This window comes from Scardinius erythrophthalmus, assembly GCF_964197995.2.
Source record: "Scardinius erythrophthalmus genome assembly, chromosome: 1".
Taxonomy (NCBI): domain Eukaryota; kingdom Metazoa; phylum Chordata; class Actinopteri; order Cypriniformes; family Leuciscidae; genus Scardinius; species Scardinius erythrophthalmus.
In genome coordinates, this window is record NC_138221.1 from 35,332,203 (window position 1) to 35,476,381 (window position 144,179).

General features: G+C 39.7%; 6 protein-coding genes across 14 annotated transcripts; all 6 read right to left on the reverse strand.

Annotated features, from left to right (window-relative positions):
• Window positions 1–4,253: 4,253 nt before the first annotated feature.
• raver1 (ribonucleoprotein, PTB-binding 1) lies at window positions 4,254–23,227 on the reverse strand. 3 transcript variants are annotated; one of them, XM_081370033.1, is made up of 15 exons: window positions 21,492–21,838; window positions 19,909–19,975; window positions 18,757–19,226; window positions 11,284–11,475; window positions 10,869–10,989; window positions 10,684–10,778; window positions 10,527–10,598; window positions 10,186–10,264; window positions 8,179–8,381; window positions 7,924–8,008; window positions 7,689–7,831; window positions 7,521–7,592; window positions 7,307–7,426; window positions 6,327–6,392; window positions 4,254–6,209 (listed from the first exon to the last, which is right to left on the reverse strand). In XM_081370033.1, the coding sequence occupies exons 1-15, from the start codon at window positions 21,816–21,818 to the stop codon at window positions 6,063–6,065; spliced, it is 2,259 nt and encodes a 752-aa protein (XP_081226159.1). In that variant the 5' UTR covers window positions 21,819–21,838; the 3' UTR covers window positions 4,254–6,062. The 3 variants fall into 3 exon arrangements, with proteins under 3 accessions (XP_081226159.1, XP_081226161.1, XP_081226160.1); XM_081370035.1 differs by lacking the exon at window positions 10,527–10,598 and adding an exon at window positions 22,778–23,227 and having other exon boundaries at window positions 4,255–6,209; window positions 21,492–21,730; XM_081370034.1 differs by lacking the exon at window positions 10,527–10,598 and having other exon boundaries at window positions 4,255–6,209; window positions 21,492–21,949.
• A 2,423-nt stretch (window positions 23,228–25,650) lies between these two features.
• tyk2 (tyrosine kinase 2) lies at window positions 25,651–59,242 on the reverse strand. 3 transcript variants are annotated; one of them, XM_081384276.1, is made up of 24 exons: window positions 59,070–59,242; window positions 44,892–45,073; window positions 44,672–44,795; window positions 42,938–43,076; window positions 42,494–42,657; window positions 39,858–40,236; window positions 39,629–39,784; window positions 39,385–39,542; window positions 39,180–39,294; window positions 38,113–38,296; window positions 37,623–37,741; window positions 35,515–35,682; window positions 35,353–35,440; window positions 35,071–35,198; window positions 34,141–34,276; window positions 33,564–33,715; window positions 33,338–33,488; window positions 31,206–31,300; window positions 30,930–31,122; window positions 30,574–30,692; window positions 30,300–30,472; window positions 28,204–28,321; window positions 25,962–26,072; window positions 25,651–25,866 (listed from the first exon to the last, which is right to left on the reverse strand). In XM_081384276.1, exons 2-24 carry the CDS (start codon window positions 45,064–45,066, stop codon window positions 25,723–25,725), a joined length of 3,489 nt encoding a protein of 1,162 aa, XP_081240402.1. In that variant the 5' UTR covers window positions 45,067–45,073; window positions 59,070–59,242; the 3' UTR covers window positions 25,651–25,722. The 3 variants fall into 3 exon arrangements, with proteins under 3 accessions (XP_081240402.1, XP_081240401.1, XP_081240403.1); XM_081384275.1 differs by having other exon boundaries at window positions 44,892–45,076; window positions 59,070–59,217; XM_081384277.1 differs by lacking the exons at window positions 44,672–44,795; window positions 44,892–45,073; window positions 59,070–59,242 and having other exon boundaries at window positions 42,494–42,614; window positions 42,938–43,071.
• Window positions 59,243–62,843: 3,601 nt separating this feature from the next.
• On the reverse strand, window positions 62,844–71,531 carry LOC308692201 (vascular cell adhesion protein 1). The gene is made up of 5 exons (XM_081367993.1): window positions 71,271–71,531; window positions 70,603–70,869; window positions 66,229–66,561; window positions 65,856–66,107; window positions 62,844–63,318 (listed from the first exon to the last, which is right to left on the reverse strand). The coding sequence occupies exons 1-5, from the start codon at window positions 71,317–71,319 to the stop codon at window positions 63,311–63,313; spliced, it is 909 nt and encodes a 302-aa protein (XP_081224119.1). The 5' UTR covers window positions 71,320–71,531; the 3' UTR covers window positions 62,844–63,310.
• A 699-nt stretch (window positions 71,532–72,230) lies between these two features.
• LOC308704052 (intercellular adhesion molecule 1-like) lies at window positions 72,231–76,674 on the reverse strand. Of its 3 annotated transcripts, none has more exons than XM_081388120.1 (5): window positions 76,220–76,674; window positions 75,495–75,761; window positions 75,065–75,394; window positions 74,617–74,850; window positions 72,231–74,212 (listed from the first exon to the last, which is right to left on the reverse strand). In XM_081388120.1, exons 1-5 carry the CDS (start codon window positions 76,281–76,283, stop codon window positions 74,142–74,144), a joined length of 966 nt encoding a protein of 321 aa, XP_081244246.1. In that variant the 5' UTR covers window positions 76,284–76,674; the 3' UTR covers window positions 72,231–74,141. The 3 variants fall into 3 exon arrangements, with proteins under 3 accessions (XP_081244246.1, XP_081244248.1, XP_081244247.1); XM_081388122.1 differs by having other exon boundaries at window positions 73,624–74,463; XM_081388121.1 differs by having other exon boundaries at window positions 73,624–74,322; window positions 76,220–76,390.
• An 8,571-nt stretch (window positions 76,675–85,245) lies between these two features.
• Window positions 85,246–88,242, reverse strand: LOC308684023 (intercellular adhesion molecule 1-like). Of its 3 annotated transcripts, none has more exons than XM_081355006.1 (5): window positions 87,851–88,242; window positions 87,126–87,392; window positions 86,696–87,025; window positions 86,248–86,481; window positions 85,246–85,843 (listed from the first exon to the last, which is right to left on the reverse strand). In XM_081355006.1, the coding sequence occupies exons 1-5, from the start codon at window positions 87,912–87,914 to the stop codon at window positions 85,773–85,775; spliced, it is 966 nt and encodes a 321-aa protein (XP_081211132.1). In that variant the 5' UTR covers window positions 87,915–88,242; the 3' UTR covers window positions 85,246–85,772. The 3 variants fall into 3 exon arrangements, with proteins under 3 accessions (XP_081211132.1, XP_081211133.1, XP_081211134.1); XM_081355007.1 differs by having other exon boundaries at window positions 85,255–85,953; window positions 87,851–88,021; XM_081355008.1 differs by having other exon boundaries at window positions 85,255–86,094; window positions 87,851–88,021.
• Window positions 88,243–99,129: 10,887 nt separating this feature from the next.
• LOC308685808 (intercellular adhesion molecule 1-like) lies at window positions 99,130–102,061 on the reverse strand. Its single transcript, XM_081357827.1, has 5 exons — window positions 101,884–102,061; window positions 101,159–101,425; window positions 100,725–101,054; window positions 100,281–100,514; window positions 99,130–99,877 (listed from the first exon to the last, which is right to left on the reverse strand). Exons 1-5 carry the CDS (start codon window positions 101,945–101,947, stop codon window positions 99,807–99,809), a joined length of 966 nt encoding a protein of 321 aa, XP_081213953.1. The 5' UTR covers window positions 101,948–102,061; the 3' UTR covers window positions 99,130–99,806.
• Window positions 102,062–144,179: the final 42,118 nt, after the last annotated feature.

Below are 144,179 nucleotides of genomic sequence, written 5' to 3' on the forward strand. Positions count from 1 at the left end.
AATTTTACCAACATTAGCTAACTTCTCTACCCTAAAAGGACTACTCAACCGTTTGGTAGAGCATTTTTTGAAAAAATTATTTGACCCTTATAAGACTTATTTTTGTTTAATTAAGTTACATAATTCTGTTTAACATCTCCTCTGAAACATAATATGTCAACAAAATAGTTTTACCTTTAAAAGTCCCGCCGATATGCGTCATCAAAGGATGAGTAAATTTTTGCTGTGTCACATGCTGTTTGAAGGAACAATAAAAAGGCATGCTGCTCACAGACACAGCGCCATCTAGTGGATTTTTTTTAGCATTGCACAACTACACCAAACAATAGAGATGACTCATTCAGGTTGAGTTAAGCTTGATGCATTTTTCAATTAAATATAGTGACTTAAAGTGGGGTCTACCAAACGGTTGAGTAGTACCTTAAAAGCTATGGATACAGCTGTGATGGATAGTCATGGCTACTTAGCCAGTTTCCAATGCTATGTCAGCATCTCCAGCCATTCAGTTCAGTGTATTTATGTAGCTAGGCATTTTGGCTGCATAAGCATATTGTAAAAATGGGATTCTGTTGCATTTGTACAGCTCAGCATTTGAAAAGATGTTGCTACAAATTCAGCATTTTCTCTGTCTGGCTCTTTGACTGGATCTTGACTCCAGCTACTTGACACAAGGAGGAGGAGAAACTGCGCACAGGCTTCATGGATTCTTCTGTACGTTGTGGTATCAACAGGTTTGAAATGAACAAGATTCATCTTGTAAATGTAAAACGAATGCAATAGGAAATGGATGACAGAAGGCAAATTCAAGTTTGAACTGTTCCTTCAGCAAATCTCTTGTTTGGTATTAGAGGACTTTGAAAATAGTCCATATGATATCTGTGCTTTTTTTTTTGCACTTAACAACTGAGGAAGAATATATATGGAAGAAATTTTGGAAGAAAAGGACTTTAAGAGTCTTGCACGATCTTCCAGTCCCGTTCCTTTGCTCTTTTCTTGACTATCCTCGTCAATAAAAAAAGCAGAAAAAAGGCCACAAATTACAATGCATCACTTCAGCTTGAGCCAAGATGTCATCAGAGAAAGTGTTTGCAGATGAAGTGTTACAGATTGTGGTCTTTAGGGCTTATTCAACTCAAAGCGGACCCACGAAGAGACATTGTTTTGGCATAGAACAATACGACATTACTCACAGCGGACTATCAGCAGCACCAAAGGCCTCCAGGAGAGATAAATAAAAGCGTTAGAAGATAGATGAAGTTTGACAGGTATCTTTAGCAGTGGTTCGCTCTTGATGCAGACTGTATAATAGTTGATAGTCATCCATCCTCAAAGTAGCGACAATACTCTATTGTCTCTTTCTGACAAAGCTTTTGCTTACTCTAGCACAGATGCACATCATAAAACTGATGTTTATGCAGCCTTCATTTCATTTCACAATGTCATAATTATCTGTGGGAAAGCCATGATATTCTTCAAGCCCTGATTTTCACTTAAGAATCAATGTGAGGTCACATTAAAAGTGGAATTTGCTAGCAAGAATGACTTTTAATACCATAAAACTTGGCAATGCAAGACTAAAAGAAAAATGCTGTTGCATTCCCCTTTGCCAAAATCTGTTGATCCACTTGTCAATGGGCAGGAATACAAAAAATGCCGAGGTTTGATCTGTAGTTTTAACCCTTACGCTGTGATGAAAACCCTGTAACGCCTTTAGTGGTAAAAAATGCTTCCAATTTAAATAAAAAAAAAATTGCTTGTAAATCTTGCTATATTATCACCAAATATTAGATTCATCTTTTTTATCAACTTCTTGTCTTTCAATTAGGACAGGTTTTGTATTTCTTTTTGGAGGCCTCATTTATCTGAGGATAAAGTTAATCTCTGTGAAAAAGAAAGCCTGTCCTAATTGAAAATTTACAAAAATATTTAATCCAATATTTAGTGATAACAGGCACGTGCACAGGTAGGGCTCAACCTGTGCAGAGCACATGCCCTTTTTGCCCTTACACTCCGAAGTGCCCTTTTTTGGGTGGTGTTTTTTTTTTTTTTTTTTGTATTAATGCTATTGGTCACCATTTACGTCTGTCTGTCTGTTTTACAAATATTTAGCCAATGAAAGTTCTTTAAATGAACTTGTGTAAATCGCATTCGATCCTCAAGCTGTCAGTAAGCTGATAACTCCGCCCCCCTCGATATTCACTGAATCAACTGAAGTTCCACAGCAGCCGCACAGTAGACAGCAGCTGAACGAAGTTTTGCGAAGGGTAAATAAAAATCTTGTTGTTTGAATAAATAGGCTACTACTAAACACGTCTATAAAGGCTAATATTTTATTTATTTGATGTCTGACTCACTGACACATGTGGGACGTCGCCTGAGACTGAGAGGTATGGCTAGCATTTGCCATCTAGTCATAGCCAATACATAGACACTTAAATAGCCTGTGCATATAGTAACGTTAGCCTTTCATCTTTTATAAAATGCGATTTTGGCCAAATGTATTTTACAGAAGGAAAAACTGATCGCCCATATAGCCAGGTACAACAAACTAGTTGGTTATAACCTGTTGATGAAAATGTAATGTGATGCCGCCGGCGCCGTTTTAATGACGGACAAAAAATGCACATTTTCACACATTTGCTGGTCAAAAACTAGATACTGATAAGTAATACAACAACATATAATTTGTTTTTACCATCGGAAAAATAACAGGTGCGCCCCCGCGCTGTTTCGTACTGGAACTTACACAAAGCGACGAGTGATCCTCGTAACCTAGGTACCATATATTTCTAAGAAGTAAGACATTTCTTCTTTGATTTATGATTGCTGATATACACCTAATTTATTAACATTTAGACTAATCATGTTATGGTTAATTCAAGGCTGTTAATATGCACGTATTATCTAGCTAATTTTTTAATCTATAGTATTCTATACTCTCCGCTCGTTCTTACATGGTTTTACTACAGTAATATTGTAGTAGTGACTTGCATTTTTTTTTTTTACAGAAGATGACTGAAATCTTTATATTTTATCATGCAGAATGTAATTCATGATTTAATTCATTCCAAGGCCTCATTTATTTGATCCAAAATACAGCAAAAACAGTAATATTGTGAAATATTTTTATAATTTTATAACTTTCTGCATCATTACTCCAGTTCAGTACTCTTCAGTGTTACGTGATCCTTCAGAAATGCTTTTCACTGCAACTGTACTTTTCACACTATTTATTTATTTATTTATTTTTTCATTGCTGGCTTATTTTAGGGTAAGTGTAGTGAATAAGAGACCTTCAAGAGACCAACATCCCTGGCTCACAGAAGGTTGCTGTTAGGTTTAAAGAAGCCCTTAAAACCATGTTTATCTATATTATCTATATTATTATTATTATGATTGTTATTAATCGTGAATAAATCTAAAGCTTTTGAGACTATTATTTTGTGTTATTGAAAATGGGAGGGGGGTGCCCTTTTTTTAGTTTCAGCACATGCCCCTCAAAAAGTCTGTGCACGGCCCTGAGTGATAATACAGCATAACAAGAGATTTATAAGCTACCGGTATTTTTTGTAGGCCGGACATTTTTGACTGGAAAAAACACAAATATCACTTTATAAATATTTAAATTGTGCCACTACCAGCACTAACTAAACAAAGCTGGTTAAAAATCATTGATGCTTGTTTGATTTGTTTTTAACGCCATACCAGCTGTGGCTATTTTCATGTCGAGGAAAATTTATGGTAAAACAATGTTTACAATAAATTTTTTACAAAAAACCTCTATTTTGGTTAACTTTGTTAAAAACTTATTCAAGAGTGCTAACTGAATAAAAAAAGGTTTCTGGTCATTTTGGTGGATCTTCTAGTATTAAAAACTTGTGTCATCCTGGAATTGATAGAAACTTATTCCAACATTGGGGCTGATTTCATGAAGTTTGTTCATAGCATAAAAATCCCATTGTGTTTAAAATAGAAATGAATTATTGGTTTTAGATCCATAGGAGGTACTGTGCAATTTTTTAGGTCTGCTGATAATGCCTCTTTTGCAGCAGAGACTGCTTCATTTCCTTTGATTCCACAGAGTCCAGGTACCCAGCAAACCCAGATATTAAATTGACACCCCTCTAGTTCAAGTAGTTTATAAATAATCATTAAAGTGCTGGGTGATCATTTTTAGAACCGAGTTTGGACAACCCTGATGTAGTCGGTTTAGTGTAGTTGATGTGCATAATTAATTGACCACACAAACTTCATGAAGGTGAACTTAAATAACATTTACTTGTTCAAATGTCACAAAAACAGAGCAGAAGAGCTGTACAAAAGGAAAGAGTAATTGGGGATGAAGAGGTCATTTAACATCAGAAAGGTTTAGTTCATTTCACTCAGCAGCAGCTCTTACCATGAATCGCACATGAAAAATCATTACAAGATACTGCACTGTGCAACTTCACTCAGATGGATACAAAATAGAGCAGCAATTTTGATACCATTACAGACTAGAAGAAATATAAGAACACGAGCTCAAGACTCCAGAGAAGAAATATAATCTAACTCAAGCATGTACACCGCAAATAAACAAAGTCAAATGTAGTTGAGGCTCACAGTCTAGAGAGATTACAGTAAACACTGCCGTTTTTAGGCACATGAGTAACTCCATGTTCCATCGTAAGCCGCAGTACAAGTCAGAGGTAATGCGTTATCACAAATCAAAATGTCAACCAGATTAATAAGTCACACACACACACAGACTCAATCATACGTCAATCACATTCCAGTCTGCAGAAGCTTCTTCCCTTCCGGGGCACAGCAGTTAAACCCACAGAGGGGGAAAAGATGGTCACAGATACAACGGTAAAAGTAAATGTTACGCTAGGGCACAGGTCCGGCCTGCTTCACACTGTTGGCTCGTTTTAAAAAATAAAAAAATAAAAAATAAATTGGAGCAGTGCCAACTGAAAAGCTAACTGGCTCCCTCTGCTGGTCTGCAGTGGAGAGGCACCTAACGGAGGACACGAGGAGAGTGCGTGCGCATGTGTGTGTGGAAATACAGAAGCAACAGCAGGCATACTGTGCTTCAGCAGTACTCCGAGCCTGAACAGGGGAGAACGGCAGCCCATGTTCCATCTCCAACCAGCTGGGGCTTCATAACGTGACGGCAGAGACGCTAACGCTTTGCAACAGCAAAACTGTGCAGGTTGAACGAGGTCAAATAGAGGTGTGAAAGCAGGCAGAAAAACAAGAATGAGCGTGAACGAGCATTACGGGTGAGGAAAAGGACAGATTCTGGAGGATGAATATACATGATCCATCTCCTCCAAGTGCAACGCTGAACAATCAGCTCAGAAAACCTTGACTCTGTAAAATGGGATGAAAGGATGGAAAGTAGTGCAACACAAATACGGTGCGTGGTGGGGGAAAACTATTTTGAGACTAACACTAACCCAGAGCTCCCCATAAAGACACAAACAGGTGACTCACTGAAGAGAACAGACAGCTACCATATCCGTTGCACAGATACATGATATTCAAAGCATGTAAGGCTTGGCACTTGTGTGTGAGGGGAAGTGTTTGTAGTGGAGAAGCCTTTTTAGACAACTGAACAACTATATACACAACTAACAAGAGGCATAGCAGAAAAAGGCTATCGTCCTGCTTAAAATTATTCAAAATAAATCAAAATAAAAAAAGCCTACAAAATAGGACTATTCAGATGAGCAAGACAGGAACCCTTTCCTTTCGTTGTGGTGCTTGTTGCATCTTTGGGTTAACAAAAATAAAATTAAAACAAAATTAAAAAAGGCAAATAAAAAAAAAAGAAAAAAACTATTTACATACACATTGAAATTATATACACACACAAACTTCGGCAATCATCCATGACCGATCATCGGAGCTTCAGGGTCCTCCAATGGTTCCTGTTTGTTTTCTTTCCCCAAGTGAACTCAATGACGGTCCACCGCTCTTTCACGCTCTCACACACACACACACACACACTTAAAGATGGTATTAAAGTAGCAATCCCTTTAAAAGCTGGTGGTTCAGAGGAAGCCATCAAGTGCTGGTCAAAAGATGCGTTTGCGTTTCAGGTAGGAGTCAGCATAGTGTCCCCCGAGACCCTGAGAGTGCTGACCTACATAGCCACCCTCTGGACTGGGCTCCGGAGACGGGATGAGACGGGAGAACAGACGCTTCTGCCCGCCGATGGGAGTCTACACACGGACAGAAAAATCAAGAAGAATACCTGTTGAAAGGTTCCTGGCACACTTATTCGATAATTGACAAGGAGCAAATATAGATGCTAGACATCAGGGCTGAAGATGGCCTACCTTCATACCAGCACCAGGTGCAGCAGGAAAAAGGCTGGAATGAGTCACTGGAGGCATTCCAACAGCCTGAAGAAACAAACACTTATTCAACTTTCTGGGCCGGCTTACATATGTTCCGGCCATCTACGCAAATACAAATTGTAATAAAGATGGTATTAGGGAATTATGTGATGAGAAGGATGTCATGCTTCATATAAGTTCTGAAAATGGATTGAAGAGCTTTTGAAAATGGATCCAGATAAGTGATTCTTGGGCTTGCCGCCAACTCTGATCAAACAAGTGTCGCTCTTTTTGATGAGCTGCATGGCCACTCTGACCGCCGAAACGAAAGGATTTTTAATAATACCACGGCTGAACTGACTAACAAAGTTATTTAAATGTATTGCACATTTCATTCCAAAGGCAGATCACAAGACTACGGTTTAAATATTTGGGGCTCTTTTAAAAAAAAAAAAAAAGTTAACACTTATTCATCAAGGACACATTAAACTAATTAAAAGTGACAGTAAAGAAAGTTGCAGAAGATTTCCATTTCACTTTTAAACTTTTCAAAGAATCCTGGGAAAGTAGTGGTTTTCACAAAATTAAGCAGACGTATTGAAAATAGTTGTGTTAATAAATGTTTCTTGAGCACCAAATCAGCATATTTGAATGATTTCTGAAGGATTATGAGATGAACTGGTTGGGGTAAGTGTAGATCCCTTATTAGTTACAGGCCGTTCATCCAGTACACAATCCTCTAATGCCTTGAAGAATTAAAAACAAATTCTCTTCAGCATGTTTTTTCTCAGACAAAAATAGTATAGAATTTTAAAATGTGCCATTTACCAATTATAAGCCATAACATGAAGTTAATTAAGTATAATTAACTTGTATAAAAAAAAAAAAACCCACCTGACTACAGGTTCCATGAGGTGCCATATTTGTCGTGGTAGGAAAAAACAATATTGTGGTTTGACAAAGCGGCCAGTTTTGAGTACCTTATTGAGCTGGGTGGAGGGGATGCCGGTATGGCCACCAAAGCTGAAATAAGACTGTGGGGGGCTGGGTGGATAGCTGAAAGGAGACCCTGCATCACCGAAGCCTGCATGCCTGGAGAGCTTGAGAGACACAGAGACAATTACGATTTCACACGAGTCCAATCTTGGAACAGAATCCTTCTGCTAGTGTCAATGCAAGGAGGAGGGGCTGTACCTGCAAACCGTAGCCGGGAATAGCTGCATTTTCCAGAACCTCCTGCTGTTCATACAAGTGCGACAAAGGGTCCTACGGATGGGGTACAAACAGTGACAACATCCAGTTAGAAAGGGATAGTGAGGCAGTCACACATTCAGTGAAGTTCCTCTTAACACATAAGCCAACCTGGTGCAGAAGAGGAAACTCTGGTGTGCAAGACTCTTGGAAGCGCAGGCTATAGTTTGAGTGGATGCTGTGGTTTGTGCGTTGGTTAGACGCGCTTCCAATCGCAGTTTTCTTCCTGTAGGGGTGAGCTCTGTTGCTGGCACCTAAATAAACGTAATTCTTCAAGAAATGCAACAAGGTAAAAATAAGAGAGAAAAAAAAAAAATGGTGCACGAAACACCACAGGTAGACTGACCTGAGGATGGGAATATGCTAGGAGCACTGAGAAAGGGGTTCTGGGACACACCAACTTCTTTGGGAGGCTCACCCAATATAGACACCTCCAAGAAAAGAAAAGATTTGAATATACAAACCTGTTGTAGATACTCTTTAGCATCACACTGAACACTAACAACTGCTTCAATTTGCTGTTGCTTCAGCATGAGCAATTTCAAAGCTCTCCTCTGGGAGATCATGTGATTAGTCATTAGCCATTAGTAACCCATCTCACCCCTGGTAGAGTCGGCCCATCTGCTCCTAACATCCCAGCCAGGAGGGACATGCTCAATCCCTGCAGTGCAGGAGAGGATGGTGGGGGAAAGCCAATCGGGGTGGCTGGGTTCTCGGTCTCTCTCCCAAGAGGTCGACTCAGGGATGGTTGTTTGATGGGGCCAAGAGGCTCATTCTGCAAGCCCAGTGTTGGAGCAATAGCGCCTGAATGAAAATAAATTTAAAGAAGCACATTAAACCCTACAGGGTATCCAGACTTCTTGGCCAATGATTTTCCATTAGTTTTCCCAGTTGATTAGGATTATTGAACAATGAATTTGAAAAATCAGACTGCTGTGGTAGACTTTCATCTGTATGTCAAATACAAATACCAGGTTTGGGAATTATTGACAAGACTACTTGGCACTCAAACGTCACAAATAAGACGAAACAGAGCACTCAAAGAGCAATATAAAATGTGTCACCTAAACAAATCAGCCCGGTTTCTACCTATTTTGTTCCAAACCCGCAAGACTTACAATCATCTTTGGATGTCAAACACTTAAGTCGCTTCATAAAATTGAGGTTAAACCACTGGATTCACATGGATTACTTTGTCTTTAATATCTTTCTGGGGCTTGAAAGTAGTAGTTGAGTAGGTTGTCAATGGAGGGAGAGTAAGCTCTCAGATTTCATTAAAAAGATCTTCATTTGTGCTCTGAAGATACAGGTTTGAAACGACATGAGGGCGAGTGATGAATGACAGAATCTTAATTTTTCAGTGAACTAACACTAGGCTAAGTGTTTTCTGTGATCGCATCACTAGCGGCCCATTTAAGACCCATTACCATGCGTTTCAAATGAGTTCTGTGACCACTTGAGTCGAGGACGATCAAACATTAGCTGAGCGGTCACATCACAGCAGTCCAGAATGCATCAGGAAGGATTAGTATTTCCACTACAAATATATTTTTTGACTACCTCCATATGTGGTTTCAATGTGTCAATCACAAAAAAAGGTGCATCTTTATGAGGTCAAAACAGGGTGAGTTCCACATATGCTGATTTTTTACTTCAGGAATTGGGCAAAAACAAATATGGAGACAAAAAAGTAAAAAAAACAAAAACAAAAAAAAAAACCCACAAGTACGTACGTACCGCTGAAAGATGCATGTCACCGCTCTAGAGTAGTAATTACCTATTGGTCACAGTTATTTTTTTCTATCTTTTTTCACACTGAAGCCAAGTAAAATGACTGCTACCAAGTTAAGCTCCCTCAAAAATAGAGACAAACTTGGATGATTCAAAAAGTGCAGCACTTTTGATATTTCCATGGTTTTCCAAGACTCTAAGGCCGGTGACACACTGGATGCGTGGCGTGAGCGTCTCAGCTGCGTGGCGTGTCCGTTTTTATTTCGGCTCCCATGTTAACAGGTTAGAGCTTGCACACTGCGTGCGTGACACGCGCGTCTCGAGCCGCGCGGAAAACGCGTGCCTACTAGAAATAGAACCGACGCCTATTTTTCACACGACACGCAAGCGTCTTGGAAGCGTTTCCAGGCAAAATTGAATAGGAAAAGATGTTTATATGACATTTTGACACGAATACATATTAATAAATGTCATTTTGATGTTTGAAAGTGTCTAGGGTTTGACATAAATGCAAATATAAATGCAATTTAAAAAAATATTATCGATTTTCAAATACTGCACCTGTCAATACAGAACGAAATATTCTATAGTCTATATTGCCGTCAACACTGCCGACGTTGTCTTAGCTGCTATATATTTATGTTTAACATGAAGTATAGGCCTTCCACAACTCTCTCCCCATGTCACCAATATGTCACCTAGCAGCAGCAGCGCCGCGTCAGACACGCTTCTGGTGTGCAAAGACATGGAAAACGCGATGCAGCCGCCACGCAACAGAAACGCCACGCTCACGCCACGCATCCAGTGTGTCACCGGCCTAAGGGAAACCTGCCCCAGTAAATAAGAGCACAAACAGACCATTACAAAAGTGTGATACCTTGAGACATCTCTCCCAGCATGTTAATGCCTTGTTGGAGAGGAAGAGCAGCTAGAGGATTTTCACTCAGCAATCCAGCCTGTGGAAAGACAAGAACTGTGTTAGTTTGACAGTTTTATACAGTAAAATTCTTCAGAAACAGACACTTGTCAGTTACAAAATTAGAGGATGTAAACAGCACACAAAGGCAAAAATGTTTGATAAATTCTGGCTGATAGATGTAGCTAATGGGGTTTTACCAACTATTCGCTTGGACTCAAACTATTAATATGCGGTAGAAGAATAGTTTGACTATTAAAAAGCACACAACCACCTCACACCCACACAGAGCAACCACTCACACAAGGAAGGAGACTGCACTCTTTATTGTGCAGAATATGTGCCCAAAGAAGAGGATTCCCTAAAAGAGCTTGCTGAGAGGGGAGAAGAAGAGAGTGAGAGGGCTATAACACATGCTGCTGGGACAGTGGCAGGTGATGAGGGAAGGATTGACATTACCTGTTGGACTTGGTTCTGGAGCAGCATCTGCATGAGGGCAGCAGAGAGGGCAGGGTTGGCCAGCAGAGGGACGGCGGGGGCAGCTCCCAGAAGGCCTGCATATTGAGAGAAGAGTGACAATCAAATCCATCGTCTGGATGAGAATACAAACGAGCATACACAAGGAAATCAATGAGAATAAGCACCTTGTTTATGTCCCGGGTTGAGAGACGCCATCATCATCTTCAGCGTGGCAGGGTTATTGAGGCCAGTAAGAATCTGTATGGCATTAGGTTCAGGGAGGAGACCTTTCCCTCGGTTCAAGGCCTGCAGACGTACAGGACGACATTTACATGAGCATGTAAAACCACAAGCACTTAATCCATACTGATACAAAGATTCAACATGACATTACAAAATGAAGGTTTTATATGAACCACAACCAAATTAAATTAAAAGAGGGAACTGAATGCAAAACATTCCACCTTTCACTAAATTAACGCTTCGTTTTTAACAAAACCGTAAAGTGAAACTATCATTCTATTGCACAATGCAGAACAGTTTCTTTTGTGAATGGTTTGATTTTCACCAAGAAGTGGTGTGTGTGTGTGGGGTTGGTACCATGGTCTGGGCAGCAATGAGGGCAGCTAACATGCTCCTTCCAGGTGGTCCAGGGGCGCAGAAAGACACACGTATACGAGTCCCACCCAGAGATCTTCCATCAGTCAGCCGCTGCACGTCCTCAGCCATCTCAGGTGTGGAGAACTCCAGCACTGCAAACCGTCGAAAACTACAATCCTGACCTTGAGCAAGCTATGGGGGAAAAGAAATCAATTTCATAATTTTTTTTTTTAGATATGAGGCCACCCCAGCCAGTATAACAACTGACTTGATTTTACATTTTGGGGTGAACTATCCCTTAATTTACACACTTTCTTCTGCAGAACATTACAAATATTTAGATGCGTTGTTTTTTATTGTCCATACATTGAAAGTTGATTGTAACCAAAACCTTTTGGTTACCAATAGGGCTGTGTATTGGCAAGAATCTGGCGATACGATACGTATCACGATACATGGGTCACGATTCAATATATTGCAATATATTTCGATACTGTGCATAAGGCGATATATTGGGATTTTTTTTAAAGTAAATATATTAAAAATATTTAAAAAAAAGACATGATGTGCATCAAAGTCAAAGAAGTTTACTTTAGGTAAACAATTCAGTACACAGAAAATCAAACTGCCAGTTTGGGCTTGTGGTTTACAGGTTCTTAGTGAGCAAATGTTTATATGCTCAAGTAGGCCATAATAAAAGAAAATAGGTACATAGCCCCTATCACAATACAAAACCAACGTGAACTGGACGAAAATGAATGAAAGTGGATTAAAGTGAACAAAATGAATTTGTCATATTGAAATCAAGTTTTATGTGATACAAGATTTTAAAAGAACTGGACGCGCGAATGAGGCGAACCGCGCCGCACTAAACGCCTCGTGCCGCAGGACCTCCAGACGCGCGCGTAAACGCGTCTTTGCATTGACTTAACATTGCAATCACTCGCGCCAGATGCTCTCTTCGCGTTTGATGTGAACGATGCACGCGATTACATTTAGAAATAGACAAGCTTTGTTTCCAAATGCACCAAGCAAAGATATCCTTTCAGTTGTATAAACTTTTATAAAACCAGCCAATATAATCACAATAAACACATCCAAAATGAAATATTTAACATATAGGCTATATAACAACTGCACAACGTCTAATTTGTAAACAAAATGATTTACGCACTAAATCCAGCATAAACTCTGGCACAATTTGCATATGTTTAAACTCTCAAGGTAGACATCACATCCCGAACCTCACAGCAATTGGCTGCCGACTGCGTTTTTAGCTTGATATTTGTATAAAGGAACTGCCCAACTTTTTGACGCTCTCGCTCTCAACGCTTTCTACGGTCCGCTGTCAATCCTAAAATGTCCAGTGGACACGCACCGTTATAGGCGAGCCTGGCGAGGACACTAGTGGTGCGTCTCAGCATAGCTATCTAGTGGTAGGGATTTAAACAACATAAACGTGAACCACTGTCTTACCATGAATATTTTTGGACGTTAAAAAAAAAAAAAAAAAAAAGATATTGCATTTTTGAAAATCGATACAGTATTGCAAAATAAAATATCGCGATACTCAAGTGTATCGATTTTTTCTTACACCCCTAGTTACCAACATTCTTCACAATATAGGCTATATATTTTCTGTTCTGCAGAAGTCAGTCATAAAGGTTTGGTTCGACATAAGGGTGAGTAGATAATTTCCAATTTTGAGTGAGCATTCCTTTAAACGTCAAAGAAAACGGTGTTAAGCTGCTGATATGGCTGTTGTTGGAGTTGTTGCTGATAAGTTGATGTTGGCATTAATCACAGATAGTTGGTTGCAACTTTGCAAGAAATATATAAAACATTTTCAATTCCAAAAACAAGAGAGCATTTGAAAGCAGGCGTCTATCAGCGGATCCCTAATATATCCACTGATAGACACCTGCTTTCAACCCCTCCCGTGTGTATCTGTGCAAGCGCTCGGTGAAAACATGTTTTTGAAGCATTGATCATTGTAGACAATCACAGACATATGTTGAGCCCGTGAACACAATGGCCAACCAGAGGTATTTAAGAATCTGTTCAACAGCGCTCAAAATACTAGAGGGAAATGCTGGTGTCGTCACTTTTTAAATTTCAGTACCGACTTGGTGCCGAAGTCTGTACTTTTGACAACACTAGTCCAAAGATTACAACATCAGGACATTTGATTCTACTCAGAAATAATCATTTGGAACGACATGCATGATGACTTCTAACATGTCCAACAGTAGATGGAAGTCTAACCTGTAAGAACAGTTGTACCTCCACAAGTCAACAGGATAAAACAGTGGAGAGAGGAAGGGGAGACAGAACACCAGGACAAGCACAGTACTTTGGTTTGGGCAGAGTGATTACAATGTATTTCAAAGCCCAGTACTATGCTAATCTATGGAAAACACATGCATACTTAGAGCAGAGAGACTTGGGAGCTACAATAATCTTAATGACTCCGTCAGGAATGGTTGCCTCTTGTATGAGTGGAACTGTGTTCAAGCAAAGACAATGAGGCGCTAAGGCCTTGATTATATATTACTGGAAAAATTCATTAGACATTATTTGGCCATTTTACGCATGAGGGGAGCCTCATCCACATGAGGGAGGCCAATCCAATACTTGACTAAAACCTGGGAAATTTAACTGGGAGCACAACTGGATTTAATGAGAATTAACTCCCAAAAGCCTCTGCTAATTCCAAAGCAATGGGGAACATGACAAACGATGCCAACAATGCCTTGCAGCCTGCGGCGTATGTGGTACACACATTTAAAATATGAAAAAGGCAGTAGCTCGCTCTCATTCCAGAATGACCTGCTGACTGACAGCACCTGGGCCGGTCATGTGACTGTCACCACAGAAACCAATGCACTCTGCCATGGAGCACTCAGCATGGCCTCATGGAAAACAGGTCAAAGGTGACAGAGCTGAACACAGTGGAAGAATAAAGGGGAAATTCAGGAAATCTGAAAATAGCCTATGCATAAAAACCAAAAGCAGAAAACAAAACTGAAAAATGTGTCAACCACAAACGTTTAGCAGAAAGCTCAGGCTGTTCCTTTCCATAAAGACAAAAGTGAAAAGGGACAGGGGTCAAGAACCATAAAGGACAAAAACTCCATTTAAGCATCATAAAGTCAGCTCATTTGACTACAGCTTTGTTTACACAAAGATGTTCAATAATTATAAACATACGTTTAATAATCATTCTAATTCTATGAGAACAGAGTCCACACCACAGCCATAAGGATGTCACAGGATTTTTCAATTAATCTTTTTATTTTATTTTTTTAAATGTGGTCGATTCAAAATCAATTCTCATAGGCCACACATCAATTTTTCCCTATTCAGGGCTCAAATTTCAGCGCGGGATTGCAGGTATTGTGAATCATTTTAATCATTTCCACGTCTCCCACTTACAATGCGGGAAATTCCCGCAAACATTGATTCACTTTAGCATGTAGATTAATCCACACAGCTTATAAAAACAAATCATTAATTTTAAAACTTTCTCCGAGACGCAATTTCACAAAGTGTTCAGCGCTGCTGCGTCTTCTCTCTGTACAAGCCAAGCGTCAAGCAGGCGGCGATACTACACACTCGCGTTTTGGAGTCGGGACATGACGGGATTGTCACTTGCACAATCGGGCCAGCATTGCATCGTAACTAATGTTTAGCATTTTCACATCTTTTAAGTCTTACCAGTTTAAACATTCAAGCGATTTTAACAGCTTTAACAGGAAAAAAACAACATGCAAAATTGTGTCAAAACTCAGGTCTTGGTGAGTAACCTCGTAGACAGTCGGTTATGTCTTAAGCATAAAACGCATGTGACAGACAGTATAACTAAACAGTAATGGATCATTGCACTAGTTCTTAAAGTAACAGTCATGTGTGTCTGTCATTAATTTTGTCAACAAAACAAAACAAAAAAAGATCTCTTTAATTGTAAGGAATCAGGATTAATAGCCTAGCCTATGTATTTAATTATTCAGGACTAAATTTATTCAGTGTTATTTTACATTTGATTACTTTATTCACTTTCTGTAGTATTTCTGAATACTAGTGTTAGACCTACCCAAAAACATTTTTATTTGTACCTTTATTCTATTATATTTGTGCTTTTTTGTGCTAAGGTTAACAAAGATTTTCGCCTAAAGGCACAACAACTTTAAGACTTATTACAATGTTTATGAGCCGGAATGGATAAATGTCAGTCATCCATAGGATAATGTCAGTAGAGAAGCTGGAATAAAAACACTTGAACATTTTGCAGTAAGACCAGAACAAGTGGAAATTTAGAAGTTTGACTGTAAAAGTAGGGGAAAACAATTTGTTACATCAAAAACAAGGGATTTCTAGCTAGTGGACAAGTGATGGCAAATCAAATCGTGCAGTTTCGCTTTAACCTGATTTGTAGAACATCTTAATTTTCTTATTTTTGCCAGTTTTGTCATCTGCCAGGCAAAAATGTGATCACTTAGTGCACCACTCCTCAACATTTGTTTTTTTAAACAGTGCTCTGCTCCATTTCTATTCACAAAAGGCTGAAGACAGTTCCTACCTTCAGTCCGATCAGCCACATTATCTTAATCTTTCTGCTAGTTTTTCATTAGCTGTATATCACAGGCACCCTAGATTTATTACCATAATACTGCACAAAGCATACAATGTTCCACCAGGTAAATAACAGCTACGGAGCATATGGAAACATGACGACCATGACTTCAAATTAAAACTCCAGCACTGGAGAAATAATTAAATGGCATGTTGATTACAATATCTTGCCATCTGCCGCTTTAGCGAGTACATATAAATGGCAAACAAAATTGACCCTACCTACTTATTATACATTTCTTATTGCACATTATACCATCTTTAATAATAATTAGGAGTGCACCAATGTACGGGCAAAAATCGGTACTGGCAGATAAAAGCAATTATTTTCACTATCGATCATCAGGTGATAGTTTAAAAACAGCAGATGGTCTTGGCCAATTATATCCTGTAAATCAAAAGGGTCCAAAAAAAAAAAAGTGTCAGAATGCATCTCATACTGTGTGTGAAGAAAATGAAGCCATTGAAGTTCATGTGACAACACATTAGCAGTTTTTTTGTTTGTTTTTTTAATCGGCTTTAAAGCAGGAGTTGCTAGACCTGTGGTTTTTCCCCTAAACCAAACATTATTTGTAACGCACATCCCATCCAATAATTCCAAAGAGCTTTGATACTTCTGATAAGAAAGAGTCTTTGTTTTTAAATTCTGTCCATTGTATCAAGAAATAAACAATAAATCTTAGTTGTGACGCAATATCCCAGTAGCGCGAGTCCGTTCTACCACTTTTTAGGAATAGTTCACTTTGAAATAAAATGTTGGTATGTTTTAGCTTACCTCAAGGGCATCCAAGATGTAGGCTAGGTGTCTTTGTTTCCGCAGTAGTTACAATTTTGATATTTTTAGGTCAAACCGTTCTTGTCTGTCAGTCATATAATGCAGGTCTATGGTCACCACCTCAAAGAGCATGCACAGAGAAGTCCAAATTAAGCAATTCCCCATCGTAAGTGCACATTGATAGCCTAAGACACGAAATGAGCGGTTTGTGTGAGAAAACAAACAGTATTTATATCGTTTTTACCTCTTGTACACTTTCCGGCGCTTGCGCAGACTAAGCCAGAACGCGCGCACACGTCACACACCAGGAAGCGCGTGCGCCCTCAGACCTGGACGTGGTTGTGTAGAGGTAGCCTGGTAATACCAAACTCTGCTACTTCGCTTTGTATCAGAGTCTGGCATGGCATAATTGAAAAGCGTTTTCTTTGTCGTGGGGGGGGGGGGGGGGGGCTTGTCTGAAGTTTAAAATCATTGGTTACCCGTAAGCCAATCACATAACGTTTGGTTATGGCGTGTGTGTTATGCGCATGCTCAGCCGCATCTAACTTCCACTGTAAACATGTATATTGCAAAAACAAAACCATCAAGCGAAATACCGGAGTGAACATGGTTGTGAACGACTTTTGCAGATTATGTGAAGTAAATCTACGCATCCACGGTACAATCAGTGTCTACGTCACGGCTCTCAGCCCGCCCTCTGTTCGTTGATTGGCCGGCTGCTTTCAGGCCGGAGGAAAACGGAAAGCTATGACGCGGTCTCAGACTGAGTACAGAAGCGAACTAAAATTGAGCGGAAGTACGAAGTCTGGCGTAGTCAGGCTAGTGTAGAGGTAAAAACGATATAAATACTGTTCGTTTTCTCACACAAACCGCTTGTTTCGTGTCTTAGGCCATCAATGTTTACTTACAATGGGGAATTGTTTAATTTGGACTTCTCTGTGCATGCTCTTTGAGACAGTGACCATAGACCTGCATTATATGACTGACAGACAAGAACGGTTTGACCTTAAAATATCAAAATTGAAACTACTGCGGAAACAAAAGACACCTACATCTTGGATGCCCTTGAGGTAAGCTAAAACATACCAACATTTAATTTCAAAGTGAACTATCCCTTTAATACAAGTTATTGCATGAAAAAACATGCATGAACATCAAATGGAGTTTAAATAAACAGTACAACTTTCCGAAACGCATCACGTCTCATTTAATCTGTTTCTGTGGCAGAAAGGCCTCAAAACAGCTTGTGAACTGTGTCACTTATCTTTGCATTAACATCAGGAAAGTTATCCAATGTTCATACAAATGTATACAAACATTTCAGTTTTTATTTGAGTAATTATCATATCTGAAAATAAAGTTGCGCTTCGGTTGTTAATTTTAACCTCAAATATTATAGTAATGTACCAAATGAGAGGGTTCCTTGTATAGTTTAAAGGTGCGTGAATGTGAATGTTAGCCTTAAGGTTATGAATAAGCTTGTGTGTTCCAAAACAATGACAAAATTCACACTTAGGAGATATAAGCATTCAAAAATTAGTCTCTCACTTCCGCTAAAATGGATCACAGATTTTTATGACATCACCGCGGACTTCAGCTTCTCATCACATCTTCTGTCCAATCAAATGCTCTCTAGAATCTAAAGCGTCCTGCCATTTTCCAACTGTACGTTGGTTAATGAAATATCTAGAATTTATTCACACCTCTACTATTGAATCCAACGTATCATCAGCGCTCGGATTCGCGTCCATGGTGCTGTCAAGTACGACTTCCAGTCTGTGAGGTAAACTAAACGCTATTGCCGATATTTGAAAAGGGGGAGGAGCCATTCAATATGTCCCACCTTAGCTTCCCAAGTATCAGTGCATCTCTAATAATAATAATAATAATAATAATTCAAAACTATCATAATATCCCTTGAAATAAATTTCTGTGGAGAAAAGCGCATCTAGAGCACGTTAGCATAGAAAACAGTGGAAAAGAGCGCAATGGAACCCAAAAACACACTGTGTGAACAAACTCTTACTTCCACACTTGAAGTAAGAGTCAAAAGTGCTCGTACCAACCTGGCAGAATATAGGAGCGTGCGTGTCAGTCAACACACTGCAGAGATCCTGAGCGGTGAGGATGTTTTGAGGTAGTCGGTCCACACAGAGGCAGCGAGAGTGCAGCATGGGATACGTGAGCGATCCAACCTCTGTCCAATGCACGTACAGCATACGTGACCCAAGCTGCTTCCCCAGCAGCTCTGACTTCGCCCTGGCTGCTGAGTCCTTCTTCATGTACTCCACAAAGCCATAGGCCTTCGAGTGGCCCGTGGCAGAACTGTGCACCAGGAAGCAGCGCTCTATGTTTCCAAAGGGGCGAACGAGCTCCTCAAACTGTTGCTGGGTGAAAGCCCTGGGAAGGTTGGCGATGCATAGCAGAGCGTCCGTCGGCTGCAGCTGCACAGAGATCTCACGGTCACGGAGAACATACTGGTGAAATTCCTTTATCGCAAACTGGGCCTGCTCACCATTCAGTAGCGTCACAAAGGCTTGAATAGGAAAAACAGGGAAAATGAGGAATGGCAATCATAAGAAAAAAATAATAATAATAATTTAGACATTCAAATTTTTTTGAAAAATTATATAAATATATAAATATGTAGCACAGGAATAAATTATTAATATTTAAGTCAAAAATAAATTCAGCATCATTACATAGCATTCAGTGTCACATGATCCTTCAGAAATTATTCTAATATGCTGATTTGATGCTCATGAATCATTTATTATTAATGTTTAAATCAGTTGTGCTGCTTGGTATTTTGTGGAAACTGCGATACATTTTCTTTTCAGGATTCTTCACTTAAAAAAAAAAAAAAAATTTTACAAATCGCTTTACTGTCATTTGTCATAAATTTAAAGCATCTTTGCTAAAAAATAATAATAATAATAATAATAATAATAAAAGCATTGACAAAACCCCCACATTTTTAAGAAACAAAGTTAAAAATAAATAGGATGCCTAAAACTAAAACAATCTGCAAAGGGTATGTTAAGTTGTTTCATATTTAGGGTTCACAAAATAGCAGTGCTACCTTTAAAACGGCTAAAATCCTGAACAGCTGATGCTAAATAAAGACTTAATCAGCTAAGAATGATGTAAAATGCTGCCAATATCTACATTAAAAAAAGACAAATGTCCATTCACATGATAATATGAGTCATACACACCTGTCCCTTTGTACTTGTCCACAAAGCAGTACTTCAAATCATAGTTGCTTAACAGCTCATGCACCTCCTAAAGAAAGACAACAGAAAAAAAAAAAAAAACCACAAAAAAACACTGTCACCACAATGGAAGAATTTAATTCATCGAACAATCACAGGATCCTTCATTTTGAATAAATTCAGAACTAATCGAATAGCTCAGCTCTCATCTCTATTCCCATGACTCATTTTGAAGGGTCATTCAGTGGTTATGATTGAGGGATTTATAAACAACTTTTCACAATGCTTTCTACTTTTACTTTCAGGCTTCCTACATGTTACCATACTATGAACCAGCACTTTCTTTTAGTTTCAGTGAAAGCAAAACGTTTTGTTTCAGCGCCTTCTGTCCTTTGTCGTCCTCGCTGCTCCCATTCCTATCTGGACAATACCAGAGGCGCACACACACACACACACACACACACACACACACACACACACACCTGTTTTCCCCATGAATCAAGCATTTTCCTAAGAGAACCACATGCACAAAGAACAAGAACCAACTGACCCGTATGAACTTTGGTGTCGGCAATTGAATCTGCTGTGTCAATGTGAAGGCGGATGATCAGAGTTTCAGAGGGATGCTTTAACCACATAGAACCTCGTGTCATCCAGTACTCCTGTAATTCATTACCAATCTAGGGATTAAGCTTTATTTTCCTGTAGTTTAGTGACTTCTGATGTAAAGCTAAATACTGTTAAGACGACAGAACAATTCTATATGAAACAATAATGGATTTAACATCAACATTTAGGGTAACCGTCTCCCTTAACACACTTTGGTCAGTTTAAGAATAATTTATGCAATTTTATATTTAAAAGAGCAGTTTCATGTCTATCCTTGTATTTTAGAGTGTAATTAGTACAGTAATCAGTTTGAGTAACTTACCCAAAACTGCTCCTGAATTGAGTAACATTAGTTGTATCTAAAAAATAAGCACTAGTGAAAATGAAGGTACTAAATCACCATTTCAGCTTATTAATAAAGACAAAAAACAATAGTAATTTGTTCCAAGCGTCAAAACTGCTTGGCAGACACTGGTAAACAACCGTTTGTAAAGTAACATTCGTGACATGAAACTTCATGGAAATGGCCACAATTAATATTTTCAGATTTAAGAGTCAGATTTTGAGAGATGTGATAGAATTATTGAAATGAAGCAGCGAACATATAAAATTAATTCACACAAGCTGTGCCTGTGAATAACCATCCGGGCATTCAGCTTGCATTAAATCAAATGAACAGTCAAGCAACATTTCAATACAGTTAATGTTAAACAACTCCCATTGGACTCCATCCCGTTACCGTGTCTCTTTAATGGCTGCGATGACACGAGGTTCGGTGTGGTCAAAGCATCTCTCTGAAACACTGACCATCCGCACTGTGCACATTGACACAGCAGACACCAAAACACTGTAAAAAAAATCTAGTCCATTAACTAACTTACTGAGTCAGCGATAACCGAAACGGTAAATGGATCAAGCTTGGGATGCCAGTCCTAAAGTCCACCAAGTTACATAAAACTATTGTTTGATGTACAAACCTGATTGCTGATGTCGGCTGGGAGGTTCTTTATTATTATTTTTCGCCGATTATAAAACTCTCTTCTAGTTCTTTCCAAACGGCTGGCAATCTCTTCTGGACTGAGGGCCATCAGTTCATCATCGAGCCGTCGCGAACAGTCGCTACCCGCCGCCGGTGAGCCCTCATCGACGGCGTCCGATTCAACTTGTTTGCCCGTTTCATACTCCCAGTTTTCAGGTTCGCCTGCTTGGTCGTAACCTGTATAGAGTGGATTCGGGGCAAAATTGGCACCAGTGAAGGATTTCTCGTCTCTGGCAGCTGCGCTAACGGACACTGCGGCCGCCATGTCTCCGTGTGGAAGTTTGTGTGCTCGCACTGCTCGTTTGCTTTGGCCAGTTTAAACAATACACACATGCGAGGAACTCGCCTGCTGATTGGTCGAGGGGAAATGCGTTTTTCTTTTTCGGCGTGAGGGGCGGGGCCAACGAGTCACGTCTCAAATTTGAACACACAGCAGGTGGGTTGCCAGATACCACCATTAATATACGGTACACAACAATAATCACTTTTTCTTTGTTTTATTATGTTCTCCGTTACCGTTTTTGCTTTTTCATCATTATTTTACTCTTTGTATTACCTAATACCTGATATCATGTTAAATGTACAGCCTGTACATTGTAATGTGTACAAATGTACCGTCTGTGAGATATTGTCCTAAACATACAATGCAGTTCAAACCAAACCACATAATAGACACTCTATTACAGACATCCTCTGGACTGTAGTAGAGCACTGTTGTTGTTTTTGTTAATACCCTGATGTTGATAGGTAATTATTTTTCAGTCGTGCATTTTTCAGTACAACGAGGATGAAAACATAAAAAGGGGGGATTGGTTGCCAGATCAGACTAGAAGCACTCAATGGGCCTCATGGTCAAGTCACCTTTATTTATATAGCGCTTTATACAAGATTGTTTCAATCACTTCTTCTCTGGAGTGGAAAGTGAATGAACATTACCATTGCTTTAACCTTCTTTAAGCACAAAGGAGCAACAAAGTGCTGTTAAAGAGATGTATAGATGCTGTTGTGAGATCTATTGTTGTGAGAATAGCCTATCTCAACTCCTGATTAGCCTTATAGTAACTAAAGTTATCTATAATAGCCTTGTGCTGTCAGGTCAGATTTACAGGGTTGCTTTCCTTTGGCTTGTCTAATACATATCAGCAAATCTAGGAATAGTATTACCCTAAAGTAAACAATACAAGACTCTTTGTTTCAAACCTATAGATCAAAGTTCATGCTTACCTTCCAGCAGAATTTCATCCAAGGTTGGCTTCGTTGAAGAAGAGCAATATTATGTTTTATTATTATTATGCTCTGCTGCTATCTGATATAGAACAATATTGTGAAGAGCTGAGAATATGATATAAAACAGTACTTGTCTTTACAAAATAAAATTTATTTATACAAAAGATTAAGATACTGGTTATACAATACAAAAATGGTTAGCAAATCAACAAAAGGTTACAGGTTGTAATAATTGCAGCTCTATCCGGTTTCAGGGCAGTCCTGAGTACAGATTCACAATGACTAAAATACCTTATATTCAGTAGCAGCAATATTGAATTACTTGTTCTCGTCCGAGGTCTACAAGTCAAAATATTCAGCGGAGCCAGATCAATCAAAGAATCTGAAATATAAGCTGAAAAGGTGTTAGATCCTTTTCAGGGCTAAAAGACAGCAAAATCAAAAAGCAAAGCCTCATACAGAAGCACTCATATATATAGGAACGTTTTGTTACATCAGTTCCTGTGCCTAGTGTTAGGTTGTTTCCCACAAGAAGTGAAAACATGTGACATCCATAATTCATGCAACAATGTGACTTTTAGTACTCCATTGTTTTAACTCTTAGAATTCTGTTACCACAAATGTGTATTCATCTCAGCATTCTTTCTACCTTTCCTTCTTTTCCATCGTGGGAATCGTTGTGTATGTGTTCTAGAGTATAGATTTGGAAATGGGGATGTATTTGTTAGCGCATCATACATTTCATTGCTTATAGCATCTTCTCTTGCAATGCATACATGGATATTAAAATCTCCAACAATTAAAACTTTGTCTGCAGCAAGCCAGTACTAATATAACTATTTTTTTCAGATAGAAAAAGTGAACACTTCTTTGATAAAGTGTTTATGGTTCCCTGGTGGCCTGTATACAGTGGCCAGTACAAATGTCAAGTGTAATTTATCACTTAAAGAGTCTTGGACAATGTTAAATAAAGCACCATCACTTCTAAAGATTTATATTTGAAACTAGACTTCTGAGTAATACTGGATATATTAATATAAAATACAGCAACACCTCTCCCTTTGCCTTTTAGACGAGGCTCGTGTTTCTAACAGTAATCTTGTGGGGTGGAATCATTTAAAGTAATGTAATCGTCTGGTTTTAGCCAGGTTTCTGTCAAACACACAGTTATGATCTGTGATCATATCCTTTTCAAAAAGTGCTTTTGTAGAAATGGACCTAATATTCAGCAAACCACACTTTATCATTTGTTCATCTGTATTATATCTGTTTTTTTATTTATTTATTAAACATCAAGATTTATCTGACTTCTGTGACGTAAGACAGCTAGCAGATGGTCGGTTTAGCCAGTCTTTTTGCTTCCTGACCTGGGCCCCAGTTAGTCAAGGTTCAACTCTAAAACTATGTGCCATATTACTAGAGAGAAGAGCGCCATGGGTCCCATCAATAGGGGTTCACAGTTGTTGTTAAAATGTGCTATAGTTTTGTATAACTGGTCATGGTATCAAGAGCTGGCCTAAAGCACCAGGTCTTGCATCTGCGCGCCATCAAAGTCACGCTGAAATGGAAGTAGCAACAGATCTTTTCCTACATATTGTGATATCGGATTATTGAAGAAGAAAAAAAAAAAAAGTTGCGGAGTCAGTTTTATGCAGCATTAGTTGACTGGATTTTTTAGATGTGAGCGTTGCATTTAAAATGAACATAAGCTTGCACACAGTTGTGGAGGGTCGAGGTTTAAGCGGACCAGGAGAAGTCGAGCATACAAAAAAGGATAAATTTGACTGACTCTTTCTGATCGAATGAAAATTCAAAAGGATCCAGTTATAAAAAGCAAGATGCATCCAAAAAATTGTATTTTGGTATACATTTTCAATACTTACATTTATTATAAGAGTTTTTATAGATACATTCAGTGGGACAATTAAGACAATAGCATTTCACTCAAGATGGTGTACAAAAGGCCATAAAACATACTGTAAGTAGAATTGCACATTTTTTAAAAAAAAAAGAAAAAATATAAATTAAAAAGAAACACATTCAAAGCGGCATTTATATCGTACTGTAAACATCTTAATTCATATTCTTAAGGCCTTCCAAATAACAGCCTGTCACAGACTTTGCTTACTATCAATAAAAGCAGAAAGCAAGCAAACACACCTCAGAGTATTTACACAAAGTTACATTGATTAGGAATGAATAATGTTCACAACTATGCATTCTTTGGTTATTACAGTTTAACAGCAGGACAAAGGTGCAGTAAGCGATTTCTGAGAAACACTGTTGATATTTAAAACTGACACCCAAACAAGCACATCCCTACCCAAAAGAAACATGCCCCTCCCATTGCTCTGCTCCATATATATATATATATATATAAAATAGTTGACAAAACACTGTTGCTATTTTTTCTCATGCAGTTACGCTAAGCACTTTATTTTCCCCGTCCATCTGAAATAAATAGCTGTATACAGTTTTATGTCACTGTTCACCTCTCTAAGCATTTCTGAGGGAGGTTTGCAGATCCGAGCGCTGACTCCAGCCCGAACACCGGCACAGTTTCGGTGGAAAAAGAGGTATAGTATGTGGGTTTCCTTAAACAGAACATTTGTATAAAAAATCCTCTTTTCTGAAAATATGGGCCAATGGCATGAATAGCCAAGTGTGGTCAGGCTCAAAGTGAAGTGCTGTGGTTACAGGCTGTGAGAACAGCACAGAGAGAGAGAGAGAGAGAGAGAGAGAGAGAGAGAGAGAGAGAGAGAGAGAGAGAGAGAGAGAGAGAGAGAGAGAGAGAGAGAGAGAGAGAGAGAGAGAGAGAGAGAGAGAGAGAGAGAGAGAGAGAGAGAGAGAGAGAGAGAGAGAGAGAGAGAGAGAGAGAGAGAGAGAGAGAGAGAGAGAGAGAGAGAGAGAGAGAGAGAGAGAGAGAGAGAGAGAAGGTCAGGTCAGCTTTGGTTGAGCTGAGCGAGCTGCACAGACGGTTGCAGGCTGTATGTTCCCCGTATTTCGTCAAGAGACTCAGCCAGGGATTTGAATGGCGGACGCTGCCCAGGGTTGAAGTCCCAGCATTGCTCCATCAGTAAGTAAACCTGCAATAAGGATTCAGGAAATGAAGCTGTTGTTCGAATAAACTTGTACGAATTTTTGTATTTATAAATATATGTGCCGCTTAGTTTCACACTACCTCACGGGGACAGTCTCGAGGGCACGGCAATCTCTCGTTTTTCTCCAGGAGGCTAATAAGTTTAACCACAGTCATCTGACCATGGACCAATCCCATCATCTCAAAGAATTTCTATGGAAAACAAAGTCATACATCTATCAGCTTAAGAGATATTGCAAACTTAAAGAAATAGTTCCAAAGGCTTTCTTTCTTCTGTGAAACACAAAATGAGACATTACGATGAATGCTCACACTGTTCTTTTCCATACAACATACTATATGTTGCAAATCCAATTGGTGGTCATATTCATGGAATGAGATTTGAGCGTTATGACTGAGGGCAAGATTTTCAGTGAATAACAACTTCAATTTTGGTCTGTTCTTTATGTAAAGCCAACATATAGCTTTATAAGACTTCCACAGAATTAAGTCAGACAGGTTTGTAATGACAATGAGGGTGAATAAATGTTTTTGGGTGTTTAATGAAATAAAGGAAGCAGTTGAATTCAATTACATTTAGTTTTGTTGGCTGTTTGTTTCAAATGTCGTGTGCTCTATACTGACCTCTATTGGCTTGGATGCATAAGGTTTGTTTAATACTTGTCACTCTGTCACACCAGATCTGTTTAGCATTTGTTAGGTTTTATTCCATTTCGTCTTTGTTTTTCTTAGGGATGCACGGTAACGATAACATTAAAAATTAATATATATCGGCCGATACCGATATGGTGGCCGATATTAATTTTTAATGTTATCGTTATCGGCCCGATAAGAAAATTTGGCCGATATATTAAAGCCAACAAATAATGGATTATTTCCTTCAGCTGAGACACTTCAGATGCGCGCTGTTCAACATGATGGTTTTGAATGGCTTGAAATATGATTGGAATAACTTCAAAAAAGGGAAATATAGTTAAAGGAGAACTCCGGTCAATTTTAACATTGAGCTCATTTTTTTGTACATTTGGAGTGCTGTCAATACAGAGAACAACGACAAAAATCGGTGTTGCCTACACCGTGTTATCCTCTTTTAAAAATTTGCACCCTGTTGACTTCAGTGGGGCAAGTTTTAAACCTGCTTTTAGCCTCTTAACATCCTTGATGTGTCATTACAAGTGCACAGGTCATGTGAGTGATTTCTTTGGAGTGAACGCGGGTCAATCTGACTGCAGTAGATGTGAAAGAAATGTATAAAAATGATGTTATTTCAGCCAGCGCACATACCTGTATTTACATCCTGTTTTCGGTCGAGGTCCATAGTAATCGAGTGTCGAGTTCACACGCGTGATCATAGGTAACTAAACCTATGCGCGCGAACTCGACAATATCTTATCCATATCTTTCACATCTACTGCAGTCAGATTCACCGTGTTCACTCCGAAGGAATCACTCACATGACCTGTGCACTTGTAATGACACATCAAGGATGTTAAGAGGCTAAAAGCAGGTTTAGTACTTGCCCCATTGAAGTCAACAGGGTGTAAATTTTAAAAAGAGGATAACTCGGTGTAGGCAACAGCGATTTTTGTCGTTGTTCTCTGTATTGACAGCACTCCAAATGTACAAAAAAATTAGCTCAATGTTAAAATTGACCGGAGTTCTCCTTTAAGGGCAACCTGTGCAGCGCAAGTCCAGTGTATATAGGCTACATAAAATTAAAATGAGAACATTATAATTGTGTGCTTGGGACATGGCTTTTAATGGTGAGACTTGATTTTGTAATCAGGCTCTCAACAATTATATAAAAATTTGGATTAAGGTTTATCGGACAATATATCGGTTATCGGCTTTCAAATATAAAGAATTATCGGTATCAGCAAAAATTTTCATATCGATGCATCCCTAGTTTTTCTCTGTCTCATACTATACACGTCATTAAAATTGACATTTTAATACCGTTGATAACAACAACAACAATAATTGTTTTTTGAGCAGCAAATCCTTACATTAGAATGATTTCTGAAGGATCATGTGACACTGAAGACTGGAGTAATGATACTGAAAACTCAGCTTTGATCACAGGAATAAATTACATTTCATTACTGTTTTTATTGTATTTTTGATCAAATAAATGCAGGCTTAGTGGGCAGAAGAAACTTTTTACAAAAACATTAAAAGAATTCTACTGACCCCAAACTTTTGAACAGTAGTGTATTTGGCAACTCATTCATATCTTTATGTGTAAAATCTGAACATTACTGATTGCACTTTTAGCATAAACACAACAAGCCAATACAAAAAATGACATAAAACCGAGACTTACCGAAGGAGGGCTTTGGCGATGATTGCAGTTGGTCAAAATCTCATAGAGGGTCACAGCAAAAGACCAAACATCAGAGGCAAAGGAAAACTTGCTCTCCTTCAGGCATTCTATGGCATACCTGAAAACCCAAGAAATAACATGTTTTGGAATAACTGCTCTGTTTGTTTTAAGCCCAGAGATAGTCCCCCTGTGGTGAAAATCAAGTTTTTAATGTTGTTTATCTGTCTATGTGGTGTTTTTAATACGCTTTAAAGGGCACCTATTATGCAAAATTCACTTTTACATGGTGTTTGAACATAAATGTGTGTTGGCAGTGTGTGAGCAAAACCACGCTAGAATGATAAAAATCCACCCAGTAGTTTTTTTACTATCTCAATAAATCATAAGCACTGTCTCAGAACACCCTGTTCTAGATTTCCCTCACTGTGACGTAGAAATGAGCTAAGCCCCACCGACGTGATTTGATTGACATCTGGTTTTGGCATAGACCCCGCCCTCGGTGATCTGCATCCTCAGCGACAGCCGGTAATGTCTCCTAAGAAGTGTAGGTGTTCTGTTGTGGGATGTAAGAATGGACATACTAGTCTTCACTAACATCAGAGCCACTGAAAACGCAGCGGATGGATTTTATTTATGAAGAAAAGGCACCACTTAAACTTCCTAAATACGAGATTCATTTTCTGACTGACTGTTTAGTGAACGAGGGTCAAAGTTAATCCTAGAGTGTGGATCGTTGCCTACAGTTCACGATCGCCAACGTCACCTCCAGAAGAAGTAAGTGTATTTTATGATTTTTGAGCAAATAGTCATTTCAATCGATGTCAGCAAGTTCAACAACAAATGCGTCTAAAGCTATTTATTGTCGTCGTCAACTCGTCATAGGATGTCTCAACAAACAACGTCAGACAGTTTTATGTCACGTAGGCATTTTTTGCAGCATTTACAAATGTAAATAAATTAAGGTCTTCTCTATCTCCATAGACAGTAGGCTATAAACGTCTATCTCCCTCCCCTTAAGAAATAAATAAAAAAATTCGTTTGTACTTCACAGTAGTGTGTGTGTGTGTGTGTGTAGTTTCAAAAAATTGCGCGAACGTTATCACAGTTCGTGTGTGTGTGTGTGTGTGTGTGTGTTGCACATCCATAATGGCAAAAGGGACGCGATTAAAACTTTGTAAGTACAGAAATGTATCAAATAACCATTCCGATACGTTTAGTCCATTCTCATTCGTGTTTATTCTGTGCCGGAGTCTCTTCATCATCTAGGTCCAGCAGGGCGGGGATTATGCAGCTCATTTACATTTAAAGTTGTAGACGCCAAAACAGCTCTTTTTAAAACAGGCCCCAAAAATGACATTTTCAAATGGTTATAATAAATTAACTGTGGCGTATTTTGTGCTGAAACTTCACAAATGCATTCTGTGGACACCCAAGACCAATATTACATCTTCTAAAAAAGGGCATAATAGGTGCCCTTTAAGACAAACCATGTGTAAATTCATAAGTCAACAGCATTGCTTTGAGTATTTTCTCCTTAAATCTGCAGCGAAGTCAGTCTCAAAAACGCGGTTTGAAATCGCTAGTGTTTCTGATGTCACAAACTACCTTGTAACCAATCTGAGCCAGTGTGAGTGAGTGGAGGCGGGGCTAATTTGCATATTCATAGAACAGTGAGCACTAAATGAAGCAAGGGTGTAGAGTTACATTCAAGCTATTTTAAGGCATTAAAGTTTTCAAGGAATTCAAGGTTTAAATATGTAATTTTGGTGATCAAAGATGAGTTTTGAGGGATACAATTATTGACTTCAGGAAGACTTTAACATTTCAAAGTCTGGAGATAAACCTAAGGGTGCAAAAAATTGTGTTTCTTATTCAATTATTTTATTTTCTGTGGAATCATTCGATTATTCTAACGTTCTCTGTGTCGATCGATATCAAACATACTTGTGCTTTCACTGAGTGACACCACATTATGTCTAATAACGTCCATAAATCCATTAACAGACCATGTTTTATTGATAAAAGCATTCTCCAAGATGTTATCACCATAAGAGAACATTTTCCATCTGCCCAAGCCTCTAGCTATTACAGCTTACCAGAACACAGGACTGTCTCCGTCCTCACGAACACGATAGTAGATCTCCCCTTCGGGAATGTACTTTGTCAAGCCAAAGTCACCGATCTTAACCACACCTTCATTCTCCACCAAAACATTCCGTGCGGCCAAATCCCGGTGGACGTACCGCTGGGAGTGCAGATAGTCCATCCCCTAAAGGTGCAGCAGTACAGATTGGACAACATGGGACATATTAGAAGAGGGAGGACTATCAGTTAGCTTCAGTATGACTTTAATGTGTCTGAATTCCTCACCAAACAGATCTGATGTGCAAACAGGAGACTTTGTGCGATTCCCAACCGATGTTTAGGCAGGTACTCTCTGAGGCTTCCCAGTGGAAGATACTCCATGATTAATTGTACCACCTGTCCACCTAAAACAAAATACCACATATGCTGCACTATGAGTGTGGCATCACATTTTGCACGAGTAGATGAAATATTTCCTACTGATTTGCTGCTTGCTATAGTCAGTGAAGGTGGAGTTGTTATTCAAGAGAGGGTTTTATTAGACCAAAAAAACTGGATAAGACTCGATATTTAGTAATGGACTTTAGTATTGAGTCAATTTTCCTAGAATTTGAAGCATGCATATTAGCCGTTTTGCTCACCCAGTTCAGTACAACACCCCTTGTATCTGACAATATTGTTGTGGTAAAGTGATTTGAGTATTTCGATCTCCTTCATCCAGGAATCGTGAAGGTTACTTCCACTCTCTTGTTTCAAGGCCTTCACTGCAACATATTCTCCTGTTCCATCATTGCTAGGGTCATAGACGTACAGCATCACCTTTCCAAAATGTCCCTGTAAGCAGGTCACACAGTATCATAACTGCCATATGACGGTAAGATCTGAACACAGTCTGAACACAGAAACCGTGAACTGACCTCTCCCAGATCCCTCATCTTCTTTAGGTAACGTTTGTAAAATATGCTGGGGTCTCTGTCTGGAAGTGACTCACATTCGGATGAAATGTCTGGATCTTTTGAGGAAGAGAATAGCATAACAATTTCTGAATTCACAAACAAAAAGTTTTTTTTTGTTTGTTTTACAGTGCAAATACTATAAAACATGAATATAGTATTAATTCAGTACCATCTAAATTTTGGCCGATACTGATAATGATATTTGTTATGCTTGATAAACAATATTATGGCTGACAACATAAATCAATATTCTTTACAACAACAAAAAAATCAGTTCCAGATAAACATTTTCATGCTTTAAGACATTAACATTTTAATGTATTGCTTAGTTCTTTTGTAACATGGGATAGAAAAAAGTGATATCAGCTGATACTAATACAGTGATGTACTGAAAAGAAAATTCATGTTTAAATTTTTAGCGCAATTTTCCACCGGACAAAATTGCGATTGTTAAATGGTTAGTTCACCCAAAAATGAAAATTATGTCATTAATGACTCACCCTCATGTCGTTCCAAGCCCGTAAGACCTCCGTTCATCTTCGGAACACAGTTTAAGATATTTTAGATTTTGTTCGAGAGCTTTCTGTTCCTCCATTGAAAGTCAATGGACGGCATACTGTCCATGTCCAGAAAGGCAATACAGACATCATCAAAGTAGTCCATGTGACATCAGTGGCTCAATCTTAAGTTTATCAAAGCGACGAGAATACTTTTTGTGCGCAAAAAGTAAACAAAAATAACGACTTTATGCCACTATTAATTTCCTTCTCTCTGTGCCTCAAGTGAGTTCGCGTAGTGTTTCAACGTAGCGCGTCTGTGTTGTACGTCACACGCATCACACATGACCAGCGTCGGCCAATAGTGAGCCTACGTGTGACGTACAACACAGACGCGCTACGCAAAAACACTACGCGAACTCACTTGAGGCACAGAGAGAAGGAAATGAATAGTGGCATAAAGTCGTTATTTTTGTTTACTTTTTGCGCACAAAAAGTATTCTCGTCGCTTGATAAACTTAAGATTGAGCCACTGATGTCACATGGACTACTTTGATGATGTCTGTATTGCCTTTCTGGACGTGAACAGTATGCCGTCCATTGACTTTCAATGGAGGAACAGAAAGCTCTCGAACAAAATCTAAAATATCTTAAACTGTGTTCCGAAGATGAACGGAGGTCTTACGGGCTTGGAACGACATGAGGGTGAGTCATTAATGACATCATTTTCATTTTTGGGTGAACTTACCCTTTAACTCATGATTTCTGTTCTGTCTGTGCGCACCAATCTTGCACTTCTATCTACTCCTCAACCAGACCACCTAGAGACTTCGGGTTTTCGGCATTATGTTAAGGAAGGTCTAATCTCGGGAACGCACAAAAAAAAATCCAGGAAAAGATTTACTATCTCTTAGTGTTGTGATCCCATGACGTCAGAAAATTGCGCTAAAACACTCACTGAGTTTTTATTACTTGTTTTTTTGGACACACTGGGTCGAAAACCAGAAATGCTCATTTTAATAGATCTTTTGTTTGGTTTTGTTTGGAATTATTATTTTAATATATTTCTTACTGATTAAACTTGTTTTTTGGGCAAACTATCCAACACCATCTTTAGCCGCTTTTTCTCCATCGGACTCGGGGCGAACGGTTCCAGTTACATTTCCACTTGAGCTTGGTTTGGCACAGCATGATTACAAACTGATCTTGGCACGTCTGGCTAATAAAATGCGTGTAGTGATGTCGCCACTCAGGATTAGTGACTTGTCCATTGCATGGCTACCAGTTTCTCTGTAGATTGCGAATAGCGCTATTTGAGTGACTTAAACACAAGTTAAAAATAGAAATATCCGATTATCATCCATAACGTGCTCACTATTTACACTGCACTGCATACCATCTGTAAACTCTTGCACTACCAAGACAACGACTGACGCATTTGTATTACATTAAAAAGAGCTCGAATCCATATCCGTACAGGCTGGACCGGTTTGGCACGGAATGGAACGGTTAACACAGTGGAAAACTGGCTTTAATGATAATACAATAAATAGAAAACCCCACAGCATGAATGATTTCACTGCGTTAAAAGCTCACTTTTAATCTGAATCTCAGTTAGCTCTCTCAGAATGGTCCGGAATGACGGCCGTGCGGCAGAGTCGTAGGTCAGACACATGCTGATAAAGCTGCCCAGCTCTTGAGATGACGGCACCGGCAGGCGACTCTGCGTCTCATAGAATCGCTCTTTCTGTAGACAGAGGAGAGCTTGTGAGCAAACGTTGAGAGTGTGGGTTGTCAGGTGCACAGCTAGAGGAAGCCGTACCTCAGGCAGTGTGCTGCCGCTGACAGGAAGATCTCCGTTGTTGCAGATTTCCAACAGAGTTGCTCCAAAGCTCCACTGGTCGGCAGCGCTTCCTATACGGGCCCCGTCGGCGATACACTCCGGGGCGATCCACGGGATTCTCTCCACACGCTCTGCACATAAAAACACAAACATATCAAACACAGACTTTTACATTTTCTGGAGAAAACGTGAGCGGTTCTTTCCTCTGCAAACCCCGCCATTATGATCTTATTATGAGCTGAGTAGTTTTAGTGTGTTACTAATTCACTTAACACTTAGGGTTTCTGTCACTGTTTATTCTGGACAGCTGCTTCGGTGCTGTTAATGTGATCATCCTTGACATTAAAACACGTGCTAGACTAAAGGAAGTGAGCATCACCATTAGGAAGTGGTTGGTTTGTAGCTTCCTGTTCTATCAACCATGAGAGAATCTGATGAAGTAAACAGTAGTGACAAGCGGGGTGAAGTAACTAGAAAAATGACACAGATAAAGAAGGACAGGATGTACTCATCTCGATGTACATTATGTGTGAATAACAACACAGTTCTTGGTTACCTCCACGAGACAGAGCCGAGAGAGAAATGCCTGGGTCACTGAGCTTCACAAAAGGGGATGAGCCCTCCTCCAAACCCTTCCTGACCACCAGAATATTCTTGCCACAGACATTTCCATGGACCAAGCGCTTTGTCTCCTGTGAAGAACAATGTGATGGGTCAATCTCACAAAAAAAAAAAATAATAATAGGGATAATCCAAGGCTAGCTGTGTATTAACGATTTTAATGTGCAACGTGGAGGCAAGGAACCACCTGATGCGAAGCGGAGTGAATTCATTTAGTTTAATGCACAGCTAGCCGTGGATTATCCCGCTTATACCATGTTCATTTGCCAACAATGACAACTTAAAGCTGTCATTGATGTTTTTGCAACACAATATTTTGCCAGAAGGGTAAAAGTGACAATTATTTTCGTCAGTTATGGCTCGTTAGCTTCAAATAAGTAGAGATAAATAGAGAGATAGAGATAGAGATGAGTGTGTGAATTACCTGCATCTGTTCAGCATCTCTCTCTACTAATAATGAAGCTGTGAGTTTAATTACAACAAAAACAGCGCTTTTTCCCTCTCATTGCTGAGAAATATAATGTAGTAATTTATTTGCGAAGCTATTTTATTAATAAAAGTCGCGGGGCAGCGTTGATAAGTATTTTGAATGTTTGTGTGTGTGTCTCCAATCTCTGTGTGTGAGTGACTTGTGTGTGTGTGCAATTTAAATAATCTCATTAATGTATTTTAATAATTATAATAAACTTAATTTACATTACAGTAATGTTAACTGGTCTGGTCAATTTTGGGGTGAAATAGGATAGTATTCGTGTTATTCATTCTAACACAGACTAATAATTTAGAATAATCAGAGTGATTTTTTTGTCAATTATGGATGCAAGCTGTCCTATTTTATAAGTCCCATATTGAATTCAACACTCACAAGATAGCAAAGAGCACTGGCAAGCTGTTTAGCAACAGTAAACTTCCACTGAGGAGTGACACGACCCTTCTCTCTGTGCAGGAACACATCTAATGGGCCGAACTCCACAAACTCCTCCACCATGATGTCTGTTCAAATAAAAACAGTCCAGTCAACAGATACATAATGTGTCTGACGGATGGTAAAAAGTACAGATTGTGCATAAAAAAGGAGCTCAACAAAAACACCTATGACGACACAAGCGCCCTTTAAAGAGGAAATTAAAAAGGGCACAACACTCACTCTCAGATCCCTTTACTGAAACACCATGCACAAAGACCAGATGACAGTGTGACACCTGACTCATGAGACTAGCTGTCTCAAAGAATGCCTAGAAAAAAATTAGACAACATCATGCTTTTGCCATTGTTTTTATCGTACAATTCCTAACCAGACAACTCTTACTAGCGCTATGTCCTTGTGGCTCTGGTCCAGAATTTTAAGGACGACCCGGATGCCTTTTACGTTGCGGTGATTGTTATTGAATTCGTTGACGTCATCCTCTAGTGAGCCGTGTATCTTCAGCCAGCCTGAGTAAATGTTAGTCCTGGTGCCTCGTCCCAGATGCTGCTCCTGTATCCATAAAAAAAAAGATCAACAGGTGTTTCGTCAATTACGGGTATTTATGAGCCAGGGCTTGACTTTTTCTTACATAAAGGTCACATTTTTCATAATTTATTTTTGAAAACTATTTGCATAAATTTGAGAACAAATGACGACTATCCCTCAATCATGATGTTATTTCTAACACAACAAAATATTCTGCCACTAATAAAATGACTGTACTTGAAAACAATGTCAGTGAAGAATAATTTTTAAAGTTAATTTAAGTTTTTTTATTTATTATGTATTATACAATATATTTTTTGTGCAAAGTTTATTTATTTATTCTTATTTATTTATTTTATTTCAAAAAACAAAAAAGATACAAATAATATAAAACACAATGAGTATGTTGCAACATACCGAAATAATTACAATATGTTCGAAAAGGAGCAGGATGAAGCAGAAGCTTATTATTTTTCCCACCCCTTATATAACTCTAAATAGCTCCAGTATATATATATATATATAATTTTATATTCATAGCAATATAACAAACATAGCACAAGTTTTAACACCAAACCAACTTTTACATTTTGCACCAAACAACCCTTCACCCTATATTAACATATCCCAATACAATAAGTTTTATAACCCACACTCACAATCACCTCTGTTCCTCATTATATCCTTTTAATAAAGGGGTTTTATATAACTTTTTAATGTTTGTACAATGTTAACACCTGCTCCAAACCATTCCTCAACCTCACCCCACAAATAGTGATGCACATACTTTTTAGAGTTGTTCTTATTTTAAGCTTTTTAAAATTGAATTCTTCTCTTTGAATTCTTTAACCATATCAGTGACCTTAAATATATGTGACTTTAAGAATAATACATTTGTCTGTTCCTGATACCCAACGTTATTAATGATTCTGATTGCTCTCTTTTGTAATGTGCATAACGACTGTAGGTTGGTTTTGTAGTTGTTTCCCCAGATTTCCACACAGTAACTCAAATATTTCCAATTAAATTGTACTTTTGTGTATTACTGTATGCAAAGAAATATGTTGTAAAGGCCGTTCATTAAGTTACATTAAAGGCCCACTGAAGCGCCTTGGAACGCGCAGCTTTGTATGATGCATTTACGTAATTTCCATTGTAACACGAAGTTACGGTGGGACATATTGAATGGCTCCTCCCCCTTTTCAAATAGCCAATAGCGTTTAGTTTACCTCACAAACTGCAAGTCGTACTTGACAGCACCATGGAAGCGAATCCGAGCGCTGATGATACGTTGGATTCAATAGTAGACGAAATTCTAGCCATTTCATTCTTAACCAACGTTCAGTTGGAAAACGGAATAAAACTTGAGCGTTTGAGCAACCGAACTCACATCTCCAACCCATATTGCTCTGTGACGTGTGAACGGTTGGCCAGGTTTAGATTTAGATTCTAGAGAGCATTTGATTGGAAGGAATGTGTGATGAGATGCTGATGAAGAGTCCGCGGTGATGTCATACAAATCCGTGATCCATTTTAGCGGAAGTGAGAGACTGTTTTGAAGTTTTGAATTCTTATATCTCCTAAATGTGAATTTTGTCATTGTTTTGGAACACACCAGCTAATTCATAACCTTGATCCTAACATATTCACACTAAAAGCTAAAAAACTAAAATTTTCATTTCAGTTGGCCTTTCAAATATCAGAATTTTCCTGAGATGCATGTTTATACACTGTTTAAAGGTTTATTTCGTAAAGATCCTCCAGGTCAAAGTGCATAGTTGACAATATGACAAACTACATGTGTGATTTATAAGGTAGTGTCTGCTTTCATTTTATCAGTGCAATCAGTACATCAGTACAATCTGCCCAAGTGGAATGCATGAAAATGTCCTTATCAATGGTTTGGTGTTGTAGAGCTCAGCTCGTGAGGATAAGTAGGCGACTGATTGTGTATAATCACATACCTTTGTAATCTCCTTGTCCTTGATTTGATGAAATCTCAGTTGGCTCAGGTTGAGGGAATCAGAGAGAGTTTTAATGCTACTGTTTGCACCCTTTCTCATTACGAGAAGGTTTGATAGCTCTGCAATACAACAATAAAAAACGTTAACAGGATGACTCACCAAGTGATAAGAATCATGTACCTCTGTGGAATTTTTCCTAATCAGAAATTCAATCCAGGATGACTCAGAGGTTTGACTGTAAAGTCTGCCAAGCTAAAAACGCACACGCGCGCACACACACACACACACACACACACACACACACACACACACACACACACACACACACACACACACACACACACACACACACACACACACACACACACACACACACACACACACACACACACACACACACACACACACACACACACACACACACACACACACACACACACACACACACACACACACACACACACACACACACACACCCACACACACTCACCTCCTGGTCTGGGCAGGCAGCACTTCTTCAAAGTGAAACTGTCTTCTCCAGACTTCAGCACGGAGGTCTTTAAACTAACGGTGAGCTCCTTTATGCTTAAGAACTCTTGATCCCAGCCTTCCAGTTTGAACAAGGAGCCCTTGTGTGTAATTCGGAACTGTTTGTATATCGGATTTTCTCCTTCCTGCCAGAATTAAAGTCAAGCAGAAATTCTTAAGAAAAATAGCGATGAAACGGAAGTGGCGACAGATGTTTTCTTCTGTATTGTGACGTGCATCCAAGAGAAACAGATTATTTATAATAATCTGTTTATTATTTAAAGTCCTGCATACGTCACCAGAGAGAAGTCTGCCCTACTTTTTCCTTTCAATAATCTGTTTCACTCTGTATAGTGACTTGGACCACCGGAGGGTCCAGTTATGACATTTTGATAGGTAAAAAAAAATTAACATTACAATAGTTAAAAATGAAACCTATGCATGGGTGACTTGTTTACAATAAGATCTATAACATGCATTTATAAAATAGAGAGGGTGAATTAGTATAATTTTTATTTACATGTTTAATTCTACGTTGTATATTTTATGTACAGTATATTGTATGTTATGTATATTATGGTCTCTATGGGGTTTTGTTTTGTTTTTTTGTGCATGTTTTATCATCTACCAGGAAAAAATTGGAAGCTTCAAAAGTAATAATACACTCTGTAGGAAAAAAGGTGTGGGATGAGTTAAGGGAATTTTGCTCAATAGACAGCAACCGTTTATCTTGTCACCACTTGTGTTTTTTGCCACCACTTTTCCAAACAGAAAATAAGTGGTATAAAACAGGTAATACTAAATTGTTCTTTCACCACATAAAATGTACGCTGCAGCTGCTAAAAACTTTTTATATTTAATGGTGTGCGCCACTAGCAATTATACACAACAACACAACAAAGTCTCAGGATTCTCGTGAACAAGCTTGACAAGCAACTATGTGTTAAAATGAATAAGAAACTCGCAGTTGCCACCTAGTTAAGTCAAGCCAAGACAAGTTCCCTTTACATGATACATCTAAAGAATTACCTTTGTCCGACTCAGAGATGCCAGGATTATTCGATGGTAATCCAAAACACTCCAGCGCACGATAAACGCTCCCTCCTCTGGTTCTTTCTTTAGTTTTTGAAGCACAAACTCATCCCTAGCATTAGGGAAAAGAGTGAACACGTCAATAAAATGGAAGAAGACCACATGGCCGCACTGACTGCATGTGGAAATGCGAGCGACGTACAGTATGGGACCGTGCAGGTCATTGGTCTCACTGAGAACCACTCTGGGCGGAGCCACTTCGTGACAAAGATAATGATGTGCATCGGTTGTAAGGCGGAAATACCCATCAAGCAGTGAAACCAGAGAGCGAGCCTGAAGACTGGAGCCCAAATGCATTTCCTGGAACACAAATATATGTAGGTGGGACACATATTATACAAAACACAAAAGATAGAAACTAAATATAGCTTTACCAGACTGTTTACCATTGACATGTTGTCTTGTCGACTGATGCTGACATTTACGCCCCGAATGGCTATCAGAGAGATCTCAGGGAAGTCACAGAAGGTGTTCCAGTTGTCCATTTCCTGTTCATCACATGACTGTGTCTCTCCGCTCTGATTATGAATGTAGTCATTAACCTGGAAAATGTGACTAATTTAAAAGTACAGCCATAGTAAAGAAGAAGGTAAAATATCAACTGTATCTACTTACCCTTTGTGCTGATAACTTCCTCCACCATATGCCAGTTGATCCAGACACCTTGATCTCATAAGTAGGTTCAGTGTTTACGTTTTCCCCAGAGGGTGTTTGTGTTCGGGAGGCAATGAGGCATGACCCACTGCCATCTCCATCAGGTTTCAGCTCAAGAAGAAACACAGGGAAGGTCTCGACGCCAAAATGAGGAGCCAGACGCTCCAGCGTAGACAGATACTTGTACATGACCTCTTGCGATCCAAGCTTTCCCATGCCCACTGTGTGCTGCTGGAAACTGCTCACAAACTTCTCAAACACACGCCGAATACGGAACCTTGTCAGGAAGTTGTTCCGGGCAATGTGTCGGGAAAAAGATTGAGGGATACATCGGAGAAAGCTGGAGGATGGAGCATAAACATGTCATTACGAATTATTAAATCATTTAGAAATGCACATTTGAAAGTGCTTCAATTAATGTCATTCAATTATATATTGGGGGGTTTTATTTAATTGAATAAAGAAATTCATATCATGAGGAATCAAGGACATTTTCCCCAATCTTTTAAGATAAGAGTTTTTTTCATAGATGTACTAAAACATTGTAATTTCCTCCCCAGTGAATAAAAGACTACTTATTGAAATTATACTGTAAAAATGTCTCATTCTGTATTTCTGCAACTTTCTGACATTAGATGAAGACATTTAGACACATGACCGTCCACTTTTACCCATCAGCAATGGCTATTCATAGTTCAACATCTTGCCCTGTTGCTGTGTGTAGAACATACAGCTATGAATTTCATTTAAAAATAAACAAAGATTTGTTTTTAACAAGGTGCCTGGTCATTTTTTCTACTACTTTCGTGGTTTGTAGCCAATTTAAAGGATGGGGCAGTTTAAAAACTGTATTTGATAGCAAACCTGTAGCTTGTGAGTGACTGCAGGAAAGCGCTGTATTTCAATGCATATGCAATGAGGGCATTAGGCTTGGGCGGTATTCGAATTTTGATACCGTCAAACCCCCTCCCAATTTTACCGGGGTATACGGTATTACCGTGACTAATTAAAAATGATGACATAATGGGCTCAGACGGCGTCACCAAACTGTTGGTTTGTGCCTACACAGTTCAGAAACTGAATGCCAGATCGGGCAAAAAAAAAAAAAAATCAAGCCGTGCACGTTGTGTCTGAGTCCGGTCGACGGCATTAACTGTTATTATGAGCCCGAGCCCACCATTATTCAACATAATACTGTGTGCGTGCAACAAGCAAGAAGTGCCTTTGTAATCCGGTGACGCGTGTCCATTTGATTTTTAATAAAACTTTTCTGTAAAGGTGGAAGTTGACGATCGCCATCTCTGTAGTGAGCGCGCATATAGAGAGAAATGCACATCATTGATTAATCAGACTATATTTCTTTTCGTTTTGAATTGTTTCGTTTAAAGAAATTGACGATCACCATCTCCATAGTGAACGATAGAGAGAAATGCACATCATGGATTACAGAGAGTAGGCTAGTCTATTTCTTTTCGGTTTGTATGGTTTCGTTTGCTGAAATTGATGATCACATCTCCGTATGAACGCGCCTAGAGAGAAATGCACATCATGGATTAAATAATCAGAGTGGCCTTTGTCTTTTCGTTTTGAGAAATTGACGATCGCCATCTCTGTGAACGCCATAGAGAGAAATGCACATCATGGATTAATCAGAGAGTAGGCTACCCTATATTTCTTTTCGTTTTGAATTGTTTTGTTTAAAGAAATTGACGATCGCCATCTCCAAGTTTCGGTTAAAGTGACCGCGGCATGCCATCGCCCATCATGTCATGATTATATTAAATATATACGCAATTGGTTGATGAAAAATTTATTAAAATTAAGATAGAATTTATACAAAACGAAATTCGTTTTAAAGAGGCCTTTTACAAAACGAAATTTATTGAAGTGGTCAAATCGTCTGACTCCCGATGCATCCCATCTTATTTGTGCTGTTCACTTTTCATAATCAAGAAAGATGGAAAAAATAACATTATAATATTTTAACCAATACGAAACAATGCGCTTATTTAATGAACTCGAGAACAAAATGCATCCTGGCAGCAGTGAGTCGGTGGTAGTTTCGGAGATGCGACATTAGGTTAGAGGTGTTTACATCTCTCGCGGTCACCTTTTTATGGAACAATTTACAAATTGCCTCATCAGTATTTACCGCCTCTCCCTTCTCATTCGGTTGGAACCAGAAATATTGCCAAACTGCAACCACACATAAGCATTTTTTAGGCAATAAATAAATTATATATATTATAGGCTATATAAGTGCCGGTAATGACGGTATTGAAACTGATACCGGTGCTATTTTAAGATCCCGCGGTATCCGATATTACCGTAATACCGCCCAACCCTAGAGGGCATTCACTTAGAAGTCCCCAAGGCACAGTAGGAAACATGAGAGGGTGGAAAAAAAAACCTTTACTAACATTATGCGTAGACAGAGTGAAAAAAAGTCGAATTATGTACGATAGGACCCCTTTAAAGACTATCTGCTGTTTTATATATGGTAACATTCTTCAATGTCTTGTGTCTTTTATTTAACTTCCTCTTTAAAACAGCTTTCAGATCTTCCTCTGAACAATGAAGAAAACTGAAGCCCACACCTGGTCTGCTTGGCCACATCCTGTAGAGAAGAGCCAGTCTGCAGAGCCGTGTATGAGAGGTGGAGAACAGCCATACCCAGACACTCATTCTTAAAGCGACTGATCTCTTCCTCTCCCTTCACTGCATCCAAACATGTCAAGTCATTCACAAAATCATATTTCGCCTGGTAAGGAAACCAAAACATACAACTTAAAAGACTTTGAAAGAATGGCATCCTGCTTTTTGGTAAATATGGACAATATATGAAGAATATTTGGACACTGATAAGACGAAAACCCCAACAAAACACGATTTCAAATACAAAAAAATATATCGTTTCAATTTTGCGTTATTTTTATGGGAAAATTACATTTTATTTTATTACATGTTTTTTGTTTCATCTCTTCTGTTCAAATCTCATTAAATCTCTTTCAATTATTTTGAGTGACTGTAAAAAAAATCACCTGAGCAAAGAGGTATTCCAAGGAGGTCATCTCCAGCAAAGGAGACGTCACCTGCTCTGCTCCAGATCCAATTCGTAACGCATGACGAGTCACTACCGGTTCCTTTTCAGCTAATCCATGCCAGTTACGGAAGTAAAATCTACAAAGCAACAACATTAATTGAAGATTTACACCAGTGGTTCTTAAACTGGGGAACACGTGACAGAGGTGACAGTGAGGTACGCGAACAAAATGCTGAGTTTTCCCTACCCCACTATAAAATATCATTAAAACCGAGCATGAATTTCTAAAAGGCAAAATGCAGCCTCTAGTGTAAAAACAGGAAAATTATAGTGCCGTGAAAGGTTAAATACAAGACATCCCCTCAAATTACCTCATATTTTGCTGTCAACTCTGACTGCATATTATATGTTGCGTGCAGAGTCTGCTGCCTTAGCAAATCGCGCTACATTACTGCCGTTCTCGGCAATGTACCTTTGTAAAAGTGGGGTTTCAGCACTTACTATCATGAAAAACAAATATAGACACAGACTGTTCATAGAGAACGATTTAAGACTCTCTTCGATACAAAAACATGCCCTGTGTGAGGTTTTTAATGTTGATAAATTAATACAAGCAAAAAAAATTCTCAAATATCCTCATGACTGCAAATGAGATATTGATTTTAAAAAAGTTAAACAAAAAAAGGTGATATTAAGTGATATACATTTTTAACAGTATTGTCAGAATGGATTCCTCTGTTTTGCAATGAAATAATTCCAACGAAAGCAACAGCAGAACTGTTGTATGTCTCCACGCAACAGACAGTGACGTTTCTTCAGTGAAAGAACCTGTGGCTTTGAACAAATCAGGAGAGTCAATGATTCAATGACTCATGCATGAATACAGCCACTTGATTCCTTAAAGACTGAATGGATGAATGCATGAAATACACGCATGCAAATTAATAAAGTGCATATATATTAAATCCGCAGCACATATATTTATTTAACTCGATTTCAGAATAGCACTTTGATATATTATGATTTTTAAATTGTTTTAATACATCATGCATCCTTTGAAAATGGTCTAATAATTCGGTTCATTGACTCTTGTCCGTGGAATGTGCCACTTCCAGTATTTTGCCGGTTACTTGACACAGGTAAATTGCAATCGAGGACTTTTTTAAATAGAGTACTCAAATTTAATCTTAATTCAATTATATTAATGGCATTTTAAGAGTTTGACATAAAGTATTACATATTTTATATGGTTAGAAAAACTGTGCCCTTATAAAGGAAAAAATTGCATGGAAAAGGCAAATCCCTTAATGAAAAAGGTGTGACTGGAGTCTAAAGCCAAATTTCCACCGAGATTACCCGGAACAATTTCTCTCAGGAACTTTGTTTCCCCCAGACCTGTTGCTGTCTGCGTTTCCATCGGCATGTTCAGCTAAGCCTACCTCGCGAGCAGGGACTTTCTGAGGGGGGAATTTTTACCCGTAACTTCATTTAGACCCTCGTCCCTGCAGCTGAAACCGAGTAACACACCCAAAGTCCCTAGTTTTTGGGGAAAGCTGCGGTGGAACCGTGGCTTAAGTGGAAGAGAGGGGGTACACAGAAGATGTTAAATGCCCCAGGGTGTACGCCACTCAAAAACTTTTGGGAACCACTGATTTACACCATTACATCATGCATATTTGTGCGCTTACCATTGCATTAATCTCTACACATGCACACACAGTCTCATAATCACCTCATTCGGAAATGCACCAACAGGCCAGACTGGTTTTCCGCATTAAAATTGTGATTTGGACTGTACCAACACGAGGATGCAGGGTCATAGAGAGCAAACAAGGCAAAACAGACAGGAGTGATCCCTGAGGGAGAAAGAAAATATTTTAGATCGCCAAGACCAAAAACAAGAAAAGGAAACTCAAGCACTTACTGGCACCCACACCCACAGCTACACCTACCCACAGCCTTTGCTGCATCGATGGTGAGATCTTCAGCCGTCACCTCACCCTCCTTGTAAGATAGGAAGCGCTCTCCCTCTTTGGTCCAGAAGAGAAACACATGGACCCCAGGACCCTCACACTGTCCTGTGGACGTCCCTGCTCTGGATCTTCTTGGACGTCCTCGTCTAGACATTATGCACCTGCTTCAAAGACATGCAAGAGTGCAGATGATAAAAACAAGGAAAAATCTTTTAGTTTGTGTGCCTAGTTTTTAGAAATTCTTTGTATCCATATGGTTTTGAAATGTTTATACCAGTTTCAACACGTTTATATTTAAAGGGGTCATCGGATGCAAAATTCACTTTTATATGGTGTTTGCATATAAATGTGTCTTTGCTGTGTGGACACAACCACCATACAATTAAAAAAATCCTCAAAAAGCCTTAACACTCTCAATAATCAAGCTGTTTGGATTTTCTTAGCTCATGCTCCGCCCATGACCACTGACAGACTGTCCCATATTAACATATTTCCACCCTCAGCCATTTGTATACTGTCCACCAAGGCATCACTTTACGTGTCTTGTGTCGACACGCCCCATGGAAGAGAGGAGTGGGGTGAGCAGTTGCTCATTATCATTTAAAGAGACATGCACCGAAACGGGTTGCTGTGAACAGAGCTGTTTTTGAGGAGGTAAAAGGGTGTTGTTTTACACAACCATTGAGGAATTTTAACCAAAGTATGTTACAAACTTTACATGAAGACCCTAAAGAATCATACCAACTTGTGGAAAATGGGCATCCGATGACCCCTTTAATTACTCTAAAAACAGCATATTTTGTAACCATCAACATAGGCATTAACCCTCTAAAAATTTATTTTAATTTAACAACATGTACATTATAAGCCTCGCTCAGACTGTCAGTCCAAATCTGATTCATGTGCATATCCCATTGGAATCAGATTATATTTTTCAAGTGTTAAATGCAAAAAAGCATGTGTGGTTTGAAATCCTATTCAGCACCCATTTTGTCTGGTCCGTTGGGTATCACTGTCATTTATTGTAGTTTCCGATACAATGGTGCATTTAAATACGGTTGTCAATCCATAAACTTTGCAGTGTACTTTAACTCTGCACTAAACTGGTATTCAGATTGTGAATGGGTAATAAACAGGAAGCAAGCTGTCAAGCACAAGCTCACTGAATTCTGCACTCTAGCGAAAACTGTTATGCTAATAAAAAAAACTGTCTTAATTATACAATGAATCTCTTATTTACATCGTGTTTACTCTTTTGGATATAATGAAAGGATTTGTGAGTGTATGACTCGTGTTCAACAAAAACCCTGGATTCTGACTAACTTACTGGCGAGCAAATCCGATATAATTGTGATTGGCTACAATGCTCAACCGCTTGTAAAAGCTCACTGTAAATTGAAACCTTTGACGGTCAGAGAGTGCTCAAACAAACTGACAAAACTTCTCGAATGAGAAAAAAAGTAGGGTGGGTCTTGATTTTGGGATTTGATTGTTGGATCATTGTCGTTTGCCAATTGCTGCAATCTCAAGTGAGTCACAGTTTGCTGGAGGGGAGAGATTATAAAGAAGAGGTGGCATTGCGAAAGGGAGAGAGGTTTGGCTCCAACCCGAATCAAACACACCTGACCTGAATCAAATGCTGCATCCGAAATCAAATACTTCCCTACTATACAGTTTGTGAAAAACAGTACACCAACAGAGTAGAATGTCCGAATGCATAGTGTTTGAAAAACAGTAGGCAAAAAGTATCCGGATGACCTACTTGGCGTTTGGTGTTTTAAGCCCCCAAAGACGCCTTCCAGGCAGCGAGGGGATGGGTAGGTTTAAGGTTGAGGGTAGGGTTAGCTGCCTCTCAGGAGCCATTGGGGGCTTAAAACACCATCGAGCTGACCTACTTCTTCCAGTGAGATTCTGAAGTAGAGCCCGAACGATATATCGGCGGGCCGATATTAGGCATTTTCCAAACTATCGGTATCGGCATTTATAATGGCCGATAAATGAATATTTAAAAAATAAAATAAAAGCGGACGAAACACCCTTCAACCATGTTATGAGTGTTGGCGCTGCATAGTTTTTCCACCAGAGGGCACTATACAAGGAAGATCGCTAACATCAATGAGCTTGGAAATCACAACGAACTTATTCTGCCTAAATAAAGTAATGATTACTGTATTTATAACTAGCATATCTGTAGTTCCAGTCTCTACATTGTAAAATGTAAGTTAGGCACGCGAGGAGTGAACATTTAGACATAGAGAAAAAGTATCAAACATAGCCTGTGCATAAAAGTTAGCTTTTCTTTTACACGTGTGTGAAATCCAAGTGTGCGTCGCTGACTCCGTTTAGCCGCAGCATTAACGAGTCACATAATGTATTTAGTGCATCACTAAGTAGTAGATTTTAGAAGGCAGGCAGCAAATGATGATTGAAAATGGTTTGTTGTACCTCGATGGAATAGATGGATAGAATTAAAAGAGTGCAAGTAAAGGGATAAGCAAGTTGACATTGTAATTATAAGGTAGCTTATAACATTCACAATTGGCAGACGCTTTTATCAAAAGCGACTTACATTGCATTTCAAGGTACACATTTACAATCTTATCAGTTCTTCCCACACACACACACACATTATTACATAATTGAATTATTACTGTCAATATTAATAATAATAGTTGGCTTTTTTCTTGTTCAAAGGACTTCAAGTTTCATATCTTAAGTTTGTATTTTTATACATTATATTTATCAGAACTTGAATATATTCTGTTCTGTTGTGACAATAAAACAAACAAGTTTATTTTTAAACTGCATTATCATATTATTTTAGTAAGGGTGAGGACTCTTAAATAACGACAAATAACTAATGTTATGGAAATCTGTTCATGTTTTGTTACGCGCTTCTGGATTTAAAAAAAATATATATATCGGCCGATATATCGGAATATCGGATTTTTAAATCACCAAATATTTGTATCGGTATCGGCCTTAAAAATCCTTTATCGGTCGGGCTCTATTCTGAAGTGTGCATACGATGGACACTTTACTATCCCATGAGGCCACAAGAGAGGATTTATGAATGGCAGTGAAGTGATGCAACTGACGCTGGTAAGAATGTGACAGTAACAATATGGCGGATGTAGTACAACTGAATTTCATTCATACTACCCACAATCTTACTATATAGAACAAACCTTTTTAACGGTTGCAAAGTAAGTTCAAATTCAAATGTGGTATCTACTCAAACAGTATGCGATTTCGGACGAAGTGACAATCTTCAGGATTACTAGAAAGGTTGGAGCTAAACTCCACAGGAAAGTGGACGATGAAGGCCAGAGTTAAGAACCCCTGGCCTACAAACATACTGTGCTTCTTGAAGTATTAGTGTGCATAAAGTGTGCTTCTGCTTTTTCCGTGTTCAAGTGTTATAATCTGGTCCCCGGTGCATCTACCAACCCAGATAAGGTGAAAAGTGACAACACAGTAACTTTGTTTTGGTGATCCTTTCTCTGCCTTTCTCCAATCAGATGTCGCTCCCCTTCTGACATAGAAAGGGGATCTTATTATAATATTACTGCCCCTTAATCTGCACGTTTCCACCCACTGCTCTGCCATTTGGGTTTTGCAAGCGACAACAGTGTAAATATGGCAAGCCGTTTTAACATTTAATCCTTAAAACCTACTAGTATCTATTTTCATACTACTAGTACTTATTTTTTTAGATAGTAGTATCTATTCCATTAAGTACTATTCATTAGCTACTACTGCTTATTCTTTAGGCACTAGTACCTTTTTAAAGATACTAGTACTTATTCATTAGATACTAGGTCTTATTTATTAGATGCTAGGCTAATACTTATTCCAATAGTGACTAGTATTTATACTTTTATAATTTAGTAATTATACCTAACTTGTTAAGAAAAAAATCGAACTAGTGCTTATTTTTTAGTTACTAGTAACATTTTAGATCAAAGATATCCTTACCTTAATAGATACTAGTACTATTTAAATAATCAGTATGCAAATAATATGTTGAATATTAATGAACCGACAATATATCAAAGAGAGATGACACAGGAAACGGACTGAATTGCAGAAGGCCATATAATAATAGCCTACCTTTTTAATGGTATTAGAGTAAAAAAATATATAATGAATAGGCATATGTAATATAGTGCAAGTGCATATATACTCTTATTTTGACATGACTCTCATTCTCAGATGCAGATTAATATTGCGAATTTTTGATAGTAAGGAATTATGAATGCTCTCCAAAAGTTCCAATCTCTGGGTATTGTGGTTGTTTGGTTGGTGGGTATGAACTGGTTATTGTATCTACTTAACTGTTGTTTGAATTTTATTATTGGCAGTTAAGTCTTTATCATATTAAACATATATCTTTCCTTGTGTTCATGCTAACCAATTAGCTAGATAAACCAACATAGCCAGTTACTTATGAAAAATCAATCTTCTATAGCCTTAGTTTAGCCTGCATTACCATATGAACTCTGATTGGATGGTTGAGTGTATACTCATATTTATATAATGATCTGTTAAAAGAAGATATCTCTTAAAGGTCCCATGACATGCTACTTTTTGTAGGCTTTAATATAGGCCTTAGTGGTCCCTAGTACTGTATCTGAAATCAATTTTAAAAAATTCAGCCTCGGTGCAGAATTATAGCCACTACAAGCCAGTCCCAGAATGAGCTTCCTTCCAACAGGCCGTTTCGGTGTCTGTAGCTTTAAATACTAATGAGGAGGAGAAAGGCGGCGCAAGGTGGAGGGTGGGTGTGGCCTTGACCATCTTGCGCAACGGTACCGGTCCGTGCATGTTTACGTTGGATATAGCAATGGCACGAGGACACGCAGTCATTCAAGCATTTCAGTTTGACCCAGAATCTGATCCGGATGGAAAAGCAACAACTCAGCGGTTCCAGCAGGACGTTTCCGAATGGTTAGTTTAAAATATTATGTCTGGATACGGTACTTTATTCGGATGGTTTACAGTTATTATCATGTAGCTAACGCTAACCTACTGTTGCCTTTTCATGAGAGATCTGTAACATCTGTAATTTATCTTATTACAATTACATCATCAAGCTCTGCGATCTTGAAATGTGGATATCGCGCGCGCCGTATAACCAACAGGAAAACGGTTATCCAAATAACAAAGAAGTGTACAACACTCGCGTTACAGTGTGTGTATTCACACGCATAAACTGCATAGCTAATGTGACAGCCACATTCTACGTGTAACAGTCTAGGCAACCATAAACAGTAAAGCAACACACTTATATATCATTAGTTGACTTACTTGTCCGAGGTGTGTAGCTGAGCCAAAGAGAGTGATCCAGACTTTAGTTTCAGACGTTCAGCAAGCCCAGCTCTGTATTAACCCTTCGGTGTTCATTTGTAACGTTACATCCAATTATTGAGCAATTGTTATGCTTCGCTCGCTCAAAAGCCATGATATCTCTCGTGGACAAACTAAAATCGCGCGCGTTCCTACTTCCTAGCTCATTTTCTCATGGGCGGAAAATATTCTCTGGGCGGGCAAAGCAGAGACAGGGGAGGTAACATTTCTCCTTATGACGTCACAAGGAGGAGATTCAAGATCAGCGCGATTGAGCTTCCATTTTCTCAAAGGCAGAGAAAGATAGCAAAAGCTCGATTTACACCGATTGAAATTTCTAGACACTTGGGGACCATATAGGGACGTCCCGCGTGACGTCACGCCATTTGGAGCAGCCATTTTGACGGTATAGAAAATGCTAAACCGCCGGTGATAATACGAGGTCGTCGGGAAAATATTCACCTATTCTTCTATCATGCCTGCGGTGATGATTGAAAAATCCTTCCCTGCTGGCGTCCAAATCAAAGAGTTGCTGACCCATCCGGACTCGTGATACCGATAGCCTGCTAAGCTTTTGTATGCTTTTAATGAAGCTCCGGTGTAGCATGATGAGAAGTGAATAAGGTAACGTTAGCTGTAAATGTCACCGAACTCCATGTCAGGAAGTTTTTCTACACATTTAATGCCTGTAAAAAGAACTTGTGGTGCTTCATAAGGATCTATGATTCCTAATTCCTTTATCTTACTCTTGTATGTCTTTTTGTGATGACATGACGTGAAGAGTTGCAGCCCAGCTGCGCTAGATAGTGGTCAGTGTTCGTCGAAACCAGTGACGGCGACGCTGCTGAAGTGTGTGAGAACAAATGAATAACATCAGTGCGAACCACGAACATTTATTTATTTGGATTAAATATTTAAATATTAAATTTTAATCGTTCTGTGTCATTTTTCAATGTCAATTATTTTCACTATTTACATGTTTATGGCCAAAATGCTATAATATTCTAAGTTGACTGTCGTTCTCCTCTACCCTGAGTAGCCTACATTAAATAGCCTACGTTAGCCTATTTAACATCGTTACAGGCACCTCGCGAGCATTCATTCATTCAACTATTTTAAAAGACTGGAATAAACACCAGCACACAAGCAATCTTTTTTTATAGTCAATTTAATTAAAAAATGTAAGCCCAACCGGTATAAAATGTCAGAAAGAGAAAAAAAAAACTGTTAATGGGAAGACGAGCATAGGACTGCTGCAGCTTAGTCGATAAATATATTTAGCCTATTTTTTATTCAGATTGCACAGTTGGAAAGAAAATATATTTATAGGAACATTTCAGCAGGCTCAAGATAATTAATAAAGTGACCACTATTCATTATTTTAATCAATTCGCAGCAATAAAACATGTGATAATCTGCATTCTCATGTATGTAGTGCGCTGAAGTATTCCGTCAAAATGGCTGACACGCGGCTAGGGGTCACGTGACTGGGAGATCCCTATACAGGCTAGGGGAACTCATATTAATGTTAAAAAACCTCAGAAAGTGAAAATTTCATGTCATGGGACCTTTAATATTTTCTTACTAGTTCCTTATGAGGTTGAAGATATCTGCAAATGAATAGATACTAGATACTATAGCTATTCTGTTTTGATATCATCTAATAATTTATGACTAATAATTATTCCAATATTGACTAGTATCTTTTTAAATATTACTAGTAAGTATTCATTAGATGCTAGTACTTATTTATTGTATACAATTAGGCTACTTTTCATTTGATACTAGTACTTAATAGATACTAGTAGTTATTCGTTAGACACTAGTATCTTTTTTTATTGTAACTAGTAACACTTATTATCTTACTAGTCACAACTGTTTTTACTCGTTTTATGTTCTGACTAGTCAGAATGACCACTGTAGAGTTCAATTAAAAATCTTACTAGTAAATTAAAAAATCTTACAAGTAACATTTGGAATAAATACTAGTATCTATAGGTACTGTACTATTATCTATTGAATAAGTAGCTTATTAATAAGTACTAGTATCTATTTAATATGAACTAGTATCTACTTAATAGGTACTAGTATCTAATGAATAAGTACTAGTATTTATTGAATAAGTACTAGTATTTATTGAATAAGTACTAGTATCTAGTAATATGTACTAGTATCTAAAAGAACTAGGGCTGGGCGATATGGCAAAAAAAAAAATCACGATAATTTTTTTTTATATCAGTCGATGTCGATAATTATCACGATAAAAGTCAAATCTTTATTTCTTTCAAGTTTAAAGGCAGATTTTTGCTCCTAAGTGAAAGTCGTAGAAACCAGAGCGTTAACTGTGGTTTTAAACTACTCTTTATTTTCAGAACATGACAAAACACTAGCCAAACAGGTGAACATTTCACAAATCTGAGGTAGAACATTCAAACATTAGTCATTTTTCCTTAACAAAATAAATATATTTATTGGGCAATTTCTTACTCTCTGCATGTGCTCTTTTTTTTTTTTTTTAGTTTTATTAAACTTAACCATTGGTCATCCAGTATCATGGATTTAGATCATGACAACCACAGATGAAACTAGGCATACCCTGTAGCACCTCATTATCATGGCAAAATGTAACTTTATGGTTTCTATGGTATTTGTATGAAAAACAGTAGCCTAAATACATTATTAAATAGGCTACTGTAATTATATTCCATTAGTCCTTTAATACATTGTCTACATGTATATCCCACATTTCATAGTGCAGTTAATATTACTAGACTAACGATACAGTAAATCCATGGTAAATGATGGTAATTTGTAGACGTTGCGCACAGTGTTTCTCCTGTTTGTCAGCGCTGTTTCATCTGCCTTTAAACTGGTTTAAATCACAGAGACATTTGTGTTCCTCGCTGAATTCAAGCGCTTCTCACTGGATTTCGTGACCGAGAGCGATCAGAGTAAACGCATCGGCTCTAGTGAGCTCGAGCTGCCGTTTGGACTTTGAGCAGAGCGGATAAATGGTCCGTGTGGCGCGCGGTTCAAATGAGTTTCGTTAGGCTTTTGGCGCATTAAATATTATCGAAAATTTATCGACCTCTTGATATCGTTTTATCGAGAAATATTATATCGCGATAATTATCGTTATTGTTTTATCGCCCAGCCCTAACTAGAACCTAATGAATAACTACTAGTATCTTTTAAAAAGGTACTAGTACCTAAAGAATAAGCACTAGTACGTAATGGTACAAATAAAGCATGAAAATAGATACTAGCAAGCTTTAAGGATTTAATGTTAAAACGTTTTGCCATAGTGTAACCAGTTTTAACACAATGGCAAAAGTTCCAGCAAAGTATGCAAACTGTTCTGTTGTTTGCTGCACAGACGAGCACAGAACACTACCTGACCAAAAATTGTCACAGCTGTTTTATGAAGACCTCAGGGAACTGTGTCAACAACAGTTAAAGTCCCCGTGAACCGGAAGTTGCGAACGACTTTTCTCCAGTGTTATGACGTATTTCCAAGTGAAACGGAATATTGAACAGAGGAAAGGGTTTTACTTAGCGCTCCTCCTCTCCATGGCTCTGTTCCAGTCCAAAATTGTCATGCCCTTCACTCGCTAACTTCCCTCCGTCTTGTTCACTCTGATGTACGTCATTGCTTACGATGCACGAGTGCCCACTACTGACGGAAACTGCAATGGGCTGAATTGGAACGTCCTAAGCCATAGATCACTTGGAATCAGCTATGTAGTTGATTTATTATTTACATTTTTTTTTTCCTTTAAGAATTTGTTTAATGAAGCATCCAAATGTTAATAGGTGTGTTTGGGTTGTTTTAAATAAAAAAATATATAAAAAATATATAGAGTTGTTTGTTGTGTTGGTAACCTGTAACCCGTGTTTTTCCAACTCGTAACTGGGAGTACATCGATCTAGTACGAGTTCACGGGTGGGAAGTCACGGGTTTAACTGCCGTTTCAGTGCACTTTCACGGGTATAAGGTTGAAAAAACACGGGTTACAGGTTGCCTGGAACGATGTACTCCCAGTTACGAGTTGGAAAAACATGGGTTACAGGTTGCCTGGAACGCGGCATTAGACGAGATTTGTGGTGACGTCACAATCGTACTGCACTGTGGGACATATAGGTGCCTGAAGTGTACATATGAAATAGACTCGCTTCCTCGGTCAAAATCGAGGGTCTGTCCATATAAACTTCCCTCGTCCACTTCACGAAGTGGAACGCACTTCAAAATGGCGGCGGGGATTCCCCCGAGGGGAAGTGCTTAGGGAAGTTCACAAGTGTGTGTCTGAAAGTGGACTGGAACGCAGCACATCTCTCGCTCATAGCAGACTAACGGTTTGAGGGGAGTGGTTAAGCATTTTCAACCCAAACCGTCAAACCTACATCATCAGAAAAAGATGCCATTCCAGACCGGAAGTAACTTTTCAGGTTTTGATTAAAGATTACCATGGTATATTTACTTGCACCGATTAATTGTTCACCACATGACTAGTAATATGCGCTTACAAAGTAAATCAGCCCGTTCTCATCCCAAGGCGTCATATACTGACGCTTTTGACATTTCGTCTACATGGAACGCAAGGGGCACCTTTTAGCGTCAATATGAGACGCAGATAGAAATGGGCCATTAGGCGCCTCCTAGCGGTCTAACCCTAACCCTACACCAGACCTAAACCTACCCATAACCAAACAAATCTCTGTGCGTCTCATATTGACGCTAAAGGGTGCCATGTGCGTTCGATGTAGACGAAATGTCAAAAGCGTCAGTATATGACGCCCTAGGATGAGAATGCGTTGAAGTAAATAGGGTCAATTTTGATTTCACGGGGACTTTAAACATGACAGTACATGCAAGTGGATGAGATAAATCAATATAACTCCACAACAACTACACAAATGTATCCACTAACCCAGTGGTTCTCAAACTTTTTTTCGTCGCGCCCCCCCCCCCCCCCTTAAACCTTTAAAAATCTGGCAAAATAAAAAAAATACAAATAAAAACGGAAAGATGTGCAATGAAAAACACCTGCAATAGTTTCACTTTGTAATGTGATTATTTCATATACCAGTAAGAGAGAATCATAATACAGAAATGAACTTTATTTGAAAATGAAAATATTTAAATATTTCAGTGATGCTTTGGATGAACAATATATAAGTTCATATGTCACCTTTAATGTCCATTTCCATGGTGACTCTTGGCTTCTCTTGAGTCTCTGGGTTGACTGAACTAACTCCCAAACACGTTTTTGGAACCGATAACTGTGAATAAGCTTTGGGATAATAAAGTGCAGGGGAAATTCTAGGATTTCAGTCATATGAGAGCTCAGCTGCCAATGAGTATGTGATAAAAAATATATTTATTTAATATTTTGTTTACATAGTAGAGATCTAGCCCTCTTGCAGTATTCCACTGTATTAGATAGATTGATGAGTATAGGCCTATCTTCAGTGTTTACTAAGCCAAACACACACACCTGTTCTCTGTACAAACATAAACACACGTGCAAACACACACACATGTCTGGTTTACTATCTCTGTGGGGACTCCATAGACGTAATTGTTTTTATACTGTACAAACTGTATATTCTATCCCCTTACACTAACCCTACCCCTAAACATACCCATCACACAAAACTTCCAGCATTTCTAGATTTTTAGAAAAAATTCTGTATCATTTATAAGCTTGTTTCCTCAATTCAGGTCCCCACAGTGACACGAGTCCCCATGAATCTGTGTACATTCAAGACCCCATTCGGATAGAAAAACATGTACACACATACACAAACACACACACACACACCTGCTCCCTGTACAAACATAAACACACATACACATCTGTTCCATGTACAAACACAAACAACTTAATACAAACGGCTGATTAATTCAGGAATGATGCAAGTGACTAAGTGTGTTCGGCTTGATGCGGCGCTGCACAGACGGATCAGTCTATGACATCAACATTACGTTATATGTGTACATAACACAACATGTACATTATATGACATACGTATGTCATATAATGTACATGTTGCATATGTTAATGTACACATACAGTATAACGTAATGTTGATGTCATAGACTGATCCGTCTGTGCAGCGCCACTTCAAGCGAACACACCTATCTTTATTAATGAGTCAATGAATAACTAACTCAACCAATTCATTCAAAAATGTGAATTCATTCAGCAACACAGTGGTTTTTAATCCTGGTCCTGGGGACCCACCGCTCAGCACATTTTTTATGCCCCCCTTATTTAAAGTCCCCTTGTGGTTAAAATCAAGTTTTTAATGTTGTTTGTTATAGGTCTACGTGGTGTTTTTAATACGCTTTAAGACAAACCATGTGCAAATTCATAAGTTTACACCATTGCTGAGTATTTTCTCCTTAAAACTGCAGTGAACCAAAGACAGAGACAGTCTCAAAAACGCGGTTTGAAATCGCTGGTGTTTCTGACGTCACAAACTACCCTGTAACCAATCAGGTCAACGTGTGATCGTCAATGATGCAATCTCTGAGCTGGTGTGAGTGAGTGGAGGCGGGGCTAATTTGCATATTCATAGACTTGAGTATACTAAATGAGGCAAGGAGTTACATTCAAGCTATTTTGAGGCATGGAGGCATTTTTTTCAAGGAAAAAACATTTAAATATGCAATTTTGGTGATCAAAGATGAGTTTTAAGCGATAAAAATGATTGACTACACGGGGACTTTAACACACCTGACCTGATTCAGACTATCAGCTTGTTAGGTGAGAGCTCCGTGAACTGGGGTGAATTCCAATCAGAGCAAGTGAGCATCCCTATGCCCTACTCACTCTGAAGGCCAGAAGTGGGGACTTTGGAGTTAGCATGCCACTTGTGTGTCGTAATGTAGCCATTTGGAATGCACTCGAAGAAGGAAGCATTTAAAGAGCAATGAAATGTATGACAAATATGTGTGTAACAGCACAAACAAAACTCTCGAACTCTCCTGTCATTCAGCTTTAAAGTGTGATCACATGACCATAAATGATCAAATTACTTCCTTGAAGTTACCATCTCATGTACCCTTTGCTAATTCCCCACTGAACTCCGATAAGAGAGACAGACAAAATGTGCAGGTCAGTGGGTCCCCAGGACCAGGATTGAAAACCACCGCAGTAACAAACACCACTGCATGTTGCTCAGAGTTGCAACGGTTCTGCTGTGGCTTTTTAGAGCTATTTTCGTCTGAAAAATAGAGCAAAAACAGATGATATTGCTTACGTTGCCTGATCATCTCTTCCTCTTTACTACTAATAGTCGCAGCAAGAAATAAACATGGGTGAAGAGCAGAAGGTATGTTGAAAGGTACATTATAACTTACTAAAATGAATCCTGTTTCATGCATTCGCTCAATCAGTGTTTCAACCGAGGAAAGACGTCAGTAAAACAGCTTGTAGGCTAGATAATGTCACTTAAAGTACATTTACCTCAAGAAAGGTATTCAATGTCATAAACTCATTCGTTAGCTAGAAAAATAACTCTAGAGATGAGCATTTTGCTAAATATATGAACTCTATTACATATTCATTATATTTTTACTTAAAGGTATAGCGGAGGATGTTTTACTTCCTGGTGGGTAGTGTAAACTATTGGTCCTCCTAATTGTCAATCATTCTGGTGAATCAATCAAACTTTTCAAAAAGTGGAGAGGGCGGGTCTTATCTAAAATTTGGAAAGATCCTCCGCTATACCTTTAACCTGCAAGTGATGTCTTCATTATTTAATGCATGTCTGGATAAATCTGTCTTGAAAACAAGTTATTACAGTTTATTGTCGTTACTTTTTTTTCATATTTCACCAACAAACTGGAGGAGAAACAATTCTATTATTAAACAATTGATGTAAAAATGCCTTATGTGCAATTTAAATGTTTATACAACTCACTTTATAAGTTATGAGTTTGATTACTAATTGATTACTAATTGATTATTTGTTTTCAGTTTTAGTTTTCGACCAAGTGCATCCTGAATTTTTGGGTTCGGCACAGAATTTTCATTTCGGTACATCCCTAATTTTATGGAGACAAAATCTTTAAAAAGTTTTTTTTTTTTTTTTTTACTTTACATAATTTTTTTTTTTTTTTCAGAAAATATATATTTTAACAGTCAGATGCTACCATAAAACAGTGATTAAAGACTTTAACTTAATATTTTTAATAACACATGTACATTTACCACATTTATTTGATAGTATTACAATTTAATTATAAGACTGGTCGAAATCATGAGATGAGTTATTTATTTTTCCAATAATGAAAATGATGAAATGCTAATGATGAAAAAGTAACAACAAATATTGTGTTTGATTATTGGTGTTACAAATATTGGTTCGATTACCAAGCAAAACAAAAACTATAAGCTAGTAAAAAGAGATTACCGTATTTGGGGGTCCATCAAAAAGTCTGAAATGTATAACAGTGCTTCTGCCCATCATTACTATTAATATGACATGCTTTACTTATGTAATGGCCGGGGTTGGCAGTTCTCGGAACATTGTGCTATTGGATTTAAAGAAACTGACAGGTCATGTCGACAAATTCCACATATTACTAATACTAAACGCACGAATGTGTTTACTGTCATAGTATGTAGGCGCAAAGCAGCGACAAACAACCTTCTTTAAGAAAAATAACATTATAAGCTACTTCCTGTTTCAGATACAGCCCTGATGGGCAACTACTTGATCTCATATAAATATTAAAAATAATATATAAATAATTGGTAAAAAGTATTGAAAGCTGATCATGAGGTAGCGTTTACTTACAGGCAGATGAATGACGGTGTTTATTTCAGTTAAGTTGTCCTCCTATTACAGGATTCACATCTTCAGCCACTGACGCGCACAACAGACATATTGCGTAGTTTTCAGTCTCGCTACGTGAACTGTCACAAGTATCGGCGTCAGAGACTGTAAGCAAGCCCGCGCTTCGAAACCCTAGTAAGTGAGCTGCCTACTTAGAAACGATGGGCAAACGACAGGGGCGTGTCAAACGCGAATAATGTGCTGTCCGTGTAGGCAGGTCGTAAGGTATTGAAGCACAACCGGGCACAACCAACATATTATATATTTTCTGTTTGCGTCCATCAGCTCTTCAAATTAAAAGTTCTGATAAATCATAGAATGTCTATTTTCCTCTCAACACACACACACAATTAAGTGTTTAAGTATAGCACATCTCTTTTATTCAATAGACCTATATATATGTATAAATAATATTTTTATATGCGTTTTAAAGGTTTATTTTATTTTATTTTATACATACATTATTAAAACACATTTATCTTTATTTATTTATTTAAATCATTTATTAAAGTTTCACATGTAATGCTTCTTCTACATTTTTCCTTCTTTCTTTAAAACACAAGGCTTCTTTTTACAAAAAAAGAAAGAAAAAGGCTTATTTTTTACCATAATCAATATTGCCTACATTATACTTTAATAAAAGGATGCTGAAACCCCCCACTAGAGGGAGCAATTCGACAAACAAACACTCACTCGAAGTAAGCTGGTGGTGGGATGATACACACTTCAACAATAAACATGAGCAATAACTGCAAGTTCATTTTGGCCACCCATACAATATTCCTACTATTTTACAGATATCACAAATATTCCCTGAGAAATTTTACTTGTCTTGTTATATGCTTTGAAAACACAGCTGCTTCAAAGTTCATGCTTGAGGTATGAACGTGTGTAAATAGTCTTTTTAAGTTAACCACAAGAGTCAAAACAATCTCAAGATAACCTATGAATGTTAAAATGCAAATCATCTCCCAGTTTGAGCTCCCCTCCACCCTTTTCCATGAAAGCACAATGCTTCTCTCTGCCGGTAGCTACTTCCTCATATTCTTCTAAATACAGTATTCAGCATTTGAAGTGGATCAAAAAAGTTCATCAGAGTTGCCCTAGGCTAAGACAACAAACTGGTATTGTTCAAAATTCATGTATAACTTTGATGAAAGGTTTTGATCCACTTCATCCACCGTACTTTAGTCTTGTAGACCATTTCTCGATCAAGACAGTGCATTGGTCCATAATAAAACCACCAATTAACAGGTATCACCTAATTTTTTTTTAATGAAGAGTCAGTGTACAGTTTTATATTGTATTAAATTATAAATTGAAAATAGAAGGTGTTTGAATCAGTGTCTAAATCATGTGATGACGGGTGCTAAGATGACATCATCTCTGCCGAAGTCTTAACAAACTGTTTATGGACTTATGTTTCTTTATATTTGTTATTTATGGTTTTGTGTTTCTTTTGCAGTCCCTTAGGTTCATTATTATATAACATTCATTTATAATAAGTTTAAGACATGCTGTTTGAGTTGGTTGCAGATAGGTGCACATATCAGCGGTCATCACAGCATGTTATGTCTACTATAGTTTTCCTTTCTTTGTTCTCATTAACCACACAGAGACAAGTTGTAGTTATGCATTTTTGTTATTTATTATTTCAATTCTGTATTTATCCCCACATTGCAAACAGTGACCCCACATGCTGTCACCATTTCCTGTTCCTGTGCCTCCTCAAAGGAGGGGCGGGACCACAGCTTCCCTTTGTCTTGTGTCGGGTTAAACCATCTTCTATTAATAGGGAAGGGAACTTAACCTTTGGTAGTGTAGGCATGGAGAAATGTCTTATGGTGTTTACATTTAGTTTAAGTTGCTGAATGAGTTTATTTTAATTATTTTTGGATGTTAAATGGTCATATGTTTAGGCTACAAAGGTTTTTGGTATTGATGCCCCTGCAGTTGGTGCGGTCTTGAGTGTAAGGAGCCTGCCTTAGGCTATATAAGACTATATAAGGGTAAAGATGGGGTCATATTGCTGAGTGTATTCATGAAGATTTTCCAGCCTGTAGCAATTTGTTTTGGTTTAATTTTGTATTTTTTTTTTTTTCTTTGACACATCACTGTGAATATATTCACCCCTACTTCTTCACTGGCATTTAATAAAAATCTTCTTTGGATGATATCTGAGTCCTGAGCCTATCTACCACCTCCCCTTGATCTCCACGGGACACGTTATGTCAATGACATTTAATATGCTGGCAGTTTTTACTAATTTAATCATTTGTATTTGTTTTTAATAATCATGCAGTTCCATTGTTTTTAGGGTTGGCTCAACTTACCCCATTCACATGTGGTGAATGATTTCACATGCATGGCTGATGCAAACACCATGTTTACACAACTACACTGTAAAAAATTTGCTGTAGTTTTGCAGCTGTTTGCCAGTAACTTACTGTAGATTTAAATTTATGTTATTTACTTGCAACAGTTTGTTCAAAGTTAAATGAACATTAAACATTAACAAGTCTTTGTCTTTAAAGAATAAAATTATAAAATAACAATCTAATGCAAAGCATTCTGGGAACCAGAAATCTTCATCAACCTTTTTCTGTTTTTTTCCTTCAGATTTTGGTTCCCAGAATGCTTTGCATGAGGATGTTATTTTAGTTTTATTCTGTAAAGATAAAGACTTGTTAATGTTTAATGTTCATTTAATTTTGAACAAATTGTTGCCAGTAAATAACATCAATTTAAATCTACAGTAAGTTACTGGCAAGTAGCTGCCAGTAATACTGTAATTTCTACAGATTTTTCTAACAGTGTAGAACTACCATCTCCATGTCGCAACTGTCCAAGATGATTAGCTAAGAGCTATATGAACATGAAATGAGACTAACAATATCAAGCACCTGATCCTTAAAAGGTTAATTCACCCAAAAATGACAATTCTGTCATTAATTACTCATCATCATGTCGTTCCAAACCCGTCAGACTTTTTTTCATCTTCAGAACACAAATGAAGATCTTTTTGATGACATCTGAGAGCTTTCTCTCCCCCCACTGACAGCCTACGCAACTACCACTTTCAAGCCCCAGAAAGATAGTAAAGACATCATTACAGTAATCCATGTGACTCCAGTGGTTTAGCCCTCAATTTTATGAGTCCTTTGTTTGTGCAAAAAAACATAATCTACCACTTTATTTACAAAATCTCCATCGCTTGTTCACGAGAGCATGACCATGCATGTGTGTTGTGTTGACGCGAGAGCAGACGTCTTTGCATGAATGGGCGAAGGAGATTAATATTTTGTAATTAAAGTAGTAAATTATGTTTTTTTTTTTTTTGCGGAAACGCACCTGTGTCGGTTCATAAAATCAAAAAAGGAGTCACACGGATTACTTCAATTATGTCTTTACTCTCTTTCAGGGGCTTGAAAGTAGTAGTTGTGAAGACTGTCAACAGAGGGACAGAAATCTCTCAGATTTCATCAAAAAAAGATCTTCATTTGTGCTCCGAAACAACATGAGGGTAATGAGTAATTAATAACATCATAATGAAAGATATTCGATTATATATTCAAAATAATGTAAAATTTTCTTAGATATAATAATAATAATGTAAAATCAAGTTTCCTTAGATTTTCCCCCTCAAATTTTTTATCTAAGGTTTCATATGTGACTTTGAAAGGAGTAATGTCTAAGTAAAAGTCTAAATATCAACTCCTCTGCACCTGGCATGATACATAGATACAAGTTCAATTTTATTAAAAAACAAAACAAAACAAAACAACATGCAGGCTAGGGTGTTAAAGAGCATTCAATGAAACATACTTGTGCTGAATGTAATACTCTTTAGTATTGTATTCAGTTTATTTTTATTTATTATTATTGGGTAAGTAAATATCTGCAAAAACATTAAAATGTCAGAGCCACAATGTGTCATGGAACATACAAATGCTCTGTTAAAATTACCTTACACAAAATATTAATAATTCTAGCTAGTATAGATTTGACACATGCTGTATGTATATAGGTTTGACTCTCATATTTAACAAATCATAACCCCTGAAATGAGAGTCCCCTAAAAGGTAACATATACAGTAGATCTAAAATGTAACAGAGCTAGAGCTAGATTTTGATCTGCCACGTTCAGAAAGTCCTGAGCGCACCATCTAGATGTCTTCGGTTCGTTCTCAAGGTCTCTGGGCTTAAACACCTGTGAAACAACAATGGTGAATGATAGGTTAGCAGAATAGAAATGCTCCTGAACATTTAGAGATACAGAAACAAACATTTGAATACTCATTTACAGTATGTGGATCTGTCAAAACAAGACATAAGAAGTGTTGGAGACAAACAAGAAATCTTAAAATCTATTTTTTTATATTTTAAAATCTCCCAAAACTATGAGAGAAATGTGATTCCTTTTCTAAGTAATGCTCCACAGGTTTGGAACAACACTTTCATTCAAGTGAACGGTCACTGTCATTGTCAAGGTGCAGTGTGTGAGATTGACAGCTAGCGGTTGAAACGGGTACTGCAGTCCAAATTCTAAATATTGGAGAGAGTTGTTTTCCCCGCCCCATCCTGCTTACACTCGAGCAATCGACGCTCACGCGGGTTGGGTTGCCAGATTGAGGACACGCAACAGGAACCAGCGCAATTGACAATGGAAGGTGAGGACAGGTCCGGTGTTTCCATAGACAGTATATAAATGGGTGTTTCGACCCCCTGCCAAATTATTACCCCACTCGTTGAAGTCAGTACCTGATTGCCTAATCCTATCCCCTCCCCTAATCCTAACCCCTCCCCCACAACTAATTCTAAACCTATACTTATAGAGCCTTCACATGCTATGGTAATTATGGTAAATACCAAAAGCCGACGTGGAAAATGCACATGACCACCCCCTCATGTGGTATTTTCCAATGGGCAGCTCGTAGAATATTTTGATGCACGAGTTGTCTGAGAAAACCTTTGAACTTTTCAAAATGGCGGAGAGCAACGCAAGAGTCGTGAATGGTACATTAGTACACAACTAAACGTTTTTTGCTACTTTTATCGGATAGTTTTTGTAGCCTATACAATGTTGTGTCATTAACAATTGTAATATAATGGACAACACCTGCTTACATACAGAATCGCCACTGATCACAGGCATGGCATGAAATGCACATCTATGTAAACGTGAATTATGTTAAAGGTCATCCAGGACTGATCTAGCAATGGAATAAAAAGTGATTATGACTTTTTCTCTTGCAACAGAGAGAGGCTTTGTAATTACAGGAATTCCTGTTCTTGCTTTGCTTCCTGTTGCGGTTTCAATTTAACAGATCTCACGTCAGCACAGAACTTCTCTCACTGCTATCATACATGCATGTGATACAAAAAAAATGCATTACCCTATAAAGCCTACTGTATCATATTTGATATGCACATTTCTACAGCCAAAGTGATCAAAACTTTGCTGAAAAACCTGTTGCACACAATGCCACTACATGCCTTGTTGTCTGATTTTTTATACCTTTTTAGCAAAGTACATTAAAATATAATTCTAAACTGTTAGATCTACAGTACTGGACTAAAGCAACTTAGGTTTCACTGGATTGTCATACACGTTGTTGTTTTGAGGTCAAGTTCCTCCACACCAAGCTCGCTCATTCATGTCATAATGGACCTTGCTTTGTGCACTGGTGCGCAGTCACGTAGTCTGGAGGTCTGTAGCTATTGACTCTCTATTGACAGCACTGCAATTTTACGTGGCCTCCCACTTCGTTACTGAGTTGCTGTTCCCAAATGCTTCCACTTAGTTATAATACCACTAACAGTTGACTGTGGAATATTTAGTAGTGAGAAAATTTCATTGCAGAAGTATCACAGTCCCACACTTGAATTCACTGAGCTCCTGAGAGCGACCCATTCTTTCACAAATGTTTGAAGAAGCAGTCTGCATGCATAAGTGCTCGATTGTATACAACTGTGGCCATGGAAGTGATTGGAACACCTGAATTCAATGATTTGGAGGGGTGTCCCAATACTTTTGGCAATATAGTGTGCGTCAGGCTTTACAAGGTTAAAGAACAGTTCATGCAATGAAAATTAATATTTACTCACTTAAATAATAAGTTTAAACTAAAAGTTTAAAATAAGTTTCAACTTGTGTGACTTACCATAAATGCTTGTCAGTACTTTCAGCAGTGCACTTTAATCATATAAAAGTGACAATAGCTTATGGTATTACATATAAAGATATACTTTAGTTTTTAAGTGGGTAAAAAAAAGCACTCTAAAGTGCAGTTGACATTTAAACTATAATGTTCATTTATGTGTCCACAAACATTCAGTTTGCACATAAGAATATGCTTTTAAATTAAATTATTCCTATAATAAGTACTTTTTTTACACAAGGGTGGTGTGCTATCAAAACAAAAATGTGTGGAATGTTGTATTAGGAGTAGGCTATCTGTTAGTACGATCAGGGGGTTAACTCGGTGAATGGTACTATGATGCTACACTGTCAGAACAAAAAAATGTAAAATTTCCACTGTTAAGATCAGTGTTCATCTGTGTAAAGCTCCTGCGTATATATTTGCTGTGCAAGATGCTTTCTTCTCAGACTATTTCAGGCAAATATTTTAGGGTTCACTTCATTTTAACTGTATGTAAAACGTAAATAACTCAATGCATCATGTTGCCTTGGGGGGGGAAAAAAGGTCAACATTTATGTTTCCAATGTGGTTTGATTGCTCTCACCTTTGGATTTGTGTTTGATGACAAACTGTTTGCTCTTTTTCCCCAGGATATTAGATGCAGTGCATGTGTACACCCCTGGGCCCAAAGATGCAGCTGTCAAAACAGGCTGGTTATCAGCCTTTTCCTGAAGGTTTGAGGTAGTCCAGATATACACAGGAGGCGGGTTACCCTCCGCAGTACAATCCAGTACCATTTCACTATCTTCACTGATTTCCATTATCTCTGCCTCTGGACTGCGGAAGTCAGGCGGGTCTGATAAAAAAAAAAGAAAAAAAAAGAATGTAGCATGCATTCAAAGAAGCATGTTCACATTGATAGCTATTCACATTGAAATAAAATAAAAAGTTTGAATTATTGGCCTTTATTCACTTACATTGAACAGCAATGTTGAGAACTTCAGACTGAACTGTTGGAGGAGGTCGAGGGCCTTCTGCTCCCAGTTCCAGCTCTGCTTCACACCTGTACTGAGCCCCATCGTCAGCTCTGTTTGGGACAATCAGCAAGGTGGAGGACACCTGGACTGGCGTCGCAGGGGATAACTCGGAGAACGAGTGGTTGTAAACCTCGGTTTGTCCTCTGTACCATCTTAAAACAAGGTACTGAACAGGTGCGACGTTCTGCACCTCACACTGTAGCTGGTACTCTCTTCCCACCACCACTGGACTGCTGTGATTCACTAAACTTATGGACACGCTGTCTGGTTTCTCTGTGTGGAGACAATTGGCAATTTAATCAATTATATTGAATGAGGATATTCAAACAAGGATATTAATTAAGACCAGTTTAATTTCAAGTCTTGTTTTGGATGCTGGTCTGTTTCTGGCACGAGCTGTTATGCTGGCAGGCTGACCAGTGTAATCATGTTAAAAAAACGCTTAGTAACCAAAAGTAAATGAATAGTTCACTCCAAAATGAAAACTGTGTCATCATTTACTCACCCTCATTATTGACTGATAATCTTTTTCTCCACCAGAGCTCTCGAAATCTCAGTTCTGCTCATGTTAAAAATGCTACCACACAGGCTCATTGGAAAACTGGCCTGTAGCAACATTTCTGCAAAATGATATTACGTTTTTTTTTTTGCATGTTTTGCAACACTGTGTGAAATGCGTAGTGAGTGGTGCGTTCAGTTTTATTGGTGAATGTGAATCTACCAACTTTTTATTACGTTGGTGGTTGTATGTTTCAAGGCAGAAATGAATGGTGGGTGGTGCTAATGAAAGATTGTTGTGTGACTATATCCAGTCTGTGCTTTAAAAAGTTTTTTTTTTTCGTGAGAAAAAAATATTTAAGATAAAATACACATTTTAGTCGTGTCCCCGGGTTTTCTCTCAGTCCTGTTACCCTAACACATCCCCCCCTCTGAAAAACTTGCTGACACATTTTCAACAGGAAGTTGCATCATCTGGATCTTCTGAAGGCAATGGGAAGGCCATAAGTAAGTCCTCTCATTTCAATTTCTGTATATTTGATGAAATTGTAACTATGACTGAGAAGGTAGATCTCAACATACTGTCCTGAAACCTAAATTATTTCTTAGAATTTATTTGTTTATTTTAAAAATATTAACTTTTGTTAAATCACTAGAATTTTCTCAGTGTCCTCATGCATTTAGCATGTATGCTATGTGGCCATATGCCATGTATTTGATAACTTTTTGCTTAAAAACTCAATCCTGTTACTTTCAGTCCTGTTACTTATAATGAAAATAACAGGAGTGAGTTAAATTAACAGGAGAGAGTCTTCTATTTTGTTAATTTAACACTGTAAATATTAGTTGATATAATACTATTCACCTGAATTATGAGTTTTAAGGTTGCAATTACTTATATTGTAGACGTTAGCATTAGTTTTACAATCTGAACACCATACTTCCAGGAAGCCAGTCCACCAAGAAGTGACTTAAACGTTTTGTCTTTGTCTTCCTTATTTTTTCTAGAAAATGGAGAAAACCCATACTATGCAGGTGCAAGAAACACCCACCTATGGTGCGAAACACACCCGCAACCGTCTCTTTTCTTCCTTTTTTGTCTTAACTTCCCTCTTTCTCCCTCCCTCTCTCTTCTTCTCTCTCTCTCCTTCTTCCTCTTTCCACCTCCTTCGCTGTGAAGTACTACTAGCACATAGTACATCACTTCAACACAGAAATCTTATACACACACAGTCATGTACACTCTCTCTCATGCACACACATATGGACACTCATTCCTGTTTCCTGTTCCTCATTCCTGTTATGAAATAGTTCATTCCTGTTACCAAGTGTTTGTTTCTGTTACTTTTTTTTTTCTAAAAATGAAGTTAAACCACTGTTTTTATCAGTTTTGTTTGGTCCATCATTTATACAATTGTTTAATAAATTAAATTATAAAAAAATTATAAACTTGAGGCTTCAGTCTTCTTTAAAATGAAAAAATGGCTTTGTGTTTTTTATTAAAATACACTTTACCTTAATATATAGTGATTTTTTTTGTCACAAATATCAATTATTTGAACATATAACCAACAATTTCTTTGAAATAAACACTTTCTTGTGGGGAAAACAAATGAGTTAATTGACATGCTTTTAAATGGCACATGAGTTTCGTTAACAGGACTGAGAAAACATGCGTCCATCTTCTGCTTACGACCTTGTAAATTTTTTTTGAAAGTTGCCTTAGATTGACCAATACACATTTTGAATAGTTAAGTATGTGTAGTATTAGATTCAGTGTTGAAAAAAGAGAAAAGAATTATGTTTAATTTTGAAGAGTTACAACAAGCAAATGTCACCCATTCGGTGGAATGGCCTAGCCTGGTTCTACCAGACTCTCGTACATTTCATTTGTACAGAGAGTCTGGCCTCGCTCCATTGAGAAACGTTTACTTCCTTGTAAGCGGTTTCTCTGTTAAAGTTCAAAACTATTGGATCTGCCCAGAGTCACTCAGGATCTGCCATAGCCAATCGCTAACGTGTGGTCGTCCGAATGATCAGAGGATTATGTTTAGAATAAGATGTCTGTCTTTTATAAAGTTTATAAAGCGACGAGAATACTTTTTGTGCGCAAAAACAAACAAAAAAAACGACTTTATTCCACTATTCATTTCCTTCTCTCTGTTCCTCGAGTCTTGATAAAGCAGCGCGTCTGTGTGTTGTACGTCACACGTAGGCTCACTATTGGCCGACGCTAGTCATATGTGTGATAACATCAACGTCATCGTTCTCAGCCACTCCCTCTATTCGCTGATTGGTCCTACAAAAAATTTGTTTCTGGAAACCTAAGAATATACAGCAGTCCCAGACGTAGTACTGAAGGAAAATGAAATTGAGCGGAAGTACGTAGGAGGGCGGAGCCAGGCTAGGAATGGCCCTCATAGCTCTAAAATGATGTTTTGAAATTGGCAATGGAGGCTTGATTAGATGTGTAAGAAATTAGTTGTACACACAAGAGCCTTTTAAGGACAAATATCTTGGAATACATCATCTGTGACCCTGGGTCACAAAACCAGTCATATGTCGCACGGGTATATTTGTGGCAATAGCCAACAATATGGGTCAAAATGATCGATTTTTCTGTTATGCCAAAAATCATTTGGATATTAAGTGAATATCATGTTCCATGAAGATATTTAGTAAATTTCCTAAGTAAAACATGTATTTTTGTGAGTGAATGCAGCACAATCGCGAACATAAATGAACAACTTTAAAGGAGATTTTCTCAATGTTTAGATTTTTTTGCACCCTCAGATTCCAGATTTTCAAATAGTTGTATATCGGCAATATTATACTATCCTAACAAACCATACTTATTTATTCAGCTTTCAGATGATGTATAAATCTCACTTTAAAAAAAATTACCCATGTGACTGATTTTGTGGTCCAGGGTCACATCTGAACATTGATTTGAGGTGAGGTAACTGTAGTATAAGCAGAATAATTGGCCATTGAATTATTGCTGCTTCGCGTTGTGGCCTCATTACCACCTCGGGTGTAAGTTATTTTTCATTCAACGGCCCATCGTCAATTATTCCTTACATAATCTGGCCCATAATAATAATTTGTGTGAAACGGTTGTTGTTGTTTCCTGTTTGTTACATTCCTGCCTCGTTTCCCCGTTTTTTTTTTGTTTTTTTTGTTTTTTTAGGACTTTTAAGTTTCTTTGTTCATGTGTTTAGTTCCCTGTTTGCTTTGTACCCTTGTTTGCCACCATTGCAACCCTAGTTATTTTCCATGACTACTCATCACCTTCACCTGTCCCTTGTCAGCCCCTCATTATCTCGTGTATTTAAAGTGTTTTCCGTGTTATTTATCACGTCTTGTCCAGTGTTGGCTGTTTTGTTGTTGTACTCAGTTTTGTTCTTCGTTGTGCTGAGATTTCAGTTCTGCTCCTGATGTTCCGTGTTTCACTAATAGTTTGAGCCTGCGCCTTATTTTTTGTAAATAAATAACACTATTTGGATCCAGCTCTCCCCTTTCTGAGTCTGCTCAGCATTACAATGTTAATTTCAGTAAAACGGCAGTAAATTGTAGTTATGTTTTTGGAGTTTTGCAATATTGTACAGGCATGTTTACAATGAGGTTGCATACATATGCTAGGTTTAATGTAATTAAGGAACAATTACTTACATTTCAGAATGCTTTAAAATGTCACTGTGTTTATGGTGCTTTAAAAATGTCATCATATTTTTCATGATTTACATTTTTTGGATTAATTAGCCCTTTAAAAATCTGACTTTTTTTTCAGAAGGTGTTTTTAAATACTGTACTTACTGTATAGAACCAGGTTAAGTTTTTCCTCACATTGCCTGGGTGCAGTGAAAAAAACACCATAGCAGATTGGCTCCTCAATCCAGTCAGTCAAACTTTCCACCCGCCACTGAACGCTGAGGTTACGCTGAGTGTGTGATGCGGCAATGACCGATTCCCATCCCAGCACACGTACCGGACGAGAGGCCACACAGCTGGCCGACACCGCATCCCCAAATTTCACCACTACTCTGGAGGGAGAGATCTCTAGGGAGCAACTGTCACCTGACACTGAAGGAGGTGTGCATCAGAATATCATCAAAATCACATCAGATGAATGCAACATGCCATATGGAGACAGTTTAATCATCTTCTGGCATATTATTAAAAATCAATTACTGTGCAGCCAACCAGAATGCTATCCAACAGAATGTAGATGTAACTATAACTCATTATCTTTCTACTAACACATTACATTCAGAAACCACAGTTTATAAAGCGGAATGTAAAATATTTCTCGAGTGAGCTTTACACACCGCCAAAAACGGCACAGAAAAATTCTATAGGTTTTCATAGGAATTTAGCAACTGTTATAGTACTTGAACAGATACACACTGCATAATTGTTTACTCTGAGTGTAATCTGAAATACTATAAAACAACCAGCGTCATTTGCACACTGCAACATCTTACCTATTCCGATAATGGACAGACCAAGAAAGCATAAGAGATTGTTTTTCATTTTGATGAAATTGGTTGAAATCTGCTATATTCCGGACACAGAGGCGAGAGGAATTCCGACTCGGTCTTGCTTGGCAACTAAAAACAGTGAACTGTGAGAGCCAACAAAAGCCTTCCCTTGTCCTGAAAGGCCTGAAGGGGGAATTGAAGCAGTGGGCCTCATTAGAATCAGCTCTCCCTCTGCTCACACTTTAATATTTCACATTCTCCCCCATGTTTCTTGTAAAGTGTCAGTCTTTATTTATCACATCTGAGAGTAGTGTACTGAAGGCTGAAATGAGATTCATTATTAACGAATCCTTAAATTAGAATGTTTATAATTTTATAATCGGATTTAGTCTTTCAACTAAAAGTAGCCAATTACACTAACTAGTTTTGAGTCATGTTTATTATTTCAGTGGATCACAGCATACATCATCCACAGACTATATTCAATTTGAAGATTATTCACAGTGAATTGTCATTATTTCTATACCTCACAGAAATGTCACCGTTTATGCAATTTATGCTGGTTTAAAATCTACTGATTTCCGACTAGCTGTCTTAAAATGCTTCACTGCAGGCAGGTTGCCATGCCAACACTCACTCACAGGAAGTTTTGGCAGACTGAAGTCGCTCAGGTCACTGTGTTATACATTACACAAAAGAGACACAAAGAAGTCTTCATTTAAAAAGTACAAGGTTTAGAATTTATGTTTCTCTAAAGTAAGTATTACTTCCTTGGGTGTGAAATGACTCCATGGTGATTTAGAAACATTCATAACAATCACATAGCCACTAGTAATCCGTTTTTGTTCATAAAGTGTTCACATCAAACATCAAAATTATGGTCTCTAGATGGCTCCTTTTTCTGTCAGGGTAGGGGTTGAGGGATGAGGCAAGGACTCAGTGATGTTTTTTTTTTATTTTATTAATGGAATAAAAAGAAAACAAGACCGACATCTGTACAAAGCAGGACTGGACAGGACACGGACAGTACATAAGACGATGAACTGACACAGGACAGAAAACATGGAGAATAAGTAGGAGAGCAAATTAGGAGGTAATGAGGACAGGTGGGGCAAATAAACCAATAATCAATAAGAAGTGTGGTGTTAAAAGCTCCCTGTGGTGAAAATCGCGCTTTTAATATTGTTTATATCTATGTGGTGTTTTTATGCTTTAAGACAAACCATGTGTAAATTCATAAGTCAACACCATTGCTGAGTATTTTCACCTTAAGGCTATTTTTACACGGAAACAATCTGAAGAGAAACCGCAAAAGTGGCGTTGCGTTATCACTTTTTATTCTGTGTTTAGACGAGCGTTATGGGGGGGTAAATCTGCGTGCATAGGGTGACGCAAAAGTGTGTGAAATTCGATGTAGTATGCACTCCAGGCGGCTAGGTGGCAGTGAAGCACTGCCACACAACAACGCCAAGTCCGCGCGCCTGCGTACAACCTTCACTGTCTGCGTTTTTACCCTTTTGACGGGAATGCGACGGTGGAGTGTTTTTAAGATTTCCACTCTGGAGGGTGGTTTCACTTTTTTGCGTTTTTAAGCCCCAAAAACGCCGCCGCCGTCTAAACGAAAGGCACATCTGATAAAATATTTTTACGTTTTCACCCGTGAGCGTTCTCGTGTAAACAGGGCCTAAAACTGCAGCAGACCAAACACAGTCTCAAAAACGTGGCTTGAAATCACTGGTGTTTCTGACGTCACAAACTACCTTGTAACCAATCAGGTCAACGAGTGGATCTTTGAGCTGGTGTGAGTGAGTGGAGGCGGGGTTAATTTGAATATTCATAGAACCACGTATACCAAATGAGGCAAGGGTGTAGAGTTACATTCAAGCTATTTTAAGGCATGAAATTTTTAAATATAACATTTTAGTGATCAAAAGTGAGTTTTAAGGGATAAAATGATTTTTTACAACACAAGAACGCCCAGCAAATGAAAACATAAAGCAGGCACTCTACAAAAACACGCAAGACAAGAGTGAATAAACACTCAAGTCATGCTCTCAAACATTGAGCATGAATGTACAAACCCCGACACAGAACCAAAACCAAACTAGACAGGAGTGCCGGGATCCAAACACCATGCTCCGCACATGAAACAAAGCACATGGACAAGAGAATGCATGGCTCGAGCGCACTCGAATCTGCACGCTCGTGCAGAGACAAGACGATACATGAGTTTCAGGGATCTGTCACAAAACTAAAACAGACTCAGGTGACAGAACTTTCAATGAAAAACACCTTAAAATGTAGTTTTTTGAAAGAGAAAAAAACAAAAACAAAAACACTAGACATCAACACATATAAAAGTAACAATGTTTATTAATATAAATGAAAGAATGACAGGAATACAGTTCTAAACTTCACAGTGAACCATTAAAGAACCTATGATATACATACATTTAAACCTAAAATCTAAATATTACTTTAAAAAAAAGTTATTAAATGTTTTGTGTCACATGTATTTTGACAGATATATGGTATCAAAAATGCAAACAAATGATATATTAACATATAAAACATTGGGTTAAGGCAATAATATTTACCATATTTTTTTATGTGGTGAGATTTCAAAGTGCTAATTTATTTTGTCCAATAATTTCAAAAACTAAATAAAAAAAAAAACAATTCAGTGACAGACGATAAATTTCATGCTAACATTTAAAGGCAGGGATTTTATTTATGAATAAAATGGATGTGTATTAGCAGTTTCCCTGATCATGCATCAAGTCATTAATTTACATTGACTTCATAAGCATGATTAGTGAAGCGCTACAAGTCATTTTGAAAAATAATAATAATAATTCTGCAGCTATTTCTCTCTTATGTGACAATTATCGATGCAACGAGAAGCTGGGAGAAGATAAGAACAGTCCAGAATGTGGGACGACTGCCTGTGAAAGAAGAGCTGTGTGAATGATGGTACAAACAGAAACACACACACAGTGTTTTCAAAGCTCAATCCCTGTCTACAGTTACAGAAGAGAGAAGAGCAGTGCTGGAGCTGCTGAAGAAACTCCCGACCCGACATCCAGGAAGATTTTTTGTCATATATCAGCACAAAGGATTCAAGTAAGTCATCAGATATTTCACAAATGTGCCCTCAGATTCCTTCCTCATTTTCAATGAGAGCAAAATGACTAAGCTAAATACATAAAAAGAAATTCAATGCAAAATGTCTTAATGAACATTTATAAATCCTATTCAAATATAAGCAAAACATAATTACCGTAAATTATAAATTTTATCGAACAGACAGAGGATATGCAGTTCATTTTTCTTTTCATTTATAACCCACCTGTAGATTTGAGGATGAACACTTTGCTGTCACTTCCCTGAGAGTTTGTGGCATTGCACGTGTAGGTTCCTGAGCTGAGCGTGGAGGACCGGAGCACTGAGGAGATGATCGTCTCTTTCAGATGTTCTGAGTCCCATGAGTACATAGGAGCCGGGTTTGCCTTCACTGTACAGTTTAGTGTGAGCTCATCATTTATATTGATGGTCTCTCTTGAGCTGGAGTGTTTTGGTTTATCTGAGGAGGAAAGAGGAACATATTTTCACAACTGAAACATATTTATGTTAATTCATAATATACAATATTTATCAAATTATCTCAGTTAATAAACAAAACTCTGCATATGACAAAATATGACAGTTGCACATCCTTCATGCTAGAAGACCCTTCAGAAAGTATAAACTGAATTAAATTTAATCAAATTTGCAAGCTTAGCAATAAGTAAACCTACAGTAAACTTCAACATTGAGTATTTTTGATGGGGTTGTTGGAGGAGGTCGAGGTCCTTCTTCTCCCAGTTCCAGCTTTGCTTCACACCTGTACTGAGCTCCATCATCAGCTCTGTCTGGACGGATCAGGAGTTTAGATGTTTTACTGACTGGAGTCTTGGTGGTGTCAGTGAAGATGGTTTGATCCACCAGAGTCTGTCCTTTGTACCAGTTGACAGTGAGATTCTGAACAGGAGCCACAATGAGAACGTCACACTGGAGCTCATACTGGTTTCCCTCCATCATTGGTCCGGTGTGATTCACAGTGCTGATGGACACACTGTCTGGAGTCTCTGTGGAGGAAGATTTACACACTGAGATCTGCTGTCATGAATGTACATTAGATATTTCTGAGAAAGAAAAGATAAAAATATCAATAACAGATAAACTCACTGTAAATAGTCACTGGGAGATTCACTAGACACTGTGTCTTATTATAGTTTATGAAGCAGTTTGGCTCTATGCCCCAGTCTCTCAGTTCTGACACTCTCCATGTGATCAGACTGTCTCTGGTCATGGGCACTGCTCCCTCACTGGCTTCCCATCCCAACCCTCTATGCGGGACAGAAGTGCTGCAGTCGACTGAGACAGAACCGCCGTACTTCACAACAACTCTCTGTGGGTTGATCTGAACTGGACATTCATCATCAGCATGTGTACCTGTTAAACACATTGAGAAAGATGTGATTTAAAACTGGTGAAGATTCAGCACAGAATAGCATCACTAAAGTATTGGATTACAAGCAGACACAGAAATAACTTTCTTAGAGTCATTAAGACCTGCAAACTGAACACTGGCCCACGATAGGCCTCTAGAGTTTTGTATTTTATAGAGTTGGGACCATGACATCTTAATAGCAAGTGAAAAATGTAATGGGTTTCTGTAAAAGCCCATCTATGGTCATATGCAACAAAAAAGCTTTACTAATACAGTAGCAAGGCAATATTTGGCAGAGTTAGTCCAAACTCAAACATGTCAACTGAACAGAAATTAATTTACCACTCCCAACTCTGTTAATTTAGCCCACAATAAAGTAAAAGCTAAACTTTAAAACATATTTAATCTCATTCCAGATGCATCGGAAGAATAAAAGACAGAATTAAGATAACATACAAACCTGTGAAACTCAAAAGCTGTGAAACTGCCAAGAGATAAAAAAGTCCAAAGAAATGTTGAAGCATATTGAAAAACAATTGATCAGAAAATACTGTAAATAAGACCCAACTTTATCACTGTAACTCTGAGTGCAAGCCTGTGACTGAAGCTGTAGCTCGAGCAATGCAATAGTGAAACAAAAAAATAACTAACCCCACCCATAAACTATTTTGAGAGGAAATTTCACTGGGTTGACCTCAGGAACATTATGCATTAATGGATGACTGCAAAACATACTCAGAAACAAAATGAAATCTAGAAATAACCGGAATCCTTGCAATGATAGTATTACCCTAACCAGACAACCAAATACGTAGATGAGACTGACGTTGGATGTTGGATCTATTTTGGTTCATAATTTTAAACTCTCACAGAAATTTAAAATCATATTTTTTTTTTTAAATACAAAGTTTCTCTGAAAAACATTTTCAAAGGGGTCCTTGGCCTAGAAAAAAAGCTTTTGTTTTATTGCACAGCGCCCACCTGTGGTAATTGCAGGATAGAACAGACAAAACCCAGAAACATCTGACTTGCATTTATAAGTACATTTATAAGAACTCTCCCACCATCTATTTTTAAAATGAATTATGAGGATTAGCCACCCTGAGTCACCTGTTCATAAGTGTAAAATTACTTTCATGAATTGGCCAATCACATGCACTGCTAATTAGCCTGGTTCTACCAGACTCTCGTACATTTCATTTGTACAGAGAGTCTGGAATCTCTCCATTGAGAAACGTTTACTTCCTTGTAGGCGGGTTCTCTGTTAAAGTTCAAAACTATTGGATCTGCCCAGAGTCACTCAGGATCTGCCATAGCCAATCGCTATAACGTGTGGTCGTGACGTATGTCATGCGCCGAAACCGGCCGGAAACATTTACAAATTCAAAATGTATAAGGACAGTGATGTATTCAGTCAACTGTCGAAGCTGGGTCTAATCATTAACAATACGCTGCGGTCGTTTCGGATCTGCCGCAAATGCTGTACAGTGATCACCGGCTACTGCGCGATACGGAAACAACTTTTCTGCCTCCTTCACTTGGTCCTCCATTAGTGCAACAAGAGGGGAGAAGACAACAACTATCGGCTTTGTATCCCTATCGTTCGCCTTAGCTAACACATTCACCACTAGAACTGCCAGTCATTTTTACCGTTTTGAATTTTATATCTGCAATAACTTTGTTGAAAAAATAAACACAATCCTGCTGGTACCTGACTTTTCCTAAAAGTGTCTGTATTTTCATTTAAAATGTTTTTCATATAAATTACCTATGTAAATTAAACATAAAGCAAAAAAAAACAAAAAAACAAATGAACATATTTACCTATTTCGGCCATAAACGGTCATATTGACCGCACTGAATTTCGCGGTATTATTATACCAATATACGCAACAATAAAATGTGGTAAAAATACACTAAACATATTCAACAACAAATCATTTAAATGTAATGATATTCAGAACAGAACAAGAATGAAAAAATAACTAAAGCCAAAATGAAATGCTTTATACGCGAAAGTGAAAGTAAGCGGCGTTGGGCTCACGTAACTCTCTAATTAGAATCAAAATGTTTCAACATTTGCGATGTATTTGGATGCTAAACTATTCTTTATCATATAGGCTTTGAACTTCACTCACGTTCCAATATCGACGGAAAAAATCATCCTCTTCACACGCATAAAATGGTACGAATTGTAGCCTACCAGTACTGAGAAACAGAGCAGTGGAATTTTTATATGTTAGGTTGACTATTTTATTATTATATTTTATTATGGCTATAATGAACAGGCTGCAATGCTGGAATATGGTGTGTGTGTCGGTGGGCGCGATCGAACAGTGGAAACATGAAAACATCTCCGTCATTTTGTTCAGGGCATCTACGAATATTATTTATTTATAAATTATAATTAAACTTGTTTAAATGTACAGTTTGGTGTTGTTTTGTTTTTAAAAGGCATCCTAATACAATAAATGCATTAATCTCTCAATTGGGGATTTATCATTAAAGATACAGAGTTTTGAATAGCGATCAAAATGACCGCTTGTGGCAGTTCTAGTAGTTATGGAATTCTGGCACTTCTAGTGCTGAGTGAGCTGGAAAATCAAACTTTTCCCGAACCCCGTGGGGAGGAGGGCCACAACATCATGGCCACCAACAAAACTTAGCAAACATTGTTCTTGCTCCGGCTTTAACTTCTGTATATTCGGCAGTTTTGCAACAACGGACCGAATAGCTTTTCTCACATCTTTCTCCGCTGCCATTACTCCAACTCAAACTGACGCACTACATCAACGTCATCGTTCTCAGCCACTCCCTCTGTTCGCTGATTGGTCCTACAAAAAATTGATTTCTGGAAACCTAAGAATATACAGCAGTCCCAGACGTAGTACTGAAGGAAAATGAAATTGAGCGGAAGTACGTAGGAGGGCGGAGCCAGGCTAACTGCTAATGGCCTGGGGCCTCATTTATAAAACTTTGCGTAGGATTTGCGTCAGAAGTGGCGTACGGATGAAACATGGGACGTGCGTACGCACAGAAATATTCGAATTTATAAAACCGTGCGCACGCACATCCAACGCAGTTTTCCCTTAATAATTCACAATTAATTCTAAATGTAGCACAGCTTTTGCGGCTTCATGTCACGCCCATAGTTGCCCATAAATAGTCTGTGAAACTCCCACAAGTTAATATTCATCGACTGCGAAATCATGGCAAATACAGAGAGGAAAACCAAGAAACGTAACTTTCATTACGTCATTACGCATTGTGATGGCATCATGGCATTTTATTACCATCCATTTGATTGCATCTGACAAGCTACAGATGTGTTATGAGGATGAAATGCATATCATGCCAATATTAGTGCAGAACATATTTCACTTTTCTTTTTCCAAATATGTGTTAATTTGCATTTCTGTTGTAATCTTCGTTTGGTTTTGTTTGTTTTAGGCCTACACTGCAGATCGATCAAACGGGTGTTCGTGTCGGCTGTTAATTGTAAGACTTGCTTTGTGAAGTCTTCATGTCATTTATGAGAGGCAGTATTGCCATTTCTTTTACACAGCGGTCTACAGTTTCACACACTTTCACGTGTTTCTTCCATCTGCCGACGGTGTCAGAGTTTGCGTGAAGGACCGCACATTTTCCCGTCAAGTTTGCTTTTTATAAATACCAATTATTGCGTAGAGAGCGGCGTACGCCTTCTTTTGTGCGTACGCAACGTTTATAAATGAGGCCCCTGGTTTCTTTAAGGGGTTGCTTACTTTTAGCATTCAGTGATCCTTTAGCCTAGAAATCTAGACGCACCATAGCGGCAGCAAAAATTATTTTCCAGCCAGGGTAGTCTAGCAACTCTCCATTGACTTTCGGAGCTGTAAAAACCTAAATCACAACGTGTATAGAGTAGGCGGGGCGGGCTTAACATAATGACGACAGAGTTGCGACGGTTCCCTGCTACTTGAAAACAAAGAAGAGTTGCTGCCGGAGAACAGTCTTTCGAATCGGCTTTTGCCGCGACTCTGGATGACTTGGAGTTAAGTTTTTCTTTGAGAAAAGAGCAAAGAACGGCACTTAAGTCATTCTTAAAAAAGGAAGATGTGTTCGTCGTTTTGCCGGCCAGATATGGCAAAAGTTGAATCTATCAACTAAGCTCCGCTGTTGGGAAAACGCTCTGGTTGGTTGAAGCGCTGTCCTATTGTGTGCAGAGGGAATTTGAAAGACAGCCGTTTATCCCGCCCCTCGGATTGAGCCGTGACTATGGTGAATTGCCAGACCTAACATCTTGATGTTGGTCTGGCTTGCCAGGCTAGTGATCCTTATACGAGTCCTTAAAAACCTCTCTTTGTTCATTTAGCGTTTTTTTTACTGACTGACTGACTGACTGACTGTATCTTACAAATAAAATGCGTGTCCAGCTAATGATTTTTTGTATAGGAATGTTCCTTTCCGGTTACATTTCAAAAATTAAACCTAAAAATAACCATTAGTAAATAAAATAACCGTTAGTACAGGTTCAGTTTAGATTGTCATGAAAACTTCCCTGCAATGTTCTGGGAATGTTAGTTTTTGGTTATAAAAAATAAAACCTAAAAATAACTATTATAATATTCTTTAGGTTCCCTTTAATTATCCTCCACTCTCAGAAAACAAGGTACAAAAGCTGTCACGGTTCCCTTTCAAAAAGTACACCTTTCAAGAGTGCATGTTAGTACCTAAATGTTACATATTTAAACCTTTTTAAAAGGTACTGTCCCAGTGACAACTTTTATACCATTTTTACCACAATTTAGCATTTTGTAACAAAAAACAATACGCTACATCTGCACGCTCGACTGAAGAACTATGGAGTCAGAATGACAAAATAATTTGAATCTGAATTGTGTACAGTTTAATTATATATTCTGTTATATATTCGCAATTTTGACTAATATGTGTAGAATTTTATGTTACATTGCATAAGTTACAGTTTCACTGATAGTAATCAGTCAAAATTCTTACTGTCGGTTAACGGCTAAGCGGTTAATTATGGTTGTCCCCAACAAATACATCTAACCTACACAATAGCATAGACAGTATATAAACTGGACACAGCGACCCCATAGGTTTCAATGGAGAAAAGTGAAGCAAATTAGAAGCACCCATTTCCTGATTGCCGAGCAAACTGCGCAGACTCAAACTGAGCTTGACGACGTGGATGTGACGTGAGCAGCCTGTCTGACAGTTGTAAGTTTTCTAGTAGCTGTGCCAAGCGAAATCTGAACCATTCCCTTCCGAATCTCCGAATCTCGAAGGAGAGTGTGAGTAGGAGCTGTCCATGAGCAAGGAGCAAGAGCAACTTTATGACTCTCTATGGGCTTCTCCCTTGACTTTATCGGACTTTATACCTCCACGTCCCCCCGATTGACTGCGAGATTCTCCTCCTGTCTATACGGTAATTTCCAGAGAGTTGCGTGGTTATGACGCAATCGTTAGCCTGTTTTTACAAAAACTGCTTCTACGGGGCCATAACGTAAGATACAAGGTAATGGAGAATTTTATACATTGTCGTGTTTCTTTAGAAAATAGTAATGGACAAATGGAGTCTTTAAACGCCTCAGATGTAAAGTTATTCGCTGTCAAAGTGACGCCAAAATGAATGGGAGTCAATGGGATGCTAACAGCAGGTGAAGGCTTGATAGCCAATGGCGGCCGCCGGGGGTGGTACGCTATTCGAGAGCTCGATTACCCCCCTGCACAATAGCCATTAAATTTCTCACAAACACAAAATTGGGGCGTCATTTGTAGGGGCGTGGTTTGTACTACTGTGGGATGCAGTCGGACACACTTGACTAGAAGGGTCTGTCTGCACCCAATGCAAACCATGGACCAATAAGGTACGCCTCCCGTGAAGAAACAAGGATATAACAATCTTTTTAACTTGTCTTGCTTTTGAATATTAAGAAGTATGGAATAACAGCTAGGCCTATTAGTATAACAAACTAAATAATACAATCAAATACAGACCTATAATTATAGCTAAAAACCCTCAACACTAAACCTCTTGTCACAGAGTCAGCCACACCGTCACAGCCCCAATCATCTCACCTCGACTCGCTGCACCTGCACTCCCTCATCAACACACCCTTTATATGCCCCGTTCACCTTTCACTCCTTGTCTGGTCTCGTTGCAGTATACACTGCTTTATGTCAGACTCCTTACCTATCTTACTCACCTGAGATCGTCTCGTCCTGTATCCAGTCTCCAGTCCGTCTTCCTGATCCAGATCGCCTGTCTTCGTGTTCACTCGTCACCTGCACAGAGAATCCACTTCAGTCATCGCCAGCTAAGTCACCATCCTCATTCTACAAGTCACCATCATCTGGTTCCCATTGTTCCACCACCACTCTGCTTTTAATAAACACTGTGTGCACCTAAACCTGTCTGTCTCCTCCTGTGTTTGTGACAGAAGACCAGACCATTATGCAGAGTCCTGTTGGAGCGGGGAGCATACACCCGATCAGTTTGCCACACCTGTGCAGGCGGTTCAGCAAACTCTCCCCTCTGCACCACCAAGGGGGTAATCTTTCAGAAAAAACTGAAGCTTCTCCGGGGGCCGCCATTGATTAGCAGACCCCCACCTGCTGTTAGAATTCCATTGACTCCCATTCATTTTGGTGTCACTTTGACAGCGAATAACTTTATATCTGAGGCGTTTAAAGACTCCATTTGTCCATTATTTATTTCTAAAGAAACACGAAAATGTATAAAAGGCTCCATTACCTTGTATCTTACGTTATGGCCCCGTAGAAGTAGTTTTTGTAAAAATAGGCTAACGATTGCGTCATAACCATGCGACTCTCTGTCGCACAGTAGAGAAATTACCGTATGGACAGGAGGAGAAGCTCGCAGGCAATCGGGGGGACGTGGAGGCAAAATGACAAAATTATTCATCAGAATACTTAGCAAAAGTTTCTCCTGCTCCTAGCTCATGGACACCTCCTACTCACACTCTCTGTCTCTGCAAGTTTCAGAAGGGAATGATTCAGATTTCACTTGGCACAGCTACAAGAAGACAGAAAGGTTGCTCACGTCACATCTACGTCGTCAAGCTCAGTTTGAGTCTGCGCAGTACGCTCGACCATCAGGAAGTGGGTGCTTCTAATTGACTTCACTTTTCTCCGTTGAATCCAATGGGGTGTCCATTTCTTTTACTGTCTATGTGCACCACCCGCTCCTTCGCCACCTGCCTCTGCCAGTCCTATGGCCTGACCAGCTACATACAACGGTGAGGCGGAGGATTGCAGCGGGTTCCTTCTACAATGTTCACTATATTTTGAAATGCAACCACAGCTTTTCTCCACCGAACGAGCGCGTATCGCCTTCATGATTTCCCTGCTATCTGGACGTGCACTCCATTGGGCCCAATCCATCTGGCACACCAACGGCCCGGTCACGACTTCATTGGCAACCTTCATCAGTCACTTCAAGGAAGTCTTCGGTCAAACCGCATCAGAATTATCCGTCCATGATCAGCTGTTCAACCTCCGCCAAGGTAATACTTCTATAAATGCTTATGCTCTGCAGTTCCGCACGTTGGCGACATCTAGCGGCTGGAATGAGATGGCCCTGTTGATAGCCTTTCGCCAGGGTCTGAACCCGGAAATGCGCCACCAGATGGTCATTTATGAGGACAACTACCTTGTAATCAATCAGGTCAATGTGTGGATCTTTGAGCTGGTGTCAGTTAGTAGAGGCGGGGTTAATTTGAATATTCATAGAACCGCCTATACTAATTGAGGCAAGGGTGTAGAGTTACATTCAAGCTATTTTAAGGCATGACTAATTTTTTTCAAGGAAAAAATGTTTAAATATAACATTGTTGATCAAAAGTGAGTTTTAAGGGATAAAATGATTGATTAGGGGGACTTTAAGACAATATACAAGAGAGCACCTGGTACATAGAAATAGGGGTGCACCGATCCGACTTTTTCAGTCCCGATACCGATACCGATGCCTGGGCTTTGTGTATCTGTCGATACCCGATACCGATCCGATACTATAGTTGAATTAATAATAAACTGTATACCTTCCACCTTATACCTTCCTTGAAGAGACTAAAGGCACCAAACTTTACTAACTAAACATAACTAAGACAAAATAACAGATGTATGTAATGTGTTGTATTCTTATTTATTTAAAAAAACAATTGTGCATTCAAATCTAAAATAGAATATAATCAAACTTCTTTAAATAAATGTAAAAAAAATAAAAATTAAAATGTAGCGGTGGAAACAAAAAAACTGTGTATTGGTCAAACGTGTCACACCACCATCACAAACATGAATGCTCACTTAATCAGCAATGGCAAATTTAAATGTCAGTTTTAATGGTCATTATGTTTCATATTTTTAAAAATGAAAACAAAAAGAAGCAGGGTTGTGTTTTATATTTCGTGTTGTTATAAATATGCAGTAAAGATAATCAATGTACGCGTTTGCCTGAACCACATTTATGTGGCCATTAATATGTTTAAGATTTTTTTTTTTAAATGAAAAGAGGCAGAGTGGTGTTTTATAACATACTTCGTTTTATTGTTGGCTAAAATATACATAAAGAGATTACCGGAGTAGCCAGAGCGAGCTGAGTGACGCGATCAAGAACGCTGCTGTTCCATTTGCAGAATAACCGGACTCGCGTCCTCTCGTCCTCGGGAGTTCGTTCTCCTGAGTCGAACTTTGCAAGTCCGAACTACCAAGGAGGACGCAAGTCCGAAGTTTGCGTACTTGGTATTGAGAAACGGCCTCTGGCTCGCTCCATGTTGCTTCTAGCATGCGACACGCGTGAAGCTGACGAATGACGTAGGTTCTGCTGCGACGACGACGAAAAAAAAAACAAAAAAAACGATTTTTTTCCGATCCCCGATCCAGCTATTTTATCAGTATCGCGGCCGATATCCGATCCTAATATCGGATCGGTGCACCCCTACATAGAAACAAACATGACAAGCCATGTCCTCACACCAAACATGATACAAACACGTAGCTAATGAGAAGACTCACAAGCCGCATGTTCACACAAATCATAACATGAAAACACAAACCGCGTGCTACATAGAACACGACAACACAAGAACGCCCGGCAAATGAAAACATAAACCAGGCACTCTACAAAAACGTGCAAGACAAGAGTTAATGAACACTCAAGTCGTGCTCTCAAACATGGAGCATGAATGTACAAACCCACGACACAGAACCAAAACCAAACTAGACAGGAGTGCCGGGATCCAAACACCATGCTCCGCACATGAAACAAAGCACATGGACAAGAGAATGCATGGCTCGAGCGCACTCGAATCTGCACCCTCGTGCAGAGACAAGACGATACATGAGTTTCAGGGATCTGTCACAAAACTAAAACAGACTCAGGTGACAGAACTTTCAATGAAAAACACCTTAAAATGTAGTTTTTTGAAAGAGAAAAATACAAAAACAAAAACACTAGACATCAACACATATAAAAGTAACAATGTTTATTAATATAAATGAAAGAATGACAGGAATACAGTTCTAAACTTCACAGTGAACCATTAAAGAACCTATGATATACATACATTTAAACCTAAAATCTAAATATTACTTTAAAAAAAAGTTATTAAATGTTTTGTGTCACATGTATTTTGACAGATATATGGTATCAAAAATGCAAACAAATGATATATTAACATATAAAACATTGGGTTAAGGCAATAATATTTACCATATTTTTTTATGTGGTGAGATTTCAAAGTGCTAATTTATTTTGTCCAATAATTTCAAAAACTAAATAAAAAAAAAAACAATTCAGTGACAGACGATAAATTTCATGCTAACATTTAAAGGCAGGGATTTTATTTATGAATAAAATGGATGTGTATTAGCAGTTTCCCTGATCATGCATCAAGTCATTAATTTACATTGACTTCATAAGCATGATTAGTGAAGCGCTACAAGTCATTTTGAAAAATAATAATAATAATTCTGCAGCTATTTCTCTCTTATGTGACAATTATCGATGCAACGAGAAGCTGGGAGAAGATAAGAACAGTCCAGAATGTGGGACGACTGCCTGTGAAAGAAGAGCTGTGTGAATGATGGTACAAACAGAAACACACACACAGTGTTTTCAAAGCTCAATCCCTGTCTACAGTTACAGAAGAGAGAAGAGCAGTGCTGGAGCTGCTGAAGAAACTCCCGACCCGACATCCAGGAAGATTTTTTGTCATATATCAGCACAAAGGATTCAAGTAAGTCATCAGATATTTCACAAATGTGCCCTCAGATTCCTTCCTCATTTTCAATGAGAGCAAAATGACTAAGCTAAATACATAAAAAGAAATTCAATGCAAAATGTCTTAATGAACATTTATAAATCCTATTCAAATATAAGCAAAACATAATTACCGTAAATTATAAATTTTATCGAACAGACAGAGGATATGCAGTTCATTTTTCTTTTCATTTATAACCCACCTGTAGATTTGAGGATGAACACTTTGCTGTCACTTCCCTGAGAGTTTGTGGCATTGCACGTGTAGGTTCCTGAGCTGAGCGTGGAGGACCGGAGCACTGAGGAGATGATCGTCTCTTTCAGATGTTCTGAGTCCCATGAGTACATAGGAGCCGGGTTTGCCTTCACTGTACAGTTTAGTGTGAGCTCATCATTTATATTGATGGTCTCTCTTGAGCTGGAGTGTTTTGGTTTATCTGAGGAGGAAAGAGGAACATATTTTCACAACTGAAACATATTTATGTTAATTCATAATATACAATATTTATCAAATTATCTCAGTTAATAAACAAAACTCTGCATATGACAAAATATGACAGTTGCACATCCTTCATGCTAGAAGACCCTTCAGAAAGTATAAACTGAATTAAATTTAATCAAATTTGCAAGCTTAGCAATAAGTAAACCTACAGTAAACTTCAACATTGAGTATTTTTGATGGGGTTGTTGGAGGAGGTCGAGGTCCTTCTTCTCCCAGTTCCAGCTTTGCTTCACACCTGTACTGAGCTCCATCATCAGCTCTGTCTGGACGGATCAGGAGTTTAGATGTTTTACTGACTGGAGTCTTGGTGGTGTCAGTGAAGATGGTTTGATCCACCAGAGTCTGTCCTTTGTACCAGTTGACAGTGAGATTCTGAACAGGAGCCACAATGAGAACGTCACACTGGAGCTCATACTGGTTTCCCTCCATCATTGGTCCGGTGTGATTCACAGTGCTGATGGACACACTGTCTGGAGTCTCTGTGGAGGAAGATTTACACACTGAGATCTGCTGTCATGAATGTACATTAGATATTTCTGAGAAAGAAAAGATAAAAATATCAATAACAGATAAACTCACTGTAAATAGTCACTGGGAGATTCACTAGACACTGTGTCTTATTATAGTTTATGAAGCAGTTTGGCTCTATGCCCCAGTCTCTCAGTTCTGACACTCTCCATGTGATCAGACTGTCTCTGGTCATGGGCACTGCTCCCTCACTGGCTTCCCATCCCAACCCTCTATGCGGGACAGAAGTGCTGCAGTCGACTGAGACAGAACCGCCGTACTTCACAACAACTCTCTGTGGGTTGATCTGAACTGGACATTCATCATCAGCATGTGTACCTGTTAAACACATTGAGAAAGATGTGATTTAAAACTGGTGAAGATTCAGCACAGAATAGCATCACTAAAGTATTGGATTACAAGCAGACACAGAAATAACTTTCTAAGAGTCATTAAGACCTGCAAACTGAACACTGGCCCACGATAGGCCTCTAGAGTTTTGTATTTTATAGAGTTGGGACCATGACATCTTAATAGCAAGTGAAAAATGTAATGGGTTTCTGTAAAAGCCCATCTATGGTCATATGCAACAAAAAAGCTTTACTAATACAGTAGCAAGGCAATATTTGGCAGAGTTAGTCCAAACTCAAACATGTCAACTGAACAGAAATTAATTTACCACTCCCAACTCTGTTAATTTAGCCCACAATAAAGTAAAAGCTAAACTTTAAAACATATTTAATCTCATTCCAGATGCATCGGAAGAATAAAAGACAGAATTAAGATAACATACAAACCTGTGAAACTCAAAAGCTGTGAAACTGCCAAGAGATAAAAAAGTCCAAAGAAATGTTGAAGCATATTGAAAAACAATTGATCAGAAAATACTGTAAATAAGACCCAACTTTATCACTGTAACTCTGAGTGCAAGCCTGTGACTGAAGCTGTAGCTCGAGCAATGCAATAGTGAAACAAAAAAATAACTAACCCCACCCATAAACTATTTTGAGAGGAAATTTCACTGGGTTGACCTCAGGAACATTATGCATTAATGGATGACTGCAAAACATACTCAGAAACAAAATGAAATCTAGAAATAACCGGAATCCTTGCAATGATAGTATTACCCTAACCAGACAACCAAATACGTAGATGAGACTGACGTTGGATGTTGGATCTATTTTGGTTCATAATTTTAAACTCTCACAGAAATTTAAAATCATATATTTTTTTTTAAATATAAAGTTTCTCTGAAAAACATTTTCAAAGGGGTCCTTGGCCTAGAAAAAAAGCTTTTGTTTTATTGCACAGCGCCCACCTGTGGTAATTGCAGGATAGAACAGACAAAACCCAGAAACATCTGACTTGCATTTATAAGTACATTTATAAGAACTCTCCCACCATCTATTTTTAAAATGAATTATGAGGATTAGCCACCCTGAGTCACCTGTTCATAAGTGTAAAATTACTTTCATGAATTGGCCAATCACATGCACTGCTAATTAGCCTGGTTCTACCAGACTCTCGTACATTTCATTTGTACAGAGAGTCTGGAATCTCTCCATTGAGAAACGTTTACTTCCTTGTAGGCGGGTTCTCTGTTAAAGTTCAAAACTATTGGATCTGCCCAGAGTCACTCAGGATCTGCCATAGCCAATCGCTATAACGTGTGGTCGTGACGTATGTCATGCGCCGAAACCGGCCGGAAACATTTACAAATTCAAAATGTATAAGGACAGTGATGTATTCAGTCAACTGTCGAAGCTGGGTCTAATCATTAACAATACGCTGCGGTCGTTTCGGATCTGCCGCAAATGCTGTACAGTGATCACCGGCTACTGCGCGATACGGAAACAACTTTTCTGCCTCCTTCACTTGGTCCTCCATTAGTGCAACAAGAGGGGAGAAGACAACAACTATCGGCTTTGTATCCCTATCGTTCGCCTTAGCTAACACATTCACCACTAGAACTGCCAGTCATTTTTACCGTTTTGAATTTTATATCTGCAATAACTTTGTTGAAAAAATAAACACAATCCTGCTGGTACCTGACTTTTCCTAAAAGTGTCTGTATTTTCATTTAAAATGTTTTTCATATAAATTACCTATGTAAATTAAACATAAAGCAAAAAAAACAAAAAAACAAATGAACATATTTACCTATTTCGGCCATAAACGGTCATATTGACCGCACTGAATTTCGCGGTATTATTATACCAATATACGCAACAATAAAATGTGGTAAAAATACACTAAACATATTCAACAACAAATCATTTAAATGTAATGATATTCAGAACAGAACAAGAATGAAAAAATAACTAAAGCCAAAATGAAATGCTTTATACGCGAAAGTGAAAGTAAGCGGCGTTGGGCTCACGTAACTCTCTAATTAGAATCAAAATGTTTCAACATTTGCGATGTATTTGGATGCTAAACTATTCTTTATCATATAGGCTTTGAACTTCACTCACGTTCCAATATCGACGGAAAAAATCATCCTCTTCACACGCATAAAATGGTACGAATTGTAGCCTACCAGTACTGAGAAACAGAGCAGTGGAATTTTTATATGTTAGGTTGACTATTTTATTATTATATTTTATTATGGCTATAATGAACAGGCTGCAATGCTGGAATATGGTGTGTGTGTCGGCGGGCGCGATCGAACAGTGGAAACATGAAAACATCTCCGTCATTTTGTTCAGGGCATCTACGAATATTATTTATTTATAAATTATAATTAAACTTGTTTAAATGTACAGTTTGGTGTTGTTTTGTTTTTAAAAGACATCCTAATACAATAAATGCATTAATCTCTCAATTGGGGATTTATCATTAAAGATACAGAGTTTTGAATAGCGATCAAAATGACCGCTTGTGGCAGTTCTAGTAGTTATGGAATTCTGGCACTTCTAGTGCTGAGTGAGCTGGAAAATCAAACTTTTCCCGAACCCCGTGGGGAGGAGGGCCACAACATCATGGCCACCAACAAAACTTAGCAAACATTGTTCTTGCTCCGGCTTTAACTTCTGTATATTCGGCAGTTTTGCAACAACGGACCGAATAGCTTTTCTCACATCTTTCTCCGCTGCCATTACTCCAACTCAAACTGACGCACTACATCAACGTCATCGTTCTCAGCCACTCCCTCTGTTCGCTGATTGGTCCTACAAAAAATTGATTTCTGGAAACCTAAGAATATACAGCAGTCCCAGACGTAGTACTGAAGGAAAATGAAATTGAGCGGAAGTACGTAGGAGGGCGGAGCCAGGCTAACTGCTAATGGCCTGGGGCCTCATTTATAAAACTTTGCGTAGGATTTGCGTCAGAAGTGGCGTACGGATGAAACATGGGACGTGCGTACGCACAGAAATATTCGAATTTATAAAACCGTGCGCACGCACATCCAACGCAGTTTTCCCTTAATAATTCACAATTAATTCTAAATGTAGCACAGCTTTTGCGGCTTCATGTCACGCCCATAGTTGCCCATAAATAGTCTGTGAAACTCCCACAAGTTAATATTCATCGACTGCGAAATCATGGCAAATACAGAGAGGAAAACCAAGAAACGTAACTTTCATTACGTCATTACGCATTGTGATGGCATCATGGCATTTTATTACCATCCATTTGATTGCATCTGACAAGCTACAGATGTGTTATGAGGATGAAATGCATATCATGCCAATATTAGTGCAGAACATATTTCACTTTTCTTTTTCCAAATATGTGTTAATTTGCATTTCTGTTGTAATCTTCGTTTGTTTTTGTTTGTTTTAGGCCTACACTGCAGATCGATCAAACGGGTGTTCGTGTCGGCTGTTAATTGTAAGACTTGCTTTGTGAAGTCTTCATGTCATTTATGAGAGGCAGTATTGCCATTTCTTTTACACAGCGGTCTACAGTTTCACACACTTTCACGTGTTTCTTCCATCTGCCGACGGTGTCAGAGTTTGCGTGAAGGACCGCACATTTTCCCGTCAAGTTTGCTTTTTATAAATACCAATTATTGCGTAGAGAGCGGCGTACGCCTTCTTTTGTGCGTACGCAACGTTTATAAATGAGGCCCCTGGTTTCTTTAAGGGGTTGCTTACTTTTAGCATTCAGTGATCCTTTAGCCTAGAAATCTAGACGCACCATAGCGGCAGCAAAAATTATTTTCCAGCCAGGGTAGTCTAGCAACTCTCCATTGACTTTCGGAGCTGTAAAAACCTAAATCACAACGTGTATAGAGTAGGCGGGGCGGGCTTAACATAATGACGACAGAGTTGCGACGGTTCCCTGCTACTTGAAAACAAAGAAGAGTTGCTGCCGGAGAACAGTCTTTCGAATCGGCTTTTGCCGCGACTCTGGATGACTTGGAGTTAAGTTTTTCTTTGAGAAAAGAGCAAAGAACGGCACTTAAGTCATTCTTAAAAAAGGAAGATGTGTTCGTCGTTTTGCCGGCCAGATATGGCAAAAGTTGAATCTATCAACTAAGCTCCGCTGTTGGGAAAACGCTCTGGTTGGTTGAAGCGCTGTCCTATTGCGTGCAGAGGGAATTTGAAAGACAGCCGTTTATCCCGCCCCTCGGATTGAGCCGTGACTATGGTGAATTGCCAGACCTAACATCTTGATGTTGGTCTGGCTTGCCAGGCTAGTGATCCTTATACAAGTCCTTAAAAACCTCTCTTTGTTCATTTAGCGTTTTTTTTACTGACTGACTGACTGACTGACTGTATCTTACAAATAAAATGCGTGTCCAGCTAATGATTTTTTGTATAGGAATGTTCCTTTCCGGTTACATTTCAAAAATTAAACCTAAAAATAACCATTAGTAAATAAAATATCCGTTAGTACAGGTTCAGTTTAGATTGTCATGAAAACTTCCCTGCAATGTTCTGGGAATGTTAGTTTTTGGTTATAAAAAATAAAACCTAAAAATAACTATTATAATATTCTTTAGGTTCCCTTTAATTATCCTCCACTCTCAGAAAACAAGGTACAAAAGCTGTCACGGTTCCCTTTCAAAAAGTACACCTTTCAAGAGTGCATGTTAGTACCTAAATGTTACATATTTAAACCTTTTTAAAAGGTACTGTCCCAGTGACAACTTTTATACCATTTTTACCACAATTTAGCATTTTGTAACAAAAAACAATACGCTACATCTGCACGCTCGACTGAAGAACTATGGAGTCAGAATGACAAAATAATTTGAATCTGAATTGTGTACAGTTTAATTATATATTCTGTTATATATTCGCAATTTTGACTAATATGTGTAGAATTTTATGTTACATTGCATAAGTTACAGTTTCACTGATAGTAATCAGTCAAAATTCTTACTGTCGGTTAACGGCTAAGCGGTTAATTATGGTTGTCCCCAACAAATACATCTAACCTACACAATAGCATAGACAGTATATAAACTGGACACAGCGACCCCATAGGTTTCAATGGAGAAAAGTGAAGCAAATTAGAAGCACCCATTTCCTGATTGCCGAGCAAACTGCGCAGACTCAAACTGAGCTTGACGACGTGGATGTGACGTGAGCAGCCTGTCTGACAGTTGTAAGTTTTCTAGTAGCTGTGCCAAGCGAAATCTGAACCATTCCCTTCCGAATCTCCGAATCTCGAAGGAGAGTGTGAGTAGGAGCTGTCCATGAGCAAGGAGCAAGAGCAACTTTATGACTCTCTATGGGCTTCTCCCTTGACTTTATCGGACTTTATACCTCCACGTCCCCCCGATTGACTGCGAGATTCTCCTCCTGTCTATACGGTAATTTCCAGAGAGTTGCGTGGTTATGACGCAATCGTTAGCCTGTTTTTACAAAAACTGCTTCTACGGGGCCATAACGTAAGATACAAGGTAATGGAGAATTTTATACATTGTCGTGTTTCTTTAGAAAATAGTAATGGACAAATGGAGTCTTTAAACGCCTCAGATGTAAAGTTATTCGCTGTCAAAGTGACGCCAAAATGAATGGGAGTCAATGGGATGCTAACAGCAGGTGAAGGCTTGATAGCCAATGGCGGCCGCCGGGGGTGGTACGCTATTCGAGAGCTCGATTACCCCCCTGCACAATAGCCATTAAATTTCTCACAAACACAAAATTGGGGCGTCATTTGTAGGGGCGTGGTTTGTACTACTGTGGGATGCAGTCGGACACACTTGACTAGAAGGGTCTGTCTGCACCCAATGCAAACCATGGACCAATAAGGTACGCCTCCCGTGAAGAAACAAGGATATAACAATCTTTTTAACTTGTCTTGCTTTTGAATATTAAGAAGTATGGAATAACAGCTAGGCCTATTAGTATAACAAACTAAATAATACAATCAAATACAGACCTATAATTATAGCTAAAAACCCTCAACACTAAACCTCTTGTCACAGAGTCAGCCACACCGTCACAGCCCCAATCATCTCACCTCGACTCGCTGCACCTGCACTCCCTCATCAACACACCCTTTATATGCCCCGTTCACCTTTCACTCCTTGTCTGGTCTCGTTGCAGTATACACTGCTTTATGTCAGACTCCTTACCTATCTTACTCACCTGAGATCGTCTCGTCCTGTATCCAGTCTCCAGTCCGTCTTCCTGATCCAGATCGCCTGTCTTCGTGTTCACTCGTCACCTGCACAGAGAATCCACTTCAGTCATCGCCAGCTAAGTCACCATCCTCATTCTACAAGTCACCATCATCTGGTTCCCATTGTTCCACCACCACTCTGCTTTTAATAAACACTGTGTGCACCTAAACCTGTCTGTCTCCTCCTGTGTTTGTGACAGAAGACCAGACCATTATGCAGAGTCCTGTTGGAGCGGGGAGCATACACCCGATCAGTTTGCCACACCTGTGCAGGCGGTTCAGCAAACTCTCCCCTCTGCACCACCAAGGGGGTAATCTTTCAGAAAAAACTGAAGCTTCTCCGGGGGCCGCCATTGATTAGCAGACCCCCACCTGCTGTTAGAATTCCATTGACTCCCATTCATTTTGGTGTCACTTTGACAGCGAATAACTTTATATCTGAGGCGTTTAAAGACTCCATTTGTCCATTATTTATTTCTAAAGAAACACGAAAATGTATAAAAGGCTCCATTACCTTGTATCTTACGTTATGGCCCCGTAGAAGTAGTTTTTGTAAAAATAGGCTAACGATTGCGTCATAACCATGCGACTCTCTGTCGCACAGTAGAGAAATTACTGTATGGACAGGAGGAGAAGCTCGCAGGCAATCGGGGGGACGTGGAGGCAAAATGACAAAATTATTCATCAGAATACTTAGCAAAAGTTTCTCCTGCTCCTAGCTCATGGACACCTCCTACTCACACTCTCTGTCTCTGCAAGTTTCAGAAGGGAATGATTCAGATTTCACTTGGCACAGCTACTAGAAGACAGAAAGGTTGCTCACGTCACATCTACGTCGTCAAGCTCAGTTTGAGTCTGCGCAGTACGCTCGACCATCAGGAAGTGGGTGCTTCTAATTGACTTCACTTTTCTCCGTTGAATCCAATGGGGTGTCCATTTCTTTTACTGTCTATGTGCACCACCCGCTCCTTCGCCACCTGCCTCTGCCAGTCCTATGGCCTGACCAGCTACATACAACGGTGAGGCGGAGGATTGCAGCGGGTTCCTTCTACAATGTTCACTATATTTTGAAATGCAACCACAGCTTTTCTCCACCGAACGAGCGCGTATCGCCTTCATGATTTCCCTGCTATCTGGACGTGCACTCCATTGGGCCCAATCCATCTGGCACACCAACGGCCCGGTCACGACTTCATTGGCAACCTTCATCAGTCACTTCAAGGAAGTCTTCGGTCAAACCGCATCAGAATTATCCGTCCATGATCAGCTGTTCAACCTCCGCCAAGGTAATACTTCTATAAATGCTTATGCTCTGCAGTTCTGCACGTTGGCGACATCTAGCGGCTGGAATGAGACGGCCCTGTTGATAGCCTTTCGCCAGGGTCTGAACCCGGAAATGCGCCACCAGATGGTCATTTATGAGGACAACTACCTTGTAATCAATCAGGTCAATGTGTGGATCTTTGAGCTGGTGTCAGTTAGTAGAGGCGGGGTTAATTTGAATATTCATAGAACCGCCTATACTAATTGAGGCAAGGGTGTAGAGTTACATTCAAGCTATTTTAAGGCATGACTAATTTTTTTCAAGGAAAAAATGTTTAAATATAACATTGTTGATCAAAAGTGAGTTTTAAGGGATAAAATGATTGATTAGGGGGACTTTAAGACAATATACAAGAGAGCACCTGGTACATAGAAATAGGGGTGCACCGATCCGACTTTTTCAGTCCCGATACCGATACCGATACCCGATACCGATCCGATACTATAGTTGAATTAATAATAAACTGTATACCTTCCACCTTATACCTTCCTTGAAGAGACTAAAGGCACCAAACTTTACTAACTAAACATAACTAAGACAAAATAACAGATGTATGTAATGTGTTGTATTCTTATTTATTTAAAAAAAAACAATTGTGCATTCAAATCTAAAATAGAATATAATCAAACTTCTTTAAATAAATGTAAAAAAAATAAAAATTAAAATGTAGCGGTGGAAACAAAAAAACTGTGTATTGGTCAAACGTGTCACACCACCATCACAAACATGAATGCTCACTTAATCAGCAATGGCAAATTTAAATGTCAGTTTTAATGGTCATTATGTTTCATATTTTTAAAAATGAAAACAAAAAGAAGCAGGGTTGTGTTTTATATTTCGTGTTGTTATAAATATGCAGTAAAGATAATCAATGTACGCGTTTGCCTGAACCACATTTATGTGGCCATTAATATGTTTAAGATTTTTTTTTTAAATGAAAAGAGGCAGAGTGGTGTTTTATAACATACTTCGTTTTATTGTTGGCTAAAATATACATAAAGAGATTACCGGAGTAGCCAGAGCGAGCTGAGTGACACGATCAAGAACGCTGCTGTTCCATTTGCAGGATAACCGGACTCGCGTCCTCTCGTCCTCGGGAGTTCGTTCTCCTGAGTCGAACTTTGCAAGTCCGAACTACCAAGGAGGACGCAAGTCCGAAGTTTGCGTACTTGGTATTGAGAAACGGCCTCTGGCTCGCTCCATGTTGCTTCTAGCATGCGACACGCGTGAAGCTGACGAATGACGTAGGTTCTGCTGCGACGACGACGAAAAAAAAAAAAAAAAAACGATTTTTTTCCGATCCCCGATCCAGCTATTTTATCAGTATCGCGGCCGATATCCGATCCTAATATCGGATCGGTGCACCCCTACATAGAAACAAACATGACAAGCCATGTCCTCACACCAAACATGATACAAACACGTAGCTAATGAGAAGACTCACAAGCCGCATGTTCACACAAATCATAACATGAAAACACAAACCGCGTGCTACATAGAACACGACAACACAAGAACGCCCGGCAAATGAAAACATAAACCAGGCACTCTACAAAAACGTGCAAGACAAGAGTGAATGAACACTCAAGTCGTGCTCTCAAACATGGAGCATGAATGTACAAACCCACGACACAGAACCAAAACCAAACTAGACAGGAGTGCCGGGATCCAAACACCATGCTCCGCACATGAAACAAAGCACATGGACAAGAGAATGCATGGCTCGAGCGCACTCGAATCTGCACCCTCGTGCAAAGACAAGACGATACATGAGTTTCTGGGCTCTGTCACAAAACTAAACCAGACTCAAGTGACAGAACTTTCAATGAAAAAATATAGTTAACTTAAAATGTAGTTAACTTAAAATGTAGTTTTTTGAAAGAGAAAATTAAAAAAAACATACGTAACACAGCCATCCACTGTCACAAAGAGTTAAACAGACTCGTGGCGCATCACTATATCTGGCTAGATGTCTTGCTGTGGTTAACATGTTCTTCTATAACACCTTGTGTGTATTCTCACTGACTTTGTGTGAAAACTACATATGTGTGAAACTGCAATCCTGCCCAAGCTCTAATTGCTGCTAATTCAGTTTTTCAAAGCAGTTTTCTTGTAATATAAAGTTTAACATTTGACACTCACAGAACCAACAACTTCAATTTTCAACAACTTCAAGAATTGTGTCCACTGCACAGACCATGCAAGTATCAATTTAATGAGGTGCTCTGAAAATTATAAGCTGATGGTTCTTTTCATAGTTAAATAGATATTTTCCATATAGTTCCATTTCCTGCTTCCGTTTCCATTCTCTCACTCATCATTTTACCTATTCATGTATGTATGCGTGTTTAGATTAGTTATGTCTGTGATTTAATTAATAAAACTTGTGCACAATACGTATTTGGTTCTGATTCTCTGCTTGCAACAAAGTTTACTTTACGATTTATGGCGCTTTTCCACTACACAGTACCTGCTCGGCTCGGCTCGGCTCTGTTTGGTTTTCCACTGTGTAAAAGTTGTACCTGTACCTGCTTCCAGGTACTTTTTTTCGTACCACCTCCGGCGAGGTTCTAAGCGGGCTGAGGCGAGCTGAGGCGATACTAAAATGTGACGTGAAATCACGGCAGACTGCTGATTGGTCAGAGAGAATCGTTACTATTCACTGCGTCATCATTGCACGCGCCAGACGCAGTATCCTGAATAAAAAACAGCAAAAACAAAAACATCCAAAAACAGCATACCCTCGATTTCCTCCATTGTCCTGTGTGTGTGGGTAGCGGGTGTGTCTCGCGCGTCTCGCGTAAAAGATTAAGTCACGGCAGTTTCCTGCGGCGTCGCTATGACGACCAGGTACTATTGTGGAGGTACTATCTGCAATGGAAAACGGAGCGAAAAGCGAGCCGAGCCGAGCTGAGTCGAGGCGAGGCGAGTCGAGTCGAGCTGGTACTGGTAATGGAAAAGCGCCATTAGATTCTGACTACAGGCTCTTAGTAGAACTGTACAGTAAGAAAGACATTTCCCTTCCCCGGAAATGAATATTTCTTAGAATTAAAGGTCCCATTCCATGGATTATTTTTATTATTTTATAATGTTTCCACGGGTGCCCTTATAATGTTAGTATGTTTTTTAGATAAAAAATTGTTATAATTTAAAAATAAAAGGCATATTTCCTAGCCTGATTTAATTCCCTGGTTTGAACGCTCTGTTTGAAGGGGCGTGTCTGCAGTGAGACTTCAATGTAAATGCCCTCTGCTGTGATTGGCTGACATGCTTGCATATGAAATATCTGGCATTACATGTGGAACTATCTGGAAAACTTTTACTATTACAGCTATTATACGTTTTTACTATTACAGCTATCTGGATTAACGAATCGTGAGAAGTTTTTTAGGTATTTAGATCTATTCTCATCACATAAAAGGTTGCAGTGATGAGCATTGAGCAGATGACAGCCTGTTGATTGCGTGAAAAAAGATCTTATCATTGCAACGCAGTTTCTGCACTCACTAATGATTTCACCAATGCAAACATGAGGTATATAAATACAGTAAGAGCTTCGTTGTGCAGTGTAACAGCGTCATTGATTTCATAACGAGGTTTGGCAAGTGTCCAGATAAACTCGCGCTGTGTGATCGACAGCTTGGGCGATTGGAAAGGGATTGTTCTTTGATCGCTTTCTGTATATTAATCACAGTTTAAGTAAGATCATTTTCATCCTACTAAGAGAAACGATGTGAAGTTAACTACTTCCATAGTGAATCACTACTTACTGCTTGCTGGAATATAGTTGAAATTGTCCCCTTCGTCAGTATGAAACGCTGAGAGAAGCCTGCTTGATATTATTAGAAAAACAGTCCATGGTGAGATGGACAGAGCAAACTAACAACTTCAAATTAAACTTTTGCGGTACCCGATTATAGATAAACATCAACCATGTCTGTTGACATTTCGCCATCAATACGCCTGTGTTCCTGTGGGCTGAGGTTAGTCAAAACACGGTTCTGGTGATGTCACTAATGAAGGAAGTAGAGGGGTGTAGTCCAATCCAGCCGTTTTTTGTAGTCAACTTCTGTTAAATAAAATATCTCGCTTGGCATTGAACTTTGAGCTTTATAATTTTACAGATATTATTTATGCTCTAACAACAACATTACACACTAACTAAAGTTTGAAACATGGGATCACGCAGAACGGGACCTTTAATAAACAATTAATGCCGAGTGTTCACATCGAGTGTGAACAGGTGGGTTGATTTTAATATAAATTTTTATCCAGATTTTACTCTAGACATCAATACATATAAAAGTAACATATTGTTTTTTAATACAAATGACAGACTGACAGGAAAACAGTTCTAAACTTCACAGTGAACAGTTAAAGAACCTATGATATACATACATTTAAACCTAAAATCTTAATATTACTTTAAAAAAAGTTATTAAATGTTATGTGTCACATGTATTTTGACAGATATATGGCATCAGAAATGAAAACAAATGATATATTAACATATAAAACATTGGGTTAAGGCAATAATATTTACCATATTTTTTATGTGGTGAGATTTCAAAGTGGTAACTTATTTTGTCCAATAATTTCAAAAACTAAATCTAAAAAAAATCCAAGTAAACATTAAAGAAAATTTACTTTTCAGGGACAGATGTTTAATTTCATGCTAACATTTAAAGGCAGGGATTTTATTTATGAATAAAATGGATGTGTATTCGCAGTTTCCCTGATCATGCATCAAGTCATTAAATGCATACATTTACAAGTCAACAGCATTTTTAGTCCCATTTTGGAGAAAAAAAAAAAAAAAAAAAAACAATTCTGCAGCTATTTCTCTCTTATATGACAATTATCGATGCAACCAGAAGCTGGGAGAAGATAAGAACAGTCCAGAATGTGGGACGACTGCCTGTGAAAGAAGAGCTGTGTGAATGATGGTACAAACAGAAACACACACACAGTGTTTTCAAAGCTCAATCCCTGTCTACAGTTACAGAAGAGAGAAGAGCAGTGCTGGAGCTGCTGAAGAAACTCCCGACCCGACATCCAGGAAGAGTTTTTGTCATATATCAGCACAAAGGATTCAAGTAAGTCATCAGATATTTCACAAATGTGCCCTCAGATTCCTTCCTCATTTTCAATGAGAGCAAAATGACTAAGCTAAATACATAAAAAGAAATTCAATGCAAAATGTCTTAATGAACATTCATAAATCCTATTCAAATATAAGCAAAAATAATTACTGTAAATTATACATTTTATCGAACAGACAGAGGATATGCAGTTAATTTTTCTTTTCATTTATAACCCACCTGTAGATTTGAGGATGAACACTTTGCAGTCACTTCCCTGAGAGTTTGTGGCATTGCACGTGTAGGTTCCTGAGCTGAGCGTGGAGGACCGGAGCACTGGGGAGCTGATCGTCTCTTTCAGATGTTCTGAGTCCCATGAGTACGTAGGAGCCGGGTTTGCCTTCACTTTACAGTTTAGTGTGAGCTCATCGTTTATATTGATGGTCTCTGTTGAGCTGGAGTGTTTTGGTCTATCTGAGGAGGAAAGAGGAAAATATTTTCACAACTGAAACATATTTATGTTAATTCATAATATACAGTATTTAATGATCTCAATTAATATACAAAACTCTGCATATGATGAAATATGACAGTTGCACATCCTTCATGCTAGAAGACCCTTCAGAAAGTATAAACTGAATTAAATTTAATCAAATTTGCAAGCTTAGCAATAAGTAAACCTACAGTAAACTTCAACATTGAGTGTTTTTGATGGGGCTGTTGGAGGAGGTCGAGGTCCTTCTTCTCCCAGTTCCAGCTCTGCTTCACACCTGTACTGAGCTCCATCATCAGCTCTGTCTGGATGGATCAGGAGTTTAGATGTTTTACTGACTGGAGTCTTGATGGTGTCAGTGAAGATGGTTTGATCCACCAGAGTCTGTCCTTTGTACCAGTTGACAGTGAGATTCTGAACAGGAGCCACATTGAGAACGTCACACTGGAGCTCATACTGGTTTCCCTCCATCATTGGTCCGGTGTGATTCAAAGTGCTGATGGACACACTGTCTGGAGTCTCTGTGGAGGAAGATTTACACACTGATATCTGCAGTCATGAATGTACATAAATTAGACATTTCTGAGAAAGAAAATATAACAATATCAATAGCAGAGGAACTCACTGTAAATAGTCACAGCGAGATTCACTGCACACTGTCCCTTATTATAGTTCATGAAGCAGGATGGCTCTATGCCCCATTCTCTCAGTTCTGACACTCTCCATGTGGTCAGATTGACTTTTTTCATGGACACTCCTCCCTCATTGGCTTCCCATCCCATCGCTTTAGGCTGGACAGAAGTGCTGCAGTCGGCTGAGACAGAACCGCCGTACTTCACAATAACTCTCTGTGGGTTGATCTGAACAGGACATTCATTATCAGCATGTGAACCTGTTAAACACATTGAGAAAGATGTGATTTAAAACTGGTGAAGATTCAGCACAGAATAGCATCACTAAAGTATTGGATTACAAGCAGACACAGAAATAACTTTCTTAGAGTCATTAAGACCTGCAAACTGAACACTGGCCCACGATAGGCCTCTAGAGTTTTGTATTTTATAGATTTGGGACCATGACATCTTAATAGCTAGTGAAAAATGTAATAGGTTTCTGTAAAAGACCACCTATTGTCATATGCAACAAAAAAGCTTTACTAACACAGTAGAAAGACAACTTTTGGCACGGCTAGTCCAAACTCAAACATGTCAACTGAACAGAAATGAATTTACCACTCCCAACTCTGTTAATTTAACCTACAATAAAGTAAAAGCTAAACTTTAAAACATATTTAATCTCATTCCAGATGCATCGGAATAATAAAAGAAAGAATTAAGTCAACATACAAACCTGTGAAACTCAAAAGCTGTGAAACTGCCAAGAGATAAAAAAGTCCAAAGAAATGTTGAAGCATATTGAAAAACAATTGATCAGAAAATACTGTAAATAAGACCCAACTTTATCACTGTAACTCTGAGTGTAAGCCTGTGACTGAATAGCTGTAGCTCGGGCAACACAATAGTGAAACAAAAAAATAAATAAATAACTAACCCCACCCATAAACTATTTTGAGAGGAAATTGCACTGGGTTGACCTCATTATGCATTAATGGATGACTGAAAATCATACTCAGAAACAAAATGAAATCTAGAAATAACCTGAATCTTTGCAATGATAGTATTACCCTAACCAGACAACCAAAAAATACGTATATGACACTGACGTTTGATGTTGGAGTTATTTTGGTTCATAATTTGATGCTCTCACAGAAATTTAACATCATACAAAAAAATAAATAAATAAAAAAATCTAAAGTTTCTCTGAAAAACATTTTCCAAGGGGTCCTTGGCCAAGAAAAAAAGCTTCTGTTTTATTGCACAGGATTATTATGAGGATTAGCCACCCTGAGTCACCTGTTCATAAGTGTAAAATTACTTTCATGAATTGGCCAATCACATGCACTGCTAATGGCCTGGTTTCTTTAAACGTACAATATGTAATTTTTTTCGCAGCTAGGGGTCGCTAGCCTCTTACAATAACAAAGGCGTAGTTTGATGACGCAACACTTGCTAAGAATTATGGATCTTGTCGTCAACGTCAAGCCGACCGATCTAATAATGTTTATGGATGAATAAATACATCGATGTTTTTATCATGACTGTGATATGAAGCAGTTCGGGATTGCTAAGAGACAGCTATCAGCTCCACACGCGACGCGAGTCCCGTGGATATAAAAGGAATATGGACATTTCATTCTACCGAACTACATGCAGAATTACTACTCACAGGTCAGTTTATTAGACAAATTAAACTTGTGAGGTAACGCAGCGCTGTTTCACTTGGCCTAACATTAACGTTACACTATCACACTAAACTGCATTTGAATGTGTTGAAATGTATGTGTTAGTTTGTCTGTATGAGACTAGCAGTAAGCTAGATCAACATTAGAATAACATGCAGATCATATTCTAACATTTTATCATTGTTGAACTATATAACATTGATTAGTTTTATGTAAATGTGCTCACCTGTTTAATAAGTACATGTAGGAGCGCTCGAAGTTTCGGACGTGGAGCTCTCGTTTATATACTGTCTATGGGAGCTTTCGGCATCTCGAAAACACCGCGCTGATATTGATTCTCTTTTTAGTTCTCCTTTTTTATCCAAAGTCTGCTTGCCATGGTCCGTAATGTTTGAACGAAACAACAACAGCATGCAAATAGACATTGCGAACTACACAGTTGTCCACGTCTGTCACCTTGGTTACTATCAGAGGGCTCTGGTTGCTATGGCAGTACGAGCGGAAACCAGGGATAACGCGTGTAGATAGGGGTACTGTTGGACTGTTTTGTTCCCAGTGTGTTGCCGTCTTAGAAAAGGCTCGCGAGAGTTGCGAGTGGCGGAACAATAATAATAACGTGAATGTTGGTGTTGGAGGAACTGAATGACTCGTGATGGTCGAAGTCAATAAAGAAGAATCAAACTCTCATTCTGGTATTTATTGAACAAACAACATGGTGTCAGAAGTGGGATTCCGTTCCTGGAAACATTCATCGGACAACTTCCGTCTATAGGAGATAACGCTAAGCTGTGAAGTCTCGTTCGTGGTAAGCAACAACACTATAATGGCAGATGGATTCAGACGTCCGGATCCTCTCGTCTTTGACGAGAATGTGGCAGAACACTGGCGCAAGTTTGAACGAGAATACGATATTTTCATTGCCGCCGCACACAGTGACAAACCTGCCCGAACCAGAGCTTATATACTCCTCAACCTCGCCGGACCCGAGGCTATAGAGAGGGAGCGATCATTCACTTATGCGGCCGCGGTACTAGGGGCAGATGATAACATCGTTACTCCAGCTGAATCCAGAGAGGACCCCGAGTGTCTCAAAAGGAAGTTTAAAGAAATATGCAACCCTGAAACAAACGTGATAATGGAGAGGCACAACTTTAACACTAGATATCAAAAACCTGGCGAAACGATCGAGGCATATGTGAGTACATTAAGAAATCAGGCTAAAAACTGCAATTTTGGTGCACTGGAAAACGAACTAATAAGAGACAGACTGGTCTGTGGAATAAGTAGTGACAGTGTCAGACGCACACTGCTAAAAGAGACTGACCTAACACTGTCTAAAGCAGTACGCATTTGCCAAATCAGCGAACTTACAGAAAAACATAGCAAAACACTCTCCACACCCAAAACTGCTTTAACCACCAGTGTAGATGCCGTACAAATAAAACATAAAAAAGTCTACAGCAAAATGAAGCGCACCATGAAAGAAAATTCACCATCAATTTCCAGCTGCCGGAATTGTGGGGGTACTCATCCAGCAAAACGCGACCAGTGTCCAGCCTTTGGCCAACAGTGCCACAACTGCGGGAAGCAGAACCATTTTAAAGGCCAGTGCAGGTCCGCCAAGTCAACTAGACCGAATAGACAGGTAAACCAGCTATATGCCGAAACAGACTCTGACAGTGACAGTCAAGACACATTCACCATTGAAGGCGTGTCTTTGCATGATGATGTAAAGGAAACTGACAAGGAAGGACATTGTTTTGTGATTGTCAATGACAAACAACTAAATCTGAAAGTGGACACAGGCGCGAAGTGTAATGTTATGTCCGTACACACATACAAACTTTTCCGGCACGCTGAAGAATTGCATATGCCAACTAAAAAAGTCAATCTTGTAGCGTTTGGCGGATCTATGATCAGACCAATTGGCACAGTGACACTATTATGCAGGCTGAATGAACAACAGTATAACCTGCAGTTTCAGGTTGTGAAAGAAAATGTTCACTCCATTCTTGGCCTGCAGGACTGCCTAGATATGAAACTGGTCACTTTCAGCAGTGAAGTGTTCCACTTGGACTGCGTAAAAGATCACACCCTGTCACAGAAAATGTTTCAGGAATATGCTGACCTGTTTAAAGATGAAGTCGGTAACTTACCGGTAACATACTCAATGAAACTAGATCCAGAAATAACACCTGTCGTCAGCCCTCCACGTCGTATCCCAGCTGCCATGCAAAAAAAAGTGAAACAAGAGCTCCAAAGAATGCAAACTCTGGGAGTAATTGAACCCGTGAATGAGCCCACAGAATGGGTTTCAAATCTGGTGGCCACCCATAAGAAAGAGACGGGTGATGTGCGCATCTGCATAGACCCCAGAAACCTAAACAAGGCCCTCATGCGCCCCCACCATCCCATGCGCACTGTGGAGGAAGTTGCCGCTCAAATGTCAGGTGCCACTATCTTTTCCGTCCTTGACGCCAAGAGCTCCTTCTGGCAAATCAGACTGGATGATGCCTCATCTCTCCGTACAACATTCACAACTCCATATGGCCGATTTAAATTCCTAAAGATGCCGTTCGGAATTAGTACAGCTTCAGAAGTGTTCCAAAGAGCCATGGAACAAATCTTCACAGGATATCCATGCGCTATAATCGTGGACGACATTATAATCGGTGGCAAAGATCCTGATGAGCATGAAAGAAACCTGAAAATGGTACTGGATCGTGCCAAACAGGTAAAACTGAGACTGAATCCAAGCAAATGCAAGTTCGGACTCAACGAGGTGAGCTATGTTGGGCACACATTCACAGATAAAGGACTAAAAGCAGACCCCAGAAAAATTGAAGCAATCAGTGAAATACCACCTCCAGAAGACAAGGCAGCTCTTCAGCGCTTTTTAGGGATGATAAACTACCTGGGCAAATTCATTCCTAACTTAAGTGAACTAACCACACCACTACGTCAGCTGCTTCACAACGGAGTGGTGTGGAATTGGACGGAGCACCAACAAGATGCTTTTGACATGCTCAAAACCTGCATCAGCAGCCCACCTGTACTCCATTACTATGACGTAAGACAACCAGTGACGCTCACCTGCGATGCTTCACAATATGGTTTAGGGGCTGCTTGCCTTCAAGAGGGAAATCCGGTGGCATACGCGTCTCGCACACTGACCCAAACGGAGATGAGATACGCACAGATAGAAAAAGAACTCCTGGCAGTGGTCTTCGCCTGCTACAAGTTCTACGACTACATCTACGGCAAGCCGGTCACGGTCGAGACAGACCACCAACCCTTGGTCACCATTCACAACAAACCATTTCATACCATCCCAGCGCGCCTACAACGCATGATGCTACAGTTGCAAAAATTCGACCTGACTCTCACCTATAAAAAAGGAAAGCACCTCTACTTAGCCGACACCCTCTCCCGTGCACCGAGACACAACGTCAGCCCCCAGATGTCAGAACGGCCAGAATTCGAGGTGATGACAGTTCAACTAATATCTCCACGGCGCCTTGAAGAGCTCCGCCAACATACTGCCGCAGACACAGTATTGCAGAAACTCAGCCATTTCATTCAACGTGGCTGGCCAAGACGTCCGTGCAGCGTACCCATAGAGGTGAGACCTTTTTTTAGTTTCCGTGATGAACTCACCGTCGAAGACGGGGTCATCGTGAAAGGAAACAGGGCAGTCGTGCCCATTGCCTTGCACTCTGAATATCTTAAGGCGCTACATCTGGGACACACAGGAGTCGAATCCACCAAGAGTAGAGCGAGGGAAAGTGTTTTCTGGCCATCAATAAATGAGGACATCCAGGCTGTTATAACGGCATGCAGCGTCTGTAACAGCCTGAGGCCCCACCAGCAAAAATAACCGCTAAAACTGCACACAGTCCCGGACCTGCCCTGGTCGCTTGTCGCCACAGACATATTTGAATGGAAGAATCACCACTACCTGGTGGTTGTTGATTCATACTCTGGGTGGTTTGAAATTGACCGACTCAGCAACTTGTCTTCACTGACAGTCATCAATAAGCTAATGCGTCATTTCTCAGTCCACGGCATACCACAGAAGTTGTTCTCTGACAATGGTACCCAGTATACTAGCCAGGCCTTCCATGACTTTGCCCGAACTTGGGATTTCCAGCATGTGACGAGCAGTCCTGAGTATCCACAGTCCAATGGCCTCAGCGAGAGGGCTGTAAGGAGTGCAAAGAGACTGTTAGAGACCACAGAGAGAGACGGGACAGATTTTTACCTGAATCTGCTTGGCTTACGAAACACACCCCGAGACAGCACTCTGGGCTCACCTGCACAAAGGCTGTTATCCCGTCACACTCGAACTATTTTGCCCATCTGCAAGCAATTGCTGAAACCAGCTGCAAGAACCCCGTCCTGCATCAAAGCGCAATTAACAAAGAAGCGGTGGGCACAAAAACACTACTATGACAAGACCTGCAAACCACTACGCCCTCTGGCACCAAACCAGGTGGTAAGACTCCAAACGAAAAAGGGACATGATAAAGTGGGAATTGTGAAAAAAAAGTGTGAGGAACCACGGTCATATGTGGTGGAGTCCGAAGGGAAGGAATACAGGCGTAACCGACGCCACATCCTGCCACTAATGGAGCCACAGCCTCCAAAGAGCACCACTTACACTGACGAACTGAACACAACAGGAAACACAGTTGATGCTGACATGGACAAAATGCAAGGGGTTGAAAGTACTGAACAAACACCCTCAGAACAGTGTCACAGACAATCGAGCCCAGAAAACTCTCCCACCAGCGTATACCAGCAAAACATGGAACCACAGGCAAAGAAATCAGTTCAAGCCACCACTTCCATGTATGTCACTAGGTCCGGCAGAGTTTCTAGGCCAAATACAAAATACATGATCTGAACTTTCTGCTCAAGTATAATTAATCCAACATGTCAGAAATAATACAGTGTCCTTTAGGATTTGCATTTTTTTTTTGAAGGTTCATTTAGTTGTGGGACATCTACAGAGTTCAGTTGAACCAGGTTATATATATATGCAAAGTTATCTTCTATCTGTTGTTACTGCAGAGGATTCTTATTCTAAATTGTTCATGTTCAGGAGCTACTGCTAAAGAAGGGGGATGTAGATAGGGGTACTGTTGGACTGTTTTGTTCCCAGTGTGTTGCCGTCTTAGAAAAGGCTCGCGAGAGTTGCGAGTGGCGGAACAATAATAATAACGTGAATGTTGGTGTTGGAGGAACTGAATGACTCGTGATGGTCGAAGTCAATAAAGAAGAATCAAACTCTCATTCTGGTATTTATTGAACAAACAACAACGCGGATATGACAAAATGGAAATAAAGAAACATGACGTGTCTTCGAATTAAATTACAAATTTCTCCTGGTTTGAAAGTTGTTGGAAACATTTGGGATAATGTAAGTACACAACTAAAAAAAATATATAACATAGATATAGTGATTTTCGCTATTTTTAAAGCAAAAAAGTTACATAATGTACCTTTAAGGGGTTGCTTACTTTTAGCATTCAGTGATCCTTATACGAGTCCTTAAAAACCTCTCTGTGTTTATTTAGCGTTTTTTTGACTGACTGACTGACTGACTGACTGTAGCTTACAAATAAAATGCGTGTCCAGCTAACGATTTTTTGTTCTCAATATGACTGGGAATGTTCCTTTCCGGTTATTTTTCAAAAATTAAACCTAAAAATAACCATTAGGGGGCGTTAGTACAGGTTCAGTTTAGATTGTCACAAAAACTTCCCTGCAACGTTCTGGGAATGTTAGTTTTTGGTTATAAAAAATAAAACCTAAAAATAACTATTATAATGTTCTTTAGGTTCCCCTTTAATTATCCTCCACTCTCAGAAAACAAGGTACAAAAGCTGTCACGGTTCCCTTTCAAAAGGTACACATTTCAAGAGTGCATGTTAGTACCTAAACGTTACATATTAAAACCTTTTTAAAAGGTACTGTCCCAGTGACAACTTTTGTACCATTTTTTACCACAAGTTAACTTTTTGTAACAAAAAACAATACGCTACATCTGCACGCTTGACTGAAGAACTATGGATACAATTTGAATCTGAATTGTGTAAATTTTAATTATATATTATGGACATTTGATATTTAACTATGTGTTTTTTCCCCTCTCAAAAACGCAATTTTGACTAATATGTGTAGAATTTTATATAGTTACATTGCATAAGTTACAGTTTAAGTAAGGGTTAATGCCCGACGAGGTGTCCATTATCAGGTATTAATGGACGACGGCGAGGCGTGAACCATCCTCGAAGGGCATTAACCCGCTTATACCATGGTCACTTGCCAAATAACACATTTTTAAAACATTAGTTTATATTTTAATTAGTTTTACAATCGAAATCTAAAGTTACAAGTTACAAACAATAACTTGGTTTCCTTGGTTATGCCTGACGGTTTATTTAGGTGTACATTATCACTTTTTAACGGACACCCTGCAGCCAATCAGAATCGAGTATTCACCCAGACCATGGTATAACTGATAGTAATCGGTCAATATTCTTACTGTCGGTTAACGGCTAAGCGGTTAATTATGGTTGTCCCCAACAAATACATCTAACCTACACAATAGCCATTTAATTTCTCACAAACACAAACTTGGGGCGTCATTTGTAGGGGCGTGGTTTGTACTACTGTGGGATGCAGTCGGACACACTTGACTAGAAGGGTCTGTCTGCACCCAATGCAAACCATGGACCAATAAGGTACGCCTCTCGGGAAGAAACAAGGATATCATTGACTGAAACAATCTTTTCAAGTACGTACATTTATTTATATATTATTTTGTATGATATGTTTCTAAGGTTAACTTGTCTTGCTTTTGAATATTAAGAAGTATGGAATAACAGCTAGGCCTATTAGTATAACAAACTAAATAATACAATCAAATACAGACCTATAATTATAGCTAAAAACCCTCAACACTAAACCTCTTGTCACAGAGTCAGCCAGACCGTCACAGCCCCAATCATCTCACCTCGACTCGCTGCACCTGCACTCCCTCTTCAACACACCCTTTATATGCCCCGTTCACCTTTCACTCCTTGTCTGGTCTCGTTGCAGTATACACTGCTTTATGTCAGACTCCTTACCTATCTTACTCACCTGAGATCGTCTCGTCCTGTATCCAGTCCGTCTTCCTGATCCAGATCGCCTGTCTTCGTGTTCACTCGTCACCTGCACAGAGAATCCACTTCAGTCATCGCCAGCTAAGTCACCATCATCATTCTACAAGTCACCATCATCTGGTTCCCGTTGTTCCACCACCACTCTGCTTTTAATAAACACTGTGTGCACCTAAACCTGTCTGTCTCTTCCTGTGTTTGTGACAGAAGACCAGTCCATCATGCAGAGTCCTGTTGGAGCGGGGAGCGTCCACCAGATCAGTTAGCCGAACATGTGCAGGCTATGACGAGTGGATAGTGCCACGGACAACCTTCCGAAGGAGACAGTCTTGTAATTTTACGTGAGAGAAGGGGTACGACTCCAACGTCGTTCAGAAGTAGCCTACGTCGCACCACAGACACGTGACTCCAACATGTGAAGTAGGCTGTGTTGTACCACAGATGCAACTTTATTGAACTACGTTGCCACAACAATAAATTAATATCTCACCCTCTGTTATTTCCTTAACTTTTCTTATCTTCCCTTTGTTATCTTTCTTCATTGTTTCTTTTATTTTCTTGTGTTCAGACAACGCTATCTCACGACCAATTCGTACGAGTGATAAAAAGGTGGCTAATTCGTACGACCTCACTCGTACGAATTTGTATGATTTGTCTAAACCCACGTGATGGGTAGGTTTAAGGGCGGGGTCAGGGGTAGGTCATTCGTATACGAATTGGGCAATTCATAAAATATGTACAATTTAGCAAAAATCTAATACTACTAATTCGTATGAGTGAGGTCGCATGAATTCGTACAAATTAGCCACCTCGTAGAATTTGTACGAATTGCCGTGAGATCAGGCTGGTTCTGATGACATTGAATATATCATTGATACAAACTGTGTATGGTATACAACAGTTTTGTATGTCATTTATGTCATCTTTGAATTGTTAACAAACATAATAAAAAATATATAAAAATAATTCACTCACTTTCTCCTGGAGATGAGGACTATGCAAATTATACACCATCAAAGTTGCAATTTTATGTCATTTACACATTATTAACAACAACTTGTTGAACAGATACATTCATTAATTATAATCTATAAACATAATATTCTGGACTGTGTCATTCTGAGATTTTACTTTTGATGGTGGTAAGAATTTAAATTAACACAGTTGACCATATGGCTGAATACACAACATGAAACTATTCGCAATATTGTTTTCAGGAGAAGGTGACAAAGTATTTTAATAGCCTATTATTTTCAAGAAATTAAAAATGACAAAATATAAGACAGGAAAATAGTCTGTCACAAAATGCAAAACAATGTAGGTGCATTTTCAGATGTTTTAACAAGGGCTGTCGGTACCAATTATTTTTATTTATTTATATATTTTTTGGTAATAAAGATAGATCTAAGTGAACAATAGCCTTTAGTATGACTTAAATACATATAACAAATGAGGCAATAATAATTGGTTCAAATAAAGTATCAAAAGTGATTAAACATATTGTTTTATTCAACAACACTATTAAAATACATGAAAAATGTATAAACAATGAACTTATGTAGCCTATATTATGTATTATAACATGCCAGCAGAGGGCGCCAGAAGCCTGACGATTGTTGTTACTCTTTACATCAAGAGCAAACCATTGTTTATCTCATGTTTAATTGCACTTAATCTGTAATGTTTGGCCACATCTTTGATAGAAATGATATAGCCAACAGTTTGATTTTGAAACCTCAAACATAAATTTGCATATTTAGAATTATTGGTTCATTCTCTTGTTGTTGGTGTATGCTTTTAAGTTGCTAAATCAGTTCAACAGCAGAAGTTTCGAGATGGTCCTCAATGCAGAGCATAAAATCCAGGGGGAGGAGTTGGATAAAATCCAACTCCTCCCACCTTACATATACCTAAACCTACCCGTCTCCACCCCCTGATCCCTAAACCCACCCCTAAACCTACCCATCTCCACCCATAAACCTACCAATCTCCACCCCTTATATAAGATCCGACTCCTCCCCTCGGATCTTGTGTACTGCATTGAGGTGCTACTGGAAGTTTCGTCCATATTCCCAAATGCACGTTAATGTGGGGAAAGTACGAAGCATAGAATAAAATAATACAAGGACCTTACATGTTTGCTACAAACTCAACTCTGTTGAACAGAATACCAGAGGGTTAAAGGGATAGGATCTTTATGTTGTCCCACAACCGCATTTCATTTTCTTCCTTCTTTGGAAAATAAAAATTACATGGAGACTTATGGAAGACTTTTCCATGTCACTCAAAAATATGATTTTTGGGATTTCCTAAGATAAACACAATGATGTGGGAAGTGGTCTGTAATCTCTTAAATTCATGCACCTGCGTATACTGAAATGCAATACTTAAGCTACTGGAGTTGTAGGTTCACACGGAGTGGGGGAAGAAATATAAAATTAGACTGGAGACATTGATAAAAAAAGCCGTCACTTTAGCCTACTACAAGACAATACAATACACAGAACAATTATTCAGTTGAAGGAGATTCTTGCAAATGACAAAGGGTAAGTAATAAAAGTAAGGTCTTCTTATATTTCTTTTTAATTAGAAATTAGTTTAGAAATAAGTTAGTGTAGTGTAGTGGATCAAGTTGAGTTTGATAGTCTATGAGTATGTTAATAAAAGGTAATTAATTTATTATAGCCCACTTATTTAGGATTTGCTAATTTAAATGTTAACTCTTTTTTCACAGGTAAGCAAAGTAAAAAAAAAGTAACAAAAATATCATGACATAAAAACAAAACACAAATGTGGCATAAGGAAGCAAGTCACCAAACGCAGGTGCTGAGGGGGTGCTAGATCACTGACAGGGGGAGCTGCAATTATTATATATATATATATATATATATATATATATTTCTGTTAATAAACTAGTGTTTATTAACACTAATAAAGTGTCGGCTGCAAAGATGAAGTTAACGATCGCAATCTCCGTAGTGAACCCGCTTATACAGAGAAATGCACATAATGGATTACATAATCAGAGAGTAGCCTGTTTCTTTTCTTTTGAATTATTTTGTTTAAAGACATTTCAAGCTTTGTGTATTTGATGTATTTCTCATGTCTGTGAGGCATATGAGTTTCGGTTAAGTTAGGATGAGATGCGCTCCAGTTAACGTGCAATGTAAGAGACCGCACCGGCGCCTCCATGCGCTCTCAGAAAATAAAGTACATAATTGTACCTTTAGGGGTACAATGGCTTGTCACTGGGGCTGTACCCTCAAGGGTACAATGTTGTACCTAAATGCGCTTATATAATGGCTACAACACGTATAGTAGGTCTAAAGACTCTCTATCACATTCAATTAATTCTGAATTTTGCACACATAAGTTCAAACTAAGGCATTTATTTGTGCATAGTAAAGCATATCTGCAATATTTATCAAGTTCACGGATAATTGTGCCTGCATTTATAAATCATTATGATACTAAGGTCTGTTGTATAGGGCTAGATGTTGATATCCCTCAATAAATACTTGGGGCACCGATCGTGGGATGGTCAAATGAGTGAACCCTTTGGGTTATCAAGTGGGCGCCCTCCTTCTTCGGTGTTTCGCTGATAGACCCACGACACCTACAGAGGGTTCAGCAGTGAATCCCAGCATCCCAGGTTCACTCCCAAGGTGCCATCTACTCACTTGAAGGCCCAGACGGAGTCCTTTCTCTTCATCCACAGCCACTGGCTCCCCTTTTCAGCACCCCTGGAGAGGTCTTTGACTGCATGTCGATGGGCCTTCCCTCGCACTCCCATCTCCCTGAGTAGCCTGGATGTTGAGGTGGCTATGAACCCTCTGCAACCTACTTCCATTGGGCATATGTTCGCTTTCCAGCCTTGTTGTTGAGCATCGGCTGCAAGTTCAGCGTACCTCAGCCTTTTCCGTTCGTAAGCCTCCTCCACTGCACCTTCCCAGGGCACAGTGAGCTCGATAATGTAAACAAGCTTGAGTGAGGCTGACCATAGAACAAGGTCTGGTTGCTGGTTTGTAGCTGTGATCTCAGCTGGGAAGACGAGTTTCTTGTCCAAGTCTGCCAGCAGCTTCCAGTCCCGTGCTCTGCCCAGCTGGCCAGTGTCTGGTCTTGTGGTGGTGAGGCTGGCTTGACCCTCGCCTTCTCGAACAAATGGTGTCGGCTGCCACCGGGAGGACGGGAAAGGAAGGGCATTCACACTTGTCCGTCGACTTTCTAGCACTGCTGCAAGACTCTTTAACACCTGGTTGTGCCGCCAGGTATAACGGCCTTGGGTGAGGCTGGTCTTGCATCCCACTAAGATATGCTTCAGTTTGCTGGACTTGGGCATAGAGGGCACGTCGGGTCTTCAATATACCACTGGCTAAGGTTTGCGGGGGACATCGTAGGCAGCTCTGATGGTAAAACTTGCCCTGAATGCCTAAATCTCCTAACAACTCATTTCAGAAGATCTTCCTCTTCTCCACTCCTTTCCATGCCATCCACTGTCCTTGCTTTGCCTGTGCCACAGCTTGGGCGCACCTTCCTGCTTCCTCCTCCCGACGTACCTCCTGGACCACCAGCTTACGTCTCTGAGATGTAGAGGCCTTGCTCCACGCTGGTGTACTGGCCACAAGGCCAAGACCACTCATCCCCTTCTGCGCTCGGCCCACAATGTCCTTGTGTCTGAGTGCTGCCTTTGCCTGCTCAGTAGCAGCCAATGGGGTCCACTTCTTCCCAGTGGCCAGTATGGGGGCAGCTTGGGCTATGAATGTATCACACAAATCCAGCAGCATTATCTCCAGTCTGACTTTGGCGCACTTGTACTCCTCTGTCAGACTGGAAATGGGCAGGTGTAACATCCCTTTGCCGTAGAGCCCAATTCTGCTGAGGCACCTGGGAAGGCCAAGCCACTTCCTTATATATGAGCTGACCAGTCTCTCCAGTCAGACCAGTCTCTTCATTCGAGTGCCGGATTATTAAATCTAAAAGTTGAGGAGGGCCGGTGGGTTTAGCTGATTTATTGAAACATTATTTATTACTTATTGAAACATAACCGTATTAATAAAAAAGCTAAAGTAAACCTAAAAAAGTATTGTATTTACTTGGAAATGTGGTACCCAACAGTATGCACATTTATAAGACCATAATAAATAACTTATTTACAGTTGTGTACAAATATATAAATTATACATGCTCATAGCTATTGGTAAGAATTATTTTATTCATAATTATTATAGGCTTAAATAAAAAATTCTGACAGTAAGACTTGGTAACCACAGGTAAAACCATGCATACTATTTTGTATTTTGTATTTTAAAGTCTTTGGAAAAAATCAAATGTAATTTGTATTTAAATACATTTAAGATGAGTATTTTCAAAATACATAAAATACTTTTTGCCAGGCAACCTCTTTATCAGGGTATTGAGTTTGTGCATCAACTAGTTCAGACATTGTTGGAGAATTTTCCCTTGATTCATGTCTAAGTATGATGCAATGAAAATGACAAGCAAGAAAAAATAGGTCTGAAAAAGATGAGAGAATGGAATAATACCCAGAAATGCAGAGTGTCAAAATACAGTATGAAACAGAGCACCATTGTGTGAGGTTTGACCAATTGAGAAGACATGTTTAACTGTGTCAAGGTCACCAGGCGTGACAGAGGGGAAGAAATAGATTTGAGGTTGCCCATTGGGCACCTATAGCGATAAGAAAGACATGAACACTGGCCATTGTAACTTTAGATGTCCGGATGGCCATCCGGCTTCTCACTTTGTTGCTTGTCAATAAAGTTAATTCTTCTGACCTGGAACCTCGACTCTGAGAAACTTCTTTGAGACCTGAACCAAAAAGAACTTTGAATTTGCCACAACATAATTTGCGACCTTTAGCCAGGAGGGACGAGGGGTCGAGGAGTGGCCACGGTGGGCGTGCTGGCAGAGGCCTCACAAAACAAAGGCGTGCCATAAAATAAGGTAAGCAAATTTTTGCTTATATTTGTTTTGTGCTGCCCCTGGTAAGCTAACGGCCGGTTGGTGACTGCCTTAAACAAAAGTCTCCACCAAAAAGAACCTAAAAGTGGTAAAAGATAAGGGAGAAAAAGGAGGGTAGGTTCCAGGTTTTGAGAAACAGTGCATGCAGTAATTGTTTGTCTGTTTGCAAAATAATATGTTGTATTGTCCCCAAACGCAGAAGGTGCGTTTTAACGTGAGAAGCACTTTATTTGTGTACGCGAGAAGCGCGTGTCCCCAACGCAGAAGACGCGTTGCACGTGAGAAGCACGTGATCTGTTATTTATTGTATTGTGTGCGTGCAACGCCCTACTTGAAAAGTGCTTTTGAAATGAGAAGCACGTGATCTGTTTTATGTGAGGAGAAAAGTGGTTTGTGTTTGTATGTCTAAGTGATTTTTCATCTTAAATATAAGGAGAAAAGTCGTTTCGGAGAAAATTAGCAAAAGTAATAATAATAACAATACCTTTTATTGATAATGTGTTTTTTATCAAAAAAAGAAATTAAAAGTTAGAAATTATATAGCCGTGTTTGGGCAGAGTTTATAGAAAGGATGAAGACGCAGAGATAAAAGTGCTTTTTAACTGAGTTCTGTGTTCTGCATAAAATCACACTTGAGCCACTGTCCCGAAATTGTTACAAAGTGACCTTGGCACCGCTCAGTGAGAAAAAAAGGGAGTAGGCTAATTAGGCTGGGAAAGCTGAGACAGACAAAGGCACATAAAATAAAACTCTTACAAGAAATAATTCTTGAATCAGTGTTATTAAAAGTTTAATGGACGATAAAACAAAATTGATGACAGGAAAATAAAAAAAAATCAAGATATCAAAGAACAAAGATTATTCCCCGAAATTGGCTTTGTCGGCTATTTGGCCATCTTCCGGACTGTAAGCGTTGTGATCCGGATATTGTCAAAAAGTTTGATTGATTGACTCTGTCTTTTCATATGTTACAAGAAAAAGAGGAAAATAATAAGTGTGTGTGAGTGGCTCTGTGTGCGGCTGTATGTATGAGTGTATGTTATAGCAGACTGAAAGCGTTTGTATTGGGATAAAGAAATAAGGAGGGAGAGAAGTGACAGAGTTTTTTCACCTTTTGACACCTGAAGAAAAGTACACGTGGTCTAGAGTGAGAGATAATTACGAGGCAGAGGAGAAAAGATTGCGAAAAGAAGAATGATTTTCAAGAGGCATTAAAACTAACCAAAGGTATTAAGAATCACTTCTGGTTAGAAAAAGAGTTCATAGATAATGAAGGGCAGAGACAGGAGTTAACAGACCAAGGGAAGGATGAGCTTTTGAAAAAATTGACAGGGATAACAAATTTGAACTAGGTTGAACGAAAATGACCCTTAGTGGATCGGTGTGATATGATAAAGAGAACAGTTAACTCTTGAAAACCTGAGACCACACTTGAACAGATTTGAGCTTCCCAAAACTACCCTTTTGGATTCATTGCTGACAAAATCAGAAATAAAGCTAAATTGTACATCCCATACCTGAAAAGAAATGCCTGGTACACTTACTTGGCCTTGGGGTTTTGGAGGAGCCATGATTTTGAGGAACATGTATATGGTAGTGAGCTCAAGGCCAGAAAAGTGGGAAAGTGACAACCATTAAAGTCGGACAGGGAGGAGAAATCAGACCAGCACAGGTAGATAATTGGACTCTGGAAAAACTTGTGGTAGTGGTAGTTTTGAGGAGCAACCCCAAGTATACCAGTCATATGTTGGTAGAAATTCATGAATAAGACAGAAGTGCAGTCAGTTGTCAAAAAAGAGCAGTCAGTAACAACTGAGAATGTTGCAACGATGGACAAATAGGAGGGGCAGGAGAGGAAACGGGGAGACAAATCTTAAACAAAAAAACAAACAAAAACAAAACATTTTATTAGAAATAATTAGGCTTTGCCTCTTCATTGTTACAAGAAAAAATAAAGTAAAAGTGTGTGTGTGTGTGTGTGTGTGTGTGTGTGTGTGTGTGTGTGTGTGTGTGTGTGTGTGTAAAATGCATAGATTTGGACTGTTTGAAAAAGAACGATATTAATTTATAAAGAGAAACTGGAATTATGAAAGAACACTTGTTTCTCTCTCACATACCAAAAGTAAATGGTGACTGTGATATGAGAAAGAGGGGCAGAAAGGAGGGGCTGCCTCTGACAGAGAGAGGAGGGGCTGCAAGAAGAAAGTGAGACTGAGTGTGTGTGTGTGTGTGTGTGTGTGTGTGTGTGTGTGTGTGTGTGTGTGTGTGTGTGTGTGTGTGTGTGAGGAAGGAAAGGAGGGAGACAGAAAGAGAGTTCACCTTTCCCAGTTCCCAGTTTCCCAGTAACGTCAACAATAGAAACAGGAAACTGCCAAATCCAGCGATAATAAAACACCGGAAACTTAGGGTATTTCAGACAGTTAATAACTCCAAAATAATTTGGGACTCAAGATCTAAACCGAAAGGCATTCTATGTGCACATTTAAATATACGAAGTATCAATTTAAAAAGTGATCAAGTTCGCCACCTACTTACTGATTCTAATATTGACTTCTTATGCCTTTCTGAGACATGGCTTAAGGACACTTCACCCTCTGCAATAATATCTATACCTGGTTAGATATAAAGACAGACAGGGTTCCAAGGGAGGGGGGGGGGGTTATGATTTATGCCAAGGACACTTTTAACTGTAATGAAATTCATGTCACAGATGAGAATGATTTGGAATTTATTGGTTTAAATGTAACTTTGTCACCGCAAATGTCTTACATTCTTGAGGTTATTTATAGACCTCCTTTATCAAATGCAGATTTTTATGAAAAGCTGGACATTTTAATCCTGCAAAAGAACTTATAATATTAGGTGACCTGAATGTTAATTGGGAAGTTAAGCAAATCAGGAAAAACTTGAAAAATGTAATGGATAAAATGGATATGGCTCAGGTGATTAATGGTGCTACGAGAATTACAAACTCTACGAGCACTCAAATTGATTTAGCTTTTACAAACAGGCCAGATAGGATTTTGAAATCATATAATATGCTTACTGGATTTTCTGATCACAATCTCATAATGGTCACCAGAAAATTAAATAAAACCTTTGCCAGCCACAGAATACTTTAGGATACCAAAGCAGGAACAACAAAACTTCATAGATTCAATCGATGATGTAAATTGGGATGAATTACTCTCTGGCATAAACTTGGACAAGGATTGTTCTCTATTTTCTAATAAAATACAGCAAATTATTACTCAATTTACACGGAAAATTAGATTACGAGCTAAAAAAAATGGCCTTCCATGTTTAATGAATCTGTGCTGAAATTGATGAAAGAACGAGATCATTCCTTGAAGCTGGCTGTAAAATCAGGATATAACAGGCATCAATTTATCTCTTTAAGAAATAGAGTAGTGAGAGAAATAAGGAGATCTAAAGCTGACTTTTTCATTACTGATTTGAATAGTGCACGTGGAAATTCTAAAATAACCTGGCATTATATAAAAATACTGACAGGTGAGTCCCACAAAAATAAGACAAAACAAATGCAAATTGAATTAAATGGAGACTTTATAACAGAACCAAAGATAATAGCTGATGCATTTAACAATTCTTTTATTAAATCGGTAGCAGAAATCTCTAAGAACTTTACAATAATAATAAAAAAGAACACTAGTGTCTGCAACACAGTCTTTCTTCATAGCAAACATCACTGAGACTAAAGTCATTGACATAATTAAAACACTAAAACCATCTAAGGAATGTATTTGGTATGGACACGAACATGCTTAAAGATTCAGGATCCGCTCTGGCTACTCCCATTGCTTCTATTATTAATCTATATATTTCCAGTGGTCATTTTCCAAAGGCCTGAAATCTGCTATTGTATTAAGTCTGGTCTATCTACCTCCATGAATAACTACCGACCAATAAGCATTCTTCCGGCCATTTCTAAAATTGCAGAAAAATGGGTGGTTGAGCAGACTGTCCAGTACTTAAACAGTAGCTCCCCCTCTTTTCACGCCATGCAGTTTGGTTTTAGATCAAAACACTCCACTGAAACGGCTATGTGCCTTTTTATCGAGAAAATAAAATCTTCTCTTGACAAGGGGGGAGTAGTAGGGGCGGTATTCTTGGATCTCAAGAAAGCCTTGATACAGTGAACCACTCAGTTCTACTTAACAAGCTTCCACAATTTAAATTCTCTCGTGACACTGTTAGCTGGTTTGAATCCTACCTGCATGATCGTACACAATCTGTACTAATTAACAACTGCAATTCTGAGTCTCTTAGGCTAACCACCGGGGTTCCTCAGGGCTCAATATTAGGGCCCCTCTTATTTAGCCTTTATGTCAATGACTTGCCTAATGTTTGCTCTGAAGTAGAATGTTTAATGTATGCGGATGACACCGTTCTATTTGTTCATGGTCGCTCTAAAGACATTGTTGCAGATAAACTCACTAAAGCAATGACTCGTGTTACATCCTGGCTGCAGGAGAACTGCCTGCAGCTGAATATTTCGAAAACTGTAGGTATGTTCTTCAGTAAAACCAATAGAACTTCATTTAATTCTGACATAATAGTTGCTGGAGAAAAATTACGAATCGTAAATCAATACAAATATGGCTTAGTAATAAATTCACATCTCTCCTTTAAAGCCCATATTGAAAAATTATGTAAAATTATCAAGTTTAATCTTGCAAATTTCCGCTCAATTAGAAATGACATGTCAACCGAAGCTGCACTAATTTTTTTACATTCCATGATTTTCAAACACCTCAATTACTGCTTAATAAGTTGGTCTCAAGCAAGTCAGAGCACAAAAAGACCTTTGGAATCATTATACAAACAAGCCATTAAAATCATGGACAAAAAACCAAGGCACTATCATCATTGTGCAATTTAAAAAAAACACAGCCTTTTAAACTGGGACAGTATTCATAAGTTTTTAGATCTGAGTCTCATATACAAAGTAAGTGACACATGATTTGGCCCCAGCTCCTCTGGCTGAGTTCATCAGCCAAAGAAACAGCTCTGAGCGCGTCACTCGAGGCTCTGCCAGAGGGGACTGTGTCATCCCTCTGCGAAAGGAGCGCTTTCAGACGCTCGGCCTGGTCAGTGAGGGGCGCTGCTGAATGGAATTCTATACCTGAGGAGGTTAGACAGCTCAACACTTACAAGGCCTTTACAAAAAAATTTGGCTCATTAACAATTATGTCTGCCAACATTAAAAGCCGAGCCTTTTGAGCTGTATTATATATTTGATATACTATAGCCTTTCTGAAAATGTGTTTTTTGTGTGTCTTATTATTGTAACAGGTACAGTGTACCTTAAGTTATTTTACAGTGTCATTTATATTGTAGTTATATTGTAGTCAGTTTGCCATGGACTTGTAAATGTATTTTCTTGTTCGTATTTTAATGCTTTTTTACATCTTGGCCAGGGGACTACAGATGAAAAATAGCCTTTTGGCTAATTCTGTCTTTTTTAACCATTTGTTCGTGTTTTATGAAATTGCACTGTCCCCTTTTAGATAAACCAACATATCAAATCAGTTCTGACTAGCATAGCATATGAACCAGAAAGTGAGTAACCATTTCCAACATACACTTTGAACAACACTTTGAGATATTTTATTTGTAACTGCTATCCCCACCAGTGGACCTGTAATAGAGGAACTGCATTTTTAAGATACCTGAGAAAGACTAATCAGATATCTTAATAAATGTCTGACCATCTTGCTGAAAACTAGTTAAGAATAGATGCAAGCTGGGGTTAGTAAGGTATACTAAAGAGGAGTGAAACACTGATAATAATTAAGATTATAATGGCATCAACAACACCTGTAGAGATACCAAGATCAAAATATAAATTTTGCAGAGATACTATAGGACAACCCTCCAAAAATGGGGAAAGAAGCCTAAAAACAAAATGACCAGCTGAGGGAACATTAGATGTGGCTATGTGCAGAGACACTGAAACATTCGTAAAAAAATAAAAAAAATAAAAAGGTATTCAAAAATAGTTTACTAAGAGATCAAGTAAGATTGGTGAAATCTGATAACCCAGTCAGAATTAAAAGTATACTAATTTCACAAATACCAGGAAAACACCAATAAAAATAATTGATAAGAAATTAATCTGAAAGAAAATATAAAAATTGCTTAAATGTTAGTCTATGGGGGAATTAAATTAATAAGCAGGCCTAACAGGGATTGATATGGAGGATTGAGCAAACTGGTGGCCATCAAAAACACTGGAGTTTTCTCCTTAGTATAAGTGGTTTGTGTCGTTCCCAGAGGAAGATCAACTAATTGACAAAAAGGATTATAGAAATATCTGACATTTAGAGATAAAATATTTATATATCGAGAGACATGCTAGATGTGGGTATGACTGAGCTGTTATATAAAGACGTAGCCTATGATGTTTGCATCTTGTTGTCCCTGAGACAGTTTTAAATTTGATCCATTGCAGAAATTGAGATCTTTGGATTGTGTTAGCAGGATTGGGTGACCAAACGAAACAGACATTTTTAACAGCCATACTGTATTATACACATTTCACAGTAATGAGACTCATTGATTTAATCCTAAAATGCTTGAGAGAGTAGGGATCGATATAACGAGTGATAAAAATACTATATATGTGACTGAAAATAAGGCAACTCAGACAGACTGAAAGACTGCTATTTTCTGCATTCTGCAAAGAAGAAAAATGCTTGCTCTTTTCTGCAAAGAAGAACTTGCTTTATTAAAATCGCATGGGGAAACTGCTGTTATTAACCAGATGAGACTTCTGAAATTCTGAGATGGTTGCAGAATTTATAAAGGATGAATTTGATTCATGCGGATCTCTGAGTGTTAAATTTCCAGATGACACCAGACAGCTTTTGGGACGGCTGCCTCAACATAAACAACAGCAACTGGACTGTGCAACAAGTGAGACCAAGAAACATAAGGACACGGTTGCAGAGAAAATAAGAGGCGTTTGGTTGGTGGACCTTCATCCCCCCCTGAAAGAGGAAGTTGAAACTTCTGAGGGGCTGGTATGGACAAAGACTGTGTTGATGCAGAAACAACCAAGAAAAACATCCTGCCATCATGCAAAATCGCCTCCTCCGTGGCTTGGCCAAAAGCCAGACTGAGGTGAGACAGAGAGACAACAGCATCCAGAGTCAAACCACTATGTCCACTATGACACCAGACCCTTGAATGCCAACAAAGACTGACAGATCAAATGCATCAGGTAAAGAGGGAAACACTCAGACAGCAGCCCAACCAGTTCAACTGATCGCTGGTCCAAGCAGAAGGACTTCATCCTTTACTAAGTGGGCACGGGATGCGTTTTCAATGATCACTACAGAGACCGCTTCAAATTTGTATTGATTGGCCATATTAATTGTATTTTGATTATTCACTGGTCCAACAGCAGTTCTCTATATTCTGTGAAGCTGACACTCTCTATTTGCTTTCTTTCAATAGACATTAGTCCAGCTGTAAGCATTAAAAAAAATGGGAGGGGAAGTGTTTGCATGAGTCAAAAATTAACTACAACTGACGCTGAACTTAGCATAGTGAGGGACTACTGCATTAACCAACTAGGGGTAAATGCATAATTAGATAAGTGATGATGTTGTCCACTGAACAGAGAGCTTTTGGGCTCTGCTTTCAAGACAGAGCTGATATAAGCTTGAGTGATACTGAGCTCTCTATCAGGAAAAAAAGAGGACATAATATGTTCAACAACAAAACATATGGATGATGGTGCTGGTCACTCCATCTTGGTCAATAGTTAATTTGTTTTAGGTTTAGAAATAAAAATAGTAACTACACAAATTACAAACATGTGATATCACAAATGCTGTCATTACCAGGGATTTCACGATGTTAATATTGTTGGTCATGAATTCGAGATTATGCTAAAATTTACAGTCATTTAAAAGAGCATTTCATAAGCAACAGAAGAAAATATTTTGAAGAGAAATTAAATTAACAGATGAATGACAAATCAGATAAGAGAAATTGATGATGGTTCTTTCAAACGACAGCATGTCCAGACCTACCAGAAAGTTTTATATATTAAATATTGAAAAAATTGGGGTTTATGACAGCAGTGTTTTACACAATCAAATGGCAACTGATATCGACCAACTGTGTTATTCAAAACATTTAGACACTGTCACATGGGGAATGCCACATTGCCTACATTCAGTAGCTTTTGTCATCAGAGTTGTGTTACCAATTTACAATTGGTTGTATCCACACGTTTAAATTTAGAATAGATAATTGAATATAAAATTAAGTCTATAGTAAAGAAGGCATAAACAAAACCCTCAACTTCAGACTATTGGACAAATGAGGTATTAAAAGACAAATAATTACACTAGCAACCCTTTTTATTATTTTAATTTCAGATGCGCATGGTTTTGACCATTGCGCAAGGGGGGAGATTATTAGAAAAATAAAATTAGAAAAATAAAAAAAGACAAAGATTCACAAAATAATGTCAGAAAAAAACTCCGGAAGGCTCTATCCCAGTTTCAGAAGGACCCTTCAAACATCTAGTGATGGATTATGTGGACATGATAAAATCAGTAAGAGGAAAAAGATACAGATACAGTTTTCATTGATAGATTTAGCAGATGGGTCGAAGCAGAACCCTCAGCAGACCAAGGAGCAGAAACTGATAAAAAATTTAACCAAAGAAGTCATCCTAAGATTTGGCATACCATCTCAGATTAGCTCTGACAATCAACAGAACAATTAAGACTAAGATCAAGCAATGCATGACTTAGGCCAACAGCTAAAATACACCAGCAAAAATGACATGGCAAAACAGACCAGCTCTGAATTGGCTACTCACAGAAAAAGGAGGGGTATGTGTGATGTTTGGAATTGACTGTTGCACCTTTATTCCAAATAATACAGCCTCTGATGGAGCTTTTACTAGTGCCATGAAGAAGCTGAAGGATCTAAGACAAGAAGTTGCTGAAAATGCGGGGAGAGACAGACATGTTGGATACTGGTTTGACTCTATATTTGGGTCCTGGAAAGAATGGTTCATTAAGGTGGGAATAATAATATCTGTGGCTGTTGACATTTTTCTTTTGTTGTTCTGCTGTGTTGTGCCTTTTCTCAGATCCATGCTAGCCAATGCAGCCGCCAAACAGATGATTAATGTGCCAGTCAAACCATCGGGAGTTGACATCGGGTGCACAAACACAAGAGTGCACCAAATTGGGCCAGGACTGGACGAGCTAGACGACTTCCTGTAAAAAGTCCTAGTGGAGGAGTAAGGAAGAGGGTGCCTTGTTATTATTGTTTTTTCTTTTTCTTTTTTACTTTACTATTATTGGGTTTAACAATTTGACACTGTTTTTGATAGAGAGGGAGGCAGCCACACTGTGTATTTTATTTTTGGGGTAAAATTAGACAGATCATTAGAACATGAGTAGAGTAGGGAGTTAGTTAGAGGGGTTTTAATTGTTTCTTTGACTTTTATAAAGGACCCCTTCCTGAGTGTTTTCTTTTTTTACACTTATAATCCTACTGAGAATATTTGTACATCACACTAACTGTCACAAATATGAATATGTGAACGAGAGGGGACGATACAAGGTTTGAAGCAGGTTATTGCCCGTGGTACGAGGTAATGCAACCAGATATAAAGGGAAAAGATAAGAATGTTTTTACTATTTTTATCTCTTACTAATCATTTTACTCGCTATAAAATAGTTATTTTAATATTTTAAAGCTTTTATGAATCAAAAGTGAAGTACATGCATTAGACTACTGGTAGATGTTTCCACAGGGTAAAAAGAGAACAAGCGCGGTCGCCAATTGCCGGACCAGCAAGGGCAACTGGTGGTTTAAAAACCCGCTGTCTGCTCCAACACCAGATAGTGCCCAGGGCACCTCTGGCAACGATGGAGCAACCAAGATAGCACTCCAGGCCACCGGAAGCGCCGGTGCAGTTCCTCTGGCACCGTGGGACAATCCTAACTTCAAGTCTGTACACTGAGATATGTTGATTATGCTGAAAACAATCTTAATTTTAAGTCTATACACTGAGATATATTGATTATACTGAAAAATCAAATGTTTGAAATAATCTATCCCTTCAAGACTGATAATAGTAAAGGAAGGTGGGATCTTTTACTCCACTCTAGTCAAGTGGGGGCGGAGATGTTTGGTCTCACTATTCCTCCAGGGTGTACCTTCGTGAGTGGGCTTATTGATAAGAAAGATGGATGGTTTATACTGGCCATGATTGATAGATAACAGAGAGAGGCTTATTCATGTAGATACATTCTGGGACAGAAATGAAGGTGGGACTAGGATTAGTCCCAAAGGGGTGATATGTTGGAGAATTTTCCCTTTATTCATGTCTAAGTATGATGCAATGAAAATGACAAGCATGAAAAAATAGTTCTGAAAAAGATGAGAGAATGGAAAAATACCCAGAAATGCAGTGTCAAAATACAGTATGAAACAGAGCACCATTGTGTGAGGTTTGACCAATTGAGAAGACATGTTTAACTGTGTCAAGGTCACCAGGCGTGACAGAGGGGAAGAGATAGATTTGAGGTTGCCCATTGGGCACCTAGCCATAAGAAAGACATGAACACTGGCCATTGTAACTTTAGATGTCCGGATGGCCATCCGGCTTCTCACTTTGTTGCTTGTCAATAAAGTTAATTCTTCTGATCTGGAACCTCGACTCTGAGAAACTTCTTTGAGACCTGAACCAAAAAGAACTTTGAATTTGCCACAACAACATTCTCTATAGCTCAGCACTGGATTAGCAATTTCTTTTGGAATAAGGTGAGAATGTCAAGATCAATTCTATTTGTTCACTGTAAAAAAAAATCCTAATTTTACAGAAAACAACTGTGATTTTTTGACGATCATTTTCTTTAATTTTAAATTGTACTGAAACACTGTAAAATTACAAAAAATATCTGTAAAATAAAAATTCAGCTGTTATTTTAGGTATTGTGACATTAATGACAAATTACAGTAATTCACATTTTTTATACAGAAAATTGATTGTATTTTTCATATAGTATTTTTTCTGTTTTCTTAAATTACAAGTATTTCCTGCATTATGATCAAATACCTTCATTGTAAAAAAATCGTAAAAACCATACAATTAAAGTAAAATATGCTAATTTAAATAAAGTGTAAAAAACTTTAAAATAAATTTGATGTCACCATGATTGAGATCAGTGTCTGCTTTAGTTGGGCTCATGACCCTTGAATTTTCAGATTTTATTTTTCTCTTGCTGTTTTAACTTTGTATTTGATACACATTTGTTATAGCAATAAATGTTGGAGAAAATATCAGATGAGCTTGGTCATTTATTGGTTATGTTATAGTCATCATATGAAGATCTGATTCACTGATGTGTCAGTGAAATTCTTGAATATATTAGCTTATATTTCATAATATGTAGATGGAGTTTAGTGTTATACAAAGGCTATAATTAATGTAATCATTTTTCACAAGACCCTTGAAATATTGCATCAGTATTATAACAATATGAAAAAAAAATTATATATATATATATATATATATATATATATATATATATATATATATATATATATATATTGTACAGAAAAAGTTTTGAGCTGGTTAATTTTTTTTTGTCGTATAGAGACATCAAGAATCAACATATGAATCTCAACAATGGTGACAACAAACAAAGCCTTTTTGTGACTTTATAGTAGTTCAGATTTTTTTCATTGTCACCATTGTTGTGATTCATACGCTGATTCTTGATGTCTGAGTGAGTCTATATGATCTTGTCAAAACATTTTCTGTATAATGAATTCATAAAATCTGAGTATCACTGCACTGCAGGATCTTCTATAGCAGTTTTGTCATGCAAAATGAACAAGTATTTAATGATGTAACACACAGCAGATGGTCAGATCACCAGCTCTATCTCTCTATATGTTAATGTACTGAAATTAGCCTGTCTTCTGCTCTGAGACCTAATGAAATCACTGGTGTCCTAATCCACAAACACCTCTATTGCCTCAAGATTCTGCCTTCCTGGACACCAGACCCAACGGCGCCAACAAATGGCGCAAATAATTAACTGCCTATCTGAAAACAGAGATTCCTTACTGCTGACCTCGGAATTATGGCTTGGCGAACATCCGCTGACCAATAAGAGCAATCTCGAGAGAACCCCAAGGATCCTCTCTCTGACATTCATTTACATTTAGACACTCAGTCAACACGTAAGAAAACAACCAGACTCTGTTCGACCGCTAATCTAATCAAAACTAGTAACACGCACACACATAGACTCTCATCCCGTGCTCGGGGACAAAAGTTCAACGCAGCAGGATGAACCTTCAGTGACTCTTCCAGCACACACACACAAGGAAACACACACAGATCCTACCACGTGTGAATCAAAATCATCTTGTGAAATGTTTAAAATGTATTCTCTTGATGTATGCATGATCCCTTGTCCCAAATATTATGCCTATATAGTTTATTGATTTGTAATCCATTTGATGTGACTATAATCGCGAAAAATCATGTATCCGCGGGTGACTATGTCATAAAGATACCATTCGTGGTATCATTGTGCTCCATAAATCCCAACGGTGTGGAATCTTTAACCCAAAATCTCCGAAGACGCATTATTTTATTAAATCCAGTGTTATTAACGATAGGAACAAGTTTAGCTTCTCCATAACTATTAAGAAGGGGCGTGAGCCTCCGCAAAACGTCAGGAGGTAGTCACAATCGCCCTTCCAGGCGATTGGGTCATGCACCTAAAGAGGCTGGGCTTAACCCCTTCAAAATGCCGCGCTTCTCTGATCTCAGTGCACATCGCCAGAGAGAGAGAAACGACACGCCTTCTTCCATCCTTGGAAGCTTCGTTCGCGTTTATTTTCATTTTTCTTCCAAGTTTTATTTTCTTGAAACTACTTTTACTTCAGTTGATAGTCTCCTTCAACCAACCAACGAAATCAACTTAAAGCTAAAGTCATCTTGCTAAGTTTTCGCTCGTTTCCAGTCGCCATAGCAACCAGACGCTGTGACCTCTGTTTCGGTGACCACGTGACCAGACGCTTTGTCTACTCCGACTCGACGCACAAAGGCAAAAGCCGAGCTTCACCCCGAGTAACGTAGATTTTAAATTTACAATCTGAAGTGCTGTTTAAAGTGTCTAACATTACTGTGTCTATTGGGGTTTCGTGTGAATGACTGAACTGTTCTACCTATCTCTAATTTCTCTTCACTCACATACACACATACACGCCCACCTATTCACGTAGTCCTAGACAGCAACACACGGCCACGTGCTGCTAAAGGCGTGCTCCTACACACACACACACACACACACACACACACACACCTCTCCTTACCACGCTCTCAGTGTACACACACAAAACCCATTCTTAAAATTCTCTCTCTCTCTCTCTCTCTCTCTTATATTCTCCCTTTTCTTCCCCTACTCTAACCTTTGATCTTACGTTTATTTTGTTATATTCCTTATTTGCGATCGTATATTGTTTTGTTTATGCATATTTACTCCTGTGTGATTTAAAATTAGTATATGTAACCAGTAGCTCGTTTGAATAAACTTTGTTAAATCATTTGAATTAAGTTTGCCTGTTTGTTTGTGAGTCCCTGAGTAGTGCAGATCTTTACCTCTTAACGCTCTACGATAAATTTTACTATTGAAAGAAATCTCAAATGGTCTAAAACACTAAGATAAGTTATTTTCTTGTGGCCACAGAAAAGAAATTGTCTATCAGTGTTAAAGACGTGAGATTTCCGTTCAGATATTGTACCTTTTGTGTGCTGGACATACAGTTCGTACAATAAATGAACATTCTCCAACTTATACCTACAATTTCCCCAAATTGAACATATTCTACCCGTCTATATCAGGGAGTACTACAAGTAATTGTGTAACCGCTGATATAAGCCGAGGTTTTGACCAATTCCCTATTTGGTAATTCTTTAATTCATGTAAGCAACATATGCATATTCACATTAAGGCTAATTTGAGCTAATTAATTCCCTAACATAAGTCATTGTTGTTACATATTTATTGGTGGAGAATGCGGGCACTCTCATACTCAGTTTGATACAGATTGTGCAAGTTTGTATTCATGTGTGATTTTTCAAAAGTTTAATGATTGTGTGCGCGCTTGAATCTTATAACGTTATTGAAAAGTACTAAGTCGACTCGAAAACTGATCAAAGGGCGAAAAGCCATTACCCGCCAGCAAGCCTGGTTATTGGGGAAACTGCAGTATTTACAGTGTTGTTGCGAGTCCAGAATTAGAGAAAAATAAAAAAATTCTCTTTTTATTGTGACCCTACATGTAATTCTGTTTTGAGACCTGTATGGGAACAGAGGAGTCCCTCAGGCATTGTTACCGGTATTTCTGTAAAACCCGAGAGCAAAAGTACGCTACTCCGGTCAGAAACAAATATATATATTTGATGGTATGTCGTTAAGAAACGCTAAAATACGGGTTAAAGCCCTGGTCTAGCTAACCAGAAGGAAAAAACCCGTTTCAAGCGTCTATAAAGACCAGAAACAGTTCCGCCGCGAACTTTTGATTTGCAGTGTTGTTTTATGTTTGCAAAGACCGGCCGTGGTCTTTAAAGAATTTATTTTGCAGCGTTGTTTGGTGCCGTGCGAAAGCCTGCACGTTTGCAAAGTGTAATTTCTGATACGTCTCAAATTACCGCCCCGGTGACGCGTTCCGCGTTAGCGTAACACTGCCACCGCGTGGTCAACCACAGGTAAAGACCTGTTGGTCGTTATTCCTTCCGCCCTGACTCGTGGTGAGTCAAAATTCACGGTCGTAAGTATCTAAGAAGTTGTTTAAATACCTATTTGTATTTACAGCATGCTAAGTTCGTTAAAACAACCCTGTTATTTTGGACTGAGACATTTTATTGTGAATATTAAATTCCCAGAAAGGGAACCGGAAATTATAGAGTGTCTCGATCCAAAAGCACTGATAGCTCACCCGGAAGCGAACAGCGCCCCTCGTGGCCACGCCCCTCCGGGTCAACTATCCCTCCTCCTCTCCTGGTCACTCTACTCTGCTGCTTCCATTTCTAAATCTGCCTCGATGATTCTGTTGGGGTTTATTTCCATCTAATAATCATTTAATAGCAAGTTCAATGTTATATTGATTATTTCCAGCTTTGGAAATCTTCCTATTTCAAAAAAAAAAACCTTGTTTTATTACTTTCTTCCCTTTTCGCTCAGTAATTTTGGTTGGTTTTATTCCCATTCAATAATCATTTTAATAACAAATTCAATGTTATAGTAATTATTTTAATTTTTTTTTTTTAGAAATCTTCCTATTTCTCTAAAACAACCAAGCTTTTCTCTCCAAGGAAATTTAGATTTGAGGTGAAATTTAAACTTAATTTAATTTGGTTATTTCCAGTTTCACATTCCAGTCATCTTAAGCCCTGAGCAGGACACCGCCCTCTGGTGGCCGAGCCTTTCTCAAGCCAGCCATCTGCCTGCTACAAATTTATAGAGTTACTAAATTTAATAACTTCAGTTATTGTGATTATTATACGAAATCAATTCTAATTCACTTGTGACTCTTCCTCAGGCTTAGTTGGATGTGATCTTGAACCAATGTTGAATTAAGATTTTAAATTGTGTCAAACAATTAGGGTGCACCACAGAGAGACGCCCCCCTTGAGGCCTAAGTAACCCACTGCAGCAGTCCACCACACCCTCTTCCAGGTTACTTTGATTTTCTTTCTCTCTTCAAAGTTTTCTTTATCATTTGTATTATTATTGTTTTCATTTACCCCTCGCAGGCCCATCTGACTTTTGTCCTATTTTCCCCATAACTCAATTTGGTGTAAGCCAGAAATCTTAAATTCACTTTAAGCTACTCTGTTCACTCCATCTTGTGTGTCCTATAGGCAAAACTCTCAGCGCCTGCAGTGGACTGGGGGGAGCCCCGAGCAGACCTCTGTGGGCAAGTTGGCCGACTGACGTTACCGACTCTGACCGTGCGGTGACTCTTGAGTTTCTCCTGTCTCTGCCACTGGCCGCGGCACGCAGTAGTGACATCAGCAATCCGGTGCCTCGGAGTGCCAGCCTCTACGCCAACGCAAAAGTTAATTGTTGGGACCACTGCACAAACCAACGACAGTCCCTGTCACTCTAGGCCTACGGCCTAGTGGGTTCTGGGTAGTACCCACCTTTACATTGCGTTTGGTTGGTTGGTACCTCCGGGACTACCAGGGTTGTGTTTACGGTCACTCTGTTTGAGTGGGCGTGGTCGTGAGCAGAATAACGGAGAATCCAAAGTCACGGCGGCCAAGTGTTTGGAGCGCCAGGAAGGTTGAACGAGCTCAGCAGGGGCCGGCTGGGTTGACCTCCGTCCATTTCAGGTAAACTGAACTTTGATAATCAAACAAAAAAAAAAAAAAAAAAAAAAAACCTTGTCTTTCTTATAAACCACATAATCGTAAATATTTTCCTCTGGGCACATCCCTCGTGCTATTAGTGTCCAAATTACAGTCCAGATCAAGTCACGGACCTTTTTGTTTAATTTTGTTTCTTCCTTCCTTTTCAATCCTCACCTACGCGTGCCGTGCATGTTCTGTTATAACCTGTTTTTCAGTGTATCAACGAGATCCCAACAGGCTAAGTAACACAGGGACAACTGAACAGTCTCTATTCCGGGTCCCAAACTGACCCGCCTAACTGTCTAAAGTCAGTTAGCCCAAAATTTCTATAGACGGCACACCGTCCTATAGTTTATTAGTTTCACGACCCGGTTGCATTGGCCCTTCTTGTGTGTCTTGTGTATTGTGTTTCTCTCGCCTACAGTGAGTCAAAATGTCACGTACATCCAGTCCTGCGGAACACTGGAACAGCCTGGAGGCGTGGTTATCCGCCATGACTTCGGGTTGTCTAGCCAAAGACTTCGGTGATCCAAAACTCCTGACCCAACATGAACTGGACAACAAAGTGGACCAGATCATGTCCCAGGACCCCACACGTGTTCAAGTTCAAAAGACTGGAGCCGCATCATCGGGAGTCTCTCTCACTATCTTGTGTCACAGGCACGACTACTGGAGGAGGACAAAGCCAAGCTGGAAAAGAACACCGCTGGACTAAAGACTCAGCTGGAGGAGGCCTGCAAACAAAAGGAACAAACACAGCAGCGTCTGGAGGAACTACTTCTGGAGGATGAGGAGGACACACGTCCGGAACTACAACAGGAAGTGGAGAGACTACAACAGGCCCTGGAGGACCTGCGGCTGGACACAGACAGGACAGTGGAGGCGGAGAGACAGACCACTGCAGCTCTCAGTTACGATCTAACACGTGGAGAGGAACTGCTAGCAAGAGCACGCACAGAATTAAAAGACAGAAACGCTAGAGTCAAAGCTTGCGAAACATTGTTGCAGAAAGCCCAAGCTGAAATTGACGAGCTCGTCCAACAAAGACATGATCTCAAGGACGAGCTGGATATCATCCATCGTGAACTCAAACATGCGTACGAACTACAAGGTAAGCGGGTGGGGGAGACACACATCACCCCGTCTCTCCCCACCCGTAAACCTGCAGGTCACAGCCCAACCCTTCAAGCTAAAGAAGAAGAGGAAAACCCACGTCTGGACGCTATCTCACCTGCTGGCCCCGTCCCGGAAGGGCGAGCCACCAGTCACCGCACAGCATCCAAAGAACTGGACAAGCTGGCAAGAAATATCCCTACATTCAATCCAAATCCAGCCGGGGGCAATGACGTGTACCCTTACTTAACCGACATTGAATTCCACTTACAAACTCTGGACAACGTCACGACTTGGGACAAGTTATACCTCCTTCGGACCACTTCTGGTCGTAGTGTAAGAAGTTTCCTTGACAGACAGCCAGAATCTGTGAAACAGAATTATCCACAATTACGACAAGCCCTGATCCGCGAGTTCTCTGACCCAGATTCGGACCAAGGCATCATCGCGGCGATGGACCTCAAACAAGCTCGTCTGGAAACACCGCAAGCCTACTACGAACGTCTGCGACTCGCCTATTTCGGACCGAGGAATGAGGCACATATGGAGGAAGACGTTAGTTTCAAAACGCTTTTCCTGCGGAATCTCCACCCCACTCAAAGTGCCCACCTGGGCGTGTTAGTCTGTCCACGGACCCTGTCAATTCAACAATTACGTGACCTGGCCCACAAAGCATACGTAAAACAAAAGACTGGGCCTGACAAACCTGGGAAATACCCCACAGTTTTCCCCGTCACTGCACCCTTTCCAGAACTGAACTTAGAAGGTGCACAGCCTACCAACTACGGACCTGGCAACAGACAGCCACGACCGTTCCAAGCTGGCAGAGGACAGCGTGGGCGGGGGGGAGCCCGCCCAAAACCACAAAATGACCGTTTCAGGGGATCCTGGGACCGGCAGCATTTCTCCCACAACCAAAAGGGGGGAGGCAGCTGGGATGCCGACCGACACCCCAGGAGAGGCCGACCCCGATCTCCCCGAAACACAAGCCCAGAGAACCGGCAACGGGACCCCTCCCGACAAGACACCGGTAAGCTCAAGATAGAGCCCAAATCCAGCGGGAACAGTGCAGCCACGCCTGACACAACAGAACTTGTAAACATCCTGAAAGAGCTTCTCCAAAGGAAACCCCACAAGGAAGACAAAGATAAACCAGACACTGCATGACTAACCCACAGGCCTGGACACAATGTTTCCCACACTACCAACTCCACTAACTCCATCCAGTTGACAGCACCACAAAACCCTGCTGTCAAACCACAGACTTTTGAACTTGCTGTTTCATTACCCAATGACAGCTCCACTCACTCCATTCAGCTGACAGCCCCACAAAACCCTGCTGTCAAACCACAGACTTTTGAACTTGCTGTTTCATTACCCAATGACAGCTCCACTCACTCCATTCAGCTGACAGCCCCACAAAACCCTGCTGTCAAACCACAGACTTTTGAACCTGCTGTTACAGCACCAAATGACCGCGGCACTCACCACAACCAGCTGACAACGCCACTCCCTGAACGGAACTGCAGCAGCTCTCATGATAAAGTACCAGACAGTGCGGTCTTGTTGATCTGCACCCACAATGAGCCACCCGATACCTACCCTCACTGCTTGGCAATCAACACGCAAGATTCAAAACCACAACTTCTGGGTAACCTAATTGAGAGAGGAGTGGCACGAAAACTGTACTTAACAATTACCTTGGAAAAGGAAATGCAGATCGAAGCACTGGTGGACACCGGCTCCGATCTAACGCTTATTTCTGCTCAACTGTTTGAAAAACTGAAGTTTGAAGCTCAAAGACAAAACAGAACTCTTAAATTCCACACGTGTGAGCTGAACGTGCAGTCATACAGCCAAAATGACATCCAGCTACGGAACGTAGCTCCCATTCACCTGGCTATCAGTCCGATGAGCATAGTCCACCCCGTCTATATTTCACCTGTCAATACGTATCAATTCCTCGTAGGCAAGGACCTGCTGGACCGCTTTGAACCATTATTAGACCTCAAGCACCTCCAAGTTTGGGCGCAGGTGCGCGAACCACACCCCCTCCAACCACACGACTCCATCAAACCCGACTGTCAAGCCACAGGGTTCACGGAAGTTCCATCAGCCAGACAAGGGGACAAAGTCCTCACAGCTGATCAGGGTTCAAGTTCGCTACTCTGCACATTCAGAACAACGCCAGACTCTGATAATTACCACCCCCAAGTGAAAACTCCCCTGCAGTTGCAGGATGTGACCACAACAGACATTACCCTGGCACTATGGGCAGATAACTCAGCCATAAGTCTCTCCCTATTCAATGCAATCATTGAAAAGACTCCAGACCTGCCCTACACCTGCAAACGCACACGTTTTCCTTTGAACCCAGATCCATCCTCAATGACATCTGCCAAAGGGATCTGTGCTTTAAACTTGAACTGGAACCACCGGCAGTTGACCCATTACTTCCTGATCCTGGAGGACCCAGCCCACGACGTCTACATCGGAGCAGACATCTTGATTCGCCTCAAGGCTCATGTGGACATAATAAATGAAGTTGTATGGGCTCCATTAACTTTACAGCCACCTGTTCCCATCAGTCATGACAATCTACTATCAGGGCAGACCATCCCAGAAGTCTGCACTCTCATCAACGAACAGGGAACGGTGGTACCTGCTTACACAAAAGGGGTCGCCGTGCGACTCAACCTGCGACAGGGCCAAACCCTAAACCACACACTGGCTTTCTTCCAACCGTCACCCGAGTGTGTGGAACTCAGACTCACCCTTGAAGCCACACCCCTCACTGAAGTGTCATCTCGGGTAGTCTACATTTTATTCAACAATTGCACAGCAACTGACATCAGCATCCCCAAAGCCTACCGGCTGGGATGGCTAATCAGTCACGCCTTCCATGACTTTGATCTGACATTACCCGTCATAGGGCCAATTCCACCTGCACTGATACCTGAAGGGCATACTGACAACACACTGCTCACAGCCCCTTTCCAATTCATTGCCATCACATCTGTCATGTCAGCGGCCAAAGACCTTGTGTGCAGAACGGAGCTGACAGAGGACCAACAACTCGCAGTGTACACAGTCTCCCAACAGCCTGTCACTGAGACTAATACACCTGTCATGCCTGTCACAATCAACTCGACCGATGACAAGCCAACGGACGAACCCTATCCAGGTTTTGAATCTCAAGTGCAACAAATCCTACAAGATGCTGACGCACTTCAAGACGACGCAGACCGCCAAAAGCTGCGACAAGTCCTGTATAAATTCAAAGAAGACTTTGCTAAAGATTCGTTAGACTATGGTCTCACCAACCTCCACACAGTGCGTATCCCCACGCACCCCGAGGCTCCTCCCACTTTTGTCAAGCAATACAAGATTCCAATCGCCTCACACGAGCCAGTGCAGGAAATCATCGAATCTATGCTTGAGAAAGGTGTGATATGAACTTGTAACAGTACCTACTCCGCCCCCATTTGGCCTGTGCTCAAGCCGAATGGAAAGTGGAGACCCACGATCGACTATCGCAAACTAAATAAGCAGGTGCCGTTGTCACGATGGCCCATGACACAACTGGAGCAAGAAATTCCCAGAATCAGGGGAGCCACCATCTTCTCTACACTCGATGTGGCCTCGGGATTCTGGACGATTCCAGTGCACCCAGACGAGCAACACAAGTTGGCATTCACCTTCGGCAACCGCCAATACACCTTCACAAGATGCCCGTTTGGGTACGCCAATTCACCAGCTGAGTTCAACATCTTCCTGAACAAAGCCTGCCCAGACGCCAGGGTAAGAGGTAACCTGATTTACGTCGACGATGTGCTCATGAAAAGCACGACGGTGGCCGACCACCTAAAAGAAATTGACTATGTCTTGAGCCAGTTATCTGATGCCGGCGCCAAAATAGCCCTACACAAGGGGCAGTGGTGTCGCAAAAAGGTAAATTACGTGGGCCTGCTCATTGGACGCCATGGCATTGAACCACAATCAAACCGCATTCATGCCATCCAAAACATCAAGCCTCCCACCAACGTCTCTGAACTTCGTAGCTTTCTAGGAGTATGCAATTACTCCCGGCAATTCATCGAACACTATTCAGACATCGCCAGACCGCTCACAGCTTTGTTGAAGAAGGACTGCCCTTTCGTCTGGTCAGACGCTCAAGAACACGCCATGAAAGAACTTAAAAGACATTTGTGCTCAGCCCCTTGCCTTGCGTACCCTGATCCACAAAAAGAATTCCACCTCGACGCTGGGTTTTCAGACCAATGTCTCAGTGCTGGCCTATACCAACGGCACTACCAAGACAAAAAGGTGATCGCATATGCCAGCAAAACACTTCTTCCTCCAGAATGCAAATTCTCTGACTGTGAAAAAGCTTTGCTCTGTACGGTATGGGCCATTCAGCGCTTCTCCAACTACATTGGAGCACAGAAGGTCATCATCGAGACGTGCCACCAGCCCGTCATGTTCCTTAACAGCCAACGGATAAGAGACGGTGTGGTCACCAACTCACGCATAGCTACATGGCTAATGGCTCTCCAAGGACGAAACGTCGAAGCCAGATATGCACAAAACCACAAATCCGCTCTAGGTAACGGCTTGGCGGCATGTCAAGATTGCTCGGACAACGCACCTGCTGCAACGCTAAATACACCTGAGCCCCAGCAGCCACAACTGACCTGCCACAGGTACTTTGACAAGAATGTGTGCGAAGGTATGCCCACAGCTTATGTCGACGGATGTTCCTACAACAGCGAGGGCATCCTAAAAGCTGGAGCAGGGGTACTGTGGGTAAACGACCAACCATGCCCTCCCCAACACTTCAAGCTGGGCCCCCAGTCATCACAATACGCAGAAATAGCAGCAATTCTCATTACTCTGCAAATCGCAGCAGCCCATAACCTCAAAGAACTGCTCATCTGCACAGACTCGAACTATGCCAGACTCAGTTTTGTATGCCATCTTCCAACCTGGAAACGAAATGGTTTCACAACTGCTAACAACAAACCTGTCAAGCATCAACACCTGTTCCAAGAATGTGTCAACATCACAACAACACATGACATTACCGTGTACTGGAAGAAGGTGAAAGGACATTCTAAACTCCCAGGCCAAGACAAAGACCTCAACGACCACACTGACGCCCTCGCAAAAGCGGGCGCCCTACACGGGGAACCGTGGGTTTCCCCAAAAGCCCCACCCACCCCAGAAGTAGCAGTGCAAACCCGCAGCAAGCAAACCACCCCTGCAACAGCACCTGCGTCAGAACTTCTGTCACTTACACCACAAATTTCCAACAACGACCTTGCAGATATGCAAGCATCAGACACTGCCATACAAGCGATTAAAACGCACCTCCTCGACCCCACCACCTCCCCTCTCACACCTTCAAATCTCACTGATGATTCCGATCTCAGACATCTATACAACTCCAGACACATGTTACGTGTGCGGGACGACATTCTTTGGTTTGTCAACGATGACACCACTTCGCTCAAACTCGTGGTACCCCGCTGTCAAAGGGGGGAAATGATGAATCACGCCCACAACGCACCATATGCTGGGCACCACGGTACCAGAGCCACGTATGAGACACTTAGACAGGTGGCATACTGGCCATGTATGCAACAGGATGTGGCAGAATATGTGAGAGAATGCCTGGTCTGCTGTCAGTTTCACCCAACAAACCTGACTCACAGAGCCCCTTTGCAACGCAGAGGAATCACGTTCCCCTGGTCAGACCTTCAAATCGACTGGGTAGGACCCCTCCCCCGGTCATCAAGAGGCAATAAGTACTTTCTCACGGTAGTGTGCCAGTTTACCAAATGGGTAGAGTGTCTGCCAGCACCCAACGACACTGCTCAAACAACGGCATATCTCCTGATGAACCACATCTTCTCCCGATTCGGCCTACCGCTCAGAGTCAACTCAGATCGAGGAACTCACTTCACCGCAGAAATCATGCAAAAGATCTGGAGAATCCTAGGGGTACAAGCCAAACTTCACATCAGCCACCATCCGATCTCATCCGGACAGGTAGAAAGGTCTAACCGAACGGTGGTCGCCATGTTGAGAAAATATGTGGCAACTAACCAGAAAGACTGGGATGTGAAACTTCCCCTGGTGCTGATGGCCCTCAGAGCCACCCCCCAGGAATCAACACGAGTATCCCCATTTGAACTCATGACCGGGAGGCAGATGACCCTGCCATTACACCTGTTGTACCAATCAGGAGACCACAACCTCGTCACCGCCTATACCACGTCTCAGTACCTGGACGAGCTCCATAAACACTTGAGAACAACTTTCGCTTTCGCCCAGCAACACCTGAAAACCAGCGCTGACAGCCAGAAAGCATATTACGACCGAAAGGCATCACACCAAGAACTCAGCGTGGGCGACAAAGTCCTGTACTACAGTTTCGCCTTGCCACCCAAGCAACTGTCAAAAAAGTTTCTGCCTCACTGGACTGGCCCTCATGAAATTGTGAACAAACTCTCCTCCGTAGCGTACCAAATCCAGCTAAAACGGGGACCAAGAGAACCCGTTCTCAAATGGGTCCACCGCAATCAGATTAAAAGATATGTGGCTACTAGCAGGAACAGACAGGAAGGGCCCAATGCAAGCTAACCTCAACCCCCGTCGTTACAGGGAAAGAAGACTGGACCCTCCAACGGGACAACCCTCGCTGACCTGTGCCTTTTCTCTTTCCCTTTTGCTTTTCCGCACCTCTCTCTCTCTTGCCTGTAATAGGATACTGCTGTGGATTGTCATCATGTGCCTTCAGACGACTAGAGGCCAGCCACCATCCGACCTCATCTCACCAGGGCCAGCCTCGGGAATTGTGTTGAGAGAGCAGCCCGGACTGCTTGTCACGAATTGCCGAGCACACACACAGAAGGTGTACGTGCGACTCGACCCTCGAAATGTCTACCGAGCACATTACCCGAAGGCAGTCGCCCAGTACAGTTGGGCGGGTGCCAGATGGACCGAAGCCGCCCTCAACCACGCTGAAGCCGACATCAGCTACATGATGAGCCAACTCGAAAAGATGACCGTCACTCAAGCGGAACTTAGCGGCCATAACAAACGTTCCAAAAGGTTCCTAGGAGCGCTTCTCGGAGCCGCTGCTGCCGTAGGCACGCTGTTCAACCTTGGCATGTCCAGCGTCAACGCCGTGAACATAGCCACTGTACGAAGGCATGTGGCAGAAATCCAGACGGAACTTCCACTGTTGAAAGATCAACTCACCGTACAGAGCGCATCCCTGACCACCATAGGTAAGACACTGAGAGGAACGATAACCGTCCTCAACACCCACAGTGTCATGTTGAACCGTACTGTAACCTCCATCAAACAGATGTTCACAGTTTTCCAAAATGACTTTGCCCAAACACAGTTAGTCACCGCATTAATGACCGACATGCTCAGAGAAGTGAGCTCATCCCTGGACAGCTTAGCCATGGGTAGAATTCCACCGTACCTGATACCCCTAAGCTTGGTACAAGACGTGCTGGCTTCCGCCGTCACGACTCCCACTGATCCGATACAGATCCACCTTGCCTACTCCTTGGGTAGCGTCATTCCACTTTACATTGACCCGACACAGCTAGAGATCGGTTTCCTCCTCAATCTGCCCATCATAGAATCAAGCCGAATCTACAGACTTAAAGACGTGGTCAACCTGGGATTCTGGCAGCAAAACACTCAATTTAGGGTACGGACTCCAGAAGTGGTAGCTTACCACGACAGCGACCCACAACTGTATCTCGCCCCTAATTTGCACATGTGCACTCTCACCAAAGATATCCACTACCTCTGCCCGAGCAAGCCTTTCCTCAGGGACAACACAGATGGAATCTGCGGCCTGCAACAACTAGCTAACGACGCACGCTGTCCAGCTGATGCTAAGCCTCGCGGCCAAGTCACCGAGACACAAGCCGAGATCGTAGGAAATCGATGGCTCGTGAACACTCCAGTGCGGTCAGCAACGCTGACCTACGACCAACACGACACTGCGACCCGCGTCAATCTACTCAACCAAAGCATGTGGATTCAAGTCCCACGAGGAGCCATCCTCCACCTGGATGACCTGGCCTTGTATCACCTGCCAAGCGAAGAGTACCAAGCCGAGCTAGAAATTCCCTCCTTCTTTAGGAATCAGAACTTCACTCTGGACCCAGAACTTGAAAAGCTAATTGCAGAAGGGGGGTCACAAATCGTCGACATAGCTCCCTTGAACTCAGCCCTTCAAGCCTTGTCTCGATTGCCCATCCTGAATACTTCACCTGTCATTCAAGCTTGGACCGCAGCTGATACTGCACTATGTGTTTCCACCATCATCGGACACACCCTCACCTTGGGCTTGGCCTATGTCCTGTACCGAAGAGTCAACGCAATCCGAACCTCTACAACCAAGCTCACAGAGGCAGTCTCCGTAGGCTTCAGGAGAAACCCTCGGAAGGACGACGTCTCACCAGAGAATGCTGAGGACCTCATCGAACTCAACCTGCAATCTTAACAACCCCTTTCTAGCCGCCTCATCTCCCTGACCTGCCATCTGACCATTGCTACCGTGATGAGTCGCCTAAGCCTATACACGCCCGTCAACTCATCAAGGGGGGAATGTAACACACAGCAGATGGTCAGATCACCAGCTCTATCTCTCTATATGTTAATGTACTGAAATTAGCCTGTCTTCTGCTCTGAGACCTAATGAAATCACTGGTGTCCTAATCCACAAACACCTCTATTGCCTCAAGATTCTGCCTTCCTGGACACCAGACCCAACGGCGCCAACAAATGGCGCAAATAATTAACTGCCTATCTGAAAACAGAGATTCCTTACTGCTGACCTCGGAATTATGGCTTGGCGAACATCCGCTGACCAATAAGAGCAATCTCGAGAGAACCCCAAGGATCCTCTCTCTGACATTCATTTACATTTAGACACTCAGTCAACACGTAAGAAAACAACCAGACTCTGTTCGACCGCTAATCTAATCAAAACTAGTAACACGCACACACATAGACTCTCATCCCGTGCTCGGGGACAAAAGTTCAACGCAGCAGGATGAACCTTCAGTGACTCTTCCAGCACACACACACAAGGAAACACACACAGATCCTACCACGTGTGAATCAAAATCATCTTGTGAAATGTTTAAAATGTATTCTCTTGATGTATGCATGATCCCTTGTCCCAAATATTATGCCTATATAGTTTATTGATTTGTAATCCATTTGATGTGACTATAATCGCGAAAAATCATGTATCCGCGGGTGACTATGTCATAAAGATACCATTCGTGGTATCATTGTGCTCCATAAATCCCAACGGTGTGGAATCTTTAACCCAAAATCTCCGAAGACGCATTATTTTATTAAATCCAGTGTTATTAACGATAGGAACAAGTTTAGCTTCTCCATAACTATTAAGAAGGGGCGTGAGCCTCCGCAAAACGTCAGGAGGTAGTCACAATCGCCCTTCCAGGCGATTGGGTCATGCACCTAAAGAGGCTGGGCTTAACCCCTTCAAAATGCCGCGCTTCTCTGATCTCAGTGCACATCGCCAGAGAGAGAGAAACGACACGCCTTCTTCCATCCTTGGAAGCTTCGTTCGCGTTTATTTTCATTTTTCTTCCAAGTTTTATTTTCTTGAAACTACTTTTACTTCAGTTGATAGTCTCCTTCAACCAACCAACGAAATCAACTTAAAGCTAAAGTCATCTTGCTAAGTTTTCGCTCGTTTCCAGTCGCCATAGCAACCAGACGCTGTGACCTCTGTTTCGGTGACCACGTGACCAGACGCTTTGTCTACTCCGACTCGACGCACAAAGGCAAAAGCCGAGCTTCACCCCGAGTAACGTAGATTTTAAATTTACAATCTGAAGTGCTGTTTAAAGTGTCTAACATTACTGTGTCTATTGGGGTTTCGTGTGAATGACTGAACTGTTCTACCTATCTCTAATTTCTCTTCACTCACACTTACACACTCTTTGACGCACACATCTGCACATACACACATACACGCCCACCTATTCACGTGGTCCTAGACAGCAACACACGGCCACGTGCTGCTAAAGGCGTGCTCCTACACACACACACACACACACACACCTCTCCTTACCACGCTCTCAGTGTACACACACAAAACCCATTCTTAAAATTCTCTCTCTCTCTCTCTCTCTCTCTCTCTCTCTCTTATATTCTCCCTTTTCTTCCCCTACTCTAACCTTTGATCTTACGTTTATTTTGTTATATTCCTTATTTGCGATCGTATATTGTTTTGTTTATGCATATTTACTCCTGTGTGATTTAAAATTAGTATATGTAACCAGTAGCTCGTTTGAATAAACTTTGTTAAATCATTTGAATTAAGTTTGCCTGTTTGTTTGTGAGTCCCTGAGTAGTGCAGATCTTTACCTCTTAACGCTCTACGATAAATTTTACTATTGAAAGAAATCTCAAATGGTCTAAAACACTAAGATAAGTTATTTTCTTGTGGCCACAGAAAAGAAATTGTCTATCAGTGTTAAAGACGTGAGATTTCCGTTCAGATATTGTACCTTTTGTGTGCTGGACATACAGTTCGTACAATAAATGAACATTCTCCAACTTATACCTA

What these genes read in the sequence shown, in the direction of transcription:
- raver1 (XM_081370033.1), bottom strand. Translation starts at nt 21,818, where the DNA reads ATGGCGGCCGCAGTGTCCGTTAGCGCAGCTGCCAGAGACGAGAAATCC. An exon ending in CAACCCGGGACATAAACAAG is followed by an intron (nt 10,779 to 10,868) that starts GTGCTTATTCTC and finishes CTCAATATGCAG; the next exon opens with GCCTTCTGGGAGCTGCCCCC. An exon ending in TCCAGAACCAAGTCCAACAG is followed by an intron (nt 10,599 to 10,683) that starts GTAATGTCAATC and finishes CTCCCCTCTCAG; the next exon opens with CAAGCTCTTTTAGGGAATCC.
- tyk2 (XM_081384276.1), bottom strand. Translation starts at nt 45,066, where the DNA reads ATGTCTAGACGAGGACGTCCAAGAAGATCCAGAGCAGGGACGTCCACA. An exon ending in GCCACAAGGACATAGCGCTA is followed by an intron (nt 35,441 to 35,514) that starts GTAAGAGTTGTC and finishes ATTTTTTTCTAG; the next exon opens with GCATTCTTTGAGACAGCTAG. An exon ending in CTCGAGACTGTCCCCGTGAG is followed by an intron (nt 25,867 to 25,961) that starts GTAGTGTGAAAC and finishes TCCTTATTGCAG; the next exon opens with GTTTACTTACTGATGGAGCA.
- LOC308692201 (XM_081367993.1), bottom strand. Translation starts at nt 71,319, where the DNA reads ATGAAAAACAATCTCTTATGCTTTCTTGGTCTGTCCATTATCGGAATA. An exon ending in TCTGTCCATTATCGGAATAG is followed by an intron (nt 70,870 to 71,270) that starts GTAAGATGTTGC and finishes CACCTCCTTCAG; the next exon opens with TGTCAGGTGACAGTTGCTCC. An exon ending in ACTTAACCTGGTTCTATACA is followed by an intron (nt 66,562 to 70,602) that starts GTAAGTACAGTA and finishes GTCTCCACACAG; the next exon opens with AGAAACCAGACAGCGTGTCC.
- LOC308704052 (XM_081388120.1), bottom strand. Translation starts at nt 76,283, where the DNA reads ATGCTTCAACATTTCTTTGGACTTTTTTATCTCTTGGCAGTTTCACAG. An exon ending in ACAGCTTTTGAGTTTCACAG is followed by an intron (nt 75,762 to 76,219) that starts GTTTGTATGTTA and finishes TGTGTTTAACAG; the next exon opens with GTACACATGCTGATGATGAA. An exon ending in ACTCAATGTTGAAGTTTACT is followed by an intron (nt 74,851 to 75,064) that starts GTAGGTTTACTT and finishes TTTCCTCCTCAG; the next exon opens with ATAAACCAAAACACTCCAGC.
- LOC308684023 (XM_081355006.1), bottom strand. Translation starts at nt 87,914, where the DNA reads ATGCTTCAACATTTCTTTGGACTTTTTTATCTCTTGGCAGTTTCACAG. An exon ending in TCTCCCAGTGACTATTTACA is followed by an intron (nt 87,026 to 87,125) that starts GTGAGTTTATCT and finishes CTTCCTCCACAG; the next exon opens with AGACTCCAGACAGTGTGTCC. An exon ending in ACTCAATGTTGAAGTTTACT is followed by an intron (nt 86,482 to 86,695) that starts GTAGGTTTACTT and finishes TTTCCTCCTCAG; the next exon opens with ATAAACCAAAACACTCCAGC.
- LOC308685808 (XM_081357827.1), bottom strand. Translation starts at nt 101,947, where the DNA reads ATGCTTCAACATTTCTTTGGACTTTTTTATCTCTTGGCAGTTTCACAG. An exon ending in ACAGCTTTTGAGTTTCACAG is followed by an intron (nt 101,426 to 101,883) that starts GTTTGTATGTTG and finishes TGTGTTTAACAG; the next exon opens with GTTCACATGCTGATAATGAA. An exon ending in ACTCAATGTTGAAGTTTACT is followed by an intron (nt 100,515 to 100,724) that starts GTAGGTTTACTT and finishes TTTCCTCCTCAG; the next exon opens with ATAGACCAAAACACTCCAGC.